The sequence below is a fragment of the Pantherophis guttatus genome, chromosome 2 (genome assembly GCF_059756535.1).
Source record: "Pantherophis guttatus breed Tessera chromosome 2, ASM5975653v1, whole genome shotgun sequence".
Classification (NCBI taxonomy): Eukaryota; Metazoa; Chordata; class Lepidosauria; order Squamata; family Colubridae; genus Pantherophis; species Pantherophis guttatus.
This window is the reverse complement of record NC_142064.1, coordinates 46,766,579-46,896,779: the sequence shown is the minus strand read 5'-3', so window position 1 is coordinate 46,896,779 and position 130,201 is coordinate 46,766,579. Positions and strand designations below refer to the sequence as shown.

The 130,201-nt window shown below is 38.2% G+C and overlaps 2 protein-coding genes across 18 annotated transcripts; both read right to left on the bottom strand.

Moving 5' to 3' along the window:
* Positions 1 to 35,686: 35,686 nt before the first annotated feature.
* On the bottom strand, positions 35,687 to 57,035 carry MACIR (macrophage immunometabolism regulator). 3 transcript variants are annotated; one of them, XM_034432712.3, is made up of 2 exons: positions 56,862 to 57,035; positions 35,687 to 38,871 (listed from the first exon to the last, which is right to left on the bottom strand). In XM_034432712.3, the coding sequence occupies exon 2, from the start codon at positions 38,848 to 38,850 to the stop codon at positions 38,224 to 38,226; it is 627 nt and encodes a 208-aa protein (XP_034288603.1). In that variant the 5' UTR covers positions 38,851 to 38,871; positions 56,862 to 57,035; the 3' UTR covers positions 35,687 to 38,223. The 3 variants fall into 3 exon arrangements, with proteins under 3 accessions (XP_034288603.1, XP_034288604.1, XP_034288601.1); XM_034432713.3 differs by lacking the exon at positions 56,862 to 57,035 and adding an exon at positions 56,189 to 56,274; XM_034432710.3 differs by lacking the exon at positions 56,862 to 57,035 and adding an exon at positions 56,108 to 56,192.
* An 8,245-nt stretch (positions 57,036 to 65,280) lies between these two features.
* On the bottom strand, positions 65,281 to 128,644 carry PPIP5K2 (diphosphoinositol pentakisphosphate kinase 2). 15 transcript variants are annotated; one of them, XM_034432692.2, is made up of 31 exons: positions 128,492 to 128,644; positions 119,456 to 119,856; positions 118,492 to 118,687; positions 117,559 to 117,649; positions 116,210 to 116,295; positions 111,451 to 111,605; positions 109,451 to 109,552; positions 102,218 to 102,379; positions 101,321 to 101,442; positions 100,562 to 100,663; positions 98,251 to 98,337; positions 95,685 to 95,760; positions 95,473 to 95,582; positions 92,823 to 92,908; positions 92,125 to 92,250; positions 91,896 to 92,017; positions 90,036 to 90,218; positions 87,983 to 88,124; positions 87,309 to 87,532; positions 85,363 to 85,490; positions 84,454 to 84,568; positions 83,551 to 83,658; positions 83,352 to 83,468; positions 82,416 to 82,589; positions 78,588 to 78,749; positions 77,275 to 77,344; positions 75,174 to 75,293; positions 74,362 to 74,463; positions 69,675 to 69,824; positions 67,456 to 67,584; positions 65,281 to 65,529 (listed from the first exon to the last, which is right to left on the bottom strand). In XM_034432692.2, the coding sequence occupies exons 2-31, from the start codon at positions 119,594 to 119,596 to the stop codon at positions 65,498 to 65,500; spliced, it is 3,720 nt and encodes a 1,239-aa protein (XP_034288583.1). In that variant the 5' UTR covers positions 119,597 to 119,856; positions 128,492 to 128,644; the 3' UTR covers positions 65,281 to 65,497. The 15 variants fall into 15 exon arrangements, 14 of the variants coding, with proteins under 14 accessions (XP_034288583.1, XP_034288584.1, XP_034288586.1 ...); XM_034432693.2 differs by having other exon boundaries at positions 74,362 to 74,424; XR_015732164.1 differs by lacking the exons at positions 74,362 to 74,463; positions 75,174 to 75,293 and adding an exon at positions 79,748 to 79,809.
* Positions 128,645 to 130,201: the final 1,557 nt, after the last annotated feature.

The window sequence follows — 130,201 nt, the reverse complement described above, 5'->3', positions numbered from 1 at the left end:
TGCTGACTTAATTATAGGTATCTCTTGTTACTTGTAACATCTGATGTTTCTCACAGTGGTGGGATGGTATGCTCTCTTCACAGTTTCCTCCAAATTCTGATAAAATCATAAGGGATAGTTTTAATGTCTGGGGATGTATCCAAAAGGTTGCTTGAGTAGAAGATAGCTCAGCTGTCGGTTCTTTCTTTTAGATCCTGCCTTCACCAGGCGGTATGTAACATGAGAAGAAAGAGGGATCTTCTGCTATTTTCCACCCCTTCTGGTTTTTTTTTAAATAATTTTATTAAAATTTTAATTACATTAGTAAAAAAAATAATACAAACTAAAAGAGAAAACTAGAAAGGTTCAAGAAAGCAAATATAAAAGAAGAAAATAAATAGATGGGGGGGGGAAATAAGAAAGCAAATTTCCACCTCATCACAAGCATAAACAATTTTACCTCCTCTTACTTAACAGATATAAAGCTCTTCACCCATAAGTCATCTCTTGACTGAAGGCAAATCCAATGAATAACATCTGCGCCAATTCAGTATGAGCAAAAAACCCCACAAGAGTGCTAAAATAACATTAGTTAACATATATAAAATTAAACATTGCACATCTTAATTTTAGCTATAAGTACATTTAAAAGGCATAAAGTGGTCCGGAGATCCTAATGTAAACAAAAGACTAAAGTTTAACATGACATCTCTCCTTTAAAGAGAAGGAGCTCACAAAGATGTCTTATTTTAAGTGGAAAGACAATTAAATACAAAATCAGTTTAAATCCTGTCAGATTAAAATATATAAAGTAACTGTAAGAAAAAGTTTAAAATGTAATACATAACATTTTTCCATTCCAGATATCAACAGGTCCAAAGAGAACAACACCAAATAACAATATGACCCATTGTAATATTTATTGTAATAAACATTCCATATTTCAATTCATAACTATAAGCAAATCCACATTTAGAAGGCATAAGTAGTTCCGATATTCTAGTATGAACAATAAAATGTAACATGACAAAGAAGGATAATTTCTCCTTTAAAGAGAACAAGCTCACAAACATTATTCAGCTTAAAGGGCAGATATAAAGCCAATTTAAATGTTATCAGATTAGGATTCATAAAGTAACTGTAGAGGAAAAACTTTGTTAACTGAAAACAAATCTATACAGAACATTATTCCAGTCCAGATGTCAGAAAATCCAAAAAGAACCTGTCAAAATAACATGTCCCCATTTTAACCCTGATTATATTAACCAACTTTGTGGTCCTTTGACATAAACCAATTTTGCTCTTTAATCCATTCAGATGATTGATGATTCTTGTTTTGAATTTCTCCAATACTTTAAAAACTTTTGTGGGTCCAGCAAAGGAAATTATTCTGATTGATCTCTGGGATTATCATTATATTTCCTTAATTCTTAATTCCTCACCCATTTTTTTAATGTCTAATGGCAAATTCTTGTTCAAATTCTTATTCACATTGTTTTTAGATGGACTTTGTTGCACATCTTTTTCTGTAACATCTTCTAGGAACAGACTGTTTTCAACAAGACATAACACAGCTGATATTATTGATTCAAAGTCGCAATGCAGTTCCTCAAAAAAATTTTCTACATGCCATTATAGTTGTTTGTCTTATCAAAAACATTTTTTCTTTCCCACAAGAAAGCATTGATTATTTAAAATTAATTTCAAAGTCTTAATATCCAGAGTTCAATATTCCAATGTTTCCTCAGCTCTTAATTCATTTAAACTTTCTATACCCCAAATCTCGTCTTCCTTTCTGCTGTTTATTTTAAATTATTAAAGCTTATAAAGATGCAACTTCACTTTCTTACACTGAAGATTAAAGGTACTCGGTGTTTCCAGCCTTATTTTAAACATGTCTTTAAAGCAATTAATAGGCAATTTCCTATTGCTGTCTATCAAAAGTTACCTTGTAAAACATGTGGAATGGGCATTTTTCAATTGATTTGGTGCAGGGCATGGGCAAACTACCCATCAGACTTTATTAAATTTATTGAATTTGGGGACCTCCCAATAAAAAAGAAAGGATATTCAGGCTGGCAGAAGTGGGAGAGAATGACAAGAGAAATGTGAGTAGAGAATTGACTGATTAAACACCATATTTTCAAATTTCACTGAGCTGTTCGGTGCAGACAGAGACCTGGCATACAATGGGAAAAGAGCCCTATCTGAGCCTTTCACCTCTTCCTGCAAATGAAAGTCCTGGAAAGGAGTGTCTAAGGTTGGAAGAAGAGGGACATGTGCATAGGAGCCCAAAACTGGCCATCCACCCAGCTCTTGACCACTTCAGCCATCACTTCCTCACAGATTGTGTCTACAGAAGAATTGTGGCAGAAAATGGAAAATACTACTTTAAAACTGGAAATACGTAATAAACTTGCCTCAGCTATGGATTATGCACGATACAAAGGTGACATCATAAAGACATGCTATTTAAAAATGATTAGAAGGACATTCTCTGATTACCAAAACATGAGGGACTCCTTAAGCTCCACTCTTAAACATAGTTGCTAGGGAGAAAAAACTACTGATGATATAATAGCTACCCCTTACGTTTCCCTAGACAGAGCTCTCTGCCAGGAGGATTCAAACCACAACCTTCTTCCCATCAGTAGCTTTGCCAGAAGGGAAGACTTGTGCTAAAGTGTGCTCTCTTTTCTGAAATAAGCATTACTGATTCAACAATAATTCAGAATCTTTATTATATAAATCCCAGAAGTAGGAGAATATTGGAAGCAAACAAAAACAAAAAGGAAAGAGTGGCAAAAGAGAAGAGCAATGACTTCTGCGGAGATTGATCTCAGCCAGCTCTTTCCTCAGCCTAGGATTTCCTATAACATAGACAGGGAGGGGGGGAGGGGGGAGGGAGGGAGGGAGGGAGGGAGGGAGGGAGGGAGGGAGGGAGGGAGAGAGAGAGAGAGAGAGAGAGAGAGAGAGAGAGAGAGAGAGAGAGAGAGAGACCCCATTGTGAAACATTGCTCCATAAAATACAGTAAAATTGAATCTATTCTGCATATATCCAGTACTGTTCTTAATCTCTTGTACATAATTCTGTTATCTCTAATCCAGATTTCTATAGGTTAGGTCATCTTTTCTGATGTGGTTTTCAGCCAACCTTGGGCTTGACATCTCATAGGAATAAAGACAAAAGACAGGGCTGAGCCCTCTCCTAAATGTTCACCCAAAAGGGGAAAATCCCACTCTTGACTGGCTTCTCAGCACCTGATTTTGCATGCTTTGGGTGTCCATATACCAAAGCATTCTTTTAACTCTTCTGGTATCTGAATATCTTGGAATGGAGTTCACTATATTATATATGTAATTGTTCATCCTTCCTCTCTAGTTAACAAAAGGCATGATAAGAAAAAAAAAAGTGTATTCCTTTTCCCATTCCCTTAGCTCCCCTGTACATTTATTTTATTGAACAAGGTAAAACTGTTTTAAACAGACAGCTGTACAGGCTAAGCTATTCCAAGACCTAAATTATCATTTCTGGTGGCTTTTTGAATACTTATCCAGTTGTTTTAAATGAGACTTCAACATTACATCTATATGACCAATTGCTCTATTGATATAATGCCCATTCAGAAAATTGCATGAAATGTTTCACTGAATAAAGAAAATGTATTGGTTTCTAGAAAGTAAAATGTAGACAAATTATGTTTAGTACACACATAGAGTGACAATATTAAATAAGCTGCACTTTATGTAGATGTTATTTAAGGCATAACATTTAGAAATTAAATATTTAAAAATTAATATTTTACTTATTTTTAATTTTTCTGGTCACATGCAGTGTTAATGCAAGCTTTAGATCAGTTGTTGCTTCTTGTAAATTCTTACACCTAATTTGGCTAATTGCTTGAAGTTTCATACTGTTGCATCAGCTGGTTGAAGTGACTGCCAAGCTCATGCTAATGTTACTACAGAAATTTAAAAATGCATTAAGAGAGCTCACATGAATGTGAAGATACATTGTTCAGAAAATAAACGCTGAAAATCTGAGTTTCATGCTTTAAAAATGAAATTAATTGCATGAGTTGTGGGATGATTGCATTAGGAGATCTATTTGACTTAGAAATTCCTGAAGACACATTGTCCTAGCAAAAATTGAACCGTTTAGACTGGTTGAAAGTATCTAAATGGGTAAAGGTTTTACCCCATCCTTTACTCTTGTCAACTTAATATTTTAATATTAAACAAATAGCTTATGATATCAAACAAAATATTTATCTTTATTTTTAGATGTCATTAGCTTTACTTTTCTAACAAGGAAGGAAGGAAGGAAGGAAGGAAGGAAGGAAGGAAGGAAGGAAGGAAGGAAGGAAGGAAGGAAGGAAGGAAGGAAGGAAGGAAGGAAGGAAGATACAGCATGGAGATTGCTACTGTTAGAAGATACTCTTTAGTGTTGCCAGTAAATTGGCTGGAACAGCAGGTTATAATTTAAAGTGAACAATTTGCCATCTGCTACTAAGTCAAAAATATATACAAAGGTCTGATCCAGTGTAGCATAGCTGAAAAACAAAACAAAGACATATAACTTTATCATTGCATGTTCATTGACTTCCTTGTAATGTACTTTAATTTCTAGATTTCATAATTTCAAGATTCATATAACATTACATCTATTAATATAGGACTGGGAGTTAAGCTGGGAGACTTTATATTTTCACCAAAAATTGTGCTCCGAGTATGAATAACATGCAAATACATAATATAAAAGTACATTTTGAAAACATAAAAACCATGAATATATAAATCTATTAAAAACAAGGAGTACTCATCAGGTTAACATCTACTGCAGCAAACAAGTCAGTTTAAACGTCAATGGAGATTCTCAATTATCCAGGCCCTTGGTTGTCATAAAAATGTTTTTCAAAAGGCAACTGGACTTTCTTGGAGGTTTTTTTCCCTTGAAAATGTTTTACTTCTCATCCAAGAAGCTTCTTCGGTTCTGGCTGAACGTTGGTGAATAGAAGGATTTATATTCCTTAGCAGTCACCTGGTCATTACCACTCTGAAGTTTGGTCATTAGGTTCTCTAAGAGTTGTTGAGGATACTTGGGGGCATATCTGTACCCTGAGAGTCACTTGAATCAGAGTGCAAATGAGTGTGGTACCCTATTGGGACTGCTGAAAGAACTGTGTTGTAGATAGAGGATAGGTGGTGTCATATTCCTCCCTCTCTGTTGAAAGAAAGCTGTTCAATTTTAATATAGATGGCCTCTTTGACCCCTCTTTCAAACCAGTGGTCCTCTCTGTCCAGAATGTCCTGATAGGTTTGTTCTCCTGTGTTGTGCCATGTGTTTGTGAAATGCCCAGTGTTCTTTTTTTTATCAAATCCAGGGAAAGATTCAGCAGGAGCTCCTCCATCAGACAAAGAAGAGAACAATAAACAAAGCAACATTGTCATTCCATACATTGCAGGAATATCTGAAAAGCTCCGGAAGATTTTCAACTAACACAACATATGTGTACACTTTAAACCCAAGAATACATTAAGGCAGAAGCTGTCCACCCCAAGGATAAAACACCCAGACACAAACTAAGCAATGTGGTATATGCTGTGCAATGCAGTCAGATGTGTGAAGACCTGTACTTTGGTGAAACTAAACAACCACTTCGTAACGCATGGCACTGATTACTGGTAAGTTAATATAAGCACTCAGCCAAAGATGATGAACTTGCAATTACTGATCTTCCTTTGCCTAAGTCACCTTCTAGAAAATGAGGAAGTGGGATGATCTTCCAGTCTCCTACATTGATTTTATATACTACATATACAAATTATTATTATTATTATTATTATTATTATTATTATTATTATTATTATTATTATTATTATTTTATTTCTATACTGCCCTTCTCCCGGAGGACTCAGGGCAGTGTACAGCCTATTAAAAGCACAAAGACAAACATCAATTAAAAATAATTAAAATTATTAAATAGTTTCGGCTCAAATTTAAAACCCCCAAAATTTAAAACACCTAATTTAAAATCATTACATTGATATCCCAGCCTGGCGGAAAAGTAGGGTCTTGAGGGCACAGCGAAATACACGGAGGTCGGAGATATTACGCATTTCCGGGGGCAGTTCATTCCACAGGGCAGGGGCTCCCACAGAGAAGACCCTCCATATACATATACATATACATATACATATACATATACATATACATATACATATACATATACATATGCATATACATATGCATATGCATATGCATATACATATACATATACATATACATATGCATATGCATACAATAATGTATATGTATAAAATGGAAAATCAGGATAGATTTATGCCATCTCCATTAAATGATTTACTACTTTTAAAAAAAACAGATAAGCATCCAGCTCAGAAATCTATTTTGCCGAAATAAATGCAACAAGGAGATCCTAGATGGAAGGGGAGAAGAATGCAAGCATTCTCCTAGGTGTCACTCTGATTTTGTCTGATTGTTCAGTATTAAAGACTGGAAAGGCTTTGGAGCAGGGGTATCAAACTCAAGGCCCTCAGGCCAGATCTGGCCCATGATATGGTAGGATCTGGCCCGTGGGGCCATCCTGGAAAATGTAAGGAGCTGGCCCGTCTTGCTTCAGCCCGGTCTACCCAATGCGAAGAGCAAACATGCCAGCAGTTTGGGGAGTGACATCAAACTGGCCAAGCCCAGCAGTTGGCCACACCCACCCAGTCGCCCCCCCACCCTGCCCCCTGAGGTCAGCCACAGTCCTGATGCGGCCCTCAATGAAATTGAGTTTGACAGCAATAGCTATGCAATTCACAATGTACTTCTGTTTGCCCTTGTCATTTTTAAAATAGTACTCTAATGGGAGAAAAAAAGGCTTCCCACATAGACTAGAAAAGCAAGTCAGAAAAGTGGGAGTTTAATCTGGATTTGTTTAGGCTGGGATAAAGACAGACAGGGCATTCAGATGAACTGCCAGACACTTCCAGTGAGCAGTGCAGAGTCAAACAATCTAGACAGTGGCTATAACCATAACAGTGAAAAGCACCTTTCCCTCTTTTATATTTGCCATGTAGTGTTTTTAATCCTGGGTCTATGCATTTGATTTATCCTACCCAGAAGCAGGACCTTACAGGGAGGACTGAACATGGATGAATCTTTCCCATTCAGCAGGCCAATGGCCTCTTAATGTTTCCTGTTTTTTGATATATATCTCAAACCGATTTTGCATTCCTCACCAGCCTTCTCTCATTCTGAACTTTAAAAACTACCGGTTCAGTTATTATCTCCTCTTTCTATTTCTTACACTGTATATCACCTTTTTACTTCTCAACTTATCTGTGACTCCTGTAATGGGAAGAAGGAATAACCTTGAGGAACAGGAGGTAGAGCTGCAAATGAGACAACAATCTGATAGAAGACATCTGAATCAAGGGCAGAAATGTAATTTGAGAAAGTGCTTCAGGTGTGACCCTCTCTAGTTTTCATGAAGATAAAAGGAGAGACACATTCAGACTTTCAACATTCTGTTACTATACCCTTATAATAAAGTGGCATTAGCTTGTGTGTCTTTCGCTTTCAAATTTGGTCTTAGAGGCTGGGAGTTCTCTATCTGTCCTTATCAGTCTCTTAACATTTCTTCCCATATTTCTTTTTTCATGAGAATAATTTGTATTCATTTTTCAGGATCTCTCAATTATATTCAACTTGAATACCTTCATGATTTTGAGCACATCCTTTGCTTAAAAATATCATATGCTGCCCCCCATTTCCAATCTCTGCTCTACCTCATTAAAATCTGTATTCCTGAAGTCCAAAGGCCATGACAAACTTCTCAGCATTTCCTCCCCTAGTTATCTTGAACTTTGGTGAGATAAGCTTGCTTTCCTTCATGGTGTCTGACAACTTTAGTCCATCAATCAATTCCTCTCAGATGGTCAGGATTAGGTCAAGGCTGCCTGACCTCTTGTTCTACCTTCTGAAAAATTAAACTGTCACCAAGAGAGATCAGATGTCTGTTAGATCTAATCCTTTTAGTGAGTTATTTTTCCAGCAGATCTCAGGGTAGTTGAAGTCTTCCATTGCCATTATAGCCTCCATCCTTAAAATCATGGAGAGTAGAAAGGCACACTTCATATCCTTTGCTTAAAAATATTGCTTTCAGTAAATTCTCCCAATGGTACTATTTTGTTCATACTCCTTTTCTTCTTCCCCAAATGCTTTGAACTTCTACATTCTGAAATATGAATTACTTAACGGGCAAATGCATATTAAGATTAGAAAGCCAAATGACTTTCTTTTTACGGAGTCTATTTCTTTTGAATGAATAATATCTGAGTTCTACATTCCAGCTATGATTCTCATCCCACCATATTTCAATGAAACCTAAATTACATTTCCTAGTGAGATTTTCATTTTCTCCTGTTATTGCCTGGAGATTGGGGATAACACTGCTTGCTGGCTTCTTTACTGTTGTGTTGAGGATTTGAGTGCCCTCCCATGCTCTTGCCTTGTCCACATACTTAACATCCAGCACTTTTCTATCCATGTCTATGGGCCTCTGCCCCTCTTCCTTCTGTTTAATTTGCAATAATTCCGATTAAGATTACAAAGGACTTCCCCCCCATCCCAAATATGCATTTCACTTATATTGTAGAGTGAAGCCATCCTTGCCTAGAAAACCCTTTTATCAGTATTGTATATCATCATCCAATTTAATGTTACAAAAACTTGACTAACAATAAGAGCAACAATATGACCAGTTTGATACTGATACAAATTATTCAGAGAGGTCATGGAATCCCCTTTACTGGATGTATTCTAGAACCTAAATGCCTTTCATTCAGCCGCACAATTTTATATTCTAGGTATGAAGAATCTATGGCCTTCAGTTGTTAGATTATAATTCCACCTTCTATATGTGATGGCAATAAATCTGGTTATTCATCTGTTTCCTTTTCCACTTCCACACATTGTTTTGGACTCAATAGCAAATCGCAATGAAATTCTTTAGATGTAATGATAGTTGCCAGTATAACAAAATTGATCATGGAGTGCAAATGAACCTTTTAAGTAATGGGATATTTATTGGAAGGTTTTCCTAGTGTTCCATTAATTATTTACTTTTGAAACTGAATTCTTTTAGTATCTGCTCTCTGGCTGCCAAATTTTAATTGTCTTTGTCTGCCAGATTGCAAAGACAATTAGCTAGTATCAGAAAACTCTTACTCATTCTGGTATTAATAGAATGGAACATCATCAAAGAGCAGAAGAGAAATAACATATCTCTGTGAAGGAAATCATGAAAAAGCATTGTAGGAAAATTTGATTATACTAGCAGGCCACATAGAATAAATAGTTTACGGCTACGTTCTCCTATTCTTTTGTCACACTACATCAAAATTGACTCCAATTGATGCATACCCATAAAACAATCCATGGTTTATTTTCCAATCTCTGCCTATCACACAAAATCTCTCAAAAAATAAATAATAGTTTAGGAAGATGCATTACCCCTGCCATAATACTGAAAGCTTGGAAATAGGGAAGATTATGGCTTGAGTCCAGAGTAATATTCTCCAACTGAATGTGTCTCCAAATCAGATTTATTCAGAATGTCCTTTGGTGCTGAAAGTTTTGTCCTTCTTCTTCCTGGAGCTCTTAATATCTGCTCCTTAACTATTGGAAAAAAGTCTCCCAATTTGCTGAAGCAGGTTTTCAGTGATGTAGGACACACCACCAATTGTGGATTTTTTAATATAACATTGTTTATTTTTAATTTTGAAAAGCTTCCCAAAGTTGTTTGGAGTTGGTATAACATTTCAATAAATAAATATTTATTTTTATATTTATCCTCCATAGTGCTCCTGCAAATGATGAGAACCCCTTTCTATCCTCAGTAAGTCTACGGTTTTGAAACACAAAAAGCTAGAAATGTCTGCAGACTTTAATTATTCTCTCTTTATTGAAATAATTTTTAACAAAATAAAAATCATAAAAGAAAATAGAGATAATAAAGAAAAATAGTACATAGTGAAAAAATAAAATAAGAAAGGAAAAAAAAGATTAAAAAGAGGTGGCTTCTGATCTTCCTGATAGCAATTATAGGTAAAGGTAAAGGTTCCCCTTGCACATATGTGCTAGTCGTTCCCGACTCTAGAGGGCAGTGCTCATCTGTTTCAAAGCCGAAGAGCCAGCGCTGTCCGAAGACGTCTCCATGGTCATGTGGCCAGCATGACTAAACGCCAAAGGCGCACAGAATGCTGTTACCTTCCCACCAAAGGTGGTCCCTATTTTTCTACTTGCATTTTTTATTTGCTTTCGAACTGCTAGGTTGGCAGAAGCTGGGACAAGTAACAGGAGCTCACCCCATTATGCGGCACTAGGGATTCGAACCACTGAACTGCCGACCTTTCGATTGACAAGCTCAGCGTCTTAGTCTCTGAGCCACTGTGTCCCTTACTTTATAGATACATTTATATTTTGCATTCTCTTTCCCCTCTCCCCCTCGCTAAGGTTACATCAACATCTTCTTCTTTCCATAGGCTACCCCTTCTAATCTTTTTTTCCCCTTCTAATCTTCAAGCTTATACATCACAACTTCATTTTTTTCTTTCTTCAGCAAAAGGTTAGAGGTTTCCTATCACTGGATCAAGGGAGGTATTGATCTTTCTCTAATCAAACAAGTTAATTTTGCCATCTCCTAATTCTGTTGTCTTTACCAACCGTTTGTCGATTATAGGTACTTCAGAGTCTTTCCTTTTTGCACATGTAATAGTGGAACAGCTGTAATCATATGTAAAAATAATCTTCCATGGCTCTTTTCTAAATGGCTGTCCATTAAACACAGCAAGAAAAGTTCTGCTTTGAGTTGAATGTTGATCTTTGTATCATTATATGTAATTAAATGCAGAAATTTCTAGCTTTTTTACAAGTTCAACTACCCAAATTAATCTAAACTTCAAGTTATTTAAAGCCTTCTATTTGAGGTCTGATACAAAATATTAAATTTAGCTTATGATTGTAACAGATAAAGGAACTCTTTAACTAGTAGGTAAACAATAACCTCTTTTTTCAAAACATTGTCCATGTTTATTCTTCTTTGGACATACACTTAGCCCCTTCTCTCTTATCCTGCATCTCAATGTCTCTACCACAAATTGCTCTTCATAAGTATGGTTGTACTCAATCCATAAGGGACACAGTGGCTCAGTGGCTAAGATGCTGAGCTTGTCGATCCAAAGGTCGGCAGTTCAGCGGTTCGAATCCCTAGAACCGTGTAATGGGGTGAGCTCCCGTTACTTGTCCCAATTTCTGCCAACCTAGCAGTTTGAAAGCATGTAAAAATGCAAGTAGAAAAATAGGGACTACCTTTGGTGGGAAGGTAACAGCGTTTCGTGCGCCTTTGGCAGTTAGTCATGCTGGCCACATGACTATGGAGACATCTTCGGATAGCGCTGGCTCTTTGACTTTGAAACTGAGATGAGCACCGCCCCCTAGAGTCGGGAACAACTAGCACATATGTGCGAGGGGAACCTTTACCTTTACCTTTTTACTTAATCCATACCACATCTTCTTAGGCAGGGGTGGGCAATTTTTCCAAGAGGCCACATGAGAAACTGGGATTGGGGAAAGCCGAATCAATAGGACTGTGATTTACAAGCATATGTAAAAAAAAAAAAAAAAAAAGTAGCAGCCATCTTCAGAATAAAAGCAATCCCAATGCGTTTGGGAGGGAGGTTCTAAAATGTCCAAGTCGGCCCTTAAAGTCTTAATTCTGTGGTGATTAGTCAGGTGTTCAAGCCATCTGATTTTAGGAGATCCCAGTACACCATTTGTAGAAGACATCCTGACCACCCTCCATTAAACAGATGTAATCCTCAGGACCAACAGCTGTCTGAACCTGTTTTGCTACAAACTTTATTTTTAAACCTTTTCATGCCCTCTCTCTCTCTCTCTCTCTCTCTGTGTGTGTGTGTGTAGCAATCATTTCATCATATTATCTGATTTTTGTTCCATGTGACAGAACCTGCACCTGCATTTTCTACAGGTTGAAAGCCTTGAGACTGAACCTGTTATAAACAACCACAAAAAATATTTATTTGGACTATAAGACAATACCATGGAAAGATAATACTGGCTGAATAGTGAGAGTTCAGACGTCAGATTTATATTCTCATGAGGTCAAAATAGATCCTGCAAGTTTAAAACAATAAATCTGCCCCCTCCCCATAAGGAGAATGTACAGAATAACTCAATGAAAAATCATCTATACAACTGGGACCTGCATATTTTATTTAGAGAAGCATAGCTGGTGAAACCTGACAGATTAAGTGTTGTCTCCATGTTTCTGCCTTGAGATGACCTTGGGCTAATGTTGACACTGCGTAATATGAACACATCAATTACCCACAGCAGAAGGAAAAGTCTGCTGAAATCAGCCACTTGTAAAAGGCACTGGCAAAGGCAAAAGGGGTGAGGAGGGGAGAGAGAGAGAGAGAGAGAGAGAGAAAGAGAGAGAATGTGTTCACCAGAATAGAAATATCCACTGTCATTCTCATCACTAAATAATGTCCTTTTCTATGCACACCATTTAGTTGATTTGCCAGCAGTGACTCATTGGAAGGACTATGTGGTGAGAGGTCAAAAATTCACTCATTATTTGTTGCATTATATCATTCCCTTGAAGTCCTGTTCCAAACAAAACCTTGGTATTCATGGCATTGATTCAGAATCCAACCTTTCAATCACAAACTATAAGATCCCCTGCTGTGAATAGAGGAACTGACAGAGGACATTTCATCATTAGCTGATGTAATATTATGCACTTCACTTGACTTCCAGTTCCAGATACTCTATTCTGTAATTGTTCATTTTGAGTAAGAAGTAATTGGGGGGAAGGGGACAAAAACAATTTAAATTAAATTAAATTAAATTAATTTACCTAGCCGGTTTGGTCTAATGGTTAAGGCACCCAGGTTAGAAAACTTGAGACCGTGAGTTTTAGTCTTATCTTAGCCATGAAAGCCAGCTGGGTGACTGGACCAGTCACTCTCTCTCAGCTTAACCCACCTCATAAGGTTGTTGTTATGGGAAAAATAGGAGCAGGAAGGTGTGTGGGATATGTTTGCCACCTTGATTTGTAAAACATAATAAAAAGGTGGGACATCAATAAAATAAATAAATATAAAATAGATTAAAATGGAAATGGAAGGGTATTCTAAGATGTTGTTTTTAAAAAAATGGTGGATACTCTATTTATTTATTTATTTATTTATTAAATTTATATGCCGCCCCTCTCCGGAGACTCAGGGCGGCTCACAATACATTTAAATCTACCCTCCAAAATGTAAAAGCCTGTACAAGATATAGAATGGCCCCACCAGCTGTCTTGTAAATGATTAATTGGTTACTAGCCATGCCCGTGATGGAAACCATTTTGTACAGACAAGCTATCTACTTGTGAGTGATCATTTTATGAGAAATACTAAAAATTCAAAACATGCCACAAGCCCTGTTGCTTTAAATCTCTATTACAACATGTGTGCTTAAAGACCATCTCCTTTATTTATTTATTGATTTGATTTGATTTGATTTGATTTGATTTGATTTGATTTGATTTGATTTGATTTCTGTACCGCCCTACTCCCGAAGGACTCAGGGCGGTGCACAGCCAAACAATAAAATACATACATACAAAATTTAAAAGTGGAATTAAAATCAAATTAAATAGTTTTGGCCCAAACAAATTAAAACCCCAATCAATTTAAAACCAATTTTAAAATTTGAATATATAAAATACTAAAAAATATTAAAAATTTAAAAATCTTTTATAAAAGAGGGAGAAAATTAGGCCAGGCCCACCTGGTGAAATAAATATCAGTGCACCAAAGGGCTAAGGCTGAGAATCCACGTGATTCTGGAAATGGACGCATCAGCTTTAATGAGCCACAGACAATGCTGCCTTCATGCTTTTACACATTTCAAAACACATCTTCCAAATTGAATCTGAAGCATTGCATAGCCGAGGGCCAATGTACACATGATTTAAATGATATGGGGTTTTTTGAAGTAGGGTTTTTTTCTTTCTTTCATAAATGGCCAGCAAGGGCATACTGTTTAAAATTGGGGTCGGGTAAACACCGGGGGCCATAAACCTTTCTTCCCCACATATACATATTCTGATATCTAAAAATTGGCTTGCATCCTTTGCACTTGTTATTTTAATCATGGAAAATTCCTTATTGAACTGAAGCTACCAGAAGCTTTTTCTTCCTGCAAATGACAGATAACTTCTTCAGAGGGAACCTTTTGAAGCTATATAGCCTCTCTGCATGATTTAAAACTTTAGAAGATCAAGGTTTTAAATTATACAAGGAAGCCTTCAGGGCTAGAGAAAACTCCTCACTGCAGAAAGTATCCTCAGCAAAAAACCACATTGAAATTCCTATTGCATCTTTATGCCAGTTAATATCCAAACAGAAGATAACAACAACAACAACAGGATTAAACAAAGTCAGAATATCCTTAGACAAGAAAGATGCATAGAATATACAAAAACCAGGTCAGTACTTGTAATAATGTAAAAATATTTATTGACTATAAAGTATTCAACCATCTTGAGATATTCTCATGTAGCACATTTCATTCAAAATGAATGGAGAGAAATGCGACTGCATATCTTGCCTCTGAAGTGTCCCTTTATCCCAAAGAATTAGAATCTGAAGCACAAAGAAATCACTGGAGAAATACCTCCACAGTTCTAAAAACATAATTATTCTGACCAGAGGTGAAATGCTACCGGTTCACTCCGGTTCGGGTGAACCGGTAGTGATAAAAACTACCGGTTCGGGTGAACTGGTATTTTAAAAAAAGCTACCAGTTTCTCCAAACCGGTATTTCCGATGATCAACTGTGCAGCGGGGTTTAGCTTTGCTAGAAAGCAGGAAATTCTGCTTTCTAGCAAAGCTAAACCGCGCTGCACAGCTGATCCCCCCTCCATTGTTCTACTTACCTTCCAAAGCCTCCTTTTGCCATGTACTGCACATACATGCGCACAGCACACATCAAAAGGATGCTTAGGAAGGTAAGTAGAACAGCAGGGGGGGAATCAGCTGTGCAGCGGGGTTTAGTTTTGCTAGAAAGCAGGAAATCCCTTGCTTCTACTTACCTTCCCAAGCCAGCAACCGGTAGCAAACCGGTTCAGATTTCACCATTGATTCAGACACAGGTTTCAGCAGTGGCACATTATATCATCAGAAACATACACATTTCTTTCATATATGACAAAAAGCTTCATTTGGGAAGGTTTTTGTTCTTATGGAAATAGAATACCAGCATTTGGAAGGAAGAATTTTTCAGCAGGAAAGGTTATGGTTTGTATACAAATGGATCTTGTACCCGTTTCTGTCACATATGACAAAATGTGGAAAGGTTTTTATTCTTACGGATAATGAATATCAGCTTTTGGACAATTGTTCTGTGGGAAGTTAGCACCCACCCCCTCCCTAGAAGAATGAAATATTTTAGGAAATATTAAAAAGGCAGAATATTATATTTCCCTGGTTGAGAAATAGAGAAATATGTTTTAAAGACAAAGCAGCTCCCACCTTCCTGCCCCCCCACCCTTTGTCAATGGACCATCATCTGCAACACAATAGGACCCATCTAGCAACAGAAACTAACACAATAGGACCCATCTAGCAACAGAAACTCATCACATGGCACCTGGGAAGATTACATCAGCCAGCAAGGCTAGCTAAGACCCCCACCCCCTGGGAGTCTGACAACCAGTCAGGATACTCTTCCTGGGCCCCAGGAAGTTCAAAGCCAGAGAGAGAGTATAAAACCAAGGCACGCTCAGCATCTCTGCCTTTTCTGTTCAGGAACTCAAACCATATGATCCTGTCCACCATTAAACCATCTTTCCAAGCAGTCTCCATGTTTCCAGTGTCTTTTTCCCCACTTGGAGCTGAACTCAGAAAGATAATTCTTCTAACAGTTCAATGAGAAAAATCACAGTTTATATACAAATTGGCCCCAGATTTAAAAGCCACTACTCCAATCCCAGCTCAGCTCTTTTCTGAAACACTTGAAAGCACCAGGTGAGATAGTTATTTTATTTATTTATTTATTTATTTGCATCCCACCTTTATTATTTTTTACAAATAACCCAAGGTGGTGAATGCAGTACATCTAACACACCCACCCCACAACAATAACCCTGTGAAGTGGGTTGGATTGAGAGAAAGTGACTGCTTCCTCTGCTTTGTTTTTTTTTTTAATTGTTTAAAATACAATACACCATCCCTCTTCCCCCGTCTTAGGAAGGATTTATTTTTAGAGAGTACTATAAATCATCACATTTATTAATTTAATGTGTTTAAATTCCTTCTACAATATTAATCAATTTTTTTAAAAAAAAAATTAAAAATTGATTATTTCCCCCACAGATTTTTATTTTTAGATTTACATTTTAGATTTACATTTTTATTTCTTATGTACCACAGCAGTACTTCATAATGAACACCACTAGTGATATAGACCAGAGTTCACTGGTGGTCTGCGAGAAAATTTTGGTATCCCACAGAAAAATTATTTGCATTTTTTATATTGCACTAAATACTATTTACCTTTGTTTTAAAAAATCATATTAGTTGTCCGTGGGATTTAAAATTAAGAATTTAGTGATCCCTGAGGTCTGAAAGGTTGGTGACCCCTGATTCAGGGGTGAAATCCAAAATTTTTCCTTACCGGTTCTGTGGGCGTGGCTTGGTGGGCATCGCAGGGAAAGGATATTGCAAAATCTCCATTCCCACCCCACTCCAGGGGAAGGATACTGCAAAATCTCTATTCCCACCGCGCTCTGGGGCCAGCCAGAGGTGGTATTTGCCGGTTCTCTGAATTACTCAAAATTTCCGCTATCAGTTCTCCAGAACCTATTAGAACCTGCTGGATTTCACCCCTGCCCCTGATGTAGACAGCATATAAATTTAATAAATAAAATAGACAAATAACATTATGTTACCTCATTAAAAGAAAATAACAGTGCTGGACAGCAATAAACTCTGGGGGGGGGGAATTACCAGTAGGTAACATGTTAAAGCTTCTTTCTAGTTTTGATGCATTTCCCCAAGGCCAAGCAGTAACAAAAGAGAAGAAACGTTATCATTTATTGATAGGAAATGAATTATATTTATTTTATTTATTTTATTTTATATTGGATTTCTATACCGCCCTTCTCCCTGAGGACTCAGGGCGGTGTACAGCCAGATTAAAAAACATGCAGAACAAATATTAAAAACAATTAAAAGATATATAAATTTGGCCCAATTAAAACTCATTTACCAATTAAAAACGTTTAAAACATTTAAAAACAGTTAAAAATTTCATCTTAAGCCAGCCCGGCTTGTTTAAATAAATGGGTTTTAAGGGCGCGACGGAAGGCACTGAGGTCTTGGATTCTCCTTATCTCTGGGGGGAGCTGATTCCAGAGGGTAGGTGCCCCCACAGAGAAGGCTCTCCCCCTGGGGGTCACCAGCCTACATTGTCTGAATTGTATACATTGCACAGGGAGTCTTGTTTAGTGACTGCCTCAGACAGCAACCGTTTGCAGTTACGATGCTGATGAAAAATAACTTTGCAATCAGTGTCCACATTTATGCCATTCAGTGTATATCTCAGTGACATGTTTGCAATTGCAGTCATCACAGGTTGTCCTGTGCCTGACCCATTTTTTCTCCCCCATCCCCAGCGGAGAGATTGCTTAAATAAGTTACAGTATCTATTCCTGAGCTGCTTTTCCCAGCAGCAGCACTGCCTATAAAAAGAGCTAACCGCAAGTTAACAAGTTCAGCTCTGTGACCTTAATTAGTTGATTGGAATACTCTGCTGACTGACAAGCTGCTGCTTGCAATTGACCAGACCCTAATCAGTTTCACGTTAAAGGCTTTTGTTTGCCTCCTAAGCAGCTGAGGGCTCAGAGCTGCCAGCTGCTAAGTAAACAGCCAGCATTAGCACATTGCTTTTGGTGTATATTCCCCACTATGTACCTGCTTATTCTCTTGTAATCTCATCTGCTCTGAGGAATATAAATACAAATGCTAATTCCCTTCTTGCTAATTGTCCCAGCACAGAAGTGAGCATTCCAAAGGGTGAGAAGTGGAGGAAAGGGGCTACAGGATTTGTCCTCTTACCCTGCTTCCTTGTGAATCAAGTTCTGGAAAATGTCCCTGCCATTTGGACTCACCTGCTGTTTGGGGTCATGGCCTTTTGATGCTGCAAAGTAAAGGAAAGCTGAAGAGGCTCTTTGGCTTACTGGTTAAGGTCCTGATCTATAAACTAGGAGATTGTGAGTTCTAGTTCCAGTTTAGTCATGAAAACTGGCTGGGTGATCTCAGTCACTCTCTCTTAGCCCAGCCCATCTCATAGGGTTGTTGCTTTGGGGCCGGAGTGTCAAACTTGCATCATTATGGCAGTGTCACGTGACGTATTGGGATTTTTTCCCCTTTGCTAAACTGGATGTGGTCATGGCCAGTGCGTGACACATCCGGCCTGCAGGCCACGAGTTTGACAGCCCTGATTTGGGGAAAATAGGTTGAGAAAGGAGTACTATGTATATTCATTGATCTGAGTTACATATAAAATAATGGTGGGGTAAACTATTAGATCAGGCCTGTCAAACTGGCAGCCGGCGGGCCAGATACGTCACGTGCAGACCACACCCACCCTGGCTCCACAAAGGCAAAAAACATCACAATACATCACAATATGGCCTGTGGCGTGATCAAGTGTGACACCTGTATATTAGATCATAAGTAAATTATAATCAAAGTTATGGTTACATGAGTTTTCATTCAGTGATCACTTCCTGGTCCTAGTGTCAATTATGGTTACTAAATAAGAACTACCTGCACTGCTAAATAAGGATCATTTCTTATATTATAAGACAGGTGGAAACCAGTGGTGGGTTTCAAATTTTTTTACTACCGGTTCTGTGGGTGTGGCTTGGTGGGCAGGGCATGGCTTGGTGGGCGTGGCATGGTGGGTGTGACAGAGGAAGGATACTGTAAAATCGCCATTCCCACCCCATTCCAAGGGAAGGTTACTGCAAAATCCCCATTTCCTCCTGATCAGCTGGGACTTGGGAGGCAGAGAATAGATGGGGCGGGGACAGTCAGAATTTTTATTACTGGTTCTCCGAACCACTCAAAATTTCCGCTACCGGTTCTCCAGAACTGGTCAGAACCTGTTGAAACCCACCATGTTATTCTCACAAGAGTGCAGAAATAGCAAGATAGTGGTAAGGACAGCATAATTGAAGCCATGTCTCCTTTCCTTAGGAATGCAAAGGAAGTAGAACTTCGATCATCCTGCTGTGACTGCCATCTTGCCTTTTTCTGAACCCCTTCCCCACGGTCACTGCTGGGTACAGTCTAACTTGTACTGAGTTATTGCTATTAGTTTACCCTTGTGGTAGTCCTAAACAGCATGACTTAAGTAAAGACTTCTTAATTCAAGCTATTTGGGGGGAGAAAAAACATGCCAGGAGTTGTAAACATCTGGGAATTCTGATCTTTGGCAATTCCAAAACGACACCTACATTTGAGAGTTGATAACAATGCCCCATATTAAGATGGCTTTCTTCCTTTGGCATCAATCTGAGGCATTTAAAGTTAAAATGAATGGCACAGTCAGGATTTAGCAGATTGTTTTGCCTCTTGCAAAACAAAAATGTGGAGAGCAAATCTCTGATGCAGTCATTTGTTGTTAAGCAGCTGAAATAGGTCATAGTGCCTAGAGCAGTCAGTAAACTTTTAAAGCTGCATTAGCTTTTACATCAGCCACATTACATGCTGGGGTAGACAAAAAGCTTTTACGCACATTTCCACTACATACATCCAAGATAGTGGAACTATATTGTAGATTCAAAGTACAATACAAAAATATATTAAATTATAAACATTAAAAGGAAATGTTAATATATACCATTTAAAAATATGTAACATTCAAAGTTATGAAAATTGAGGGATGGAATGCCTTCATTGGTATTTATTTTGTTTAGGCAGTTGGGCAAGTTGTGTCAATATACAGTAGGTTAATGCAGTCTTTCCCAAACTTGAACTAAAACTCTCAGAGCTCACTGGTAAACAGAGAAGTAAAAAGATGATATATAAGAAACGAAAAGAGGAGCTTATAACTACATGCTTGTAGCCACTGTCTAGTGTTTAGCTGACTGGAGAATTCTGGGAGTTGGTCTACTCATTTTAAAGTTGCCATGGTTGAGAACCAATATATTAGTGTTTTTAGTATTTATGGTTTTGCAATATAACAAGCCAAAACCTTTATTTGGTACAATAATAATTCTGATTGAATGCCGATAGGAAAATAAGTCCACCATTTCCAGATGACATTATCCGATTTGTTGTTTAAATGAAAGGAAAGAGGAGCAATGCAGGAAAAGATCTTGAGTTATTCTGATTCAAAATAATTCCTCCATGTTTGTTTTCTTTAAACATCCAACTTGGCCTAAAAACGGTTATCTTCCTGAACATTGGATTGCTAATATAAAAGTAAATCAGCAATAATTACTGAATACTATAATAATGTTATACCCTAGACCAGGGGTGTCAAACTGGCGGCCCACAGGCCAGATACATCACAGGCAGGCCATGCCAATCCCAGCTCCCCAAAGGGAAAAAAACATCATGATACTTCACGTGACAGCAACATGATGCAGCGAGTTTGACACCCATGCCCTAGACCCGTGTTGGCGAACCTATGGCACACCTGACAGAAGTGGCACGCAGAGCTATTTTTCTGGGCATGTGAGCCATCGCCAAGCTCACCTGAAACTGCACATGCGCACGTGCCCCAGCTGGTGTTCAGGCCTCTGGTGCGCATACGTGCAATTCAGGGGACCCAACTGGTCTTCAGAACTCTCCTGCACATGCGCACATTTGTATTACATTGTTTTAACAACTATCTACTCCTCTTAGTTTGTTTAAATCAATTTCCAAATTGTTTTCCAAAATTTTCTTTCTTCTGTGATTCAGAAAGAAAGCAAAACATGACATGTTCTGCTGTCATATATATTCTAGGACTGAGAATTTTGAATTCAGTAGAAATATATGTGAAAATACTGAATTTCTTTTTTATAAATGAGAACATCTATATTGTAGGGATGTTGTGTGCAAAAGTGCTGCTTAGCAACCACTTGTAGCTGGGAATATCTGTCCTGCTCTATTAACAAAACAAGGCTTTTTAAAACAGCAGCAACTGTAATTATACAGAGCATCGTGAAATGAACTAACCTTCATATGACTGATATTTTTTTATGCCACCATTCTAATTAAGAGTGAGCAGAATTTCTCTTCTATTTGGATTACAATCAATAGTTAATCTCATTTCTCTCCATGTATTTTATATAGGAGTTTCTAGTGTACTGAGGCAGGATGAGACTTAATCTCCTTCAGAGGCGATTCAATATATCTGATTAGACTGATTGCACTAAACTGTTAGGAAAAGCTGATGTGGAGGGATGACCTATATTTTAAGGAGTGTTTGTATCTGTGAGTGCTTTCTACTTGAAATTTCTCATTAAGCACCAACAGTATCATAAATCTCTTTACATCCAAGAAGAAACCAATGCAATATTTGTTTTTTAATATTCTTTTGCTGTTGACAAATTATTTTTTGGCTATGTAAGAGCTTTCTTTGAAATACAGGAAAATTTTACTGAATTCTTTGTATTCATCAAGTAAGCAATAACCACATTCCAATGGTTTCTAATATTTCTATATGGTGCTGTCTGTTTAGCATATCTTGAGTGTCAAATAGATTAAATATATGTGAATTAAGAGCTGGCCCCTTTAACTGTTCTCAAGCTACATATTGTTATAAAATTTCAGGGGTGTCAACACAGTACTACTTTGATAGCAAATATATGGATTATTTACAAATAATGTAGTGATTAAGACACCAGAATAGAAACCAGGAGACTTGAGTTCTAGTCCCACCTGGCTGGGTGACTTTGGACCAGTCACTCTTTCTCAGTCCAATATTAACTTACAGAGTTTTTTGTTGTTTTTGTGGAGAAAATAGGAGGAAGAAAGAGTATTGTGTAGGTTTACCACCTGGAGTTTTATTAAAAAAATAATAAAGATAGGTAATAAATAAAAAAAATGCATAACATTAATATTTCCATAGCTCTTCAGCAACTTTTCATATCCTAATTTTGACACAAATTTATTAATAATATTTATTATTATTTATTCCCACCTTTGGCCACTGAGGGTGAAGGGGCAAAATTAGTGGTGGGATTCAGCCAGTTCGCACCACTTCGGGAGAACCGGTTGTTAACTTTCTGAGCAGTTTGGCAAATTGATTGTGATTAACATCTTTATTTGTGTAAGTTGTTGTGAATTACAGATCAACATTGTTGTGAAAGAGTAAAGAGCAAGGGAAATTATGAAAAGCAGAAAGATGGCATGGCTTTTAAAATGACCAGAGATAATAAAACTTGAAATATATTATATGAATCCTATTCTCTGCTTACATTTAAAAAAAGATCGTGTAGATCAGGGTTCTACTTACCTTTACTACTGGTTCGCAATGGGGCCACGCATGCACGCTCTTCTGCGCATGCGCAGAAGCATTTTGATGATGTCAGGGTCAGTGGGTGGAACCTCCCGCCGGTTTTACTACCGGTTCTATAGAATCAGTGCGAAGGGGGGGGGAACCCATTACTGATGTAGATTCAGAATAGTTAGCAATGAACCCAATCCATTTCTCTGCAGCAAAGGAAGAAAAAGCAAATTAGGTGATTCCAGTGACTTGCTGGACAGCAGCTACCTTTGGTTCTCTCTCTTGTCTTTCATGTCACTTAGCAGCATCAGAAAGCAATGAAACAGGCAGAGCCCAGTTCAAGCTGAGACTATGCCGAAACATTTGCTATCTTTAGCTCTTTATTTACCTCAGCACCAACTCACATTTAAGATGTAGAGTTAAGTGGCATGGCAGCTAAACCTAATTAGTAAGTTAGTTAATTCTGATATAAACACAGAAAGAGAGAATGTGACTTTCATGAGACCTGACACACACAGTCTATCAATGAGAATCCAGGAAATTGACCACATATTCTGATCAGGAAAACAATGACTAACTAGATTTCATGAAACACTGCAACAATTACCTTCCCCAGTCACAGCTTTACTGGAAAGGCTTTCGTTCGAACTGATGCAAATGGATATTTAACCCTCTTCTTGCAAGTATCACTTTAAAAATTCAGAATAGAAGATAACCTAGAATTGCTTTGATCACTGCACGTTTTCTGATCCACCCCCAAATGATTAAAACTGAACTCAGATGTCAGAGTTTTGACTACTCCTGTATATAAATAGTCAGCTACTATTAAATGACAATGAGCTTAATTGTGTCTGGGCATAGCTAGGAGTTTCCTGCTGCTCTGTAGTTTACAGAAGACTATAGAACTCAAGCTTAGTTTCCCAACTGGTATCATCCATGGCATATTCTTAAATAAGAAAGTATTATGCCAGTGGGAAGATGCATTCAGACAACTGGAACTGTTATAAAAACCAAAGAAAGTTGAATTATCTCTTTAGTTCCATTTTTGTAGCCATTCTGTTGTGTCCAATTCCTCTTCCAGAGCATTTCTAAAACTTAAATCTCAGCTGCTTCCTCTTGATGGGTCTTTAGAAATAGCACTTAGCACAGATGTACATGTTCTTTTACTTTAATGAGCTTAAGAACTGTTTCATGTTTTTTGACAAAGGAAAAGAATCGTAATAGGTTTTAATCAATATTATTTCAAACAATATTACATTTATGATGTTTTTAGGGAATTCAATTTTCTACCATTGAGGCAGAGTAGACAGATGTAAGGAAAACAAGCAAAAGAAATCCCATTGATGATATTTAAATGCCTTCTCAAATCGTGCTCTCATCCATTTCATTATCAGCATCTTTAAGAAGGCTTGCTCTCCTATCCCAATTAACATTCAAGCCACTCTTTAAGATCTTAAATTTTTCTGTGACTAAGAATACATAGAGATGTTGATTTAGTCATCAGCTGCTTGATATGAATAAGTTCATTACATTTAAACAAAATACGAATGAAAGCTGTTAAGATGTTAAGTAACACTGAGTTTATCATTCAAAATAATATATGTGTGCTGTTATTTTTATACCATTTCCTTGTTCTGAACTATGAAATTGTGTCAAAGTTCTTTTCTTAAACCTGTAATTCAGGGAGGCAAGCAATTTACTCTGCCTTTTAAAGAGTCATAACACATGCAAACTGCTTTAGGAGATCTTTAAAATATCCTGCAGAATACAGCTAGAAGTATACAAATTGCAAATAAAGGGTAGATAACCTACATCTGCAGAACTAAATTTTAAGTAAATAAAGTGCTGGAGTCTTGTTGTAATCCCCGGGTGTCAAACTCGCGGTGTCATGCCATCACGTGACGTTTTGCAACAATTTTCCCAGAGCTGGGTGGGCGTGGCCTGCACATGATGCATCTGGCTGCCAGTTTGACACCCCTGTTGTAATCTCATGTGGATATATAAGATCAACGTATTTTTTAAGCTTGGCAAGTTTAAGGTATGTGGACATGCTGGCTGGGGAATTTTGGGAATTGAAGTCTACACATCTTAAAGTTGCCAAGTCTAGGAAATTGGTTAACCCATGAACTGTAGCTGACTTCTCAGTAACAGTTTATCAGTTTGACTGTTAGATACATAGGTAGTCATCCAAACCCCATTCCTTTTATACACGCTTCCATTAGGATAGACCCCTGGAGCAGTCTTATGTATTGCAGAAATAATCACCTGGTTTGGATATACCAGTATTTCTCAACCTTGGCGACTTGGTGAACCTGAAACCCCAATGGACCAGCTCCCTTTCTGGAGAAGAAGAAAGTCATTTGCCCCACCCCGTCAGTTAAGACTGCTACTAAAAAAAGTTTCTTTTTTGTATCAGACCATACTTGGTATTGTTCAGCCTGGAATATATCTAATTAGAACTGATTTAATAGGATTTGAAGGCTCGTATTACATAAGAGACATAGAATCTAATATTCTATGATTCATCAAATCCCATTAGATCAGCTGTAATTGGATATATTCCAGGTAAAGCAATATTAAATGTGGTCTGCTACTAAAGCTGAAAGTTGTGCCTTCTAATGGGATAAATGGGGGGGAAAACATTAAACATGATAAATAATTAAAATTTTGATTTGAAAAACCATTTAGTTTTAGTCCTGGCTCTTCTCATTTGTTGGAAGGCAGCTGCTGATTCGAAGTTTAAAGTTGGTCCCTTGGCTCAAAAAAGGCTGTGCATCCTTATGCTAAATACAGTTGTTCTGATCCTGAAAATGATACAGACCTTGGGCAAGCACAGCATCTCTCTTGCTATTCATTAAAAAAAAAGTCTTCATTTTTTTAGATGTCTGCAAAACCCTGGGCAGAAAAGGTGTAGCTGCTTTAAGGAGTCAATTTATTAACATTACTGGGAATTTCAAAGCAGCCACATTTTTTTTTCCAGGGTAACAGAAGTTCTCCAGGGCTCTGTGCTATGGTAATTGGAGCCCCTTGTGAGTTCTGTTGTTTATTTATTTTTTAAATCTCATCTTTAAGTAATTAAAGATGGCAAACATACTCCTTCCTCCTCCTATTTTCCTATTTGGACAAAGAAAGAATGACTGGCCCAAAGTCACCCAAACACATTTATGCCTAAGGTGAGACTAGAACTCACAATATCCTTGTATCTGCCTGGTTCCTTATCTATAAACTAAACTGGTTAAAGGTCATTTTGTTATTTTGCCTTATCTATTTTTATTGGACTTTTTAATAGCATACTTTGTATTTCCATTGTGAGCAACCCAAAGTCGTTTTGAGTTGGGAAGCAGCCAAAGCAAATAAATTACATTAAAATTAAATTGAAATGTGTTGGTCTATCTGCTTTATTGAGAAGCAGGCATGTTAGACAGATTCATGCAAGGGTGATGCAAGGATTCTATGCCTGGGTGATATTCTTTGATCTTCTTATACTATCTCTCCATTCATTTTAGTGTATGTGTGTACACATATAAGTGCATCTTTTACATTTAATGTGTTGCATGATGGTATAAGTTTTGCAGACACCTATTTTATCTAATTATAAGAAAAAGCTACCTGATAAAATCAATAAAACAGTGGAGCAGTGTCCCTACAAAGGTCATGAGAGTTCTATCTCTGGAGTTTATGAAGAGGCTGGATACCACCCAGTGGTGAAATCCAATTTTTTTTTTACTACCGGTTCTGTGGGCATGGCTTGGTGGGCATAGTGTGGCTTGGTGGATGTGGCTTGGTGGGCGTGGCAGGGGAAGGATACTGCAAAATCTCCATTCCCACCCCACTCCAGAGGAAGGATCCTGCAAAGTCTCCATTCTCACCCCACTCCAGGGAAGGATATTGCAAAATCTCCATTCCCACATACTCTGGGGCCAGCCGATTCTTGGTGGTATTTGCCTATTTTCCGACCTACTCAAAATTTCCGCTACCGGTTCTCCAGAACCTGTCAGAACCTGCTGGATTTTACCCCTGATACCACCTCATAGATGGTTTAAATAGTTTTCTTATACAATACAGACATTATATTAGATTATCCTTGTGACCCCTTCCAACTCTACAGTTCAATGATTCTATGCAATAATGCACACAACTGAATTTAAATCTAACTAATTTTCTTTTGTTTCCTTTTTTGATTCTAAGTGTTAAGAATTTTATTAATAACTTTAAGTACAATAGTTCCTAGCTAAACTTGAAGGCATTAATAAAATGTAGAATACAACTAATGTATCGGAAATAAATTTGTGGCACAGTTTTCTTTTTCCTGGGTTTTTAACACTCTTGCTTTATTAAGAATTCTTGGAAACTCAAAACCTGGCATGTTAGGCCTTCAGTTGGCCTAACAGATGAATTGCCATCATGTTGAAGTTGTTTACAATTATGATTATTACTACTATCACTATGACTATTATTACAGTTCAGAATAGAATTTTATGAGTTCTTTATTTTTATTACTGTTCAAGATAGTAAAATATAGCTATTCAGTTCCAAATGAGTTGTAATCTGTACACTGTATTCTACATTATCGAGACTGTATATCAATCATTAACTGAATTTAAAGTTGGGTTTTTTTTTCCTGCCTATGTTCTTTCAACCAAAACATTTACAAATCTAGAACATATTTTCTCTCTGTTAGACACGAACCAATTAAGCAGGCTTTCAAAGTCAGTCTAAATTGTTTCCAAATTTGCCCTCTAGAAATGGCTCACTAAATTGATTCACATTTTTTCCTACTAACTCAAGCTTGGCTCATTTAATCAAAGAAGTCTCTCCACTGGACTGGGCAAGGAAACCTACAGCTGTTGGGAAGATAGTTCAGTGCTTAGAAAAATGGGAGATGAAGAAATTCAGATATGTCTTTCTCCCTCCCTCCCTCCCTCCCTCCCTCCCCCTCCAATACCCTCCATCTTCCTTCTTATGGGATCAACACAAATTACTGGTAGTGTAGCAGCTTCCTTTTGCTGCAGGTCCTCTGGTTTTAAATAGGCTTCTATTGAATAAATTGATGCTTGTTTAAAATTTTGATGCCATCCCATGGCTGTGTTGTTCAAGATATTTCAGTGTTATACCTTCGATAAGACAGACAAGATTCAGAAATTGAACATGTAAGAAAGGAATAGGAAATTATGAATTCAATATAACAAAAGGAGGTAGACTAATATGATAAAACTAGAGTAATATTGACATAGTAAAAAAAAAAAACACCCTGCAGTTCAAACATAGAACTATATACTCTATTTAAACAAACAGCCACACCAAGTTTTTTTGTAAGAAACAAGGAATATCATTTAATTCAGTAGTAGCAGTTCAGAACGTGTTGAAAAGAATCATTCTAATTAATGTTTAGAAGATCACCGAAGCAGCAAAAGTGAAGCATTGCTGTAGTTTTTCTTAATAGTGCTTATTAAATTGTTTGTCCAAAATATTCCTTTTCCCAATTTTGACTGTCATTACCCTCTAACCCAGCTGATTCTTCTTTCACACAAGGGTCTCAGCAGCAGCAGTTCCAAACTGGAAACTCACAAACAAGCAATCCCAAATTGTTCCATTCCCCACAGTATATTCCCAAATTATGCTACCCCTTAGGATAATTACCCCTAGTTTAAGAATCACTGTCCAAAAGCTATGTAAAAGTACTGCACAACTTGACTTTGTAAAACTGCTTCAGCAGGATTAGTCAACTGAATCACCATCTCATTTAACCAACCTATTGAAAGTCTTTACTTTCCTTACTATACTCTTTCCTAGATAGTATAGGGACATAGAACAATTTCTGCCCTTGGTACAGACTAGCACATAGCACAGCATAGATAAGAAATTGCTTAGTTTGTATTTTTCTAATACATGTGTTTATCTTATGACTTTTATCTATATCCAAGTACAGAGTTTCCTGACACCTTCCCTGTCACCAATAATGGCTTTGTAATTTAAGTCTCTCTGTTCTTATAAAGTAGATGTAGACTGTTTTTGGTGGTGGGATAGGGTTTTTTCACTTTTGAATCTTGCTAATGTGTCCTTTGTCTGACTTCCAGACTTTGCAGACCCTTCCAGAACCTTGCTATAAAACTGCATACTTTAATGTGACAGGAAAATATTGTCTTTTATTTACATATACATTAAACCCATTTTAGTTTGTGTCCTAGCTCAGCCCACTTTTTGGGCATATCACGAGATCTCTAGGTTTCTACTTAAAACCTAAATGCAACCTTTTCCTGAAGAAAAAAATGTACTCCAGCTGTGGGGTCATGTTGAATAGTTTTAAAAACAATTAAACAACTTTAAAAGAATCATATATGTCTACCCAAAGCACCCAATGAGTTCTGTAAGGTTCAAGGCATGCTTTGAGTATGAATTTAGTAATAAGAGTTTCAAGACAGTGTAGAAGCAAAACACAAAGCAGAACAAATGGATACTCATGGCATAAGTATTCGCTATATTACAGTATATGGCTTAATATTGAGACTGCCCTTCACAAATAGATTATGCCTAATTCAGACAATCAAGAAGCACTTACTTAGGGTCCCCGTCTGCAAACTGGTGCTGTGGAAGAAGACTCAACTGTGAATAATCACTATGGGAAGTTCTTTCCTATAGGACAGCTTTTTTCCAAAGAGAATATGCCCTCCCATACTTGGGCTCTTCTGAAGATGGTAAGAACTTAGTGTTTCTGGAAGATCTTTGGTACTTAGCTGTGAAGCCATCAGCACCAGTGGTGGGTTGCCTCCGGTTCAGACCGGTTCGCAAGAGCCGGTAGTAAAACCGGCAGGAGGCTCCGCCCACTGACCCGGATGTCATCAGAAGTGATCTGTGCATGCGGATCTGCCCGCATGGGCACGATGTGAACCGGTAGTAAAGGTAAGTAGAACCCACCCCTGATCAGCATCTACAGTCTAATGCAGTGTTTCTTTATCTCGGCAATAACTTCAACTCCCACAATTTTCCAACTGGCTCAGAAAGTTTGGAGTTTAAGTCTAAACATCTGTAAAGTTGCTGAGTTTTGAAAACTCTGGTCTAATATATATTTTGGAAACATTCTGTTATTCTTACTGTTTTGTTATTTTATTATTTTTTAAATATTTGTTAAATATTAACGAATCGCCTAAAATCCTGCAGGCTGAGGCAAGGATAAATCAGAAAAATTCATTACTGAGTTTTCCTTTTAACTTGGAACTAAAGGAAATCCAAGTGTTCATTTCTTTGGCTAATTCACTAGAATGTCTTCACATTGTATATATTTGTCATATTTAATTTTTATTAATAGTCCTTCCCTGGATTTCTATATTTTACCAGATTTTTCATCACTGTTCACTCATATCAGCAAATCTTGTATTATTGCTAGAGTTGCATTTCTTGTTTATAATTGCAGCAAACATTGTAATAAATATGCTTATCATTTCAGACGTTGCAGAAAGTATAAAAAAGCTGAGATTTAGCCAATTATTTTAATCTGCAAGCAGAAATTTTGCTATTCCTTCAAAAAAAATACCAGGAAAATGATTTAAAGAAACTTCAAGAGGAATAACCATGGAGCAGCATTTTTTTTAAAATCTTTGACTGTGGTAATAAAAGAGAGCATTTGAAAGACTGGTGTAAGCACACAAGTACTTTTTCTTATAGTCTATGTTTAAGAAGTAATTATATAAAGTATGTTATGTATAACTGCTTGATCAGTTGACATGCATGCTGTATTTCTAATATGACTAACAGTTATTGTAATAAGTAATTTTTGAATTATGAAAGCACTTAGTCCATCAGTATACTGTTTAAGAGGGTATTTAGTCCTTTGTAAGTTCTTTATAATCTTGCCTACAAGTTTAAAAGTAAAAGAGGTTATATTGAGGTTTAATAGAAATTTATAGAAATTTGATTAATAATAATAATAATAATAATAATAATAATAATAATAATAATAATAATAATAATAATAATAATAATAATAGTCTGAGGAAGCTGCAAGTTTCCTTTGTGAACAGATTTCCACCCTTAATATAACAAGGACAGGTTACCTTTTTGTGGTTAAAGGCTGCTGCTGCTGGTGGTGTTCCAGCTGCTAAGAGGCATAGAGATATAGGCAGGGATGGGCTTCAAAACGTTTAGCAAGGGGTTCTCTGCCTGGTTGCTGGGTGGACTTGGCCATGGTAGGCATGGCCAAGTCAGCCTCCTGCACCATGGGGGGGGAGGGGGCATTTTGCTCTCCCCAGACTCCAGAGTCTTTTTTCGAACCTCCAGGAGGGCGAAAATGGTCTCTCCAGGCTCCGGAGGCTGTCTGGAGGCAGGAAATGGGCCCTTTTCTGGCCTTCCCAAACTTCCAAAAGGCCCGTTTTCACCCTCCCCGAGCCTCCGAGTATGCCCTGCACTTACCTGCATCCAAAACGGGCCATGTGTGGACTCCTGGGAGGAGCGGGGTGGGGTGGGCGGGGCCAGCCAGGAGTGGGATTTGGGGATACTCTGAACTGCACAGAAACTTAGGTAGAGGTTCTCCTGAACCCCTGCAAACTCCCAGCAGCCCACTTTTGGGTATAGGCTAGAGAGATCATCAGAGAGTGCAGGTATTTTTACTCCTTTGTAAGCTTTTGGGATTCCCCCATCTCACCCCCCTGCAAATAAATAGATGACTTAAATCTCTACTGGAGATTGAATTTATTTTTATCTAATGTCCCAAATTGTGGTTCAGTGGCATAATCTTAATTCTAGGGCTACTCTAATTAACACAGTAGTACTCCAGTACAAACTGCAGTATACTCCTGTGTGTATGATCAGGTCAGGATTCTAGCATTTATTGCTAGTTTAATGTGTATATAATTGTACAACAGTAAACTTCACATGAATATATTAGAACAAACCTTTTCTACCCTGCTAAATCAATCAACCTAAGTACTAAATTAATGGTGGGTTTTGCAAGAGTTCAATTGGTTGGTTGGTTGATGATCTCTGGAGGGCTCGGGACAGGGGTTGCTCCTCTATCCTGGTCCTATTAGATCTCTCAGCGGCTTTTGATACCATTGACCATGGTATCATGCTGCACCGGCTGGAAGAGTTAGGGGTGGGAGGCACTGTTCTATGGTGGTTCTCCTCCTTTCTCTCTGACCGGTTGCAGTCTGTGTTGGCAGGGGGGCAGAGGTCGACCCCGAGACCCCTCATATGTGGGGTGCACAAGGGTCGGTCCTCTTGCCCCTTCTGTTCAACATTTATGTAAAGCCGCTGGGCGAGATCATCCGTGGTTTCGGGTGAAGTTCCATCAGTACGCTGATGATACTCAGTTGTACATCTCCACCCCGGACCACCCTAACGATGCCCTTGAAGTGATGTCCCGGTGTCTGGAGGCCATGCGGATCTGGATGGGGAGGAACAGGCTCAGGCTCAACCCATCCAAGACCGAGTGGCTGTGGTTTCCGACGTCCCGATATAGTCAGTTGACGCCATCGCTGACTATTGGGGGCGAATCGCTGGCGGAGAAGGCTCGCAACTTGGGTGTCCTCCTGGATTCACGGCTGTCTTTAGAAGAGCACTTGATGGCTGTGACCGGGAGGATTTTTCATCAGGTTCGCCTGATTCGCCAGTTGCGTCCCTTTCTGGATCGGGACTCCCTACACACAGTCACTCATGCCCTCGTCACCTCCCGCCTGGACTATTGTAATGCTCTCTACATGGGGCTCCCCTTGAGGAGCACGCGGAGGCTCCAACTGGCGCAGAGTGCGGCCGCGCGGGTGGTTATGGGAGCAACATGGCGCTCCCGTGTAACACCTCTCCTGCGCGAGCTGCACTGGCTCCCGGTGGTCTTCCCTGTGCGCTTCAAGGTTTTGGTTACCACCTTTAAAGCGCTCCATGGCTTAGGACCTGGTTATTTACGGGACCGCCTACTACCACAAATAGGCTCCCACCGGCCGGTACGCTCTCATAGAGAGGGGCTCCTCCGGGTGCCGTCAGCCAAGCAATGTCGACTGGCGGCCCCCAGGGGGAGGGCCTTCTCTGTGAGGGCATCCACTATCTGGAACGAGCTCCCCCCGGAGATATGGAGGATCCCGGATCTGCGCACCTTCTGCCGCGCTCTTAAGACCCTCTTATTCCAGCAAGCCGGCCTGGCCTAATTTTTCTCCCCTTTCTTTTAAATTTTAAATTGGAATTTTAATTTGTTTTAAATTTATTGGGATTTTAAATTGTCGTGGGCCAAATTATTTAATTTGGTTCTAAATTGTTTTTAACTTTTGTATTTCTGTATTTTATCCTGTGCCTGTTCATCGCCCTGAGTCCTTCGGGAGTAGGGCGGTATACAAATTCAATAAAACCTAAAACCTAAACCTATTATTAAAACTATTTTTAAAAGTGCTATAATAGTATGCTATGCAGAATAATTCTTAGCATAATGCCCAGTAACATTTCCTAATCTGACTGCCGTAAAGAATTGCAGTAACTCAGATTGTAAAACTCTGTTAAGCCTTGATAGCATTACTACCCTTATCCATTGCAAATATATTTTATACTACATATTCACCCTGGGAGTTACTAAAAGAATGCATAGTCCTTGGTGATTCTGTAGTTTTGGCTCCAAAGTTAGTCCATCAGGAATGGTTTTATTGCAGGTGTTTACTTTGTATGTTACCAAGACCATTGGGACTACATAGGAAAGAGAAAATGCTAGTGAACATGAGGAGAAAAAGAATATGAATAATAGAGGATTTCAGAAAAGGTTTGGTGGAGAAAGACATAATGGAGTCTGCTGGTTGGTGAATGAAGATGGACAGGTGAACATTTGAAATGGAACTATCAGTATTGCTTTGGGACTTGATTATGAATCTGCCTTGGATTCTTCTGCCCTCAGCAAGTTTATCAGAGGTGAGCAAAGTGGCTGACGCTGCTGACAGGAAGAGTGAGTGGGTGAGGAACACAAACTATGACCACTATTATCTACAGTGGCAGCCAGGAGGGCATCTGGAGTAGGAATGATAAACAAAAAACGGAATCAGAGATTCCTTAGAAAAATCCTGGCCCAATAGAATCCTTGTCAGGTCCAGAAAGATTTCACTGATGGGATGAAAAATTTTGTGTCTGCAGGTGCCAGAATTGAAGAGAAGTGCTGCCGGGGTAACTGCAGCTGCAATTAAACTGAGTCTGGGAAGCTTCTGAAAGTTTATTTTAGCATCTATCAGCTGTCTTGGATTTAAATATGAGTATGTTCTCCCAGTAAGTTAGGGAAAACTGAAGTCAGCTTCCCATCCCTTCCCAGGCAAGAGAACAGGAGTGAAATGAAGGTATTTTATGAATGTTTTAAACTTCTCCCCAAAGTTAAAGGCCCCAAGATGTGGATTGAGCTGGGGGGGGTGGGGCGGTTCTGGAGACTAAACAGCAGGGGCTGAATAAGAAAATGGAAATATGGCAGGGAGTACTGAGTGTATTGTTGGGGAAGGGGATTCATACATTAATTCAGGTTCCTTCGAAGACAATGGTTCCACTTCTAGAGCCAGATTAGCAAATTGAAAGGTGCTTTAAGTCTTCAACTGTTGGTAAATGTCAGGTTTCTCTACAACAGTGTTTCTCAACCTTGGTAGCTTGAAGATGGGTGGACTTCAACTCCCAGAAGTCCACCCATCTTCAAGCTTCCAAGGTTGAAAAACTCTGCTCTACAACAAAACTGCATCCGACATGGTGATGGACAAATGACTCAATCTCATACATTCATAGATCCTAGGGGGAGGGGGAAAGCTTCAAAAACTTCAAGATGGTGAGTACAGCATTGTAATTGGAAACCTGTCCTTTTTGTATGTGTGCGCTGTGATCATTCATGTGACTCTTGAGAGACAGGGAGAACTGTCTCAAACAGAACCAGATGCAAGTGCCTATATATGGAGTTGAGTCATACTGATGAACTAGGGCTGGTGTCATAAGCTTCTGGATCTCATCACAGTGCAGGTGATGGAGTTCCTAAGACTGTTCCTTGAGTAATTTCATTCTCCATGTCCTGAAAGAGGAATCTGGTGTAGCTTGTAAGTCCATGTTCACCATGGGCTTGTCACAAGAAACTGCAGATCCAAAATACAGGATGATATATTTGGTCTTCACATTGGAACAGGTGATATTGACAGAGAACGTTAACATTTGACCTTTGCCTTGATCAAATCAGGTGTCAAATTAGATCACAGATAAGACTCTTGCAAGAATAATGGACCTATTACAATGTTGTAGAGTAAATTAAGAGAAGGGAATGTTGTATATGTATGCCATGAGTGCTGGAGGAAAGTTGGGATACAAATATAAGAAATATTGATACCCCAGACTGAGCTAGATACGCTATGGAAATTTTGAATTAGTTCATTTGCCTATATATGAGAACTATCATCATAAGTGAGCATTGACATATGATTTTTTTTAAAAAAAAACCCAGATTTATTTTTATGTATTTTTTCCTGTTATTCACTGCCAGGTCTGTCTGGACTGGGGCAGGATAAAGATTTTGTTAATAAAATAGAAACAAAATAGCAAGGGACCGTTTAAAAAACAGTTTTAAAATTTATTTAAAATTTTGGAATTTTAAAAATAATTTAGAAGTTAGCAACATTTCAAAAATCTCTAGCATTTGCTTCCCCCTCTCAATGCAAGAGAATAGTGCTCATATGTTGAGAATAATGGGGGTTTCTTTGCCTTTGCCATAAAGGTAACTTATATTTGATCAAGGTCACCACTCCACTCTCTAATTTGGCAAAGTATAAAGCAGACCAAGTTACACAAAAGCTCCTATCTCTGATGAAGAGCACTTTCAAACTTTGCCAGATACTGGGATGGGATGAATTTCCTCATCATTCCACCTCCGTTTTATGAATATCTTTTACTTAGGTAAAAAAAAATTTTTTTATAAAGAAATCCTGCTGTAGAAGAGAAAAATCCATATTCCTAGTATACTTCAATAGTTTGTTAATGTTTTGTGGGAATCAAGAAGAGAAGAAGCCCACATGGAAGGGGTAACAAAGCATGCTCTCTATGTATCTAGTATATGCCTGTGATTAGTCTGTAAAAATCCACATATAAAAGTACCGAACTCAATGAATGACTACTTGGTAAAAAAACTTCAGGTCATAATTTTCCATTCAGGTTTTACTTTCTTGGTAAGTCATCATTCAATATGCAATTCAAGGTAAGTTTATCTAATAAAATGAATGCATTAATTTAGCATTAAAAGCATATGTTGCCCCTCTCAAAAATTCTTTAAAACAATTAATAATAAAAGAGCAAACTCCAAGCAATGAATTCAATCACTGAAATTACATTTTTGTACAAGACAAGAAATTGATGCGCTATAGCTTAAATAACTTTTAGAACAATTCTTAAAAATAGTAGGGAAAACATGTCAAATTTGTATTTTCCCACTTTTATCCCATAGAGTGTCAGCAATGGGCTGATTAAATTGCCAGAGAACTGACTTAAGAGTTGCAGAGACTTTTAGAAATTAAAATAAAAAAAATAATAATTTTTTTTTCAAGAAAATAGGTCAAAAGTCACATAAAGGGAGGCCAATCGTTTACTTTATAAGCAAACTTTATAATAACAAATGTGAGGCTTCTCTTATATGTATTATCTATCTCCCAAAATGCAGTTATTCATTGCACACCATAACAAGAACAGATTCATGCATATACCATGGCTATTTGTTTCCAATGGGCAATTTTTTCTCAGATAAAAAGAAAATCACAGAGAAACCTCCATTATAAAGTGAGCTGTAGGCAAATGCACCTGTTTCTGCTATTACAATGGCAAGGAAAATGACTAGATTTTAGCAGTTCTCTGAATATTAAATGTGTAGTAGATTCCATGTCATAGTTTCTGAAATATGTAAACTAAATTCCTTTCGTGTGTCAGGGTCTACAATATATATGAAAATATATAAAATCAATGTAACATTTATACATGTACATTTTTAGGAAAGAATGTAAAATGATATATAATCAGGCAGATTTCCTTTCCAGGTTTTTAAAAGAGCAACACATACCAAGGGCCATAGAAAAGTATGGATATAACCCTTTTATTTTCTAGTCAATGTTGCTTCATAGATAAAATCAATTAATATTTATTATTTATGTTTAATCAATAAATGTAAAAATCCTTTCTTTGGCATTGGACAGTACTCTTCTGTTTACACTAGAAGGCCATGCAAAGTAGTTACTTAGGGAATCATTTTTCACTATAATACAGCAGTGCAACTTGTAAAAATTTCAAGCATCTTCTCAAGTGAAACAAACCTGATCCATAGTTTATGCACTGCCAGTTGAGCACAATTTTTGTACAAGATGTCAAAGAAGAGACAACCCTTATGCTTTCAAAGCATATGCTCTCTGTATTCTTTCTTAAGAGACGAGTCTTTTCCAAGTAAATCAAATCTGTGCAAGGAATGGTTTTAAAAAGGCTCGGTTTCATAAACAATTTAAGCATTCCTTACTGTATCCACAAGAGTTAAGCTTTCACTTCTAAATAACTTACAGTTCAAGAACATAACATGATTGCACACTCTTTCAATAATAAGCAGCATATCTTAAAAGAGAGTAACAATAATAATAAATATTAAAATGTAAAATATGATTTGTTTGGAGATGATTTACACCAGTACATTTGGAGAAATTAATAATTTAGTTGTAGCCTGAAAGGCTTTTCAAGAAAAACAAAACAAGACAAAGTTATAATTATCAGTGCTGTAAATAAATTGGAATGTTCCAATGCAGTGCTAAAATGTCATAACAACCTCCCATCATACCTACATAGTACTGTTACTGTCAACTCTAAATGCTGAATATCACAAATGCAAATGCAGTTTTCCACATTTGTGCATGTGTGCATGTGTGTATATGTGTATATATATTTATACATATATATTCATACATACACTACACACTATAAAGGTTTTCTGTGTTAAGATAATTATTTAAAAAAACATACAAAATTAAAGTCAGTGTTCTTTCAATATTTTTTTCTTCAAAACACATTTTAAGATTTTTTTAAAAAAATTACACTGAAATTAGTTTGAAATGCAAGTAGTAATTCAATTATACATTTAAAAACAGTCAGCTCTAGTAATGTAAAGTACTGAGGCTTAATTTCATTAGCAATTTTTTTCTTTTGTTGCCAGTGCAAATCCAGCTACAGTGAGTACAAACTGGATTATTTTAAAGAACACATGGTTTTAGTGAAACATTTTGTCCTATAATGCAAAACTCATTGCATATGCACATATGATTAATATTAAATAATATATTTCAGTGCTTCTCCATGAGTAAATTCTTACAGCAAGCTCAGTCAGAAACATAATTCACATTACATCAATTTTTGAGTGTTAAATTGCCATAAATTTCAGGTATCCATGTGCAAAACGTTTTGTTTCGTTACACTATTCCAAATAAATTTCTTGTCAGAACTTTTCAGTACTCTTTCCTCTTTCCATGTAGTTTCCACACACGCATCTGCACACGCACACACATGCACAAACATACACACAAACATACACCTCATCTTCCTATGCTATGATCTAAGAAAACACTTTTCTGATCCAACCAGGTACCAAGTGCATGATTGCCTACATTGTATAGACAATCTTGATGCAGTGAAGAACGAATGATGGTTTATGTTCATGTGTTGTTCCTAGCAAACATACGGTCCCCTCTCAGGGTGAGGTGCTGGAGCTGATACTGAAGCACTTCTGTATCAGCCGGTTCCTTGATGTTCATTCTGTCTAAATTGAGGTAGTCTAGGGATTTTGAGTGAGCTCTTTTACCTTTGAAAAGGCAGAGAGGCAAAGGACCATGAAATGCCTTGTATGGTTCATAAGGTAGTGGCTTGCTGCATTTATCCCCTGAGCTGGGCATCCGTCGTCTTCTACGGCCATTGATCGCTGGGATCTCATAAGGCTGGTAATATCTGCTTCTGGCTTTGCACACTCGGGAAGAACGAGAAAGTCCTGAATCAAGCTGTTTGGAGCGCAAAGTAGGCCCTATCATTTCAACTTTATTCTGTTCTTCTACAGTGCACTTCTGAGCTAATTTCAGGAGCTCCTCTCCAGTAGTGAAGCCAACCAAGTAATTAGAATCCATGTGGAGGATTTGGTAACCTGAAACAGTTTGGCGCATTGGTGAGCATGGGGTGCTGGAGCAGCGAGGTTTCTCGTTGTCTGTTTTGCTTGTAGCACTCACTTCAGCGATAGGCAAGGGGAGGGGGGCTAGCATAGATCTGGCCTCTCCATTAATGTCAACTTCCATTTTAAGTAAGAATCCAACAACCTAAAAATACAAAAGAGTTGTATTAGCAAGACACAAGCACAGGTGGTATCAGTTGAGAAGTGGCAGTCACTTCTGTATTTAGATCTTACTTTGCAGAGTCTTCACTGTAAAAAATAACAAACAGATGACTGGAGCTGGACTTGCATTCCATTTTTGGCAAAACACTAGTATGTGTCTTTGCCTATCTACCCTTCTTCTTTTCTACCAGGTTCAGCTCCCAACCTTTATCCATAAACTGAAAATACCCTCTCATTTTAGTACTACCTGTGGACAGTAAACATAATGATAGTTCTGAGTATAACCATATTTCAAAATCACCAGATCTTACCCTAATAGTAGAGCCACAAGACAACAAATTAAAGGGAATCGTACAGCTGAAAGAAGTAAAAGCAAGAATTATCTTCAAGATAACATTTAAAACGTCTTTTTATTTTCACATGCTACCACCAATTAGGGTCCAGTTCAGTGTTCAATTTTCTTCATTACATGCAGGAACATGTAATGGAACAGGAAGATGTAATAGGAACAGCCATGTTTTCAGAAGATGGCTTCAACACTGTACAGAATTCACTGAAAATAGTTTTCCCTGAAGCAACTCTGCTCTTGCTTATCTCCTTCCATGTTATACTGAAATGAATATAATAATTCAAGTGCACAGCTAAGCAACAGCTAAAAAGCCTAGTATGTTTCTAATTACTTTCAGTGGGAGCTGTTGTTTATGGGGAATCCCCAACTCAATTTCTACTTCCTACTCAACCACAGCACATGACCCTTATAGCACTGAATTTAGCTCAGATAGAAAACAAAGTGATTATGTCTCATATAAACCCCTTAATAAAAATTGCAGTGATCCAGAGATTAGGTTGATGCCCTTTTGTCAGTAGGTTAAGCTGTTCTTATTTACAAAGGGATATTCTTAGTTTGCCACATTTTATAATATAACTTTTCATAGTATAACTTATCTGCCACCTTTTATAATATAATTCTTCTTTGCAATTATTTGCTTTTGTGGTATGGTGTTGTCATGTACTGACAATAGAAGATGTTGTGAAGTTTCGCTGCTCTAAGTGATGCTTGAGAGTTTTGGAAGGCAGAACTGTATTTTCAAAACAAACATGTTCACTCATGCAACTCTTGGCCCATAAGAAAATCAGCCATCTGCAGCTAGGCTGTTGGTAGCGCAATATTGGAAGGAGGACTCTTTGCCTACTATTGAAGAGTGGACACTGAAAGTAACGAATTTAGCAGAAATGGCGAAAATTTCAGCGTATTTGAAGGACTATACACAAGAAAGGTACATATCGGAATGGAGAAGATGGATTGATTATATTCAAAATAAGTATCAACAAGAAAATATCAAATAGTTTATGAATGAATGTTAAGTTTTAGAAGTACGTTATTTATAGTGGAGTTAAGGTTTCAGGGGGGGACTGTGTAGTCTAAGGATAGATAGGTTAATTTAGCTTATGATTGTTAATTGAAATACCCTATATTTTGCTCTGGGAAGTCTGAGGGGGAGGGTGGGATGCGGGGAAGGGGGGTGGGGGGGTGGGGGGGTGGGGGGGTGGGCGGGAGGGAAAAAGGGTGGGGGGAATATTGGGGAAAAAATCTTTTTTTTTGTAAAACTTTTTAATTAAAAAAAAAGAAAAAGAAAATCAGCTGTCTTTAGTGTTCAACTATTTTCTAATATGCCAAAAGGTAAATGAATGGATAATGGAGACTCTTGTCCATTCAAAACATTCAGAAGATGAATAAGCCACTATTATATAACCCCATGTACAATTAACAGAATAACAGAGTTGGAAGGGACCTTGGAGGTCTTCTAGTCCAACCCCCTGCTCAAGAGGAAACCCTATACCATTTCAGACAAATGGTTGTCCAATCTCTTCTTAAAAACTTCCAGTGCTGGAACACCAGAACTTCAGAGGATAAGTCATTCCACTGAATGTTATAACTGTCAGGAAATTTCTCCTTAGTTCTAGGTTGCTTCTCTCCTTGATTAGTTTCCATCTATTGCTTCGTGTTCTGCCTTTAGGTGCTTTGGAGAATAAGTTGACCCCCTCTTCTTTGTGGCATCCCCTGAGATATTGGAAAACTGCTATCATATCACCCCTAGTCCTTCTTTTCATTAAACTAGACATATCCAAGTCCTGCAACCGTTCTTCATATGTTTTAGCCTCCAGTCCCCTAATCATCTTTGTTGTGCTTCTCTGCACTCTTTCTAGAGTCTCAACATCTTTTTTATATCCTGTTGACCAAAACTAGATGCAATATTCTTAAAATAGTGCTAACACTTCACATTGCCAGGGTTGGGAGATTTTCCGTGTCTGTCAAAACTTTGATTTTAAACTCCACTTCTGATTACTAGAAATGGTAGTAATTTTGATTTCTGACAATCTCGAGCAACCTTAAGATTTTGACCATGTTTAAAGGACCAGGTAGGGAGAAAAGAGCAGTGTGCACCTTCTCACTATCTAGCCTATGTCTTATCATGATACATGTATTATGTTTGACAGTTACACTAAATATACTACCAGGGCCACAAAAAAAAATAAAAAATAAAGACATTAGTGCACCTACTAGGATTTGCCAACCTCAAACGAAACAAAAAAGACCAGCAAGTAATAGTAGCAACTTACACCTCTCTCTCTCTAAGTGGTTTACAGAGTCAGCATATTGCCCCCAACAATCTGGGTCCTCATTTTACCCACCTCAGAAAGATGGAAGGCTGAATCAACTTGAGCCAGTCAGAATCGAACTCCTGGCAGTGAATAGTGAGTTAGCCTGCATTCTAACCACTGCGGCACCACAGCTACTAGAATCACTTAATAACGTCTATTTGAACTGATTTTGAATGAACAAGATCAGGAATAGGAAGGTTTTCCTTTTCATCACAATCATAGGGAAATCATGCACTGATTTTCACAGAAGTTACTTTCAATCTGCAGCCTGTTTTACAAAATACATACCTAATAAACAATGAAGGGAACGAACGTTGTCTTACCTGAACGTTCCTTTTCAGCTCTCTGCGACTGCAATCCACCTTTGGGTTTCCTTCCTCCTCGCTTCTTTTTGACTGGGTGATATTTTTCTTAACTGTCTCTCCGTGCTGTGGCCACGCCCCACTTTCCCATGATGCACCAGTCTTTGAACGAAGGCGTGACCATCTAGTAAACAATTCAAACTTCAGAACAAGTCATATAAAACTGTGAACACTGGAACCAGAAAAAAACAAAAAAACACCGAAATTGGAATCAGGAACCAACCGGGCGGGTGTGGATTGCAGTCGCAGAGAGCTGAAAAGGAACGTTCAGGTAAGACAACGTTCGTTTTCCAGCCCTCTGCTCCTGCAATCCACCTTTGGGATATACCAAAGTTCAAATCCCAGGGCGGGAAAAAAACCTAGTTGGACTCAGACTCCTGGACCTCAAGGACACTTTGGAGGACACGTCGCCCGAAGGAAGCCTCAGCCGAAGCATACTTATCAATCCGGTAATGTGTGATGAAGGGTGTCACAGAAGACCAAGTAGCGGCCCGACATATATCTGAAACTGAAGCCTGCGTAGCCCAGGTGGCAGATGCCGCCGCACTATGAGTAGAGTGAGGCAAGATGCGACTCGGTACAGGACGAGAACGTTGCTTGTAAGCTGTCGCTATGCATGTCTTAATCCACCTGCCCACTGTGGATGGAGAAATCTTTTGGCCCAAAGAAGGGGGATGAAACGACACCAGAAGAGCCTCAGTTTTACGGATGGATTCAGTCCGACGAATATAACGACGAAGAGCCCTACGTACATCGAGGGTATGCCAGTCCTTTTCGCGTCGATGTTTCGGCGACGGGCAGAAATCCGGAAGGATAAGCTCCTGAGCCCGATGAAAATACGAATTCACTTTGGGTAAGAATGCAGGGTCCAGACGTAGTATCACTGTATTAGGTTGAAATATACAGAGATCTTTTCTAATCGATAGGGCGGAGAGCTCAGACACACGTCTGGCCGAAGTGATCGCCAAAAGAAAGGTTACCTTGAACGACAAATACCTTAAAGGAATAGACCCCAAAGGTTCAAAGGGAGGGTACATCAAGGCCTGAAGAACAAGGGAAAGGTCCCAGGTCGGGTATCTATGAACAACCGGGGGGCATAGGTTTACAGCTCCGTGAAGAAATCCTTTAAGTAGCGGGTGCATAGACAAAGACGAGTATGGGGGACACCGAATGACCGTAGATAACGCCGCCGTCTGACGACGAAGGGTAGACGGTGACAACCCCTTGTCTAAGCCGGATTGTAGAAAGCACAGGACGTCCTCTATCCGGGCTGAAGTAGGGTCCACCAGGTTGGCCGCACACCAGAGACAGAAGGCCCTCCAGGAAGACTCATATATCCGCGAAGTCGACGGCCTACGGGAAGCTTGGATCGTACCTATGACGGAGTCGGGAAGTCGGTCCTTTCGCAAGATAAGCCGCTCAAACGCCAAACGGCCAATTGGAGCCATCCTGGCTCTGGGTGGTCGATGGCCCCTTGGCATAAGGCGATGCGGTCCGGTGGAATCAGCCATGGTGGACGAGACGATAGGGCCACAAGATCTGCGTACCACTGCCGACGAGGCCAGTCGGGAGCCACCAGGATCATTTCGGCCCTTTCCTCCAAGAGCCTCCGAATCACCTGAGGAATCAAGGGGATCGGGGGAAAAGCGTACAAGAGCCCTGGGGGCCAACGGCATCGGAGCGCGTCGTGATCCATCGCTGAATGGCACGGGTAACGAGTCACATAGAGTGGAAGCTGGGCATTCGACGGGCTGGCGAACAAGTCCACTACAGGCGTGCCGAAAAGAAGAATGGCTTCGTGGAAGAGCCTCGGATGTAGTTGCCATTCCGAGTGATCGAGACTTTGTCTGCTGAGCCAATCCGCCCGCACATTGTCCACGCCGGAAATGTGATCCGCTCTCAATGAAAGAAGGTGGCATTCCGCCCACCGGAAGAGACTCTCCGCTTCTAACATTAGTGGCCTCGAATGTGTCCCGCCTTCTTTGTTTACATGAGCCTTGGCCGTGATGTTGTCCGTGAGCACAAGGACGTGGTGGCCCTCCAACTGAGATTGAAAATGTTTGAGGGCTAGGCGGATTGCCCTGAGTTCCAACAGATTGATGTTGCGGCCTCTTTCTGGAACAGACCAACGACCCTGCACCACCTGATTTTGAAGGTGGGCTCCCCAGCCTCGAAGGCTGGCGTCCGAGGTCAGAGTCATTCTGTCTTGAATCAGAAAGTGCGAGCCCTTGCGAATGGCTGATCCCATCCACCACTGAAACGACAGACGAAGTTGAGGTGGAAGGTATACTTTGTGAAGGGAATCGCTGCGTCCCGAGCGCTGGTAAGGGAGCAGAAACCATTGCAATGGTCTCGCGTGACGTCGTGCCCATGGCACAATTGAGAAGCACGACACCATCTTCCCCAGCAGCTGCGACAGCTGGAGAAGAGGAATGGAGCGATGAGACAGAACTTGACGTATCAGGTCTTGAAGACTTGAAATCCTGTCTGGAGATAGAAAGACTTGACCCCGAATAGAATCTATCACCGCCCCCAAGTGCAGCAGTGATGTGGACGGGGAAAGGTGACTCTTGGGAAAATTTATTGAGAATCCGTGATTCTGGAAGGCCATGATGACAAGATGAAGGTCTCGAGCTGCCTGGCTCCTGGACGATGACAACACCAGGATGTCGTCGAGGTAACAGAGTACCCGCACCGGAATCCTTCGGAGTGACGCCGCCACTACAGCTACTAATTTTGTGAAAGTCCTTGGGGCAGAGGATAAACCAAAGGGCATTGCGCAATATTGATAATGATCGTCCCCAATTTGAAAGCGCAGAAACTTCCTGTGCGAAGGTGACACTGGGACATGCAGATATGCCTCCCTGAGGTCGACCGATTGAAGGAGGTCGCCACGACGAACCCCCCCCAAGATGGACCCCAAGGAGTGCATTTTGAATCTGCGATAGCAAATGAAGAGGTTTAGTTGTTTCAAGTTCAAAATGGCCCGACAACCTCCGGAATGTTTCGGGACGAGAAAAAGTGTCGAATAGAATCCTAGGCCTTGTTGTTCCGGCGGGACCCTTTCTATCGCCCTGATGCTGAGTAGATGGAGGACTTGCTCCTGTAGTAAGCGTCCCTGTTCGGGAGAACGTGGCGCAGGGCAGCAAATGTGGCGAGAAGGAGGGCATCCCAGGAACTCGATCGACAGTCCGGAGGACACCGTGTGAAGGATCCAAGAGTCCGAGGTTGACTGCTCCCATTGATGGTGGAAAAGTTGCAGGCGACCTCCAATGGGATCCTGCGACCTGTAGTCATTTCCCCCTGCGGAATTGACGGTATCCAGATCCCCGAAAGGGACGCTTGGAGACAGTGGGGTTCCTGGCTCTGTCACGAAACCGCTGACGATCGGAGGAACGGTCAGAGCCAAAAAATTGTGGACGTTGCGAGTAGGCACCCCCTGACCCCGACGTCGCCCGAAAGGACTGTCTTTGATAGTAAGGCGTATAGCGCCGTTCAGGCCTGCGATAAGAGGAAGTCGGCATAACCTTCCTCTTGTCCTTATCTTCGATAAGGACAGGGTCGAGAGCGGAGCCGAACAGATTTGGAGCCTTGTAGGGTGCTGCCGCCAAGCGCCATTTAGCTTTGGCATCAGCCCTCCAGTTCCTAAGCCAAAATAAACGACGGGACGTAATAGACGAGGCCAAAGCCCTGGATGTGAACTTAACAGAATTTAATGAGGCATCGGCCGAATATTCCGTAGCCGCCACAATTTTGTTTATGTCCTGGTGGAGACGTGTGTCTTCTGGCGGTAGCCTATCCTGAAGCTGTCTCAACCAAAGCAGAGTTGCCCGGTTAAAAAAGGATGTGGCGGTCGCGGTTTTGATCGCCCACGCCAGGGGTTGATGTTCTTTGCTAAAGCAAAGCTCAGACTTCCTGTCCTCCGATTTCAGCCCGTCCAGCGCATCTGTTGACAGCAAGGACGAGGAAGAGAGGTTGGCAACAGGCGTGTCCACCACAGGGAGGGACAGCATGGCGTCCAATTCTGGTGCCGCACAATACAATTTCTTATCGATGCTATTGGGGCCCGTGGACGAAGCAGGTTGAGACCAAGGAGATTGTAGAACGTCAGAAAAAAGTTGAGGGCAGGGGATGAAATCCCTGCCCGGCTTGGAAGACGAAAACAAGGCCTCGTGGGGGGTCGCCATGGATGCGGCCTCGGAGGATGCAGGCGCAGCAACAGACATGTTTGTGATCTGACGAGCCTTGTGTAGGAGAGATTTGAACAATGAGGGCCTGAACAGCCCGGTAAAAGCAGGAACATCAGGAGTGAGGCCCTCGTCTTCTGAAAATTCCAAGTCCTCGACCATATGTTCCCCATGATCGGAATCATCCGAAGAATCGGGCGCCAAGTGATGAGAGGGCCTCTGAGTCGGTGCCATAGGTGGTTGAGGCACCTGACGGGAGGTCGTCTGTACTAGAGGCATGGGCGGTTGTTGGAGTCCCGCAGCCCACAGAGGACAAGGCATTAGATAGCAACAACTGTAAGTCCATCTGGGAAGACGATAATTGACCATCAGCCCCGCGAAGACCAGCGGCGGTTGGAGTGAACGTCGCCTCGGGACGCGGGGCGGGAGGGGGGGCGGAGTTGAGCAAGCCCACCGATGAAACGTCCGGCAATGAGATTGAAGCTCTCTTGGACAGGCGTCCAGAAGTGCTTGGCTGCGGTGGATCAGGCGCCTGTGACCCGCTGGGCGACGAAGGCAAAGGTGCTGTATTCAGGCCAGTTGGAAAAACCGAGGCCAAGGTGGCCTGTCTGGCCTTGTCAAAATTGGCGCTCCAAAGCCCTGTGGCGTCGTTGCGCGTCCTTATCTGCCGCTGTCGATGACCTAGGCTGGCGGGAGTCCTCAGAAGCAGATAAGACCCTGCTGCGAGATTTTGACTTGTGCTTGGCTGGAGCCCTAGGGGGGCTGGGCTCCTGCTCCGCATCGGATGAAAAATAAGCATCCGCCATTATGACAAGACCGAATATAGTTCAATTTTTCCTTTGTTTTTTTTTTTTTTTTTTGAGTTATAAACCAACAAAATTGGAACTATATACACGTAGGCACCCCAACCGCTGAGGGTAGCCGAAACAGTCCAGCCAAGCAATCTCTGACAGGAATGACAAGAGGCTGGTTAAGGTGTCAAGAGGAAAAAAATTTAAGTACTGCCCAGACTGCAATTATGGGACAACAGGCAACCAGTCCACTTAAACGGCAGACAGCCACAGAGGCACACCCCCAAAAAACTGCTTCAAAGGTGTAGAGAGAGTGGGGTAACCCAGTAACACAACGGCCCTTAAGAAGCAATTGCGATCCCAAAATGGCGCCCGTTAAAATTGCCGCCAAGAAAGAGCAACAAAATGGCGGCCGTGGACTGTCCGGAACCCGGCGGCAGCTCAGGCGGCTAAACAACGTCCAAAAAAACGGGGCCAAGGGCACTCCTCACCGGACGCCGCCCGAGGGACGGACGTCAGCGAATCTCACCACCGTAGCAGCAGGCACCTTCCGGAGCGCTGCGGGCTGGAGCGAAGCTTCCGACTCCGTCTAGGCAGCTGGAGCCCCGGGCGGCAACTTTGAAAAGGCTGACGATTAGAGCGCAGCACAGACGAACCGCAGCGGTGGGAATCTCAGCAATACATCAGAGGCCGCAGGGCAAACCATGCGGAGCACTCCGGAGCCGCCCTAAGAGAGCCAAAACTAATTTGCAGAGGAGAGGTGTGGGGGGGGAAAACGGCAATCGCAAACCCCGCGCTCCACACCGGCGGCTTAAAGGAAGGCAGGGAACCGCCCCGAAGGGCCGGTAACCCACGCTGCTGTCAAAGGGGAGCAATCCCCTGGGCGGAGGATGGGCTGGGTCCCCAGGCACCACTCACACGCCCTGCAGCACACCGATAGAGGCTCTCACCGAATAGGAGAAAAATACTACTAAAAATAAAGAAAAAACCTAACGCAATACTAAGAAATCCTTCTAAAAAAAGGCACGAAGAGAAAAGCACACCAGTCAGTCAGCGACTGAGTGAAAAGACTGGTGCATCATGGGAAAGTGGGGCGTGGCCACAGCACGGAGAGACAGTTAAGAAAAATATCACCCAGTCAAAAAGAAGCGAGGAGGAAGGAAACCCAAAGGTGGATTGCAGGAGCAGAGGGCTGGAAAACAATATACAATCCATGTGTATAAATTACTATATGTGCCAAACAAAAAGTTTCTTATCCAGAAATGCTATTAAAAAAACCTGTGAAATAATATCCACAATACATAGAATTGATTTTTTTTAAAAAAACCCAAATTCTTTACCTGCAACTTCAGAGGAAAAGTGCATTAGAAAAAGATATTTATATTTGTCAAATTCAACAACATCCTACAGGAAGAAAGAGCCAAACTGTAATTCCATTAGTGCATGAACCTGCTGTGGTTGTCTTCATTACATACATGTGCTTCTTATGCATACCATATAAAGTAAAATAGTGGTAATCTTCACAGAAAACACTTTTGTTAATTTAGCCTTCACAACACTACACTCCAAGTCTGAGGATGTCATGGTGTCTGGGAATTATGAGGCTGCAGTAGAAATATATTTTGAAAGCACTAGATATGAAAGGTTGTAAGATTCTCTTATCCAGCTTTCTTTTAATAAAAATAATAGCTCACCACTATCTTAAAGAAGATGGGATACTTGAAGTGCTTTGTGTAAAACAATCCAAAATGAAACTAACTGAACATGTAATCTCCAAGTGCAGATAATAATGAAGAGTAAAAATGGGTACTTTCATGGTTAATTACAGATATGCCCATTTATACATACTGGGCAGTCTCAAAGCATATCCTTTTATACGTGTAAGGTTTATTAGGAGTACAATTCATAGAGAGTGTATTCCATCTTTCTATCCAGAAGTTTATGATTTATATAGCAAGTATAATTGAAGATCAGTGAATTTTAAATCACAACTGAACATTTTACTGAGTAGATAGCCAAAGTAGTCTCGGATGTGTTTGTAGCTGATTCTGGTTTTTATTTTTGGTAAAAATCATGTGGTAGGCCTTTTCCTCATTTTTCTCTACCCCAACTCTTCTGGATAACTGGGGAGAATACTCTGGAATATTTTTTTTAGGGTATTCCCAACAGGTCAATCATTCTCATCTAGTTTTATTAATAGAAATTTATCAATGGAATTTTCCCTTTCTTTTAACGTTGTTATTGTAAGCCTCTTTTGTCAACACTTGGAACTAAAAAATAAAATTAGCACAAATAAAATGCAGTATTCTTCACAAAATCCTCGGTCCTCCTCTCTTGTATCATTGCCCTTCATAATAGTTGTTCTTTAGAGATTTTTTTTTTAATTCTAGTATTGATTTGTATGTAGCAGGGTGGATTTGATTTAAATCGAGTTGATTTAAATCACAATTTAAATCATGATTTAAATCACTAGTAAAAAGGCTTGATTTAAATCAACTCGATTTAAATCATAATTTTTAAAGAACAACTGTCATCTCTTCTACTCCTTTGACCCACTGTTGACTCACCGATAGTCCCAGTGTTGCAGAATATACAGCCTCATGCTACATAACTAAGCTCCATTTCATGCTGAATAAACTAAATTATTTATGTATCTTAAATAGAAAACTATCTTACGATAGATTTTTACCCCAAAAGTTTTTTATTAAAATAAATTCGATAAAAATAAAAAAAATCCGATTTAAATTAAAAAAATCTGATTTTTTTGATTTTTTTAAAAAAATCATTGATTTTTATCCACCCTGGTATGTAGCATAAGACCAGAAAATATCTACTTATATAAGCATGGCACATTGACCTGCAGTTATGATGGATGTATATTAGCAGGTCTGCATAACCTGCGGCCTACCAATCCTCTGATGGCAGGAAGGATCCACCACTGCCTAGGTTTTTGCATTACCCTTCATCCCAATAGGCACTCTGCTGAGTACCTGCAGTACCAACACAGTCAGTTCCATTACTGCTGCACTGCTGAAGAGTTGATCTGCCTGCCAGCTATTCCTTTGTGACCTGTAATTATTTTTAAAGTGGTAAACTTTCCTTTCTACAAGTTATGTAGGCCTGACATTAGCATGGTAATTATACATCTGTTTGTGCAATAAATCATGGTGATGCAATATTGCTGTTAATATGGGCCAATGAACTTGGAAAGTACATTTGTCACATTGAACCTGAGTAACACTTGCATTTTCCTTGTAGACTGTGGAATATTACAAAGGACAGCTGGCTGATTTTTTCTTTGCTGATTTGTACAAATAATTTTGAAGGTCAACAAACTTTCATTTTCAATGTAAAGAATAACATTTTAATATAAAGTTCTCTAACATTTAGCATGATGGCTGACAAATGTAGAAGAAAGCTAAATTTCTCTAAATTTATATTTCTCTAAAATGTAACGTTTATATCACTTGCTGTTCCAGAAAGGCAGCAAATCTCACACAAATTTCATAGACCAAAAGCTTTAAGAATTAAAAAGGCAATGTCTGCATGTCCTTACAACTTCCTTATCCAACCTAATGGTCTCCAGTTATGCTGGGGCTACAGTTCCCAGAATTGCCAACCAACCCAGATAAATTAGCTAGAAATTGTGGATACTGGAGTTACAACATATCTGGGAGAAATCATCCAAGTGAAGGATGTCTTACAGTATTAATCAAATAGCATATAAAGGTTATGAACATATGGATTAATTATTTATTGACTAAAATCTATATGCCATTCAACAAAACAAACTCTTTGTGGCTGTCAAACTTATATTTACCCATTCTTCAAAAAACTCATTGTCAGTGAGCTTTAATTCAGTTTTATTAATTTTATTGTTCAAGATGTGCATGTGTGAGAAAAAAGGTAATAAAAAAATATTCCGGGAAGTATTTTCTTTTTGATCTCTTCTAGACTGCACAACTGAAAATTACCTCCCCAATTAAAGGACCATTTCTAAGGAAATGCTAACCAGAAACAAAAATGTTTAGAATTTCACAAATTATGAACTGTTTCAGGAGACCCCAACAAAAGAGAAGCAGGATGTATGATTTTTCTAAGTCTTGAGTAGTCAGTCAGCTGTATGTAGGGTCATACTTGATAGGAATAAAGTACTAGCCATTTAAGGATTCAAGAAATTGCAGCTTGGGTAATGGAGCTATTAATCATAATGCTTTAGGCAGAAATTTCTTCTAATGTACAATTTCATAGAACATAACATATACAATATGCAGTAGTTTTTTTTTACCAACTTGTCTCTCTCCAATTGTAACTGCCAACATTTTCAGAGAGCAAAGATCTGCTAGAGATCATTTTATCCAAGAATGCTATGTGTTTCATTCCATATGCATCCAGCCAGTGCCCTATTAGGAAAAGCACGTAGTAAAAAGAGTAGGATTGTCATCTTCACTGGGGTATTGTTCTATAGAGAAACTGTAATCAGAGCATGACTCAAGCAATCATAAAATCACAGCAGTGGTTTTGCCATTTACGTAATCATTTCTGTACTTGGTATAAAAATCCAAAGTTAAGAAATTCATAGAACGTTGTTGTCTCTACTTCTTTATGTAAGTACTTTTAAACTCTGTTAATGTTAAGACATACTTTCTAATATTCAGCCAGTTCTTCCTGCAGCTTAAATTATTTCTACCCTGCATTCTTAAATGACAAAGCTTTGACCTTCTGTGTGACATTCTTTCTGGGACTCAAAATATTCCCTTCCCCCAGAAGTCTAAAGTCTTATATTTCCAGTTCCTTCTTTATTTTCTTGCAGAATTTTCTTTTTACCCTCCTGTCATCCTTGTGATCTTCTCTTGACCTGTCCAATTGATCTGAATCCTTCTTAAAATGTGTTTTTTAAAATTGACATATTGCTGAAAATGGGATTTGACCAACACAGAATAAAATGGCATTTGTCTTATTCTGCAGGCATATCTCATTGCTGACCCATATTGTTTGCCTTTAACTGCTATTCTAAGAACATCTTCACATGTAATGTCATTCAGGCAGGTAACCTGAACTCGTGTATGTGATTTCTATTTCCTAAGTGAAAAAGTGCACCTGTCTATATTTAATTTCATTCTGTAACTTTCAATTTATTTCTTTTAGGATTGGATTGTTTTAAATTTTCTTTCTGCTTTCTAGAGTATTAGCTAGGCCTCTCATTTTTGCATGAAATCTGATAAACATTCCCTCCCCCTCTTTATCCAAGTCATTAACATGTTGAAGAATATCAATAATAAAAATGTTCGATATTTCAATTTAATGAGAACTCACTAAACAACACAGATTTCCTGCAGTTTCAAGCCAGCTTTATCCATCAAGCAAAGAGGATATAGCTGAAACATTCTAGAATTTTTCTCCACTCAGCCATAACAGAAAAATACCCATTGATAGAAGTGTGTAATTTTCCTAAGAGAGTAATAGTATGAGAAAAGGATAAGAGGGGTTTCTTTTTTGCCGTATCACCCATGTAAAATATCACACTCAAATCATTTTTGTTACGGGTGATAATTAAGCCTGGTTCATTGTGAAAATGAGATCACATCAACCAGTCTTAGTCCCTAGTGATTATTCTCTCCCTAGCAACAGATGTTTCCTAGAAATGTTTTCAGTGTACAGATGTCTGAAAATATTTATGTAGTTCATACATATTATATTTTGTAAGATTTATTCTCCAGAATCTCCATCCTATGTGTAATTCAACATTTCCTTGCATATTCATATATGAAGTTTTCTAAAATTTTCAGCCAGTGGATATTTTCAGAATACATATAGAGTTTACGACAGAAGAATTGCATGATGGATTTGCTCGTTTGTGAAATGGCTAAAACTATAATTATAACCAGTTAAAAAACAATTCCAAATTATGCTAACAGAGATATATTCTTACTCAAGAAACAGCTGAAGTGAGGGCTTCAAAATAATGATCTTTTGAATCTAGTTTTTCACTTTTAATTTTTTGTAAGAAAAAATAAATCTAAAATCAAACTGATGAAGTTCAAAGACAAGCAAAACCTTACCCAAGGAGAAAATAACACATAGGCAAATATATTTCATTATGAATAAGAGCAGGCAGACAAAAAATAGACTACACCAAAACAAAACCAACAAAACCAGCCAAAAACTAAAACACAAGACTGGCAAAATGAGAGCCAGTTTGTTCTAGTGGTTAACGCACCAGGCTAGAAAACAGGAGACCCTGAGCTCAAGTCCCATCTTAGCCATAAAAGCTAGCTGGGTGACTTTGGACCAGTCACTTGCTCTCAGCCCAACCCATCTCACAGAATTATTCTTGTGAGGAAAATAGGAAGAGGAAGGAGTCCTATGTATGTTTGCTGCCTTAAGTTACTTATAAAAATAAGTGGGGAAGGAATGAATGAGACATGAATAAAACAATGTCTTCTTCCCACATCCTCACCCTTTATTTTTCAAGATTTATCTGGGGTCCATGGAAATCCCAGAGGTGTTCCTGAAAATATGGCACAGGACACTGGCAGATCCACCATACATTTCCCTGTCCTAGATTACAAATAAACCTATAAATAATATATATTCATAAATGACTGGGAATCTGATGGGTACCAATGAAGATATCTTTGCATATAAATACTTCTAGCATAAAATTCTGTAGCATAAAATCATGCATTAGTGCTTAATAAGGATTTTTTTCCCAAACTGGAGTCTGGTGTGTCTCTCCGATAATTTACATTTGCATGGGATTATATTAAATCTTACTCTACTGGGCCCGGAATCAGATTTATTTTTAATTTTATTTATCTATTGATGCCTTATGTTTCTCTCTTTTTACATATTTGGGTGTTTATATGTATACGTATGTATATGTACACACACACAGACATACATAATTGTCACAAAAGTAACAATAATTACACACTAGATTTAGAGAAACAATATACATACAGCACATATGCGCAGACACGCGTGCGCGCACACAAACACACACACACACACACACACACAGAGGGGTGTCTTCAGTCCTAGTCTTGATACCTTCTCAGATGTTCTTCATGGATTCATGATTAAATATCAAGAGAGACAAGCTACAAAACTATGATGCTTTGGATATTAACATCCCTTCACCCTCTGGCTGTTCTGACTCAGCAAAACGAAGAAACAGACTTTTTGTTCCGAAAAATCCCTTTATTTAGCTCTTGTGAATTACTGGCATGAAAAGTCCAGGCAATAATTCTTCAAAGGGTTAATTGAAGTAACAGACCGTATCAGTTCCTTGGGATACTTGTCAGGCCCAGAGCTTCCAGTTGCAAAGCTGTAAATTAAGTTCTAGCAAGCAGTCTCTGAGGCATGAACCACGATTAGCAAATCTTCCAAAAGAAATACGAACGGTTGCCTCCTGCAACCACCCCTCCCCTTTCCTCATATTTATTCCCCAGCCAGGGAGGGGCCATTCAGCATTTCTTCCTGAGTCGGCTCCTTGTCCTCAGTTGTTCTTGTCTCCTACCAGCTTTGCACATGCATGCATCTGGAACAGGCCCCAGCTGTTCATCCTCCCCACTTATCTCCGACTCCAAAGGCAGCTGGGAAATGTCAGATGGCCCTGGCTCTATCTCTGCTTCTGACGCAGAGCATCCATCAGAACCTTCCTTCCCCAGACTCTAGGAGTGGCCCATGTTCCTTCCAACCTCTCATCGTCCGAGTCTGCCACCAACTCTGCTGGCACTGGCATTCAAACACTGGCATTCAAAGGGGCATAACATGTATAGTATACTCAGATTTTCTGAACTTGTGATGTATAATGTTAGAAGCAGATCTCAGGTTTTGCATGTTAGAAAATTACTTATGGAAATGGAAACAGCAAATAAAAACACAGTTTAGCAATTTTATATCAACATAGAAAATAATGTATAATTTTACTAGATTTCTGGGTATGATTTTGGGCTACAATGTTCTTAAATTCGGTATTATTGTTGGGCTTAATGTTTTAATGTTACTGTTGCCATTTTTATGTTATGGTTAACAATTGTTTTAAAATATATTATTGTAACTATATACCATACTAAAATAACTTCCCCCCTTTATTTTTTTTACTGTAAAAGTCATCCTCAAAAAAATCCAAAATTTAAAAGTGAAGCTGCAGAACTAAAAATCCTGGGATTATTTTAAAAAAAAATCAGGTGAGAAATAAAATTACTGCAGGAAAGTATTTATTTATAGCATACTGTCTTTGCTGAAAATATTCAGCAGTCATTTTATCTACAAAAAATAAAATAAAAACAAAAATAAAAACATCCCTCTAGCATTGGCATGATTTTTTAACAACTTTGCTGTTGGTTGAAAACATTACATTTTTCCAAGCCTAAATGCCAAATCCATTTTATTTGCAGTCATTCTGCTGAGATTCATCACATAGATCTGTTTTAGGGAAGCAGTTCTACAAAGATACATTTGAAGGCAAGCCAGATGAAAGAGATCTCTCTGTTATGCAGAGAATCTGTAGCTGCCAAGAGCTCTCCATAGTGCTACTTCCTTTTATGGACAATGAGGCAAGGCAGCAGTACCATGGAGAGTCCTTGAAGCACGTGGGCATACATACGCACAGGCTTAAAAAGTATGCTTCAGAATCAGCTCTATTCCTCAATGGGAATAGACGGTGGTGCCATGAAGTATATGCTGCAAATAGCGGATGGCAAAACATCCGAGTTCTATTACCTACTATGAAACTGCAAACAAAAGAAAAACACAAGTACATCAAACATCAAAAGCTGTACATAGTCTGAAGCTCGCTCAGATTTGCGGTTTTGCTCCGAGGCTTCTTAAAGTCTTATAAAATCAAAGCTTTAATACAGTCAAAATGAATTTGACTCTTAAATTTAAGAGCGGGATTCTATATAAAAGAATCACACTGCTTTCACATTTGTTTTTCAGTGTAAAAATATTGACACATCCTACAAGGTATATCTCCTCCCTATGGAAGAAGAAAAGTATATGTAGGACACAGCAAGGATCAAATGCCACTGAAACCAGCAGCATGTTTAAATAGAGATGGGGACTGCTTCTCAGAATGCGAATGTTATTTAATTGAATAATTTTAATCTTGAACCCGTTCATAAAATATATAATACGCAAAGGGTTTGCGGTCCAAGAACGAACGCCATACAATGTTAAGAAGCTACACCAAGCTTAGATAAGTATACCTGACAGTCAAAGCGCACGTATTCATTCACACGCCCACAACCTACACCGGGCATAAAAGTAGGCCAAAAGACGGCTCGCACTTATTTTATAAATACCGCACGCGCGAATTCGACCTCCACGCATTATTCCGAACGAAGCCCCCCCCACACAACGCTTCGCCTCGCTTCGCCACAGCCACGCAGACACAATGAAGCCACTGCTGCGTCACGGATGCTCGAGAAGGCGCGCGCGCGCGCGCACACAGGGATTTTCTACGCTCGCCAGGGCTTCGACGGGCACCCGCAGCAAAACCCGGCCAGTGTTTACCTTACAACCGCGCATAGGTGACCTCTAGAAAACCGGCGACCTCAATGTCAGCCGTCGGGAAGCTCAAGAGGCAGCGTCCCAGGCAGCCACCAAGCCGGCGCGCCCGCTGTGTTTTTACAAGCACTGGAGGGTTGGCGCCCACCCACCTATCGCTCCCTCCGCCAAGCACACGCGGGGCTGTGCCACAGGGACGCCCGCACCGCAGTCAGCGGGTGGGAGCGCGCCTGCTCTCCCTTCGCGCCGCCGTTCCTCCCTCGCCCGCCCTGCCGCTGCCGCCTCGCCCTCCGGCTCTGCAGCTCTTACGGCTGCCGGGGCCCATCCCGCCCGCAGCCTTGCAAGGGCGGGCCGCAAACCCTCCGCCGGCTCAAGCGCCGCTGTTGGTCTCGCTAGCGCCACCAACCTTCCCCTCTCCTCCCCAGGCCTACCGGCACCATCCCGCTCTCCTACCTGCGGTCCAGGATGCCGGTCGGGGCCTGCGGGCCTCGCTCCCGCCGCCCGCGACGCTGAGCAGGCGAAAGAGCAAGCGAGAGGCAAGCGGCAACCCCTCCCCGCTCTCTTATTTTGCCGGCTTGGGGCGGGGATTGTAGTTGGCGTGGCGAGGCGGAGAGCCGCTCCTCCTGCCGCGGTCCCGCCCACCGGTGCCCCTGTTAAGGCCCTGCCTTATTTCCCAGCCTGGCTCTAAGCGTGGGAAATGCGGAGCGCGTAAACTTGTTTTTGCCTTCTCCTAACAGCGCTTTCTCAACCCCCCCCGCACCCGTCCCTGCTCCCTTGGTGGCCGCCGCCGCCGCCGCCTTTCGCGCGTTTTTGTTCGGTCAGAGCTGATAGAATTCGTGAAGTCATAAAAGGAGGAAAAGAAGGTTCCGGGCACGTGACTTTTTCTCCTTATCTCAACGCAGGACATTCTTAGTTAGAAATAAAGTCCATACGTTCTCGGGCACCTATAGGCCTCCGTGAGGGTGTAAACTTTCTTTCATGAAATCTGGGACTACGATAAAGATGACAAGATGTTATGACATCCGTTTGCTGCTCAGCAGGTGGCTGACTAGCCCTGTTAGTACTTGGATGGGAAACTTCTAGGGCAATTGGTGGTTGGGGAATTCTGGGAGTTGAAGTCTAGGCATTTTAAAAGTTTCCAAGTTTGAGAAATATTTAAAGAATATCAGGGCTGGTGGATTTAGCTGTAAAATTGAAAACACCCTGGAGGAACACACGATTTGTTGTTTTTCCTGTTAAGAAAGATGGCTGGACAGGTCAATAAAGTCACCAGGATTCAAAGTCAACTCTTCCCCTTTAGAACAATGCTTCCCAAACCTGAGTAAATTGCCCATAATTGGGTAAAAGTGGTTTTTTCCTCCTTTGGGTAACAACCCATTACCCACATGAGGGATATTTTAATTGACTTAAAAGATTGCCAGATTTACTATATTCAAAACTCTTCCAAATTATTCCTATTCAGACAAAAAATGACCAATGGGTATTTTGTTGAAATGACATGATCAGTCAGGTTTTTTAATAATGCAGGTAGTTCTTGAGTTATGATTATTTAGCTATGTTAATGCTGAACAAAGGGAGATATGACCTTGAAATTTGGTAACTTTCTGATAAGCTGTTTTGGGTAATGAGGGGAAATGTTTTGGAAGCACTACTTCAGAAGTTTCCCTCTTTTTTGAACTGAAAGTTGACAGTTTTGAAAATCTTGATATTGAAGGAATTATTTCAATATTTTTAACCTTTATTTTATTGTACTTCCAATCATCATGGATTTTCTGGATTTAACTAAATGTTCCTATGCCTTGTCCCAAAGGTGCTTTTTCAGGAGACAACTGGACTTTCTTGTGTTTTCTTTTTAAGACGTTTCACTTCTCATCCAAGCTTCTTCAGCTCTGACAGAATAGTGGGGAATGTACAGCACTGATAGAATAGTACAGATTTAGCTATACAATTTGGGATGAACACCCTTGGAATGGTATGGGAGTAGGAATGGATTTCAAGAGAAATTGCAGACTACAGGAACCAGGAGGACTACTCGGGACCCTGAGGACACAGATAACCTCCAAGTACTTCAACAACCCTCAAAAAGGATGCAAATGACCAGCTGTCTGCAAGGAATATAAATCCTTCCATTCCCCACTAGCCTGTCAGAGCTGAAGCAGCTTCTTGGATGAGAAGCGAAACATCTTCAAAAGAAAAAAAAGTCCAGCTGCCTTCTGGAAAAGCACCTTTGGGACAACCATGACATCAATTACAGGCCTCTCTCATCTTTTTAAGTGGGAGAACTTGCACAATTGGTGGCTGACTAAATACTTTTTTGCCCCACTGTATATTACTTTTACTTCTAATAAGACTTAAAGATTAAGTCTTAATCTTTAATTCAATCAAATATCTTCTTTAGCTCATTGAACAGATTTCTTCAAGGTTTAACAAGCTACTTTTATAGATTCAGTATGAAAACATTTTACAGGTCATTCTCTAGGTGTATTATTTGTATTTCCCTTTTAATTTTTAAAACTGAAGCCAGTTTCTTTTGTATATCTAGCAAAGCATCCTTTTCAAAATCATTCTCTTGGCCAGACATTGGTAGTACCACATTCTGTACTTTGTCTTGTCAGATAAAATTTGTTCTATATCTGTTATTTCATTTACATCTTTTAAAAATAACCCATTCATAGAAACGGATACTGTTGCTGAGTGTTGATACTGTGGTTCTAGCTACATTCTTCAAAGATCTCCTTTAATATTTCTGATACTACAGTGTTTTGTATCATTCTGTAAATCCCAGTGTTAACTGATATCAGGCTTGTATTTATTTTTCTTCTGCTTTAAATCTTTAGTTCCCATTAGCACTGTTTCTAAAATCATCACTTATCTTTTCTAAACAATTTATGTGATCTTGATATTATCTTTCTGTTGATGCAGCCTAGGACTGCACTGAATTTTATGGGCAGCCCAGGACATTGCTGGCTCATATTTAAGTGGTTGTCTACTAGCTAGAACACCTAGTTCCCTCAGAGTTACTGCTATTGAGCCTGATACCATACCTGTGCATTTAGTTTTTCTTGCCTAACTTTTTCTCACCACTAAATTGCATTTTGTTGGGTAGTGCCCGGTTTTGTCAAGATCCTTCTGCATCTTGAGTTTATATTCTAAAGTTTTGCTATTTTCCCCAGCTTGGTATTGTCTGCAAATTTGATATATAACCTCATCTAAATTATTTATGAAAATGTTGAAGAATACTGGCCTAAGACAGAACCTTAGGATATTCCACTACATGCTACATTAGATGTAGCTCCATTGAGGACTGTTGAGCATGTTGATCATCTAGTTGCAAATCTGGTGGTGATGCTGTCTGTCCCATATTTTTCTATCTTACATAGAAATGGGCTATGGTCTACTTGGTCAAATACTTACTGAAGTCTAGTAAACTATGTCCACAGTATTTCCTTGAGTCACTAATTTAGTCACTTTGTCAAATAATGCAATAAGGTTTGCCTGGCATGATCTATTTTTAACAGATGTTGACTTCTAGTAAATAATAAACCCCCAAACAACTGAAAAACTACTTGAACACCATCAACATTGACAATATCATCAGTCAATTGCAAAAGGCAGCTTTGCTTGGAATAGCTTACATCCTGTGACTATATCTTTAATAGTATTAAATAACAAATCTGCCTATCCCAGGTTCTTGGGAAGCACAAAATAGGTGAATAAAAATATCAAATCCTATGTAAACATTTGGCAATATTTACTATGTTTATTATGCAAACCACCATAATAATGAACCATGATTTAAATAATTGTGACAGATGTCTCAGACAAGTTCTAAAGTGCATTCTTTGCCCGATGACTTTATGACACAAGGTAATGTATCATTCTGACATAATGATTTGTTGCGGACACTATTATCTTCTTGCTTGATAATTTATTATATTGCAATATATAATTATATGTGAAATAGCAAATAAATGCAGCAAAATGAGTAATGTTACATTTGTCCTATTTTGAACTTTTTGAAAAGAATTTCATATTTAAACAAAAATCTGATGCAATACACAATTATGGCATGTAATTTATGAATGCTGAATAGCAATGCTATATATTGCACATATGTTATTCTTCTACCAGTTGCTATTTTTAAAAGAGATCATTCACTGCTTTTTTACAATTATACTTTTTTGCTTTATCTAATTCATTTCTTAACTTGGGCTGATTTCTAGAAAAATAGGTCAAGCCAAACTCAGATGGATTATTGTTTGAGCAGACTATGTTTCCATTCAATTTTTTAAGATGCTTATTACAATCTTTGGCAAATAAAAATGCCAGCTTTCATAGTTACTTTGGGGTCGTGAAAATTGAGAATATCTCCTCAATATTATTAAACTTCATAAAAAAATAATGAAAAATAGAGATTTAGAAACATTTTATAAATTGTGATTGGCATTTAGAAATTTATTTTTATTTGCAATTCTATAGTTAATTTGCAAAACCAGGGCTCTTGTATTGGCAGATGATTTTCCCTCTGCCCTTTTCACTATCTTGGGTGAAGCCATTGCTTGCAACTAGCCAGATTCTTTCTAGTCTTCTGAGGTTTGGGGCCTTGGGTGGAGTTTGTCTCTATGGGTTTTCACACTCCAAATAAGAACTGACACTTGTCATGCACACTTACTTCTCTTCTCTCTTTTCGCTCCAGCTTCTCCTTCCACTGCAGCAATAAACCTTTATTCTCCACTCATTTTCTCTTTTTCCAATTTTGGGTTACTCCGGCAGCTTGTCCTGCAACTACTGAGGAGGTACATATCTTCCCAGGCAATAGTTTTTAACACTTATATACCAATGGGATTGCTCACTCAAAATCTCCCCTTCCTGTCCCTGGCTAACAGCCAGGTCAGCTCATCCATAACAGCCCAGCTATCCTTCAAGAACACATTTAAGCTGGGTGGCGGGGTGTGCGGGCGCAGCTCTACTTTTTCCTTCACCCCATGTCTGGCTCATACCAGCAAAACCCCAGTCACAACAGGCCTTAACATCCATACACCTAAACAGACCTAATCTCTTCTATGATTCCTATGCTTTTACAATTGTATAATGGATACCACTAATAATCTGTGGGATACTACGTTTACTAATCGTATCTTCCTGTCACACAAATCTAATGTATCGTAATTATATTCTTTGAACTAAATTTAAAAAATGAGATTCTTTACTGGTCAGAAATACAGTCCTATGAACAATTTAGCATCCCATCTTTGAAGATTATACAGTATATCTTATAGTGTCTGAGTTGAGGATGTGGAAACTCACAATCTACTGGTATTCCAGGCAGCAATAATTCTCATAACAGTATAAACAAAAAATATATACCTGTTCCATTATGATGTCATGGTATTACTTATGCCTCTGTAAATTAAAAGGTATGTTTCATTAATAGTTTCAATCATTAATGTAGCTATTGAGCATTTTCTTTAAAGCTGTTTCAAAATGTCACCAAAATATAGAATAAGGTAGTATAAAATTTGGTACAAACCTATTAATGGCTTTAATTCTATTGCAGTGAGCTAAAGTAATAAAGTAACAGTGATGAGCAAAGGTGGCTGTAATCTAAAATGAGATTGACTTAAAATTGGAATTTCTTTTTCTGAGAAAATTTAAATTTAGTCTATTTTGTGTTGCTAGCAATGGAACTACAGAGCACAGAAAGAAACTTAAAAATATTTGATGTTGATTAATGAATGGGTTAGACATTCCAATGTTGAAATACTTTATCTATGATATAGTCCTTTTTTACCATTCAAAATTTTATTAATTTTTTACAAAGCATAAAATACAAAAATATAAAGAGAGATGAAAGTAAAATAGGGGAGGAAAAGGGAAAGAGAAAAGTGTAGGATAGAGTCTTTACATTCTTGTGGGAAGATCCACATTAGGGATAGAGCAAGAACCATCTGTTTACAATTACAGATTTAAAGGAGACCATTCAACATTGTTAATCTAACTCCCTTGTCATTAACAACATCAATGCGAACAATCCCAATAGGTCACTGCCTAAGCTTTGCTTGAACAGATCCAGGGAACAGAACCCACAACTACTTGATTAATTGGATCTATTGTTAAACTGCTCTAACTGTTAGGAAATGGTGTTCTAATAATCAATCTGCCTTCCTATAATTTCCATCCATTACTCTGTGTTTGGCACTCTTATGTAATAGTAAACAAGTTTTGATCTACAGTATCGCATTCTTTCAGATAGTTGAAGAACAGGATATCCTGAAAAACATTCAGAATATTACATGTATCTGTCAATTAAAACAGATTATCCCTCTTACATTTTGCATTATGGCTCAGAATGACGTGTGCCCTTTATTTATTTATACTCACGCATAAATGTATACCAAAGTGTCATATTATTTTGATAACAATACAGAGCAGCTGTTTTCAACACACTATTATTGAAGGAAAAGGAATGGCAGAATCAAAAGAATCAGCCTAGCGACTCTACATAGCCACAAACGGAGTAAGTTCTGAACCTCTTGAATTCTGTTTATCCAGCACTGTGAAGATCATATTGCATGGATTGATCATAAAGTTACTATTTTATCACTGTTGTGACTGAATAGTTGCTAAATGAGATAGTTGCTAAATAAGAACTACCTGTAATGATAGCTCTTATACTTTATATTTACTTAAGACTGTAGTTCTGTATTCAGTCTCTTAGGAATATTTGTCAAATAGGACAAAAAATCATGTTAAAGATCAAGTAGAATGGATGCTGCTTTTTTGCGGACTTTTTTATTTAAGAGCACATTGAATTTTTATGCCAAAGCTTTGGTTGACTGGAATGTTACACATAATTAAACAACATTTTGTATAGAAAAACAGAATATAACATATACATTCATAGATGAGCAAGACAAACATTGTCCATATTAAAACCTGTATTTTAGAAGATGAAATGCAATGAGAATTGTGAACTCATCATATATTTGGTATCTTAATTAATAATTGCTTATATAATCCCATATAATATGCACAGCAATGCCATGGCAAGCTTTATAAGCAATTACACTTTTATGGTAAATTACTGAATGAGAAGTATTTTTATTCTTATAAAGGCACTGAAACCAGGCCTCTTGCAGTATAAATATTGCCATTCCTAAATTACAGAGTTACTGCAAAGACTGAAAATATTCAATAATTGAACATGACATAAGGGAAGTCAAAAGACAACTAATATATAGATGTTGACATGCCTGAATATTTTTTTAAAAGCAGAGTTCCAGTTTTGGGATGTCTGATAACGCTGATTATCTTTAAACATTGTCCACCAGTATGCATTAATAAAAAATCAATGATATGCCTATTTTCTATATGGGGTTATGCCCATACATTCAATGATGAAACAGTAATTTCATAAAATTGGTTTTGTTGCAACTTCTTTTCATTTGAAAACACGACAAATGACAGCATGTACAGATATATAAAATTACAATCATGAATGTAAACAGACCAGCTGTTTCTGCTTTTATAAAGCCCTGTTATCCTTCTATAGGACTATACTTTTAAACAGTATTCTGCAGAAACCTATGTGGCAAATATTTTTTTTTTTTTTAAAAAAAGAATCTTTGGATAGTATGTAAACAGGAAATAAATTCATAAATAATGCAATCAAAATTAATTCATGCCTATACTAAAGCATAGGTTAGAATAATCTTGCCCAAATTCCAGATATTGATGTAAACAAAGAATGTGGTAAATCATGTATATACTGTCCATAACTGATTCCCAAAATGTCTCATATCCAAGTAGGAAAAAGTAAGAGGTACTTCTACACCAAGACTGACTGACTGAGGTGTCATCTTAGGGCAAGATACTAATTTATATGACTTTTTGGACAATACCCTATTTAATTACTACTGTGAAATCTCATTAGAGGTACCTCGATATAATAGGAAAGACATGATGCTTCCAGAAGCCATATTTAAATTGAAACATGGAGAAAGATTACAGTCTAAACCTTTCACTTGACAGATGAATGACTATACAGAATAGAGAAAAGACCAAGATTTTGTTCCTTATACAACTGCTGCTGACAGAGAAAATAATTGGCATAGAGTGAGAATGAGTTTTTAACTTAGTAGTGAGCATGCATGAAATAGAAATAAAATATTTTGCTATGAAACCATTAGCTCTGCTATATTAGCATTAAAAATGTTCTCTTTTTAATTTGGTTTTTGGTGGCCCTGACTAGTCAAGTTAGAATAAATCTTCAGTGAGGCTGATCTGTGAACTGAAACCAAATTTAACTTTTAACGATACAATTGTACAATATTATATAGATGCTATTAGTGCTTATATGACTCAAAATATATGACACATTAGCTTTAGAGTATTAATTTCTACAGCAGGTTGTTCAATTTTCTTTGCATTTTCCAAGTCCCAGAATCTAAACAGTTTTCATCTATAAGTCAAACAACATGCAGGAGTACTAGAAATAAAGTATAAATTACTAAATTCTAGTTTAGGGATCAGTATTCAGAAAAGTAGCCATTAATCAGAGCCATGTTAATATTTCTTGGTAATGAAAAAAGGCCTACTGTAAACTTTTAAAAGGCCTATTGTAAATCTATCCCCAAATAACAGCCTTTCATAAATCTTTGTCTCTTCTCCCTTTCTGCAATACAATACAATACTATACAATGGTAGGCAGTTTTGGTTTTGCATTGTGCGCATATTTTAGACAACAATGATGGAAATACTTTGTGCAGTTTTTACATTTAAGATATCAGTACCTTAAAATTATAAGTGTAAACTTTGTTGCTTTTTATATTTTAGAAAGGAAGTCACCTTCAACCTGAAAATATACAACTTATGCATTCCAGAAGTTATTTTATATACAATGAAACACTCTGTGTGGCAAATGTGATTTCAATAACTGCCTTTTTCTGTAAGGATTTGTTTGTTATAGAAGAGGCAATGAAGTGTTCCTTCAAGTTTTGACTGAAGTGCTTAATTCCTTTTCAGAAAGCATTTCACTACTAACATCACACTACTATTATTTAAATCCTTTTTGTCTTCTAATGGTACAATCAAATATCAGGAACTGAAGAGCAAGTGGCATCTGTACAGAAACAAAATACTATTTCAGTCAAATTTTAAGCTAAATTCATAACGCCTCATTTTGAGTTCAAAATAATTTCTACAAATGAGTTCAAAAATTTCTATAATACCCAGTCCATTGAAATTTGCACTGTACTGTAAATAACTGGGTTTAAATTCAGTATGGTGCTTTGTACACCATTAAAATACACGCTTATGTTTTGTGAACAAAACTAAATCAGAACAGCTGAAAGTCCTCTTAAGGCTTAAAACTAAGCTCCTTGCCAAACATGACTAGATCAAGAGTTTACTCACATTTTTCAATTATTTATATGTGTACTTATCCACTTCTTCGAATCACTCTTAAAACTAAAACCTCTGGATATGTGTTTTATACCACATATCAATTTAAAAATTGATAATCCTCCGCTGTTTACAAAATTGGCTTCACATATGGCTTTTAATCTGAACTTGCAATATTTAATGGAATTCCAAGAAAGGAAAGGGGATAGAAGCAAACTGAACAGTTTTGGCAAACGATAGGTAGTAAGAAAGTCAAGATACTATGAGCCACAATGTCACAAAATAGTTGAAAGTCACAAAATACTTTCAACTATAGTCACTTAAATCAAGATCTGAAAGATATGGGGGAACACTACATCTGGAACATTCAAAACAAGTAAAAGACCCTGAAAATGTGCTGAGCTTCATATTAAACATGATTATTATATAGTGCTGTAAAGGGCATCTCTTTTTTCAGTTTTTTCAAGTCACTGGTGCAAGCAAAAAAATGGTACAGTATTTCACTTCCATAGGTCAAACTATTTTTTCCATGTGTGTATTAACTGACTAAGCACAATTATAAACACAGATAGTCCTTGCTAAGTCCTTGCTTAACAAACATTTGTTCAATGATCATTCAAAATTATGATGCTCCTGAACAGAGACTTGCAACCCATGCAATTATAGCTGTTGCAGTGTGTGGTCACATGAATGCAATCTAGGTGCTGGCAAGCTTATAACAGATTGTCAAGTGCCGCACAATCATGTGATCGCCATTTGAAATCTTTCCTGCTGTCTTCCCTAGAAAGTCAATGGGAAGCCAGCAGGGAGGTCCCAAGGACTCCCTCTGGTTTCTGGGGGGCTGGAAATGGTCTATCCCAAAATCCATTGCAGCATGGGGTGTTTGCTGCCAGCCCCCAGAAACAAAAGGTAATGGGGGCTGGCTGCAAAGGCCCCATACTGCAAACATTCCATGCCAAAATCCTACTTGGATTTAAGGATGGACCATTTTCAGTCAATCCTTGCAGACTCTGCAAATACTCTGCAAACACTTATGCCAAAATTTTGCTGGGATTTTTGGATGGACCTTTTTCAGCCAGCCTCTCGAGAGCAAGGCAGAATTTCCCCAGTAGGCAGTTCTTTTGAGAGAAAAAGACTTGCCTATTGGACGGATGCAAGCCCATGTAGAGCATTATTTTTGCTCTGTCCACTTAATGATCTAGGAGATTACTTAATGACCACAACCAGGACTGCCAGATGACCAATTGTTGAATAAACGAGTTGTGCTGCTTTGCTTAATGACTGTTTCACTTAATGATTGAAGATTGTGATCTCAATTGGGTCTATAAGTCGAGAACTACCTGCACTTATATGTCAGTTAAAGTCAAAAAGTGTTGCCTACTAATGAAACATTTCTCATCTTTTTAATTCAATATTGATCAACAAGTTTAATTAGATAAAACAGAAAATCAGGTTTGTAAAGATTTCAATTAGATTAAAATTATATAAATTTGATTGTTAAAAGAAAAGTATGACCAATTAGAATCTTATTGATAGACAAGTCGCACCATGTCTAATGTTTTTAAATTGTATATTTAATAAAATTTATTTTTTTAAAAAAGCTTATTGATATGAGAACATGTAAACTTTTTCAAGCATTACTTACCTGAGGGCCTTCTCTCAACAGATCTCCGCCTTGCAGAGTCTTCAAACGTTGTTGGTTGGATTTTAGCAGGGGTATATGTATTTAAAGAACACTTTCTTTCTGTCATGGATTCAATAAATGATGGAGAACCTAAAAGATTAATGGGGGCAGGATAAGAAGTTCTGTAACAAAACCACATTATTTTTTTGAGCATTGCTACTAAGGAGAAATTTCCTAACAGTGAGAACAATCAACTAGGGGAATGGTTTGCCTTCAGAACTTGTGGGTGCCCCATCACTAGAGGCTTTCAAGAAGGGACTGGACAGCCATTTGTCTGAAACACTCTCCTGCTTGAGTAGGGGGCTGGACTAGATGACCTCCAAAGTCCCTTCCAACTCTAGTGATTCTATGTATGTAAATCTTTAGGAAATAAAATTACTCAACCGGACTTTGAGATGCCTCTTCTCTTTCAGTCCCTTAGATCATGAACCACACCACTGAAATGTTGGATAGATCATCTTTGGAATGGTAGTGGAAGTACACTTTCTGAAATTTTCAGTCATCAGTATGAGCAGCTGGATATTGTTCACTGTTGTATATTTAGGTGTAGGTTTACTCTTTTTAAAAAATTCATTAGATTTAAATCTTGTTCTTTCAGCATACATTATATATATTATCTTCTAGTGAGTTTCCAGGGAATGGAATCTGGGTCTTCTATTCTTGGTCTACACCTTACACCCTGTATATAGGTAGTCCTTGACTTATGACCATTCATACAGCGACTGTTCAAAATTACGACCAAATGGACTTACAACCCATGCCTGAAATTATGGCTGCTACAGGGCCTCTACAGTTGTGAACAAAATTTAAGCGCTTGGCAATCCACAGACCACAGGGAAGCTTGCAGCACCCCCCCCCACCTATCTCCCCTCCACCGTCCCACCTGATAAAGCAGGCCTTGGGCCTGCTTCCCACCCAGCTAGGTCCCACACTTTCCACCCTACCTCCCATTATGGATTGGTCACTCACTTTTTTTAAATAGCTCTCTGGCAAGCAGCCACTCTTCCATGGGACCTTTCTATACAGTGGAGATCATGTGACACCATCCTGAAAGTGGGTGCCATTTTGGAACAGCTACAATTCATTGTAGCCACTGCCAAAATGGCACTCACTTCCAGGCTGATGCCACATGGCCTCCACTGTTTAAGGAGGCCGGGTGGCAGAACAGCTGTTTACTGAAGATCTATCAAAAGATAAATGACTAATCTGTGATACGGGTGAGGAAGAGAGTGTGAGACTCAGCAGGTCAAAAAGCAGATCCAAGGCCTGAAGTGACTCAGGTGAGAAAGCAAGTCCAAGGCCTGTAAGAACTCAGTGTAGTGGGAAGCAGAGCATAGGGTGCTGCAGGAAGTGGTGAAGGCTTAGGACAGATCACATAAGAGCTGTGAAGATGCTGCAACTGGAACAGGGAGAACAGGGATTGGGTCATTAAGCAAGATGATCACATAGGTGTCTCACTTGACAACCATCACAACTTGCAACCGTAATAGGTAGACTCCATTACAGTTGTAAGTCAAGGACTACCTGTATTACAATATCACATAATTAGTACATGGAAAAGTTTGTAAATTCTGCTGGGTCTTCAGAGGTAGGTGAAGCTGATTTAAAAAATAATCTTGAACAAGAGAATGTTCAGAGGTGGAATAATGAAAGCAATTTAACTTTGGGGATCTTCAGTATTTGTAGAGGTGGAAATAACCTTTGTTATTATATATTATATTCTAAACATATAAATCTGACACTTGTATAGTATCGTTGCTAAGCAAGATTCAGCTGAGTTAATCTATCAAAATGCTAAAGCAAAGGAGAAATAAGAAATGCATATTTGTTTGGAAACTGTCTGTCATCCACTAAAGGACTGGCCATCAAAACCTGAGTTTTTCAACAAGCCTTAGGATGGAATATGTACTCCACATTGTTTGGAATCAAGTATTTTTAAATCTGTACAAACAAACAAGCAAATTAATACAATTGTAAGCTAGCCCCTTCTGTAATTGGAATTTCAGGACCTTAGACACTGTTTTGTACTGTATCTGTGTCTTAGATTCTGTTCTTCTAAACCTTAGATATATAAAGAGATATGTAAGCAACTCAAAGTGCTAATTCTGATATTTTAATGAATTGTTTACACTTAGCAATGTTTTGCAGTTTGAAAAATAGAACATATAGTAAATAATTACGAAATGAAGCTGTAGATGTATGTGGAAAATTTTCACACGAGGTTGAGGCTGTAATTGAGGCAAGAAATTCATCCACTTGCTTTAAAGACAAGGAGTTATGGAGAGTTTCTAGAGGACAAATTGAAGGCACCATGGAATATAATTCAAAGCCTAAAAAAGAAAAAAACCCACAGATTTTCACCATAAAAGTCCAGAAGCACTGAATTCTTTTTTGGATAGTAAAGTGATCTACAGAATTTTAAAGCTACAATAGGGAAAAAAACAACAACCCTAGGCCATGTGTAATGAAATACTTTTCAACACAGCAAACTTCTGATTTGACAAATCTTTGTTCTCATCAAAATTTTGCCTGATTCTACAATGTAAATTTTCAGAAATATTGCATGTCAAACATGAGAATAAAGAATGGCCAAAAATCACTCTGACTCTCACTCAAATATATAAATACATATAAATACACTGAATATACCAGTAAATACACTGACCACTTCACAAACTAAAGTAATACTTAGACCAGGTTATTTCACATGAAGCTCATAATTTTATATAAACTTAATAAAACATGCATTTTTAAATTAGGCAGCTATTTAACCATCACTAATACAGCTATAGTTACAGTCACATATATATATATGCATTTTAGCAGAAGCTCTATTTAAGAATTAATTAAGTTAATGATGCAATATATCCTAAGACTATTTCTATAACCAATAAAACTGCATTTCACACCCAAATAGGAAAATAATTTGAAAGTTTTTAAATTATACAATTCTGAGTTAAATTTTAAGAACGATCCTTTCATAAAACATCAACATGCAAGATTTAACATGTATTAAATATTACCTGCTTCATTAATTATACAAAAACTATTTTAGACAAAACTACAGGTATTCTAGTATTTAATGAGTAAGAAAACTTAACTAACAAATAAATATTTGATTGTGTGGGTATGTATACATACAGACATATATGAGAGATTTGAAGGAGTTTCATGAACTGATTGTGACAGTGCCCCACAAAATGATGTCCATATATTATATTGTTTAAAGAATGAAACTGAATTTCATTCAATTTAGATTGCCGAATTATTTTCAAGGCATTTGTTTCAAAAACAGGACTGTAACTGAAGTAGTTGTTCAAGGACACATTTAAAATGTAATATTAATGTTAACTCACAATCTCTCAATGATTTCAATACCACTTTTGCCTCCTTAATTTTTTAAACCTATAATATTTCATATGTAAAGTAATATTTATTAAAGATATTTGGGAATTTGGTTTAATCTTAGCAATTAAGTTTCTATGTATAATTCAAATTAATTGTATTCAATGCTTGGTAAAATAAACTACAACAGTATACATGCAACAAGCGCAAACCCTTTCTTTGCATTACAGTAAATTCCACAAGAACTGCAGCTTTTCTTTACCAGAGAAAAATCTATAAGCACAAGTAACTCCAGGATTACAAGAAGGAATTTTATAACAAACTATTTTTTTGTCTTAAAGAGACCATGCCTATCCAAATGCTTAAGATATCAGTACCTTGGAAAAAATGTATAGGAAAAATGTATTATAATTAGTGTGTCTCTGTGGCTATACAGTGGGAACTAAGTAGTCACACATATACTCAACCTTTAGCAATTCTACTATCTAATTATCAAATGCTTTTTAGATATTTCCTAAGAGGCTGTTTCTGTGAAAAAGAAAAAAAGAAAACTTTCTTCTTAAGTTTATGTCTTTAAAACAAGCCCAGCTTTAATTAAACAATAGTTCTAGAGTAATTTTTATTGCAATACATATCTGTATCTCAACATGGAAGACAATGAAAGGGTTAGCGCAGCAACAAAAAGCCACCCTACCATCTTACGTTTGAAAGCTATAAAGACATACCACTGGAGCCTAGAAATTCCTCAGAGGAAACCGACCAGCACCTATAGAGGTCTGGATGCTCTGCATAAGAGGCCCAGAAAATAAGGTAAAGCACTGTCAGTATGTACTGATTTCACCATATTTCTTGTACTCAAGATGAGAAAAGGGGAAAGACTGAAAAAAGGTTAGGGTTACCAAAGTTGAGAGCGGGGTGGGGGGTGGGGGGGGGAAGGCTCCAATGAAAAGATGAAGAAAAGACAATAAATCACACTTCTGTCCCTAAGAGTCACTATGAATGAATCGGAGAGTATCTTTAAGGTTCAAATAAATACCTAAAGCATGCAATAAATTATTAAAGATACTAAGAAACATATAAAATAGATCAGAGAAAGCTCTGTAATGTAGTTGTGCATAATATACAAAGTATATTAAGAACACAATTTAGGTGAAATGCATTTAGCTATTAAACAGAATTTTCTTAATTATGCAAATACCGGCATGTAATAGTTAACATTAAAAATCCAACTTTGTTGCTTTGCATGACTGCACTAAGCTTCTCTCTCTTTTTAGATAGTTTAATTTTAAGAGTTCAAACATGTTTTTAAATTTCCAAATTCATACAGTATTTATAATATATAGAAACTGTCTTTATAAATATTTTTCATAACTAAAGTAGATCTGTTATAGGTAGTCCTTGCTTTCTGACTGCTGTTTAACAACCATTTGAAGTTATGATGGACTCAAAAAGTTACAACTGTCTTCAAGTTACTATTGCTGCAACACTCTATGGTCACATGATCACAGTTCTGGTCAGTGGTGAAATCTAAAATTTGTTACTACCGGTTTTGTGGGCATGGGTTGGTAGGGTGGTGGGAATGTGACTAGGTGGGCGTGGCCTTTTTTTTTTTTTTTTACTTTTAAAACCATTTTTTCTACAACCTCTTCGGGGAAGAGGTTGTAAAAAAATGCTTTCAAAAGGCTCTGACGATCCCAGCTGAGTTGCCTGATCAGCAGAGGCTTTTTTCTTTTAAAAGCCTCTGCTGATCAGGCAACTCAGCTGGGATCGTCAGAGGCTTTTAAAAGGAAAAAAGCCTCTGCCGATCAGGCAACTCAGCTTGGATCGTCAGAGGCTTTTAAAAGGAGAAAGGAGGTTGTAGAAAAAATGCTTTAAAAAGCCTTTGACGATCCCAGCTGAGCCGCGCGATCATCAGAGGCTTTTTTTTAAATTTTAAAAGCATTTTTTTTGAGCAAAGAGGTTGTAGAAAAAATGCTTTTAAAAATTAAAAAAAAAGAAAGCCTCTGATGATTGCATGGCTCAGCTGGGCATGGGGGGGGGGCAGGGATTTTTGCTACCAGTTCTCTGAACCATCCGCCTCCGTCGCTACTGGATCGGGCGATCCGGTCTGAACCGGGAGTATTTCAGGTGCTTGACAATTTACAACCTGGTACACTATTCTGTGGTCACATGATCACGTTTTACAACCTTTTTTTGCCATTTTCTGGCAAAAAACACCCATTGGATAAGCTTGGAGTTACAAACGTGATTTGCTTAACCACCATTTAATTTGTTTAACAACCACAGTGACTCACTTAACAATCATTGTAAAAACAGTCATAAAATCAAGTCCAGTCACATGGTGATTCGACTTCTGACCACAACGACTTCTGACAAAAATTCCAGGCTCAACTATTATCATAAGGCAAGTACTTCTTGCATTTTAGATTGTTTCTAATAATCAAATGTATCAAAGAGTTAACTGTAGTTCTGTAACTTCAGTATGAACCCACATTTCTTTTTACATATTGACGTTTCTTACTTAATACTACTGGAAAGTTTTGAATTATGGTTTGAGGGCAGCATTATTATTGTGGGGCAGTCAGTTCAGTTTCTGTAATAAAAGGATTGACTATGGCAAAGTTTGTGCAAATTGTTTCATATGGGAACAGAAAAAGGATGTTTTTCCACAACATCTAATTTTAACAACAAAACCAGTTTTGAATTTGTTCACAATCTTCACGGGAATGCAACTATATATTGATTAATATATATTGATTAAAAAAACCCTGGATTCACCATAATGAGAAAAAGATTCAAATAAGGGAAACAACTTGTGTTATTGTTAGTACAGTGTACCGTTTTAACTTTTATTTTAATGCAATGCAGTTTCACGAAAGATGATTGATAGATTTCATTTTAAATGACAATTTAAATTAACAGAGTGCTCTTATTGATAGCTGTTAATGAAATTAAATAAACAGTACCCCAAGTTTAAAGGCAGTGTAGCTTGGGGTGCTAGAGACAAAAAGAAGTAGAAATGCCTTTTCTTTTTTGCCTTCTGCAATTCCCAACACCATTTGATGGTTGCTATTGGAAACAAAATGCTTAAGAAAATGCACTTTGACCTGATTTAGCAAGACATTTTTTTTATGCTGTGGTACAAAGGTTCAGATGAAAATATCTAATGCAGCAAGAAGGCAAAGAATATTATGAAGAGAGTCCAAGGAGCTTTAAGATCCGAATGTTTTTTAAAAAACATGTATTAAGATGTATTCATTGTGTCAGTCATTTGGATGAATGTGTATAATTAGATCTGAATTATTCTTTCATATTACTTCCCCAAAAGATTTGATATGTGAATTAAAAAAATGAAATTAATATATGAAAAGGGATTAATCAATTGCCATACCTAATAATTGGACAAATGTCTTATGTGCTTAAGATGGAATGTAGAAAGATAGTGGGATAATAATATCCATCCCATTTTGTGGAGGATGAAGCAAGGGAATATTTTTTTTTTTAAATAAAAGCAAAACATACCATTGGTTGGGTGTCGAGCAAATGTGATAGAAAACCTTTTAACAGCAGAACCACGTGTGGTGTCTGAGAAAGAGAAAAACAGGTACCTGAAATTCAAACCAGCTACCAGAAGAGGGACATTTCAAGAAAAGACAGGAAGGTGGGAAGAAGGGAAATAAAAAAAGGTTAGAATTAAGTGGCATGCAAAAGGTATTGAAAAAAGTGCACAGGCCAAATAGATTTAAAAATAACCTTTGCTTGATATTAACTAGGATTTTAATGGAGTGCATGGACTTAAAGGAGTAACTGCAAATTTGATGCACAAAATGATGCGTGATTGGCATTTGATGTTCAGGTAGTGACAGCAGAAAAAAAGGTGTATGTGTTTTTTATTCTCAAACATGTTAGGAAAATGTTGCAATACCATTCAAAATTTGGTGCTGTCATTTCCATTAACTGTCCAAAGCCTAAACTATAATTTAAAAATATTTATATTTTTTATTGTTTCATTCCTGATCAATTTCAAGAATTTCCAAAATATATTTTTCAAAACACTTTTGAAGTGATACTTCGAAATGTTAATATTTTGTACAGATTGTATCTCTTAAAGCTTTTATTCAGAAGATGATATATTACAGAAGAACTGAAGAAACATTAACTTCAACCTAATGCTGAAAAGATAGGCAGTAAGATTCACTGTATTTAATAGTGACAAATAATAACCTACCCTTCTTCTCAGTCAAAAGATTTAGGCCTTTTTAAAAAGTGTTCCTCAGTGTGCAAGATAGTGGGCATGTGTAAATGTAAATGCATGTGCGAATGTGTGCACATACCATCTATGCAGCCAGAAGTAGTCAGCTTTTTACGATGAGTACGAGCATAATCCTGTAGATTGGGTGCACTTGAAGACCCCCCGAGCACTGAGGCGCTAAACAGGCTTGCACAGTGAGACCCTGATGGGAGTTAGAGAAAATACATACAAAAACCAGGTGTTCTTCTATTCACATTGGGATGCATGCAGCATGCAAGCATTTTGCTCTTACCACACAAAAGGCACCTTGTGGCATTGCCTTGGATAGATCTGCATTATGCTTGTAGCATCTTAGTGATATTTACAGTAATTTCCTATAATTTGTGTTTAAAGTTCTTTTTACCAAAGATAAGGCTGTCCTTAAATGAAGGATAAAACAAACTTGGCAAAGGAAAAAGGTGGCAGTGTAAAATAAAAAAGATTGGAATTATTAAAGTTAGATTTCAGAAACTGTACTTAAACTGGGAAAAAAAAATGAAGACAGAATTGTAGATGCAGCAGAACTGAACACATGTTCATATGCAAATTTTCCTGGAATTCTTAAGTATTTCTCAAACAATCTGCTTGTGGCTTACGTCCATTTGGGTCTTTGGTAGATGGATCCCATGAAATATGCCCAGTAGCTAAATTCAGTCTACTTGTATTGAAATATATCAATTTCAAATTAATATTGAAATTGTATAAACAACTGTGTTTTTGCTAATAATTAAAAAATCTTACTTATAAAAAGTAATATTGATATACAATTACAAGGTTATTTTTCTGTGGCATATCTATCACTAATTCACATTTAAAAGTTACAAAAGAGGCTACTGTAGATGCAATTTATTTTTTTCAACTATTGATAAAATGTGTTTCTCAATGGAACTTGTAACAGGATAAATTTCCTATTTAAAAACTGGTCTATATCATTTTAACCATATGCCCCTAACTGCAAGGAGTTGCAGTAGCTATTAATGACCTAACCAACATTACTAGCACCTGTGATGATGAAACTCATCCAGTGTTGAGTGCCACAGCTGTAGCAAAAAATTTTGAAGCAAAGTTATACCTTTACTTATACATATAAATAGATCAGGCGGTTTTTCTTTTACCCTGATAATGTGATATAGCATAGAGATGAAGATTGAAAATTAGAAAAAGTAAATTCCAAAAACCAAGAGCACCTGTTGCATATGCATTTTTCTAAGGAAATTTCTGATATGATTAATACCAAATAAAGGCTGCATTGAAGGAGTACAGAATTTAGCAGAGAAATTACAGAATTTTTAACCGGTTACGTGTCAAGTTATTTGACAATATTTATAATTTTGTATGTTCTGAAAGTGTTATACAAACTGGATAATCTATATCTAACAACACAAATCACTAACAATGCACTACTGACAAATATTAGGTTGTAGAAAGTGAATGCTGAGCCCGAAAACCCTCTACATTTGCTGTGTTAGACCAGTTTCACTGAGCTAGTTCTCATTCCCATTCAAAAGAGTGTATAAAAAGAGTTTTTAGCCTTGAAAACTGGTAACTTGTGATGACTTTTTCCTCTCTTCCTTCATCAACCCTTTTTGGTTTTGTGAAATCTTTTACTATAAATCTATAAAGCACAAATGGTTTTGTTGGCTTCTGATTTTATTGCAACCCATCTTGGAAATCATTTTAGATGAAGGAGGAGGCAATAATGCTTTCAATAATATTACCGATAATACAGTAAAGTATGATTTAATAAAGTATCCTTTTGCAGTACTATTTAGAAAACAGTATCTGGACTAAAATAAAATGTGCTATAAGACAGCAGTTACAATAGCTATCTATGTTTATACATTGAAAGCTGTAGTTGATGGAATTTGGGGTAGTGCAAAGAACTTTTACTATTGTTTTAAAAGAAAAGGGAAGATAGCAAATAAAAAAAATTAAAAGGAATGGCTTGATTTTCAAGAGCATCTTACTTGATACAAAGGAATATCAACCCAGTAATCTTCGTTTGTTTTTGTTATTGATCCAATAATCAGTTGGTATTAAAATTACTGTGATGCCAAATTGCAAACCTACAAGGTTATCCGAACAATATTAAAAACCAGGATACTTCCATTTCAAAGAATCAGGATTTTATTAGATGTACATACCTATAGTACTGGTCTTTTGTTCCACGATTGTTCTTGGAGGTCGAAAGAGACTATTATTTTCTGATGGTGCCTGGACATAAGAAAGAGATAAATAAGGAAAGCAGTCTAATGGGCTGGTTGAATCCATTAAACTTGAAACAGCCGCCTGCTAAGACAGACAAGTATTAAAAAGCCATACAATGGGTTAGTAGAAATACCAACATAATATGAAAGATCATGCAATTATTGCTGAAGGAGTTCCATTTCACTCATGAGATCCTTGCAATGAAGTGGTGCAAGCAGGCATTCATGATAAAACAGGACAGACACCAAGAAAATTATGAAAACATAGATAACTGTATCGTTTTAGTTTAGTTTACCAAATGAATACTCCTAAACTGCGCCTGTATTGGAAGGGGGGAAAAAAAGAGGAAATACAGACAGGCTGATGAAGTCACCATACAATCACTGAACCATATGCAGCCCTACCAGAATGAATTTCTGATGTTCAAAATTAACACTTATTCTCTACATCAAAATATTTTAAACAGCCAAGAACAAACAGAAACAATGTAGTTTCTAAAGAAAAGTTTTCACAACAGAACACCATCCATTGTTTAGTATAAACCATACAACTGCTTTAAGGTATTAGCCTTTTGACTAACATATTTAACTAAATATACAATGTTGTATTCATTTTCCCATTTCAGCATATTTTATGTGACAATGGGTGAAGTGCTGAAGGAAGAATGAGGAGGAGAAGGAGAAGGAGAAGAAGGGAACGGAAGGAAAAAAAAGTATATTCAGTTAAGGTGTGGAGAAAATAATGATTAGTACTAATGATTTTTTTTCCTGCACAGTTAATGGCAACTGAAAATATTATCTATTTCTAACCCCAAATTATCATAATCCAATTATTTCCAATGTCAGCAAAAAAAAAAAAAAAAAACCATTTAGATTTGCCTGCCACCAAATTAGATGCTGCTGCTTTTATTTCTTTAGGAAAAAAAGCTTTGAAGGACAGCTAAGCCAGAGCTTAGGTCTGTTTCATTAGGCTACAACCCATAATAATCCATATAGTGCTGGAAGCAACCAATTCCATAACCAATTCTGTGAAAATTGTGTAGGAAAAAACAAACAAAAATAAGACATGCACTTGCTTTTTTCCCCCCAGGCATTTTTGGAAGTAATTATTATTTTTAAAATCATATTTTAATGACAGGTGAAGTAATTTACTTTGAACAAAATCCAGAACAAGGGATTAGATGTCCTTAAAGACAATTGGTTCCTGCTTGGAATGCACAGTAACGTTTAATGAAGTAAAGTTTAAAAACCTGTTGCCATGAGCCAAAAATACTGGATGTGAAAGCCAATGATTTAGGGGAGACAGGGGAAGAAGTGATTTGTTCCCCTGATCTGCGTCTTCGACGCCCAGTACCCACACCACTGGTATAATGCAGCCACTCTGGGCTAGACACACTCAGGGGGCTCTCTTCCTGGAAATGAGAAAGGGGGCAAAAAAACAGCAAAGCATGCAACGTTAGAGTCAGAGCTAAATGGTAAGAAAATAAAATATAGTTGCACTCTTTTCTAGATAGCTCGATTCTAACCAAACAAAACCCACCAGCAACTGCAACTATTCAGCTACTGGTTTTGCTACAGTTACAGTACGTCAGCAATATTAATCGTGATTTTTAAATTCTATGCGGAAATGAGTAAAGTTGTGTGTGTATGTGTGTGTGCATTTCAGGCATAAACGTAATACTTGTAAACATACATACAAACACATACATACATACACTTTTGCTGCATCCTATATCATTAATGCAATATTCTTATGAAATAAAATTAAAAACTCTTTGGAAATTAAATAGCGAACTTTGATAGCAGTAGCAGGTAATTTCTTAATGCTAAAGATATATTTCAGTAACTTTTTCTAATGTCAGTGAAATTTAGCCACATCGATTATTAGGTCAAGCCTCGTTCTTCCTTTAGTTTTAAGTGTAGATAAGTGAATCAAACCAGCCACCAGTAAAAAAAACCTTCCACATCAACAATGCTCAATACACACAGATCTCAATACAGTATTCCATTTGAAAGATATCAAGTATCTTAACACGAAGATAAAGTTCACAAGGAATATTTTTTTTAAAAAAATGAACAATTTTTGTTTATAAATGACAAAATTACAGATAATTTATGTTGAAACACAGACAGTAACTTAATAGCATCTAGAGAGAGAGTAAAAGTCTTTTTATCAAATTATTTTTTGTAACCAAAATCTTTTATTTTAAATGTTTTCAATATTTCTCTTTGAGATAGAAAGAATTTGACAATGTTAACAATGTTGACAGTGTTTAAATATATGTAAATAATGCCTTCAAAAGAAATGTAATATAGTGTAACAATATTTTCAAGCTTCCCATATTTAAGTTTCAAATAACTATGTTCAGTAAATTAAGATTTTAATTGGTATAGAACTAATAGAACTCACATGTATAAATCAAAAGCTAGAGAGGATAGGTATAATACTGTTATAGCAGATCTTTTTGCATCCTGAAAGAAAGCATGTTTCAAAAATATTCATATGTCATTAAAAATTATAAGCAGTTGAAATTTAATAAAAGTATTTATGCTATTACAGTAATACATTTTTCCATTATTGTAAGTGACAAATGTTACGGAAATATAGTAAAGCAAAGACAGATTACAGAATTTGCTTTCAACAGACCAGCTAATTCAGAAGCGTTCTTGTGTCAAAAGAATTCAGTGCAAATGCTAGATGAAAGATGGGAGGGTTCAAAATAACAAGACATACATTATATACGGCAATTGTTGAAAAATAGAAGTTTATGTAACAAGATTTCACAGTAAGTGACTTGTGAATCCTGATTCCCTGGAGCTAACACTGAATTGTCAATTGACAGAAGGAAGAGCCCCTACAGTAAGGATTTGGAGACATCTGCAGCAACAGTTACTGGCTTTAAAATGAATGTGTGCAATGCGTGTAAAGCACATTAAAAGGAGGCAGGGCTTTCATTTTGAAGCCAGTCACTGTCATCGTGGATGCCACTAAAGGTAGCTTACCTGATTACCAAAGACAGGATAGTTATGACAACAAATGCAAAGAGGAACATCAATTCTTCATATTTTTGCTACGTTTAAGCATCGTTTAAGCAATTATATCTCTGCCAAACTTGAGCTACTGCTCTTCTAATGGTTACCAATAGACTTAAAAGGAAGACAGAACTTGCACAAAGCAGAATATTTTTTTTAAAGACTGAGAGCAATCTTAAGACCTACAGCAGATAAAGGATTCAAGTCATGCCAGAAGAAATACCTGTAGACAATTTGGAATACTAAACACTTCTGCTGTGGAGTACAAAGCAGAAGCAAAGGAGATTTGCTGTCAAACCACTACTTTCAGATTATCTAATGTCTTATTTTTTTCCTAGATATACAATGCTAATTACTCTTAGCTGTTTGGGTTTTTTTTCCTCTTGAAGTCAGTTTTTGACCACTTGCAACTGCCTGGTCTACTCCCTGCAGTTTTCTTGGCAATATTTTTCAGAAGTGGTTTGCTACTGCTGTTTCCATGGGCTGAGAGAGAAGGACTGGCTTAGGTCAGCCAGCTGGCTTTGGGCCTAAAGTGGGACTAGAACTCATAAACTCTGGCTTTCTAGCCTGATGCCTTAACCATTGCACCAAACTGGTTGCAGCATTCCTACTTAAACCAGTTAAAAATACTAAAATTCAGTTATATAAAGTTGCCAAATGTTTTGGAATTATTGTTATATTAGTATTACTCTTTCCTCAGAATAAAAATGTAAAATATTAGCATACGGGATATGTTGTTCTTTAGATCTTTTTCTTCTGCCACTGAAATATTAATGATAGCAAATCTTTCTTCCCGAGTCATACACTTCATGTTACAATTTTTGCTAATCCACATTCCAAATGTCTAGGAGCATCTCCATTTTTTTATTGCATATAGAATCAGGATTAGGTTCTCTATAGGGTCACATTGCAGTTCTATAATTTAAAATTATTGCTGAAATTTATTTTCATTTATGGATTGCTTGTCTCTCCAATTTTTCTGGATACATTTCTGTCATCTTGAAGAAACTTATCATTCTGAATTTAAAATATTGTGAACTCTCAGCCCAATACTTGGCTTTCCTTAGTTTTGAGTTAAAATGGAACTGAGATAAGTATATATTTGGCAATGATTACCAGAAAAAAATTAGAACATCATCCAAAAAGGATGACAGTAATCTGTTGGGAAGAACTTTCAGTCTATTAATACTGCATTCCTGCCTTACTAGAGAGTGCTTAATTTGGCCGGATAAGATGCTGTGCCATCCCTATTTGATATTTTACACATTGTAATTCAAAGATTCTCAGCAGGTTATAATCATGTCATTAAAACATACACGGTACAAAAATAAATTAAGTAAGCAATTGTAAATAATCTTAAAAAGTTTAAACCAAAAAATAAATAAATAAATAAAAAATAGTAGAAATAATCAACCAAGCAATCAAGAAAAGTGACATCATCTCGACATAAAAAAGACTTCTGAATTTATTTTTCAAAACCTAATTAGGGACAAAGAATGGAGGGGAGTGTAACCTTCTGGTCCAAGAGTACTCATGCCATACCTGGTGAAGGAAATTGAACAAGTTATGCATTTATTGCAGTGTTGCCTGTTTTATGCAGCCAGAAACACTGATTTAATATTCCTACTTTATCTATTTGTGCTAATAGGGCTCATGGCTGATTAGTTTCCAGAAATCTACAAAACGTTTACTAATTCTGTTTTATAACTATTGTTCAGAGATATGTAGACTTTCTCTACACATATTTGATTTTCCCGTTGTTCCTGATTAAGTATATTATAATTAAGTAAACTGTATACAAGATTAATGTGGGAATGTGTGCACCATTGGAACACCTCAAAGACCAGGTTATGGATACACTGTTATGTAGTAAATCTATCTTTATGGTTGCTAGGAGTTGACAGCGATTTGATGGTAGGTGATCAATCAACTAATCACTGTAATACTAGTATGTTTTATAATTTTTCAGTACCAAAATCAATTATATTGATTAGTTGGGGAACAACTCTAATTTTAAAAAAAAATACTGGGATATCTAAACTTACTTCTGCTGATCCCATTTTTCTGGGTCTTGACAGGGGTGACTTCCTGTGTATATGAATTGGATCTGACACCATTGGCTTGAACATCATTATTGAACGATCCGTCTCATCTCTTTTATAAGCATGGGGGTCATCATCATTCTCATTTCTATGGGATGTTTGCTTTGAATCATCATTCTACAAGAAAACAGATATTTCATGTGATATAACATTTCGTCAAGCAAACTAAAAGCATCATTCCCTTGAATATTATATCATGGCCTTAGCTAAAAATGTTCAGTGTTGCGACTATGACACACTTACAATGTCATTCCCATTCAGTTATCAATCAAGTGATGTTAAGAGACATCACATGACTACCACTTGTGATTTTATTGCTACCTTCTCCATTGACTCTCCTTGTTGGAAGCCAGTTGCAAAACACACAAATGGAAATCACATGACCTCAGGATACTGTGACAGTAAATGCCCACCAGTTACAAAGTGCCCAAATCTCAATCACTTTACTGTGGGGACTTTGTAAATGCGAAAACAGTCAGGAAATTACTTTTTCAGTGCCATTATAACTTCTAATGCTCAGTAACCATGACAGTTGTTAAGCAAGTTCTATTATGCCTTCTCCATATTGAAAAGTACACTAAATCAAACATACCTAATAACAAAAGTATCAATTCTGTTATAATAGCACTCTAATTCAATTTGTAATGCAAATCCTTGCTAATTATCACTTAATAGACTGGCTTTTATTTTATATAATTACATGGAAAAAGTGTAATACTGTCTGACTTAAAAGTAGTTAAATACATCTCCAAATTATTTGGGAAGTTTCTAAATTTAAACCAAAAACTAGAAATTTTTAGTTAATCAACCAAATGCTGTTAAATAACATGAAAAGTGCCCTTTAAGTTTCATATGCAAAACATTTCTAGGAGCATTTACCTCCCGTGAAGCAGGTCTGTATCCAAAACCTGATGGTAAGTTTTTATCTTCTTCACAGCCTTTAGCTCCTGGACTAAAATGTAACTCTACATGGAAGCGTTCTTCTGATGAGACCTCCTAAATAAATGGATAAGTCAGGTCATATTCTGACTATATGTAATTGGATTTTCTCTTAAATTATTGTTTATTGTTTCCTTACCTTATTTGGATCTTCATACAGCATGATAACTATTTGGGTCATGTAATTGAGTTCACTAACAACATTAAGATAATCCATAGCTCTCTTCCACTGTTCATCTTTTGATGCCTTAGATGAAAAATGTAAATACCACTTGTTTAGTATTGTCTGTGTGCTGATCCCCCTTTATACCCTAATATTTAAACTAATTGTAAGTTGCAATCTTAAATGTATTTACAATATAGGTGCTCTGAATGTATCTTCAGTTGATATATTTTATAATTCAGTGTTATACATTAACTTATCAAGTGATGACAAGTAAAACATCAGAAAAATAAAGACACATTACTAGCCAGAAATTAATCCTAAAGCATTTATTTTTTGCATATAACTTTTAACTTATTAGCAAATCCATTAACATGCACACCAGACTATGAAACTTGTTCAACAAAACATGCCTTTAAGCCTTAGTTTAGTTTTATATATTAACTAGTATTTTCATATGTTTTAGAGCACAATGAAATCAGAAAAAGGTAACACGATTTTTGCAAAGTAATCAGTCAATGTTTCCATTACTGAAACAATTAGAAGTCAACTATGATGACTCTTTAGAGAATCTTTCAGGTTATTTGTGAAAGAAAAATTATTACTGAATAAATAGTGTATTGAGTTGGTTATTAAATGTATCTTTTTAATTTGTTTTAAACTATTTTTAAATTTTGTATTCTATGTATTTTTATCTTTGGCTGTTCACCACCTTGAGTCCTTCGGGAGAAGGGCGGTATATAAATTTAAACAATAAATAAATAAATAAATAAATAAATAAATAAATAAATAAATAAATAAATAAATAAATAAATAAATAAATAAATAAATCCTCTTATCTTTGGTGATTCTGAAAAGGAATGCCATTGAAACCCTTACATCGCATAAAGAACCATAGCGAAGAGTTGAAAGCAATGAATGGACATGACTCTCACTGGTGAAATACAGCCTAGTTCGCACGTGACGTTCAGGAGACATAACCCCACTAGAATACCTAAAAATAAAATTGCATATGTGAGTAAAGGGAATCATACATTGCATATACTATTCAACAAACCTAAAAATTTAAAATTTCTAGATCTAAAATCTAAACATTAACTAACATTTTCACAGTTTTCTACTAATAATAATGAATTAGGCACACCGTTTAAGCTTCTGTATTAATTTTCTCCTATTCATGATTAATTAATTTAGGCATAAAACAATATATTTTTGTTTTTGTGCTTAAATTTTATACAGCCTTTATGAATCCATACTTATTTTAGACCTAAATCTCAAATTGAAGGAACTCTGGAATCTTAATCAGTGCTACATTTATGTTTAATAAAAAATAAACTTCAAGCTCTGAATTGTCTCAAATTGAAAGAACTCTGGAATCTTAATCAGTGCTACATTTATGTTTAATAAAAAATAAACTTCACGCTCTGAATTATCTGAAGTTGAACCCTTGTTTTAAACTGCAGAATATGTTGTTGTTTGTATTTGATAATCTGTGCCTCCTTGATCAAAAATAAGAATCTTACCAGAACCTTTGCCTAGAAGCTAAACTGTGTGACATGTGAGATACTAAAATATAATTACCTTTGAAAATAACAGAAATTAAGTACAAGTGCCTCAATTTACCATGTTTGTGATCATATATAGATAAAGACCATAGGTTTTTTTAATGCTAAAATTATATAGACTTCACAGAAGGACTGGAGGCTATCATTTTAACTAAATATTTAGCTAAATTTATTGTTATATAAGGGCTTTAATAATGTTGAAAAAATGGTTTAAAAAACTTACAAAGGATGGAGTTTGTTAACAGTATCATCATCCTGAGTTCTCTGAAGATCAGACCGGATTTTCCTCAGTAGTGGATTACAGTAACCTTTAGCAATCTCTAATTTTTCAGCCTCAGTAATACCATATTCCTTAAGTGAAGAAAAATGTGAAAATAAACTTGGATACTCTTGAAAATTCCCTCTCAATCTGTAACTCAATTTGTTAGATAAGTACCTATTTCTACCTAAGCTCTTAATGAGGTAATTTAACTGTCACAGTAGTAATGGTCATAGGTATGAGCCTCTGATCCTTGTCCTGCTGCTGGATCTGCCTCTGGACTAAAAAAAAAAACAACCCAAAACAAAAACACTGCAATTCTTTGTTAAGTTATAAAATGCTATTTTTCCTGAAGACAGGAAGGCATGTCAACTCAGAGAGCAATGATATAGACACGAACTCCTAAGATTAACCTACCCATAACACAGAATGGGGCCTAAGCAATGACAGCAGCAGTAAAAAACTTGTTTCAACCTGAGTCCACATAGCTTTGAGCAGGGCCATATGTTACTTAGTAGGACCATATATCAAAACAGGTGAGGCCACTTGATATGAACAAGCAGCCCCAAGCACATTTTTAAATACAGATTCCTCCAGAAAATGCATCCACTGGATTCACTAGATATATTTTTAAAGCCTTATTTTATTGCAGGAACAAAAGGTAAAGGATAAAATATTCGCTGGAGGGAGAATCAGTTATTTCCTCTTTACCTCTATACTACAATAAGGCTTTAAATCACCATTGGATGCAGCTGAGATATGTAATAATCTCTGTAATAAAGATGTTGTGGAGACAAGCTCATTTTTTGCAGACATTATGGCTAAAAACATGCCATTTTTTTGCTTAGAATATTACAGGGGATCGTTTATGTTCCATCATCATCATACCAGTATCATGAGGTGATAAAAGTGTTCCACTTCAATTCTTAAACAATTAAAACAAAATAATTGATTAAAATAGGGAGGGGCAAACCCATGAGAGGTGGGGAAGAGCTTTAGACAAAATGAGAGGATACCTGTCCCGATATGAGTCTCAATTTTGGTCACATTGGCTTCCTGATGCAAAAACACCATGGGGGGGGGGGATTATAATATTGCCTATCTGCTAAGGTACAAATATATTGCAGTTATATTGTTCCACAAATATTATTTTATTTTGTATTGTTATTTTGTTTATAACAACAAATTTATATTCCTCTTCTTCCTCTTCCTCTTCTTTTACTATTATAAACTTTTATTCATTAAACATGAAACTCAGTCAACTGAACATTTAAAAATGTATCACGAATATCGCTGACTGGCTCTGATGGTTGATACGGGTTGCTGCCAGCATTCTAGGTATCAACCAAGTATCTTCTTAAAATGTATATTGTTCCGAGTATTGCAGTCTTTTGCAGCTCTGCTGGCGCTACAGCAGGAAGCTGAAACTTCTTGATGTATTTTGCAAAATCCTTGGCCATGGTACCAAGTGCCCCGATGACAGTGGGTATCATTGTTACATGTTTCATCCATAATCATATTGTTTCGATCGCCAGGTCGTAATATTTTGTGATTTTTTTCCAGTTCTTTTTCTTCGACTCTGGCGTCTCCTGGTACAGCGATATCAATAGATAGTACATTGTCGACAACTGTGATATCTGGCGTGTTGTATTCCAAATGATGATCCATCTGTATTCAAAAGACCCACAAGATCTTCACCTTATTTTCGACATGTGTCGTGTATATAAATATCAGACTCCTCAATTGAATAAGGTAAAGAGGTACTGCTCTTCAGTTTGCGATAGTTCATAAAAACTGCTTTATGAACTACAAATGCAGATCTGAGACAGTAAATTTAGTCATTTCTAATGACTGGATAACATAGCCATTTTATTATAATGAGAGTACTATGTAAGCGGCAATGTACATACCTGAGGGATCACAATATCAGCCAACGCCTTTGACAGTCTGTATAATTCCATTGTATTTTCTAGCTTTAAAGAGACATTATGCTGAACATCGTATTTTATGCAGTCATAGATGTCTGGGATTTTACTTATATCATATTTTCCATTCTTTGTTTTAAAGTCTTTTTCAAGCTTGGCCCACCTACGCAGCATTAGTTCCAATGTTTCACTGTGATAAAGTTGAATATCTAGTTGCACAATTATTAAAAAGTAACAATGAGAATTAATTAAAGTAAAATGAAGGGACGTTACTATAGACATTAAAGAAATATATTCACCCATTCCTTAAGCTTCAGAGCAGCCAGCTTTGCTTACAGCTTGGTTTTGTTTTATTTTTGTTTTCTTTTACACACGCACACACTGAAATGGTCTCCAATTTTGGTACTTAACTAAGCCTATTGCTATCTTCTTTCCTGTGCAAGGGTGATTGCTATTTTACTTACATAGCAATCTACATCAGTGAAATTAATTTGCTATTAATATATTAGAGTAGCTAACAGTTATTGGGCAAACTATTACAATTTTTTATTCTGAAAGTTGTTCCTTAATTAATAAAAAGATTGTCCTAACAGTTAATTATAAAATAAATATGCGCAATTTAATATTATCAATCCAGCCTGATCAAGCAAACTATTTACCTGCAAACTTGGGATCTTCCATTCGTTGTTTGATTTGAGATGTCAAACTCTGGATTAAGGAATATACCTTATCACATGTCTTAATAGGATTTTTTATCACTTGCATTGATTTTATCAGAGATATGCTGCCAGATGGTGTCAGCTGTAGTACCAGACCAAAAAGAAATATGTAAGCTATAATACTTATAGTCTACATGTATAGCATCTGATATCTAATCCCTGAAAAATATGTATTTTTAAGTGTGCTATCCTAAATGAGAAAAATTTATAATTTTTGTTTTGACTTATTATCTTTTAAACACAGGTAGTCCTTGACTTACAACAGCTCATATAGTGACCGTTCAAAGTTACAATGGCACTGAAAAAGTGGCTTATGACCATTTTTCACACTTATGACCTTTGCAGCAGCCCCATGGTCTTGTGATCAAAATTCAAACACTTGGCAACTGCCTCATATTTAGGACGATTGCAGTGTTCTGGGCTGATGTAATCCTCTTTTGCAACCTTCTGATAAGCAAAGGCAATGTGGAAGCTATATTCACTTCACAACCATGATGGTAACTTAACAGCTTCAGTGATTTACTTAACAACTGTAGCATGAAAAGACGTAAACTGGAGTAACACTCACTTAACAAATGTCTCGCTTAGCAACAGAAATTTTGGGCTCAACTATGGTCATAAGTCGAGGACTACCTATATACTACTCTAAAAATTCTTGGCTAAAAGAAATACTAATTTGAAATAATTACTATATCCAACAATTGTTTATTACTGTGTTTCCCCAAAAATAAGACCCTGTCTTATATTTTTTTGAACCCTGAAATAAGCACTTGGGCTTATTGCCATGCGCTCAAAAGCCCAGTTGGGCTTATTATCAGGGGATGTCTTATTTTGGGGGAAACAGGGTAGTTCTAGTTGACAATATCTGATTTAACTGATGTCCATCTTTGCCTTATTATCCATTAACACTCCTATTTAATATTTCAAATCATGTAACTACAGCTACGTATTAAAATATATTATTTAAGAACTCCAGAAGGCCATTTTGACCAGACAAATAAGCTTTAGACTAAGGCACATCATGAAATTTGTATTCCTCGTATTAGTAAATGATCTTTGGACGTACAACCTTTTTAGTTTCCTGATGTCTCAACAGCTTTCCATATGATCAACCACAGTACCCTTCTGGACTGTCTCCAGGGGATGGGTGGTGGTGGTGGTGTTTCTCCTTCTTCCTGAGGGGAGTTTGTATTTCTTTTTTCCCTCCCTCCCTTCTTCCATTTACACAGCCACACATCTCAAGTACATGACTCTGGATGTCTTACAACTTACAAACAGCCACAAACGTTAACAAAATGCAATATAAAAAAGACATGAAACTATATAAAGCATCCATGTAAACAAAATGTTAAACCTAATCAGCAATCAGATTTCAGAAATATGGATTCAAAAGCATACCATAGTTGATGGTATCAAAGGCTACCAAGAGGTCCAAGAATGAATGCAGAAGTCATCCAAACGTGACAACAGTGCTGTTTTAATTCCATACCCAAGTCTAAAACTTAACTGGAAGAGATCTGGATAATACTCTTCTTCCAAGGTTCTCTGAAGCTGTTGTTCAATGATCTTCTCTAAACATGTAAGGCTGGAGACTGAACAAAAATTGTCTAGTATGATTGGGTCTAATGGATGGCTTGTTAGGTGGGTGAAGCAGCATTTCTTTAAGAAGAATTCACCACAGCCAAGACTTGGTTAAATGTCACCTCTTAGGATGCAGGCAACCTGGGGACATGAATCTAATATACAGGCAGCAATACTCACACTGAAAAATCTGTCCATTTCATAAGGCCCAACAGGTTCACACTCCCATCAGATAACACAGGAAGACTGCACCTAGACACTCCACACGGCCCGTATAAAGGCTGGTGTCCAATTGGGAGTGGATTCAAGGAACTTTGTCCAACAGATGCCTGACATATTCCTCTAAATAGCCTTGTGCAACCTTTCCTGTAGTCTTTCACAATTTCAATTTATCTATAGAGTATTTTCTAACCTTTTCATAGTCCTCAGAAGTAAAGTCTCTATCTCTTTGGAGAATTTCATTAAGGCGTGCCTTCACACGATGTTGGCAGCTGCTAAGAGAGTCACTGTCACTGTCCAATAGACCATTCATATTAGCACTTTTGACCATCTGCACAAGTATAGGTGTGAGTTCCCCTTCCAATGCCAATAGACCCTGGGGAAAATAAAGTTACTGAATAGAAATCTTAAACTAAACAGAATATATAAATTCTATAAATAAGTCTTACCCACTATGAATTTGACAGAAGAACTGCATTACAACTTACACACAAATAAAATAAATAATTCTAAAACTGCCCAAATTCAAGTCCATTACAACACGATACCAAATATCATATTTATATTTGCATTGAGGAAATACTGTTTTAATCCATTATGGATTTATCATCTCTTCTTTTTATGTGATGATTCTAAGCTTGTATTATAATAGAGAGAGAGAGAAAGGGAGGGAGGGAGGGAGAGAGAATCCTGTTCAGTTTTTCTACACTATGTTTTGTTTCAGGTTCCCCTACAACTTCTTTTTTTATCTTTTTAATAAGTTAAAACGCTATAAAAATTATGTTTTGTCATAGAACCATTTTCTTCAGCTCCGTATCAATTTTGTTTCTGGGCACCATTTTCAACTGTTTAATTTGGCTTTGGGATCTGATTACCAAAATGAGGGGCAATATTCCAAGCATTTCAAACTGCTGAAGACTATTCAAACTTACAAACTGTTACACAATAAAAGCAGCATTAAGCAAAACAGAAACAAAAACAATCAATCGCAATTCTGTTCAACAATCTGCCACACTCATTATATACACGTTGTGCTAAACAATAAGATTGTCAAGTTTGGAGGTAACATATAGCATGAATTTAGCCATTGTGGTTTGTAAAATAAGGTTTGTAGCTTGCCATGAAGTATGAATTCAGCCAATTGTAACACAAATTAATAGACATAATATGTTGAATGAACAGCCACTGAGATTTTCACTATCATTTCTAAATCACTTCATTTTGATCGAAAGGCATTTTTTGAATTTGGTGATTGGATGTTCAAGTATTAATTTGCATATATGAATAGGACAAAACAGACTGAAAATTTTTAAAATGAATTAGTTCAGGAGAGCCAGTTTAATTAGTGGCTAAGATGCTGGAATAAAAACTGGGACAGAATGACTTTTAGTACTCCCTTAAGCATGGAAATTGGCTGGGTGACTGAGTCAATTACACTCTCTCAACTCAATTCACCTTACAAGGTGGTTCTTGTGGACAAAGTAGGAAAAGGAAAATCACACACACACACACACACTATATTAACTAGAAATGGATATGCCATGTTACGTGATCCATTGTGAAGTTTGTGCAAAGGATTTTGTGTGAATTAAAATTTCAGTCTGGTGGGTTCCAAGTTTCGGAAAGACTGGTTGAGAATATCTACAACTCATTATCTAATTTCAATTCAAAATATATTTCTAATAAAGACGTTCTATAAATCAAATTAAAAAATCTTGATAGAATTGCTATCTAATTGCTATGTTAACTAGGCTCAGAGAAATACATGCATGCAATTTTTATTTTTCAGATCTATTTTTGTATTATATTGCATGCAATTCCTTATGCATACTAAGATATATTTTTCTACTCAATAAAGTAGCAATTTATACATTTCATGCAAATTGGCTGAAAAATGTTGATGCTGATTAAGGACTGATGAAGTAGTCCATTTTGCATTGAAAGAATGGAAGAAGTTATCTTTTCTATGTATAAATATAAAAATGCAAAGGAACTGAACTCTTCCTGCAAGTAACCTATACACATTTCATATTTTTTGTTGACGTTATACTACCTTTGCAAAAGCTGCCGCTGTCATTTGAACTCTTCCTTCATCAGATGCATAGATTTTGAGATCATGCCGATAGGTACTATGCAATCTAAGTAGACCACATCCTGGAAATCCTGCATAGTCACCTATCAAAGCAAAAGAGTGAAGTTTCTCGTTTGCTTCCTTAGATCTTCTCTTTTCATAGATATGGCTTCCAGCCATTAAAAAAACACACACAAAAAAAACAAGATACCTTGTCCACCTGGATACATACATCGGAAAGCTCTTCCTAGTTCCTCTGCCTGAACTCTACCTGCAGGTGTCAATTCTCCTCCCCATTTGAGAACTAAGAGTAGAGATGGCTCTTGTTTGCGGTTATCTAAATACATACAAGGCAAGTAAAAGATTTTTTTTTTTACTTATGTTCAAAAGGTAAGGTGAAACCAATGTTACTTTTCTACAGGGATAATCCAAAGAATATTGATATTAATTCTGTATGCTGTAATGAACTGAATTTGATTTTGACACAGCAGTACTTTATGCTATATGGAAAATTATTCTGAATTAAAGGAATGAAGGGATGTTATCTGATGCATGCAGAAATAAGTAAAAAGCAATACTGAAAATCCTATACAGAGCTACTCAGAAATATGTTTATAGATCTTCAATGATCTTATTTCCTATATATTTATTTAGAATTGCAGTTTGATTATATTAGATTTTGATTATAAAGTTGCTTTTTGGCTTCTAACCAAGATGAAGAAAATATTATAAACTGAATTAATGTTTTGATATTAATCAATTCAATATACCTATTGATCAATTCAAGAATAATCAGATTGGCCCTAACCCTGTTGACCTTTCACAAGACTCTAAAGGCATAACTGCATTCCTAGGATTAAATAAATAAACTAATTAATGCAAATTAGTTCCTAAAAATAACCAAAATACCTTCTTCTTCACTAGATGTTTTAGGACAACCATGAGGAAGATACGTCAGCTGGACTTTTCGATTTATGCCAGAAAAATGTCCATACCTACAAGCAGCAGTGAAAATATTATAGATCACACAATACTGGTAAAGGAAATACAACAGATCAGATGAACTGATAATTTAGGATATTGCAATACAGCTATAACGAAGAACCGATGGATTTTAACTATATTTTACTATATGGAGAGAAAGCAACCATGTTTACTGTTCAAATTTTTAACCAAAACACCAACAAAAATGTGCCACCCACAGATAAGACAACTGTATTTTTTTAACCATGTTTTATTTCGTCTGTACTTTATCATATATACTCATGGAAAAATCTATCTGTGATAAACTAAACCTGATTTTTTTAGATGCATTTTGGCAACTAAAATTCTTCCTTATCTGTGGGCTAATTGTCTTATATAATTAGCAGAGATCAAGAAGAGCAATAAAACGTATTATCTTATCTAGTTTTCTGTCCATCCTTTACTAATGTAATAATAATTAACATAATTGAAATAAACTGGCCTCATAGAAAAAGATTTCATGCATGCAGAAAAAGTTTAATTAATGAGTGTAAAGTATATGTATACAGGTAGTCCTCGTGTTATGACCGTAATTGAGCCCCAAATTTCTGTTGCTACATGAGACAAATTTTGCCCCATTTTACAACCTTTCTTTCCACAACTGTTAAGTGAATCACTGCAGTTGTCAAATTAGTAACACGGCTGTTAAGTAAATCTGTCTTCCCCATTGACTTTGCTTATCAGAAGGTCGCAAAAGGGGAACATATGACCCTGGACACTGCAACCATATGAACAAGTTACCAAGCATCTGAATGTTGATCACATGGCCATGGGGATGCTGCAATAGTCCTAAATGTGAAAAACGGCCATAAGTCATTTTTTTCAGTGTAACTTCAAACAGTCACTAAACAGATGGCTGTAAGTCGAGGAGTACCTGTATAATATGGCTTAGAAAGTATTGCTGTTGTCTGATTCAGCAGAAATCTCAAATTAAAATGGGGAAGGAAGAGTGCAGGACTTCTTTAAAGTAACCATATATTTCTGCAGGCTTCCAGACAAGCTTGAAACAGATGCAATTGCTTTAAAGAATCATACTAAAGATGGCTACTTTAATAAATGACCTCCTGTTTTTCTGCTCACAGAAAAGGCGTGAGTGTCTGCAAAAAAGGCGTGATTGTTCTAAAGAGGTCCTGACCTCTTGCACATTCTGAAACACATATTCCATCACCTATCTCACTTTCTTGTTAAATATATCCCACTCTGAAAATCCAAACAAGTTTTTAACTTTGCTTTTATATTTTGCTCAAAACAGAAATGGGAGCCCCAATTTTGACTGTCAAGCCCTAATTGATTGGGGTGTGGGATTGTTTGTATCCTTGGACATCCTAGTGTGAATTCAGCTTGACACAGCTTGGAACTGGAGGGGGATGGAACGTTCAGGCAAAACATCATTCCTAACTGATGAGTCAGCCACATTCCACCGTCTGGCTGGCCGGAGGAGAAGGAGGAAAGATGTCACTGAGCAATCAGCTCCCATCTTGGTTGGACAATGTGACCAATGTTTTGGAAACTTGAGAAACTGAAAACATATACTGAAATGAAAAGCCCGGGAATGTTAGTACTGGCTTTTCACCAGTTAGTGCCAATATGATGTACTGTATCTAAATAAATTTGTACTTTGAGAAAAAGGAATGCCTCAGAGTTCAATTTATGAAGGAAGCATTACTTGGAACCTGACATTGAAAATATCATGATTACTCCAAAAGGAAGGCTACCATGAAATGAAATTAAGAGGTTGACCCTGATCCTTTAAAGCAGTGGTCCCCAATTGCAGCCTGGCGGCCCGGATGAGCAAAGGAAAGAGCAACTGGGCCGCACAAGCGGAGGGCCAGCACACACACATGTGCTCACACTGTTGTGCTTGCGCAAGTGGAACTAAACTGCGCACATGCACCATCCTGCCACTTGTGTGAGTGCACACATGTATGCCGGTTTGCCTCTCACCTGGCCCAGTTCTGAATAGGCCACAGCCTGGAGGTGGGGAGCCCTGCTTTAAAGGAACACTAGAATGAAAAAAAAAATCTGCTTTCTTTATCATCGTCTCAGTGAATCTAATACAACCAACTTCCTTTCAGAAAAATAAAGCAACAGTCAGAATTAGGTTTAAATTAGCAACTGATCTAACAAGGTAACTTGAACTACCGTATTTTTCAGACTATAAGACGCACTGGTGTATAAGACACACCAAGATTTCAAAGAGATAAGTAAGAAAAAAAAAGTTTTTTGCTCTCCCCGGCCCCCAGGAGCATTCTCTAGGCCTCCCAAACCCTCTGCGCACCCTGTTTTTTGCAAAAATGGGCCTGTTTTTCAAAAAAATGGGGCTGTTTTTCGTAAAAATGGGACAAGGGGAGTGGAGCTTCTGTAGGCCAAAAATAGCTGTTTTCAGTGTATAAGACACACCAACATTTCTACCCTCTTTTGGGGGGGAGGGGAAGTGTGTCTTATACTCCAAAAAATTACGGATGAAGGTGATCTTTACATAGTCGTCTTAAAATGTGTTTTTATTACATCAAAAAACTTGAAATAAAATACTTACATCTCCAATACAGTCTTTAACTGTTCAAGTTTAGATTTGTTTTCTTCAATTTCAGAGTCATTATTCTGTCCTAGCTCTATTAAGAGCTGTCTTGCAATATCAAGTACTTCCTAAAAAACAGCGGTAATACAAGCAGTTCATGAAAATGGATAATTATACAAGTGTCTAGAAAATATTTTTTTAAAAAGAAAAAAAAAGAAAAGAAACCTTACCTGTAGCTGCCTAGGCTTCTTCAGCTTTAACTTCCCAGACTTATATCCATTGCATTTTTCAAAAAGATCAAAAAACCTTTAAAAGAAACAGAATGATTAAATTATTTCACCATATAATCAGATACACATTCTAGCATTAGCTAGTGATAATGGCACAACTATCAACTTCCCATGAATTGACTCATAGAACTGGTATCTGTTTCATTTTTTTAAAAAGATATTTGCTGAATACTGTCTCATACCAGAATTAGGATTACCTGAAAATTCAGTGAGCTTTATATTTATAAATTTTTAAAGAAAAGTTCAATTTTTTTTAAAAAAAACCCTTCCTTCCTTCCTTCCATATGGCAGTCCATCTCATCATGATGACTTTTAGCAATAATTAAAAACAGCGTTGCAACATAATAAGCACATAATCCATGGGTAAAACCATCCCACAGGCTGTACCACATTCTGACCCCCAATCCCAATGACATAGCCAACTGTTCAAGACTTATAAAAAGTAAACAGGCTTAGAGCTAATCTATGCAAATCTGGGGGATGATATGCCAAAGTGTGTGAGCCACCACAGAAAAGAGTGTCTCTCTGGGTCCCACCAGATGTAACACTTTAAAATGGAGTCACAGCATGCCTCTTCCACCAGATTTGATAGGAAAGGTAAACACAGTTGGTGAGAGGTGGTCCCCCAAATAACCTATCCCATGCTATGATCTAAGTACCACCACCCTTATCTGAACCCAGAAGCACAATGGCAACCAATGCAACTCATAGAACAGAAATGTACCAGTCAAGGAGCACACATAAATGAAGATGAATATATATGTCCCAGGATAATGTGGCAGGATTCAATCTGGATCAGTCAACGGGACCAGAGGTTTTGTCTTCCGAGCTTTTGGACTCTTGCTGGAGTCCATGGTGAGTCATCCAGATTGGATCCGACACATAATTGCCCACACTGCATTATGAACCCACAGTTTCCAGGTGCTCTTCAAGAGCAGCTCAATGTAAAGTGCTTTGCAATAGTCTATTTGGGAGACAACTATGGTATGCATGACTGTGAGCAAAACATTTCAGTCCAATAATGGTTACAGGTTGTGCATAACAGAAAGCTGGGCAAAAGCTCTCCTGTCCGCAGTTGCCACCTATTCCTCAAACAGGAAACACTGACCAGAAAGACATCCAAACTGCATTGCATCTGTTTGAGGGTACTGCAATACCCTCCAGAACTAAAGATGGAAAACCTTATATCTTGGAGGTTTTAAAACCAGAACCACTCAGTGCGCTGGGTTGAGTTGAAGCTTGTCCTTCCTCATCCAGACCACATAGTTTCCAAACATGGAGTCAGAATCTCCAGGGTATTGTTGGGTCATCCATAGGTAGAGATAAATGATATGATATGATACATATACTGTATAACTGATGATATCCTCAGCCCATACCATCAGATGACCTTAACCAGTAGTTTCATGTAGATGTTAAAAGGAGCAATCTGACCATGACAGAAGAGCAATAAAAGTCTCCCCCAACTCCAGTTCATGTTGCTACTGCTTTAGCAAGAAAATCACAGATGTGTGACCATTGCCATGAATTGGGTCCTTGATGACTTGTATCATCCCTAAAGCTATCACAGTGAACATGAACTACCATGCTACCTCACACTCCATCCCGAGTTTTTTTTTTTAAATTTAAATCAAGCAGGTAAGGTAGGAAGATTAATATTAACAATCCCTAATGATCCCTAGAACCCAATAAGCAGGGCCTTGCATTCAATAATTTATGAATGCCACCAATCTTGGATAACCATAGCCCCTCCTCCACCTTCTGTCCTTGGTTCTTGACTGGTGGCACAAAGTAAAATCTGTGTGGGTGCATCTTCAAGAAAGGAACATCTCCCTCAGATCCCATACAGGTTCTAATATTAAACACCACGTCACCCCTCTTATTTGTGATAGATCACTGGTGAAGGAGGCCTTACTGCAGACTGAAGTCTGATTCAGAAGCAGCAACCAAGTCACGACCCCTGAAGGCCTGTTGATCAGAAAATGGGGTCAAACAGTGTGTGATAATGTAACACCTGTAAGAAGCATCAGGGCTATGTTTCCCAAGTAAGCCCCCTCCCACTATGCCTTCCTCATCCATTACCATAAACATCTTCTAGCCTACCCTTAACACACACACCCCAGATCCCTCCTTCTCCCCCAATTCACTGGCCCATCTCTGGATTAAAGAGTCTCAATCATGTCACAAATCAGGAAGTCCATCCCCCCAGGACACTTCTATTCATGCCATCAGCTTCTCTAGCAGCCTTAGACCACACATTTCACATAAGAATTTCATCAAATTTAGAAATAAATACCTAGGGGGATTTTCCCAATGTGAGGTCCCTCAGTTATGATTAAAGTATAATCCCTAGGATTCCAAGTCAGCAAGCAGAAGTAACAGTCCCAACATATGTGGAAGAAGACACTTGTTGTATATTGCCTCTTAGTTCAAACCTTAATACTAAATTACAAAAAAGTATTCAACTTAAATATTTCACTATTTCTTTTTATCACCAGATACTTACTTTTGGTGTTTAACTTCCATTTTCATTTTTTGCTTCGGTGTCCGATCTCCATGCCGTATTACAGCAATGACACACCTAAGCTCCATCCTGCAAGTGATTAGGAATGTGATTAGCTGTATTTTATTACTGAAATTAAACAATCTGATTTAGTGATAAGCAAAATATATACAGAACTATGGAAGACACCAATACACAAAGTCTAAAAAGACTTAGTAAGCATCTTCTTAAATTGGAATAAATAGTCAATGGCAACTTGTTCCATAAAACAACAACCATTTTGGAATAATGATCCAGAAAAATGATGGGCTTGCTTTTACTATATGCTATATAGTACTATACTATATACAATAAGCAGAAGCTACAAGTATCATACTGTAGATGCTTTATTTTGGATTCCCAAACTGAGCAGGGGATAGGACGAAAAACTTAAATGTCGTCTTCCAACTCTATGAATTTATGAAATGAACAACGCTCAGGTTTAAGTTAAGGTTACCTTCAACAAGTTAAGCTTGGGAATTGGGGAAGAACTCAATACGGCACTGGGCAGTGGGTAGAGGCCCAAATTTAAATGCATTTGTTTGGAGATCTAAACTCCATTCGAAATATTTTCACTGAACTCAAGAAAGTTAGAAACTCTTAATTGTTGCAAGTGTACCAACATTTGATTTTGAACATAAAATATTACTTTTGTGAATAGAAGTCTGTGTTCATAATACTGCAGGGGGTGACCCCTCTGTTAGATAGTAAACATTCAATCTGAGTGAAGCATTGCTTTTGGTCATGTATGAAGATGGATTATCTCTTACCCAGAGATAGTAAAATTTAGAGCCTTTTTAACAAAGAGAGCAAAAGCTGAAAGACCACAAATAATAGGGGAAATATTTGGATGTTGTCTTTTTCTTCAGCAGCCTTGAGCTTTGGGGAATATGAGTAACTATTATTTTTGAAATGATATGTAAAATGATTAAGAACATTGTTAAATGTAATCTTTGTTTTGCTGTGTTTTACTAAAGTTTCCTCTCATACTGTGTATTGTGTGTAGGTAGTCTTCAACTTATGGCCATAATTGACTCTGGAATTATGGTCATGTCATGCAGGTTGTCATATGTCCAATTTTATCTTTTTTTGTGGTAGTTGTTACACAAACAAGATTGTTAAACAAACCCATTGCCCACAATGGGTTTTTTTTTGCTGGAAACTGGAAGTCCCTGGCATGTATGCATGCATGCATAAATAAAATCAATACAATCAATCATAAAATACAATCATGTGACCATGGAATACTGCAGATGGGTGTGAATGTGGGCTAATTACTAAGCGCCCAAAATGTGATCCCATGACCACAAGGGGTGAAACTTCAAATCAGGATTTTAAGTACCTTTTGTAGGATCCATTGCAACTTCCAAAGGTCAATAAGCAACCAATTGTAAGCCAAGGATTAACTGTATTTCAGACTGCATTCATGACTTTATCATTAGAAAGTATTATTTTTGCTTAGAATTTTACGCTCTAGATTCTGAACACAACAGTTTTTCTTTTTCCAGTAAAATTTCATTTTATCTCCTGTAAGAATAGTTTATTTTCTACAGAGGGAACAAAATGAAAGATTGCACCATCTAGCCTCATGACTGTACGTCACACAGGGGCAGTTTACATTATCAACATCATTTATTTTTTTGCCATTTTTAAGATATAGTTGCCAAAAACACAATATAGGTCAGAGATGTCAAACTCGCGTCGTCACGTGACATATCGTGACTTTTTTCCCCTTCGCTAAACCGGGTGTGGGCAGGGCCAGCATGTAACGCATCCGGCCCATGGGCCGCAAGTTTGACACCCCTGGGTATAGGTTGTGAGACAATTACAAATCCATAACCTAAAGCAAAAGGTTTAACCATAATGTGAAGTCCACAGGCCTACTTGGGGAGGAGGACTGGAGATACCTAGCTTTCCACTTGATAGGCTCAGCTGTTCTGCTATAGCTATGTGGTGGAATGTGGTGTATGAGGAAGGGATCTTTCCCAAGGAACAAAGAGGCAAGTCAGCCTGGAATCTCTGGCACGCAGGAAGAGGATCCTCCTTAACCTTTCACAAGGTTTATCTAATAGTTATGCAGATTGCGCTTCAGTCTTTCCAAATTCCTGGTTATTGGTGAGCAATAATAAAGAAACTACTCTGAGCAGATCCCTGTGTTGTTCTTGGTTTCTTGAGCCTGACAAGTTATTATCTATGGAATATGTATATTTACAGAACCTAACATGGATAAGAAAAAAAATCTTGGTGCAATTTTATGCAAATATTTTCTTCTTACATTGTTCCTGAGGTGGTTGGCACAATAGGAATATCTTCTGCTTCCAAAGGTATAGACCAAGGGATCTGAAATTGTGGAGCAAGTTCTCTCATAACCATATTTCTGAAAGAGGAAAAGAAAATGATTTCTTGAATTAAAATGTTTTAATTTATCTAAATAATATTTACATGCCATGAAATAAATAATTTGTAGCAATAATATCTAACTACAATTTTAATAATTAAATATATTAGCTTTTTTACACCTCAGTAACGAAACTCCTCTGAACAATTTTGAGAATTTCCAATCATTATCATTCGACAAATTAAGACTTCTGGTTAAAAATGATTATGTGAGGACATATTTATTAAGGCTGTCAGGAAGTCAAAAGCTATAAGCTATGGAAGTTGCTTATTCTACAAAAATCACTTTCAAAGTTAGACTTCTAAAATGTCCAATTGTCACATTTTTATTTATATATATATATATATATATATATATATATATATATATATATATATATATATATATATATTATATACTTGTTTGCACAAAGTAAGCACATCTTAATAACTCTTTTAAAAGTTGACCTCCTGAGATTTTATCCAATATTGTTCCCGCAAAGCATCACTAGAAAATTATTTTTTTTATTAATTGAGATTTTATAGCACAAAAATGACAAACATGGGAAATGGAGAAATCTGGAACTCAAGTCAAACCAAGGATCCTTATGGGTCAATAATAGTGTCTCAAACCCACTCAAGTTCTTTAAACACTTACCCAAGGATTTTAGCGCAATCATCATAATACTTCATAGAATTCTTCACAAAACTGAAGCCATTGACATCACAGACGTAGGATTGCCCATTTGCACGCAACAAGTCAAATCCACAAACTGTTTGCTATCAGAGAAAGCAACGACGTGCTCAAAACTTGCAAAATATTATCTACAGACATGTAAAATGCAATAACTATGTAGCAGAAACATATTATTAATCTAAAATATCACAGGATAGTGTTCTGTTGTCTTGTATCTCTTTAAATGCTTATCCTGTCTTAATCTATGTTTAAATCAGACATTTGGAAGGGCATCTTTTTGAATTTAACATTCATCTAAATTCTTCTCCTATTCTTGTCTGAAATTTCAAAAAACCTTTATAAAACAAGTTAACAGTAGAAACAGCTCTAAGAAATGCAAAACATCTATTTATAGGGGCTTATTCCCATGTTGATGTAAAGAGTTTTCGTTTATAGATTTTATTAATAGATTTTTTTCAGCTGATCAAAGCAGGAGGAAGAAACACAGAAAAAAACAGTAATAATTGGAAAGCAGGATATCTTCTATATTAAAAAGAACAAAAACAATTTTCTGCACATTTTTCATACCAGGGGTCAGCAATATGATCTTACCAATGCTGAACTGCTTGCCATATCATAATTGTGCTATTTTGCAAAATTGAACAATTTTTTTTTAAAATGCCTGTATTTTATGAGATTACCATTCTCATTTTAAATTTCACGATATTTGACCATCTGGGGGGAAAGGGTTATCTGGCCCATCATGTGAAATCATTCAATTGTATCCAAGACCTGAAAAGGGTTCTGACCCCTGGAATAGGCAATAATTTCAGAAAATGATAATTTGCTTTGAGATGTATGTTATTGTAATCTTGTTACCTTAAAAGCCAGGCATACTTTCCAAGCTATTAGCTTTTCCCGTGCATTAAGTATCACTGGGTACCTCACTTCTTTGCCTTCACTATCACGTTCCACCTTGCCATCCAGAGCAGGGGATTTACGTGCTTCCGCATGTGCATAATCTGGACCTACAGTATACACCTATATTGGAGGGTAAAGGGAAAGGTCTTGGTTAAATACATGGCATTAGGTATAGTTTCACGTCATAGCCAGTTCCATTTCCAAGTCTCCTGATTTATGCTTTTACATTTCCATGGTGAAAAAAAGAAACGAATTTTAATGCACTAGAATGTAAATAGAATGGACGTTGTCTTACCTGAACATCCCTTTTCTGGACGCTGCGTACACTATCCATGAATGGGTTAAATCCTTCAGCCTTTGGCAATAACTGAGTGAGAGCTAAACTTCCTTTTCCTGCTGCCACGCCACACCCCCAATCCCATGATTCCCAGTCTGAACAAAGGCGCAGCAGACCAGAATTTGTCAGGTAAAATAACATAACTTTATTAATAACCAAACAGCAATAACAAGAACAATCACCAGGCAGGAAGCCAAAATCAAGGGGAGGCTATGGATAGTGTACACAGCGCCCAGAAAAGGGACGTTCAGGTAAGACAACGTCCATTTTCCTGTGCGCTGCTCCCACTATCCATGAATGGGATATACCCAAGCTCAAACTCTACAGGCGGGAAGCTGACTGCCTCCAGTGTCCTCCTCTACCAAAACCCTGCGGCCGAAGGACGCCTCTGCCAAGTTATAAGCGTCAATTTTGTAATGGCGAATGAACGGTGACAACGAAGACCAAGTCGCCACTCTGCAAATATCTGCTACTGACGCCTGTGTTGCCCAGGCCGCCGTCGTAGCCGCACTGCGGGTGGAGTGCAGTAGAATCCTTCCGGGCAGCAGTTTGGAGTTCAAGTCGTATGCCAAAGTGATGCAGGCCTTAATCCACCTGCTCACCGTGGAGGCTGAGATCTTCAGGCCCATGGAGGCTGGGTTGAAAGATACCAAGAGTGCTTCCATACGGTGAAATGCCGCAGTCCTGCAAATACATAGGCGAAGGGCGCGACGAACATCGAGGGTATGCCATTGTTTCTCCCTGTGGTTGCGAGGAGACAGGCAGAAATCCGGCAAGATGAGCTCCTGAGCCCAGTGAAACCAGGAATTCACCTTGGGGATGAAGGAAGGGTCTAGGCGCAGGATCACCGTGGTGTCTCTGAAGATGCGAAGATCCCTTCTGACGGAAAGCGCCGCAAGCTCTGAGACTCTCCTGGCTGAGGTAATGGCCAGAAGGAAAGTCACCTTAAAGGATAAGTACTTGAGAGCGACTGAGCCCAACGGTTCAAACGGGGGGGGGAACATCAGGGCCCGCAACACCAGTGGAAGATCCCGTGACGGATAATGGTGTACTGTGGGGGGGGGGGGCGTAGATTTGTGGCGCCATGCAAAACCCCCCTGATGAGTGGGTGATGTGACAGTGACTGGTACGGTGGACATGAGATGACCATAGATAAGTCCATTGTCTGACGTCTTAGGGTAGCTGGGGCCAGCCCATTGTCCAGACCAGTCTGTAGGAATTCGAGGATGTCTTGAACCGCTGCAGCTGTCGGGTCCACATGGTGTTGGGAGCACCAGCGACAGAATGCCCGCCATGAAGCCTCATATATGATAGTACTGACGACCCTATCCGACAACTTGTCCCTCTTTAGAATGACCGTCTCACATGCCAAACGGCCAATTGAAGCCACTGAGGTTCTGGATGACTGACAGCCCCCTGGCAGAGCTCTACCTGATGTGGCGGAATCAGCCACGGTTGGCTTATGGATAGTGCTATGTGGTCGGCATACTACGTTCTTCGAGGCCAGTTGGGAGCCACTAGTAGTAGATTGGCTTTCTCAGCCAGTAGCTTCCGAATGAGACGTGGCAGGAGAGGGATTGGCGGGAAGGCGTATAACAGGCCGCTGGGCCACTTGCATCGTAGTCCTCCGCCAGTGGCGTTGGGTAACGAGATATGAAGCGCGGCAACTGTGCATTGGCCAGAGTTGCGAACGGATCTATCTCCGGAGTCCCGAACCGGGAGCAGAGGTCCCGAAATAGGCGGGGATGGAGTAGCCACTCTGCTGGATCTATCAGTTCCCGACTGAGCCAGTCCGCTCTGACATTGGTCAATCCCGAGATATGATCTGCCCTGATCGAGAGCAGATGTGTTTCCGCCCAGGTGAACAGAGCCTCGGACTTGAACATCAGCGCGCGGGACCTCGTGCCCCCCTCTGTTCATGTGAGCCTTCGCCGAGATGTTGTCCGTCAGGATCAGGACGTGATGGCCTTGTACTGCAGCTTGAAATTGTTGTAGAGCCAGTTTGATCACCCAGAGCTCCAGGAGATTGATGCTGCTGTGACTTTCACGTCGGGACCATGGCCTTGCGCCACTAGATTGCGAAGGTGAGCGCCACACCCCTGAAAACTTGCGGCTGTGGTGAGTATCAATCTGTCTGGGTCTAGGAATTCGCAGCCCTTGAGGAGCAAGGGAGACATCTACCACCTGAGGGAGAGACGAACTTGAGAAGGTATGATCACCTCGTGTTTCGAGTTGGCTTTGCCCACCCTTTGGAAGGGGAGTAGGAACCATTGTAGAGACCGTAAGTGTCTGCGTGCCCACGGAACGATGCCGAAGCAGGAGACCATCTTCCCGAGTAGGGATGATAGTTGCAGTAAGGGAACTCTCCCCCGTGTCAAGACCTGCTGGATTAGGTCTCGAATGTTCTGGACTCTCTCCGTGGACAGGAATACCTGGCCTTTGGCTGAGACTATCTCCGCCCCAAGGTGAAGAAGTCAGGTGGAAGGCTGCAGCTGGCTTTTCTCAAAGTTGATCGTGAAGCCATGGTCTTGGAAGGCTTTCAGAACCAGATTCATGTCTCTGCCCACCTGGTCGTGTGACGACGAGAGGATCAGAATGTTGTTGAGGTAACAGAGAACTCGCACTGGAATTGCTCGGAGTGTGGCCACCACTACCGCCATCAACTTGGTGAAGGTGTGAAGTGCTGATGAGAGTCCAAAAGGCATTGCGCGGTACTGGAAGTGCTGATCTGCGAACTCGAACCTCAAGTATTGACGGTGGTTGGGGTGAATGGGCACATGCAAATAGGCTTCTCGTAGGTCGACCGACTGGAGCAGGTTCCCCTTTCTCACTCCCGCTAGAATTGACCTGAGGCAGTGCATTTTGAACCTGCGGTACTGGACCGCCCAATTCAGCTGTTTTAGGTTTAAGAGGCCCCTCCAATCCCCAGAGTTCTTGGGTACCAGGAAGAGGATTGAATAAAACCCGGAGCCGTGTTGATCTGGTGGCACTGGTTCTATGGCCCTTATTTCGAGCAGGTGTGTGATCTCTTGTCTCATCAGGAGTCTGAGCTCCTTGGAGTGTGGAACCGGGCAATGTACAAAGCGATGGGGAGGAGGTCCGGAGAATTATATGGAGAGCCCCGATGAAATCGTGTGCTGCACCCACAAGTCCGCTGTTGACCAGGCCCATTTCTGGTGGAAGAAGTGGAGTCTCCCGCTGATGGGACCCATAGCTCGGGCGTCTCTTCCCCCTCCTAGCGGTTTTGGACCCGGACCCCCGAAAGGGTCTTTTGGATTGTTGGGACCGGCCGCGGTCTCGAAATTGGTGTCTGTCTTGCTGTCTATCGCCGCTCTGAAATTGAGTGCGCTGTGATGGGGGCCCCCTGGGCCCTGAGTTGAGACAAAAGGGCTGCTGGTGAGTATATGGTGTGTATCTGCACTCCTGCCGGCGGTAAGCTGATGGGAGTACTTTCTTCTTATCGTTGTCCTTGAGTAGGACGGGTTCTAAAGCTGCCCCGAATAGTTTGGGAGCTTTATACAGGGCTGCGGCCAACTTCCATTTCGCCTTAAGGTCGGCTTTCCAGAGGCGTAACCAAAACAGTCTTTTTGCCGTGACGGTCGAGGCAAGTGCCCTTGAGGCAAACTTCGCGGAATTTAAGGATGCATCCATGGCGTATTCAGTGGCAACTACGATCTTGTTTATGTCTTGATGTAGCCTGGTGTCCTCGGGAGGAAGTCTTTCCTGTAGTTGGCGTATCCAAATGAGGGATACCCTGTTGAAAAAGGAAGTTGCCGTTGCTGATCTAATCGCCCAAGCCACCGCCTGATGTGACTTGCGAAAAGCCACTCTGTCCTTTTGTCCTCAGCTTTGAGGCCGTCCCAGGCATCCGTGGAAACCATTGAGGAAGATGACAAGGTTGCTACTGGCTGGTCCACCGACGGCAGTGCCAATAAGTCCTCCAGTTCCTGGACCGAGCAGTAGAGCTTCTTGTCCAAGCTGCTTGGAGTTGTTAGGGAAGCCAGCTGCCCCCAGGGGTTCTGGATTACGTCCGAGAACAGTTGTGGGCAGGGGATACAGTCCTTTTCCGGCTTGGAAGATTTGAAGACCGCATCGTGGGGACCCGCGGTCGAAGGCGAGGGTGTTGTGACCTCCCCTGGCACTCCCAAATTAAGTCGTGAGACGTGCCTTATGGAGGAGAGACTTGAACAAGGCAGGGCAGAACGGACCCATGAAAGCTGGCGTATCGGGCATCAAGCCCTCATCCTCTGAGAACTCGATGTCCTCGGGCCCCTCCTCTGCTTGATCTGAGTCTTCTGAAGAAGATGCTCGAGTTTGCGACGGTTGAGGTTGAGCCTGCTGTCGCTGTGGTGCCCCCTGGGCCGCCAACAGCTGTGGGAAAACCGCTGCGGTCTGCTGCAATCCTGCAGCCAGGAAAGATGATAATGCAGTTGAAAACATGGACTGAAAATCCAGATAAGTTGCTGGCAGGGGCCCCTCTGGTGTTCGTAGGCCAGCTGCCGTTGGTGTAAAGGTTGCCCCCGCAACGAAGTGAAACTCCTTTGGTACGGAGTAATGCTTGGCCCGACTTGGATGGGTCTGGGGTTGCCGGTGTTAAGGCCAAATCAGCCAGACTTGTAATTCTGGGCTCTGTCCCCCCAGGTGCCGGAGGTGTAGCTTTAGGCAAACCAGGCTCCTGAATTGGTGTTGCCACCGCTGCTTTCTGAGCCTTTGCGCACAGGTGTTCTACTGCCTTATGGCGTCTTAGGTCATCCTTGTCCTGCGTGGGAGGTGCCTTTTCTGCACTGGCTTTGCAGCTGGAAGACTCTGCCCGCTTCCCCGAGTGCTTTCTGGTAGATTTTGCCCCCTTGCGAGGTGGCCTTGTTTCCAAGCTCCAGGTCAGAGGAGAGAGGGGAATCTGAAATGATTGTTTAGTATAAAATGAGAGCTGTCCCCCTTGGTAATTGTTGCCTTGGGCCTGTGGATCGAGTAGATCGCTCCTGTGCTTCCAGGTAGATGAGGCCCGAAGGTCGGCAAACTGCCCTTAATAGTAATAACTCCGCAGTTGATGAGATTCACCCCTCAAAGTCCGGGAGCAAGCAGGCTGTAAACTGCTGATTTAATAGGAGCTGGCCGCAATGAGGTGACCAAAATGGCGGCCCGAGGGTCCACCAAGATGGCGGCCGCATGTGGTGCGGAAATCCAAGGGGCTGGGGAACCTGCGGTCTCACAGTGGCGGCCCAAGGGTCCTACCACATGCCGCGCATAGCCCAAAACAGCCTGAAGAGGCTCCTCGCAACAAGGGAAGGGGGGGTTGATTTCCTCACCGCTGCTCCACTGACAAATTTCCGCTCTCCGCTTGTCTTTTTAAAACCTCTGCTGCTCCCTTGTGCGCCGGGTGAGAAGCCGCGATAACGGATGGCCGCTGAGTCCAGCCACCCACTGCTGTTGAAATGTGAGCCGGGCTCGCTCCGAGCGAGCTGCAGACCAGCAAGGAAGCGAAGCAGCTGCCGAGCGCTGAGGCATGGGCAGTCGGAGCTCCGATGCCGCCGCTCAACTGACGAGGCGATCCTCCTTTCTGTGCCTCGAAGGCAGCAATCCCCGGTAAAAATCAAATAATCAAAAATAAAGTAAAACCCAACTCTCTCAGGAAAAGGAAAACTTTAGAAAATAATCTAAGAGCTCTGAAAAACACTTCAGCATTTGCCAACAACTGAGTGAAGACTGGGGATCATGGAATTGGGGGCGTGGCGTGACAGCAGGAAAGGGAAGTTTAGCTCTCACTCAGTTATTGCCAAAGGCTGAAGGATTTAACCCATTCATGGATAGTGGGAGCAGTGCACAGGAAAACTGCCAGATCAGGCATGGTGAGAGAGCCTTTAGCGACAGAAGGCTATAAGGTAAAGGTTCCCCTCGCACATATGTGCTAGTCATTCCGACTCTAGGGGGCAGTGTTCATCTCCGTTTCAAAGCCGAAGAGCCAGTGCTGTCCAAAGACATCTCCGTAGTTATGTGGCCGGCATGACTAAACGCCAAAGGCGCATGGAACGCTGTTACCTTCCCACCAAAGATGGTCCCTATTTTTCTACTTGCATTTTTTATGTGCTTTCGAACTGCTAGGTTGGCAGAAGCTGGGATAAGTAATGGGAGCTCACCCCGTTACACGGCACTAGGGATTTAAACTGCTGAACTGCCGACCTTTCGATCGACAAGCTCAGCATCTTAGCCACTGAGCCACCGCATCCCTTAGAAGGCTATAGTGTGTCCTATATTCTTTGACCAGAAGAAGGAACTAAAGAATAGAAGATCAAGCAATATCAAAGGCCAGACAGAGATTGCAAAAATTATTCTGGAGTATTTAGACATAATAATTCACTTTATAAAAAACTATGTTCCAAATTTGTCCAAAGAGGAGCAAAGAGAACAAATCATTCAGGTAATTCAAAGAAAGATAAGTAATTCAGAGAGGCAACTAAGCGTAGAAAGTTATCAAATCACTGAGACTACTGTACAACTATTTGATAATAGAAAGGTCATATTTTCTCTCCTTTTTATCTTTATTTTCATTGTATTTTATGCTATAATATACCTTAATATTATTAACCTTAGCTGCAGGTTATATGCAGCTGTGCAACACAGGGAAAAATGTAACTATTTCAACAATTCAAAAGACATACTTTATTTGCACTCTCATGCTCTTCAAAATATATTTTTAATTTTCTTTAGGAACAATTAATTTTCATGGAAGAAAAAGCATGTAACTGTTTCACATTTAACTATAGCAATACTTTAGCAGTAATAATTGTTTCACAGAGTTGCTAAGTTCCTTAATCATTTGACTGTCCCAAAATTAAACCTAAATATGCAAATTATACCTTCACATCAGTACCATCTGTAGGCATGAATTCCTCATAGATGTATGAACCAGTTTTTCTCACGTTTGTTTCAGGAGAGTAAACACTGCTTCTGCTACCAATCTGAAATACATTATTTCCATCAATGTTAATTTATGCTAAAAATACTCGCACACATTTTTTCTTCTTAAAAACTCCTTTGAAGGGAGTGCAACTATATTTATAAATGTTTATAAAAACAAAATACAACATTCTTACCATACTATACCGTGACAGGATAGGAAGAAAAAAGGAAAATACACTGGTTGTGCAAACTGAAAAAAAAAAAAATTGCTTTTAGGAAGGTTTCCTGAGATATCTAAATTTATAAATCAGAGTATTTTTTAATCTCTCCTTCTGAAAAAGATCACAGCTCACTCTTCAATCTTAACTGCATTTAATTAATAAATGGAAAGAGGCAATTAGAAAAAACTTTGGCTTTATTTTTGATTGAAGGCATTTTAGGTGTCTTAGCAATTGATATGAGAGCAGAGGAGTTATTTGGAACAAAGCCAGGGTCTCAAATACTATTTAATTTTTTTTAGAAATTCCTATTATTGGATTGAGGGGTTGACCTTGGCTGATTCTCCCCACCAACAATCAACTCCCAGATGAGCAGAGATTAACACCAAGATTGATATCAGACCACCAATCAAGCATTAAACAATACCACAAATAAACTAACAGTAAACAGTCCAATAAAGAATCACCAAGACCTCTCCCAACACTGAGAGGAAAGGCCATGGAGTATAAAATGTGACCAAACCCCACTCCCTATTACCTTGTTTCCCCCAAAATAAGACATTCCCTGATAATAAACCCAATCAGGCTTTTGAGCGCATGGCAATAAGGCCAAGCACTTATTTCAGGATTCAGAAAAATATAAGACAGGGTCTTATTTTCAGGGAAACACGGTAACATTGATAATGTTACTTGGTTTGGGTAATAAAACATCTATAAGAAAACAATCAAGCTCAGAGCACCAAGGACCCCTCATTTCAACCCTTATAATTGTTCTTCTCTCAGTATTATTGGATTGACTGATAGTACATGACTGATACTTTTAATATTACATACAGTATACCTATTTTTTACCCTATTGTTAACATTATCCTTTATTTTTATTTCATTTTTCTGAATAAAACAAAATCACTATTCTTAAAAAGAAACTCACTCTTTCCCCCTCCCTCTTCAGCTCTGACTCAAGGAAACCCTGCTCCTTGGAGTTGTGAAACTTTAAAAATCATTTGGAAATGTTCAGATGAAGAAAAGAAGTTGAGAATAGCATATTCTATCCTGTTATGAAGAGAGAATTTACTTTAAAATAATTTTTTCATCTTGAACCTGTTATGGGAGAAAGGTAGAAAACACTCATCAGGCTGATAGGAATACTGTAATTCAGTGGTTCTCAACATTTTCTTCACAGACTCCCTTTAAATACCTTGTGTGGCCACGGATCATGGCCATGGACCATCAAAACTTAACTCAAGATTTAAATCATAATATTTCTTCAAGCCTTCACAGACCCCTTGTGATGACATCATGCCCCTCCAGGGATCAGTGGACCACAGGTTGAGAATCACGCTATAATTGATGTATTCCTAATATTTTCTTTATTTGTATGGTGGGGAGGGGAATACATTCAATAAAATTTCTTTTTGCAGAAAGAAGGACTATAAAACGAAATCTCAACTAAACTATTATCTAATCACTTGTTTACAGTTCAACTCTACCATGATGTATTTAGCAGCCATTTTTTATATCCACTATTTCCACTTCATTCTATCCTATCTAGCCCCCTATCTGGGCTTCTAATTATGAAGCCCAGAAATACAAATTACCTGTAATTCTTCAGATAATGCAATTTGCAAGATAACTCTCAGAATGGAATGCTACTCTTTTCAATCCAATCATCACCACATAATCACAGAATATTTACAAGAAGGGGCAAACTAGATTTGTGTAATTTATATTAGTCTTACTTTCCGAAAGAGCCTCTGACTTCCCCCACCAGCAGATGTTGGATAATAAATATACACATTGTGGTCCTCTGCACTAACTGGTTTTTCCACAAATGGCTTTTGGAAAACTTCCCCATTTACTTCCACATGATCTTCTCCTTCAATCAAATTGCATTCTGGAAAAAGAACATAAATAAATGCAGACTTCAGGCTTCAGTCACAGATAAAAAATCCATTATAAATTAAGACAAGAAAATCTCTAAATGTATTTGAACCCATGAACTTTAGCAACTTTGAACTTAACTAAGCCAGGGAGAAGTAATTTTTCCCCCTATTGAGGCCTACGTAGGGATTTACAGAATATGTATATAGTTGTAAATGTCTGTACAGATTATCTTTTTACTCTGTTTCCCTAGTTATTATCATAAATCAATTTCGAAGTGCAAATAAATATTTCTTCCCAGGTTTAAAGTGTACTATTATTATCACTCCCATAAAAATCAAGCAAACAAACAGAAAAAGTAAGTGGGAAGTCACAAGGCAGAACAAATGGGACAGAAATAGGACCATGATAATGCCTGGGAAGGAGAGGCAAATCAGAATGAGTTGAAGAAGAATTGCAGGAAGAGCTTTAAAAAGCAAAGCAGGGAGGTTGTGGAAAAAAATGGTAATGGGACCTGTTAAGCATTTATTGAAGCTTAGCTGATTCTTCATATGCTATGATACAGTAACTGATTAAACCAGCCATATCTCTTTCTCCCCCAGAATTACAGACATGTCTGAAAAAAGATGTGGTTATTTTACAGAGATGTTACAATACTTTTGTTGTGCAAATGAAAGCATCTTTTCCAAATAATTCTGAAAGCATGAATAGCTCTAGAAACGATACCTAGTAGTAAATGGTATGGAAGAGCAAGATTAGAAAGATATTAGAAAGAGCAGACAGAATAGTCTAAATCGCCTGCACTGCCAAATTTTACTTCACATAGAACACATTTGGACAACAATCAGTGTGCCAAAAGATTTCTCTTTCCAGCAACAACATGGATACAACTATCTACTGACTACTTTTAGATTGCTATGTTGTTTGAATACAGTGATAGCCTTTTTGGCCACAAGCCAGAAAAGGAAAATCAGAAGAAGACATAGGTTCCCTCTCGTTACATTTAAAAGGGACACCAAGAATGAATGATACGACAACCTAAAAACAAAACATACATTTATGATTTGCAGTTTCATTGTTCATAAGGAACAGGCTATTGATAAAATGCAGTTTGCTTGTAACCATAATGCAGTTGAGTGTTGTGGGGCTACATTGCCTTAAAGTGTTATTTGGGAAACTAACATTTTAACTGAGTCCCTCTTCCCCAGAACAGAAATGACGGCTATCTGCAAATATAAACAAACAAACAAACAAAACATTAAGAGTGTTGGGCGCCGAAATAAATAGGTGCCTAAAAACAAAATAAATCAGCAAATACCATCACAACGTGTGACATTTTCTATATTTGACCTAGATATTATAGGAAACTGAACATTGAAGGATATAAAAGGAGCAATGGAATGGACGTTGCTTACCTGAACGTCCCTTCTCGACGCGCAGCTGGAGAATCCAAAGCTTCAGGTAGTTCAGTAGTTGGGTAGCCTACATTGAGTGTGTTCCTTTAAGAGATTTCTCTTCAGACACGCCCACTTGCTCAACAGAGTCCCAGTTTTGTTCACGAAGGAAGGAGCAGTAGAGCGTAAGGAAGAAATGTTCAGCAGCCAAGCTGGGTGGGTTGGATTCTCCAGCTGCGCGTCGAGAAGGGACATTCAGGTAAGCAAAATCCAAAGTTTCGGGATTTACCCAAGCAAGTTCAGACAGGGAGGGAAACTGGCTGCTGCACGTCGTCTGAAGAGTTGCATACAGCTTGGAGCACCCGGCGGCCAAAGGATGCCTCCGCCGAGGCAAAGGAGTCCACCTTGTAGTGCCTGATGAAGGGATTCAAGGATGACCAGGTAGCCGCTCTGCAGATGTCAGAGACGGAGGCATTAGTGGCCCAGGCGGCCGTTGTGGCGGCGCTCCTGGTAGAGTGTGGAAGGATCCTCTGCGGAACCGGTCTGTTCCGAGCTGAATAAGCCCTGGAGATGCAGGATTTAATCCATCTCCCAATTGTTGTGGAAGAAACCTTCCGGCCCATGGAAGCGGGCAGAAAGGAAATGAAGAGCGATTCTGATTTCCGGAAATGCTCCGTTCGTTTAATATATCTGCACAGGGCCTGTCGGACATCTAAGAGGTGCCAGTCTGCCTCCCGAGGATGTCGAGGTTCGGGGCAGAAGTCCGGTAGGATTAATTCCTGGGTTCGATGGAATGAGGAATTTACTTTAGGCAGAAACGAGGGGTCTAGTCTCAGTACCACACGATTTGTGTGAAAGACACAGAGGTCGTTTCTCACCGATAGGGCCGCAAGTTCCGATATACGGCGAGCCGAAGTAACTGCGACCAGGAACGCTACCTTAAGTGTCAGAAAACGGAGGCTGATGGAAGCGAGAGACTCGAATGGAGGATGCATTAGGGCCTGAAGGACCAGAGTCAAATCCCAGGTCGGGTAGTGATGTATAACAGGTGGGCGCAGGTTGGTTGCCCCTCGAAGAAAGGCGCGAATCATAGGGTCTTGAGAGAGAGGAAGCGTTGCAGAAGCAGAAAGGACAGTACTCAGTGCAGCAACCTGGCGACGAAGGGTGTTAGGCGCAAGGTGCTTATCCATGCCTTCCTGAAGGAATCCCAACACTTCAGGAACGGAAGCAGACGTTGGATCCAGGTGGGATTTAGCACACCAGGAACAGAAGGAGGTCCAAGTTGCATTGTAAATGCGGCACGTTGACGGCCGCCTTGACGCCTGAATCGTGGGGATCGCATTGCTAGGTACGTTGACTCTCCTTAGCAAGATCCTTTCAAGCGCCAGGCAGTCAACTGCAACCACTGCGGATCTGGGTGCAGAATGACCCCAGGATAGGACGACCCTATCCCCTGGAATCCGCCACGGCCGTGCCACTGACAGGTCCATCAAATCCGCAAACCAGGACCTCCGAGGACAGTGGGGTGCGACCAGAACGACGTCTGCCCTGTCTGCTATTATCCTGCGGATCAGACGAGGAAGGAGTGGTAGAGGGGGAAAGGCATAGAGGAGACCCCTGGGCCAGAGAGAGGCGAGGGCATCGACTCCCTCCGCCTGAGGGCACTGGTACTGGGTGAAGAATCTGGGGAGGTGTGTGTTGTCGCGGCTGGCAAATAGATCGACTAGAAGCATGCCGAATCTGCGAACGATCTCGGCGAACAGATCCGGGTGAAGGCGCCACTCGGCGTGGTCCAGGTGTTGCCTGCTGAGCCAGTCCGCTGTGATGTTCATGGTCCCGACGATGTGCTCCGCTACAAGGGACAGGACATGCGCCTCCGCCCAGATCAGAAGAAGGGTCGTTTCCTCCATCAGTGGTCCCGAGCGGGTCCCTCCCTGGCGGTTCACGTGCGCCTTTGCTGTTACATTGTCCGTGCGTATCAGGACATGGTGCCCCGCCACAATCTGCTGAAATCGTTGGAGAGAGAGGCGGATCGCACGGAGCTCCAACCAGTTGATCCCTTTGAGACGATCCTCTGTTGACCACGTACCCTGGGCAACGTGAGAGAGGAGATGACCTCCCCATCCCGACAGGCTGGCGTCCGTTGTCACTACCAGGCGCTGCAGGTTTTGGAAGTAGCAGCCCTGCTGTAGACTCTGGGAGGACCACCAGAGGAGAGACCTTGAGACCTCTGGCGGGAGGGATACCTGTGCGGAAGAGTTGCTTCTCCTGGCCCTCTGAAAGGGGAGGAGGAACCATTGGAGCTGGCGGGAGTGAAACCTCGCCCAAGGGACGACGGACAGGCAGGATATCATTTTGCCGAGCAGGCGGGACAGGAGCAGCAAGGTCACCCTCCGAGAGGAAAGGACCTGGGATGTTAATGACTGGAGACTGGAGCACCGGTCCGTTGACAGGAACACCTGGCCCTTTACTGAATCTATTACTGTCCCGAGGTGAAGAATACGAGTAGTGGGCTGCAATTGGCTCTTCGGAATGTTGAGGGAGAAGCCCTGATGAAATAATGTGGAAAAAACTCTTGAAGAGTCCAAAGCTTCTGGAATAAGTTTAGTAGGATATCAGAGAAATTTTCAGACAGTGTCACAGGCTCAACTGAGTGAACTAAACTGGGACTCTGTTGAGCAAGTGGGCGTGTCTGAAGAGAAATATCTTAAAGGAACACACTCAGTGTAGGCTACCCAACTACTGAACTACCCGAAGCTTTGGATTCTCCAAGCTGCGCATTGGAGAACCAATTTTTCCTAACTAAAGGACAGTTTAGTCTATGGAAAAGAAGGATCAAAGAATATACCCATAAAACACGAATCATTTTGACACAAGTATCTACTTCTAAAGTTTTCTGAAATAAAGAAACCATTGTACTGAAATAACAGCTTGTTTAGCAAGTCTAGCAAAAGAAAATGAAATTAAATATTTTTATGAAGTAAATTCCTATAGAATTTTATTTTGAAGTTCCATTGGATTCAGTGGATGGTTTAAAAAAAACAACTATCACATACTATCAGTTACATAGTTCTTTTTCTTTTTAACCTTGTAACAAAGACACCCATGTGACCTTCCACTCCCAATTCCTATGCTGATTATAGTCACAAAAATAACATTTTATTAAACAGACAAGAACAACTGTTTGTAGATGAGTACTTTGAAATGCCAATATAATAATTACCTTGGGGATTATTTGGATCCCGGTTTAGGACTGCATAACGAGGAAGTAAAATGCCTTCATCCTTAAGGATGCCATAAACTTCTCTCCTGAAAAGAAATAATATATCCCACAAAACATTGCAATTACTGGAAAAACAGGAAAATAATTCCTAATTAAAATCACAGGATAGTCAGACAATTTTATGTAAAGTTGCAACAAATGTCTAATTAGAAAGTTACACTATTAAAAATGGGAGCTGGAACAAAATGTTGCAAAGTGTAGAACCTCTAGTCCAGTGATGGCTAACCTTTTTGCCATCGCATGCCAGAAGCGGGTGGAGTGCGGGTGTGTGTCACACGTGTGTGTGCCCATACCCATAATTCTATGCGCCCTGCCTCCATGCATGCACGCGCAACCCCCACTTTTGGCACGTGACGGTATGGTGGGTCTGATAGGCCTGTTTTTTTGCTCTCCCCAGGCTCCAGAGCCTTTCTAAAAGCCCGGGGAGGGCAAAAATGGCCTTCCCCAGCCCCACAGGCCCTACGGAAGCAGGAAAGTTTCTCTACTTTTGGTGGGTCCGGAAGGCCGGAAAATCAGCTGGCTGGTGTGCGCATGTGTGCCGGAGCTGAGCTTACGTGCCCACCGATATGGCTCCGCGTGCCACCTGTGGCACACGTGCCATAGGTTCGCCATCATGTCTCTAGTCCTAGACACAGTATATTTATAATTCCGTTTTAATGCATTATACATGCCTATTTGCACAAGAGAAAGAAAATGTGATGGTGGGAATTATAAAAAAGCCTCCTCTTCCAAGTTACTGTGCATTTTGATGCAGGACAATCAGATTACAGGATAATTGTGCAACTGAATTTGAGCACTTATTTCTTCAGGTTAGCATTACCGAGATCAAATTCTCACTGAAGATAATTGCTGCATTCTAGAAAATCTGCACTTCCTCTGCAACAGCTTGATGCTGATAGTAGGAATAACACAGTGATATGGCCTTGTCAAGGGCATTCATATGAATGTGTACAATCAAAAGAAAAAAAGAAGAGGAGGAATCATTTAGAAACACTAAAGATCCTTGAGAAAAAAGGATCTTATGTTTACTAAATAAACATAATAATATGTTAATAAAACATAATAAAGACGAACAATGTACCTTGTACAATGTACCTTGAAAAATGTAAACTTGAAAATTAAACATTTTCAGATGTACTTTAAATAGGAGGATATTCTTTACAAATACAGTAACTTCCACCTTGATCAGCCTGGTACACTAGAAGTACACTTCAGGTCTGCAGTTAACAAAATGTAAGAAAAGTACCAAAACAGGTGTTTACATCTAGGAGGCTAAGCTATTTATTTACCTGTCTTGTATATGATACTGCATATTCAAATCATTAATAACAAATGGATTCCTGAGTTTAGAATAGGCAACTGCTTTGTCCAATGGAAATCCTAAACAAAATGTAGCAAGGAAAATATATATTTATTTTTTACATAGTTCTTAAATGCATAAGAATTACAACTTATAATTGGAATTTCACAATTGATACATTCTAGATAAATTTTACAAATTATTTTAAATTCCTTTATCTGTATAATCACCCGGGTTAGTTTCATAGCTATTTTAAAAGCTTTCCCCTTTATTTTGTTTACACCATTTTGTTCAACTGAAACATCAGGAATCCTATATGAGTTAACTATCAATTCAAATACAACAGAAAATCAGCAATCTAGTATTTAATTAACATATTTTTTTAAAGTCAAGGGGAAAATAACATTACAATAATTTAAAGTAAATTTCACTGAATTGGACTCATTTTTGACAAAATATTAGGGTGATTAAGCATTCACTAGAATTCCAATACAATAGCAAAACAACAAAATAATGGGGAAATTAATAATAGCAGAAAAAATAATTTAAATCAATTTTAAAGGAAGGCTCAAAAGGTTTTGCTATACATGTTTCCATGCACTATGCACTTCCTTCCAAAATTAGCATTAGCATAATTTGATATAAATTGTTTCCAAGATTAAGTGTTTTTAACTGTTGTGTAAAGTGGACCGATGACATTTTTCATCATTGTAATGTTAATCAGTCCATGCTGCATTTATATTGAAACATTGGACTCTTACATATCACTAGATAATTCCGATACATTATCCTTTAAATATAGTTCAGTGTAAGAAAGATTTCAATAACACTATTCAATATTATTAAAAAATAGTCATAAAATTGTAACCAAATGTTTCAGAGTATGAAAAATTTTATATTGTTCTGAATAAACAGCAATCACCTTTAGAATGAAAAGAAATGAGACAATCACATAAAGGCCAGTTTTCCACCAGTTCATTCAAAATTACATCTTCTTCAAATATCACTACTGTGATATATTTAAACATGGAAAGCCGTTCAAGGATTTCATTCATTGGTTTTGATTTTGATTTTTTTGCCATAGAACATATTCCAACCATGATCTGTCTTTCTGGTGGCTAAGAAAAATGATAATTGTTAAGATCAATTATGCTATCAATTAAGGGAATGTTTCTATCCTTGTTTGATAAACAAATTTCATGATTCTATTATCAGGTTCATGTGTTTATTAAGAATAAAATATGAATTGGAAATCAGTGCTTAATTTTGCATAACATATACAGTAAAATTAAGAAAGAAGAAAAATGTTTTAATATTCTTGCATAAAGAAAAAAAACAATTATGCCCATTTCACAAGATTTAAAAATATTATATAAATTTGAAGTTACCACTTGAAAGTGAAAACATCTTTCAGTGCATTAGGTTATTAAATTATAGAAAGCACAATCTGTAGAACCACCCTTTAATGGGACTTGTAATGAGTTATAGTAAAGTTATGGTAAGAAGCATTGTTGAATTGTAGCTACATAGTTTGTATTTAATGCCAGTTACACTACTTAACTCCACAAATGGAGGCGAAATCTGAACTACTTGCAACAAAAAAGAAACTTTTTTATGCAAAGTATGAGTAACATGTTTTGATACTATAGGAATCAGATTAATTTTAGATACTAGATTTTACTTTTCTGTGGCACAATCAAAAGTCCATTTAAAAAAACAAAAAACAAACTTAATTTTAAACAGTCTTCCAAACTCTGATACGTAAGTTACTTGTAGCATATTACTAAAATCCCTAGATAACTCCAGATAATGAAGTCTAAGGACAAAACTATGGGCAGATATATAAATGTTTTAAATAATAAAAATAAAATAAACACAGTACGTACAGAATCATACTCTTCATCATCATCATCCTGATCATAGAAGGAGACAAAATCAGAAGATCTGGCACGATCCAAAAATTCTTCCCCATCTTCACCGCCCACAAAAAATCTAGGAATGTCACTCTCTGTGGCATGAACAGACATTATTATAAATCCTAAAGTGATTTACATAGAAACTGTAGTTACTCCGAGTACTCAGGCACTGCACATAATTTCCAGTGCCTGGAATAGTAAAAATCCTTGCAGTCTGGATTGCAAATTGCTTACGTAGTTGCTTGCTGTCTGATAGTCAGCTGCCAAAAGCAGTTTAACTGATATCATCTGCCCATTGTTTTCATTTGTTACATTGGTGGAAAAAAAATCCAGCAGATTATTTCCCTGAGATAAAGTAGCAACTTTCTATCCTAGAAAAGAAAGAAAGAAAGAAAGAAAGAAAGAAAGAAAGAAAGAAAGAAAGAAAGAAAGAAAGGGAAGAAAGAAAGAAAAATATTCAGCATATTTCATTACCAAGAAATAGTTGAAATAACATTTTGAAAATATTTACATTATTATAATTCCAAAAGCTATTCTGTATGTTATATAAAAAAATATTACATGAGGAAAATAAACATGTAAGGGAAGACTGGGTTTATGTATCATATTAAACCACACTGTGATTTGTTTAGTTTCACTAATTATGATGTGGTAACTCAGCCACAGTGCTTTACAAACCATGATCTGGCACTTATCCTTATGTGAACCAGGCTGATCTGGGTTTTGTTTTTCAAACCATATTTAAAACAAATCCTGGCAGAGTGTGGAGTGGACAACCTATGGCTCTTGACTGAATAACAGGACAAATAACTGCTACACAGAGTATTAGTTTTTTTGGTATTTTTTTTCTGCCTCTCAGTATCAGTCCAGATTTTTGCAATACAGTTCTAATGGCCTTACTAAATAAAATGAGGAACTAATAAGTTTTAATAATGAAGCAATAGCTTAAATAGTTTAGATACATAATGCAAAGACAACAATAATTGGAGAAGATCTTACTACTTGGAAAAATTGAAATCAAGTAAAAAATGAGGCTGAAAGAGGGAAAAGGTCACTAGATGATTGATGTCATTGTTGACACAATGAAGAGGTTACAAGAATTCAAAGAAGTTACTGACAGAAACTCATGGTGAAATGATGATGTACAGCAGAGTCAGGATGAATGATAAGTAAAAAGAAATGTAGGAATGGAAAAATGAAAGCAATGCACTTTCCCACAGTAACGGTCAGACTTTTTCTCAAATTCTCAAACCAGAATAAGTATATAAACTTTTTTCTTATACTTTTAAATTTCATATATTATACCTTCCAGGTTTTAACTCACAACTCTTCATCAACAATTATTACAATGGATAGGAGAGTATCAGAATATATTAGCAAGCATGGCAAACAATATTAAGATAATATGAGCCACTGTGGCGCAGTGGTTAGAGTGCAGTACTGCAGGCTACTTTTGCGGATTGCTGGCTGCCTGCAATTTGGCAGTTCAAATCTCACCAGGCTCAAGGTTGATTCAGCCTTCCACCCTTCCAAGGTGGGTAAAATGAGGACCATGCAATAGTTTATTATCATTTTTTGTGTAATCTCTACTATTTACTATGTATTATAATAAAGCTTGAGCACAGTTAGACTTGTTAAAAACATTTCATATTATTTCACTTTTCATTTTATATCTTGATTATAGAAGTCCATATTCTTTCTCTTTATGCATAAACTAAAGGATCAACGGATAATTATCTATTTGAAAAAATAGATACAAAGTGCCATTATCCATAATCCACAGGATTAACTTTTATTAAAGTTCAGAAACATTTTGTTAATTTAGCAGAACAAGCACTGGAACAAGGAGAAGCAATTAGAAACATCAAGTTACACAGACAAATGACATGAGTAGAATTGAACCTAAAGTTAGATGTTAGCCAATGGTTTTTATCCTCTTTGCCTCAAAGTAAGCTACCACATCATCCAATCTACCAATGTATTTAAATAATCACTGCTCCTAGGATTAATATTATAGTTTCAATGTCACTATTATTATTTAGCACTATGTTGATGCTTCTTTAGCATCAACAAAACAATATTAAATGTGTCCACAGAACAAACTGAAGACTGGCAACAATTAAAAAAAACATGTATTACAGATGCTTCCAATGTTAAGTATAAAAGTACGGAACCTAGTGAGCTATATTTTTATAAAGCATTAATATTTTCTTTTTTCATCTCTAATACTTCTTCCTATCACCTTTGAAAGTCCATAGTTGGAAAACTGAGCCCATAGTCAGTATCAGGCATTTAGCCTAACCCTAGGAAGGATGACATCAACAAGCTCAAAGGGCAGTTATCTATTACCTCACTGTTAATATCTAACCAACAAGCAGCAGCTTTGCAAGAAAATGGTTATAATAATCAGATGACATATAAGGTAATATTTTGCATCTGCGTCAATTGAATATCTATGACCACTATATATTGCCCATATCAACAGCAGAAAGCAATATTCAATTTACTTTATTTCTCTCTCCATTTCCAATATAAATCATTCCAAGTTTACCACAACATTCATCTATTCATCTGCTAGTTTGCATGTAGAAAAAAAAATAAAATAGAATACCATGCCTTCATTTTTAAGAAATTTGGAGATTTGATGAAATTCCACATTTAGATACTGTTTTTCATACAGCTCTACATTTACATTCTGGTTCCTTAAAAAATGAGGTGTTAAGATATCCAATCTCCCCTGCCCTCTCTTTCCCACAAGGCACAGCAGATAGGGTGGGTGGAGGGTTCTCATAGTACGTTCCCTGGCGGCCAATGGCAGCGGGTTCAGGATCCATTTACTATTCAAGACAGACAGGAAGGAGAAGTCAATATTTTTCTTGCTACCTCTAGGCAGCTGTTGTATATCAGCAAGGAATACAACAGTTTGTATGTTAAGGTTCACAAGACAGCGATAGTAGGCTCAGAATCCATGATGGTCATCCTTTCCAGTCATAGTATATAAAGTTGTATGATTTTGTCATTCTGAATTAAGTTTTTCACTATGGAATTTGGGGTATATTAAATAACCTGCAGTGTTTCTAGGAAAAAATGGCTTAGATTTCTGAACAAAATTCCTAGAATACACTTACCTGTTTACCGTAATTTAATAAGCAACATGCTTTTTTCTCTTCACACAAAGCTGTAATTTCTCTTCTCCCTCTTTTTCTCGCATTCTCTCATTCATTCACTTCCACACACACATAACCTTCTTAGTTGTTTCCTTACCATCCACCCTCAGAAGTCACACACACCCCAATTACTAAATGGGACTACAAATCTCTTTGTTGCCAATCTAATGGTTATCTATAAAGTCCTGCAGATACACAGTCCTTGCTCTTCAGGAGCCACCATTACATCGGCTGCTAGCATAACCTGTCTTGTTTCTCTTTCACTGCTTAACTCGCAATTTCCCCATCCTAGCAACTTTTAAGATGTGTGGACTTCAATTCCCAGAATTACCCTGAAAGAATACTGTGATCTTTTGTTATTATACATAGTAACACTGCAGAAAATATTTTAAGTGTAGCTAGAAAGATATAATATCTCTCACAATGAAAAAAATGGATGGGAAAAAATGGAGATGGCTATGTAAACTTTTTTTAAAAAAGAAAAGAGAAGATTTTACTCAGTCCTGTTTCCATTGGGAAATCACTTCTGTTCTGGTTTTTATTCTCAAAATAGCAGAAAGGAACTTAGACTTTAGTTTGAAGATTGAATAATTGTGCAGTTATAGAAATGGTTTGTAATAACTAAAATATTATTGCAATTATGGAAAATGTTGATGCTGTAAATGTACCGGTAGTTAGTATTCACTGTACTGGAAATAGTGGGAAGTCAATGCTTTTTCCCCCCTTTCCCCCCACCCTGTCCACCCTATTTTTAAATCTTAATTTTCATTGTATTTTGCATTATAATAAACCTTAATAAAACATTTGGAAGAGAGCAATACTGCTCTAGCTTGATGTATTTAGGAAAGAATGCTGTGGTATGCAGTTTGAAACTCAGCCAGGAATGTAGCAGGTACAAGACAAAAGACTGGCAGAGCTGTATGCCAAAGAAAGGGAGTGTGATATGGGTAGAATATTTGTTCAAGCAACTATTCCATTTTCCTGGGGCTGTGTGCAGCTGTATGTACTGTGAACCATGCAGAATATGCTGGAGTTCACGTGGAAACCCGGGTGAATTAAAATATGATTGGTGACTAAATGAATATAAAAGATGTAACTGGCTACTTTCACACTAATGAACAAATGAAGTATACCACATGATAATGCAAGCAATATAAAATACAACTTAGTTGTCCCTAGGAATACAAACACTGCATAAATTTAGATTCTTTAAAAAAGAGAAAGAGAACAATAGATATTGGGATATTGTTGCCAAGTACATGACATAAGCCTGCTACATTGTGAAATGATTAACAAAATATTTCTTGTATCATATGGATTAATTAATTACAGATAACATTGATCACATTGAACTTCAAGCCAAAGGGAGAGGATAAAAGAAAAAGTGAAATGTATGCACATGTATATTGAAAGAACGTGGAACAGGTTAAGAAGTGGCTAGACAAGTTGGAAAAATATGTGTCAGTTTTAATTATTGATACTTACCTAGATTCACAATCAAAGAGACCTGCTCATTAAAAAAAAACTAGCCACCTACATGTTTTAAAATGGTATTTTTTAAAAAAATTGATTTTTTAATCAGAAATAACTTTCATAATGTTGATGTACAACCAATGATATTTTCAGGTGCAATCTGTAAGACATTTGTTAATAATGAAGCTAAACTTAATGCAGTATTTTAAAAAGATGTTTATATGATTTTTAATTACAAACTGAAACTTTTTTAATGGTAGGAAAATTGAAACATTTTTCTTTTCTTCTTCTCTTACATGACTCCCAAGTCATGTAATAGTGAATCACACTTTTTACATTTTTTGCAGTTAAGCAAACCTTTAAAAATATTGGTAAGTTATCATTCACAAAATAAAAAAAAATATCTACAATGCTGTTCTCAATAACTTGCTTTATTTCTCCAGCAACATATCTTAGTTATTCCATAATACTCAAGTTCTGAACGAACATATACAACTTTATTACCGTAGAAAGGGATTGTACAGATACTAGGAATGGGAAACATTTTTGTATTTTTGGTTTTATAACTGATTCATGCTATCCTGAGAGGAAAGATACATGATGCTGACTGTTTGGTCCTTTTATTTTTAATGATCATGTAATTGTCTTGTCACTCATATATTATTTCTATAGTAATATGAGATTTTAAAAATGGCCTGTTCCACTTCTAGCAGCCAATATACAGATAGTCCTTAACTTACAACAATTCATTCTGATCTTCAAAATTACAAAGGCACTGGTAAAAAAAAAAGACTTATGACCAATTTTCACCATTGCAGCATCCCTGTGTGCGATCAAAATTTGGACCCTTGACAACTGGCATGGATTTATGATAGCTACAATGGCCCAGGGTCATTTGGTCACTTTTTGCAACCTTCTGACAAGTAAAGTCAATGGGGAAGTCAGATTCACTTAACCACCATGTTGCTAAGTTAACAACTGCAGTGATTCACTTAACAACTGTGACAAAAAAGATCATAAAATGGAACAAAACTCACTTAACTGTCTTGCTTAGCAACAGAAATTTTGGGCTCAATTGTGGTTGTTAAGTTGAAGACTATCTGGAGGTCAAAATACTGGGAAGAGAAATGTATATAGAAGAGAGATGTAGATATAGAAACATCTGGAATTACAAAAATGGAAAAAGCAACAAGCTCAAAGTTATAAAGAACCAGACGTACAGTTGAAGTTGTAGTTGAAGTAAAGAGACAAAACAGTGAGAAACTTTTAGCTGCATTCAGCTAAGTAACCTAATGAATGACTTAAGGAAACTTTATACTGGACATGATCCTGATGTTGTCAGTGGTAGAGCACTGTCTTTAAAAAGGTAAAATTTAGAGAGTACCTAAAATCAAACTACCTTATAACTCCTTTCCCCAGCCTCAAAACCCCTCAAAATTTTCAATAATGGACATGGTGACTGGAGTATTAATTAGTATTTGCACCTAGAGATAAATTTAAGAAAGTATACTGAAAAATCTGTGATTTCACAAATATGAAAAATACAATTGCACATATTTTCTTACCAAGAATTTAAAAGGAAAGCTGAAAAAATAGAAAGAACCCATGAGATAGCATACTGGCTCAGCTCCTTAGGTGCAAAACAGTACAGGTAATCCTCAACTTACAACAGTACACCGTTCAGAGTTACAAAGGCACTGAAAAAAGTGACTTATGACCATTTTTCACACTTATGACCATTGCAGAACCCTCATGGTCACATGATCAAAACTTGGACACTTGGCAATTGGTTCATACTTATGACTGTTGCCGGATCCCAGGGTAATGTGATCCCCCTTTCCAACCTTCTGACAAGCAAAGTCAATGGGGAAACCAGATTCATTTAATAACCGTGTTACTAATTTAAGAACTGCAGTGATTCACTTAGCAAATTTCTCACTTAGCAACATAAATTTTGGGCTCATTTGTGGTCGTAAATTGAGGACTACCTGTATATTCATCTTTCAGTTATATAGTTGGCACTGCTTTTCATAGAGATAATTTCCTAAGACAGAGGAAATAATCAAATATAAATAAATTCCAATGTATTGCTGGGGGAGTTAAATCATTTTTAACTTCTCTCATTCATTTGGCTTTTCTCTCTTTCCCTATTTATTAGCTGTGAGATTATTTTAAACTACTAAAAACATATCCTGAAATAAGCACTTGATGTTTATTTATCTTCATTGTTATATACTGTACTTCTGAAGTAATAGAAGTATTCCCATTGCTCCAAGTCCTTATGAAAGACTAGTAAAGCCTGAAAGTCCACTGCTTCAATTCATTTAGTTATGCTTGAAATAGTTGACATATAAGTGAGCAGACAAGAGCATACACAATGCATATCCTGAACATATGTAGTTTAGTTATTCATCTTGGTTAACCTCCAATTATTTAAAACAAATTGTTTATTTAAAAGGTTATGCTTAGGTACCACTAAGCAGGTGAAATAAACTAGGATTTTTTTTTTTTGTATATTTTTGGTAGTTGGGATTTTTTATATTTTCCTGCAATTTTTTTAAAAAAAACATGCAATATATAAGCCACTATAGAGCCATAAAGAATTATTTCATTATAGGATATCAGGAACTATTAATTGCTACCATACCAAGATTGGAACAATTATAATTGTTTTTATTTTAACATTATAGAAAAAATACCTCAGTAAAACAAGACAGGTAACAGTACTGTAACTTATCTATTTGAAATTCCATAGTAAAGAAGTAATAACCAAATGTTATCTTAAACCAACTAGTGAACAATGTCTCATCACAACAACTAAGGAAAAAACTGAATAAAACATAACCAAAGCAATTTACACTTTTTCTATTAACACAGTCAAAAGAATTATATAGGGGATTCTAATATAGTTTTGGAGAGTTTACAACAAAATGTTATAAAGGTTTTCTTTAACATTCCCAAACTATCAATGGTGCATCTTCAAGTCTACTTCAACGGCAGTTATACAGTTCATTTATACAGCACTATGTTACCTAAAACTCATTATCATACCATTGTATTATATTGTGCTAAGACAAATTCAGTGCCCATAGAATTTCAACTTTAGTACTCTAATTGGCTTATTTCTTACTACTTTTTTTTAAATTAACTACTAATTAATGTGCAGCAAAAGTGTAAATTTAAGTATCAATGTTTTCTGTTTATTCATTAGATTTTACAGAAAAGAACAACAACAAAAAAAAAAATCCCGAAAGTGCAAAAAGGAAAAAGAAAGGAAACCAAAAATGAAATGCTTGGGTATTTCCTGCAGATGGCAAATGTGCACTTTTAGCCTGAGCTATGCAGGAAAGCAAGAAGGTCAAGAGTAGTGCCTTTAAATGTGCCGAGGTTAACAAACACTGCAAAGGGAGGAAAATTATGAAGCATCGCTCAGTGTTCACCCGACATACTAAATCATACACCAAGATTCAGAAAGCAGCATCTGAAAATCAAGCCTTTTTGGCTTTGTATTTTAGCACGATGCATGCAGCAAGCCATCATAAGATGTCTTTTTTTTTTAAAAAAAAAGAAGTGTTGCTTTCTTCAACTCCCTACGTTACACTACAATCTGCTTCATATACAATTCAGGCTCCTATGTTAGGGCAATGCAGCCAGTAGGATTTGTTAACTGCAGAGCGCTCGGTTGCAAAAACGACCCGGAATCTCAAAATAATCGATGCTACCCCGTGACATTGCCCGACCGCAATAAAACTGGCAGCCGTTCTTCCTGCTGCTTTTTTTCTGCTTCGAAAGAAGAAGCGATTCAACCTCCAGGACCCCGGCAACGCCTTTCACGCCTCCGGGCGGCTTATATTATAACAACAGAAGTCGCAGACACAACTACTATACTATCCCCTCCCACCCCACCCCTGAGTCAGGGAGCCAAAAATGCATGAACGGCGGAAGTTTATTCTGTGCTCCGGGAGAGAGGGAGGGAAAACACCTGAGCTCAAGAAGCACCTTCGGGTTTTCTCCTCGGCTGCGCCCGGCGACACCGCAAGAGACGAGCAAAAAAAAAAACCTCGCAGAAGCAGCAGCAGCAGCAGCATCGGCGCTCAGGAGCCACGCGCGCCTTTGCCCGGGGAGGGGGCAACGAGGGTAGAACGCGCGCGCGCCATTCACCTTTTTAACCTAACGTTCCAACCCCGATCCACACACCTGACACGCGCTCGCGCCCTGAACCCCGCCCCTCGCTTCATTGGCGCCTTCCAAGGGAGCAAAGAGCTCAGGGAGGGAGCGGTCCGCGTTCACCCGCCGGGGGAAGAGAGGGGAAAAAAAAAAAAAGAACATCCGCCCCACTCTCGACCAGCAAGACAGGCCCTCTCACCTGCTCCCCCGGCGGCTGCCATAGCGTGCCCGCATCGTGCTTTACTTCCTTTCCCAATAGAGAAAAAAAAAAAAGCCGAGGCTACCGTGGTTACCGCCACCACGCCCCTTCTTACCCTTGACCCGCTGCTCTTTCTCCGCCCCTCTCCCCTGCGTCATAATGTCGGTCCTGAGGATTGTTCGGAAGAGTGATGCCTCTATCGGCCGCATCAAGGACTTCCAGGTTCCTTTCGAAACTTTTTTTTTCTCTTGCTGCGTGTTCATTCGCGGGTTGCGGGGTGTAATAATTCTAAAACTCTTAACTGGGCTATCCAAGTGGCCGCGCTTAGCTGGCCTTGCCTAAGGTCAAAAAGGTAACTGGGATCACAGCTTGGAGGCCGGACGACCCGAAAATGTCAATGCTGGACTTCGAGGGCGATAAAAACTTTACAAAGAAAGAAGTTTTCTTTCCCTCTCTTATCAAGAAAAACGTCATGATGTCCCCAGTTTGAGTGTGTGTGTCAGCCAAAGGAATCGCTCTCTTAAAAGCCAGGACAAAGAATTGGCATGCTTCCTCATCTCTATTAGAAGGAAGAATAAAAAAATCTGTACATTTTTAATCTGGTTTTTATTCTATGTTGCAGGCTAAGAAGCAGGGGCTGAGAAAGGGCACCTTGCAACTGTTCACCAAACCAATTTAAGGAACGTTGATAGTAGGCCTGCCTGAAGATTATTTATAAATGAGCTCATATCTTTTCTAGGATTATCAGGCTGGGATTGTAAAAGTCCAAATGGTCCCTAGAGTTTTCTTTGCTGACATCTAGTAACTTGTTAGTCTTTTTCAGTCTAAATCTGGTAGTCCTAATTTACACTTAACCTATAGGTTATTATCATTATTAACAGATATTGTTATACCTTTCAGGCTAAAAAACTTCTGAAGATATCTTACTGGTTTCACATTTAAAATTATTATGATGTATACATTCTTTTATTGTATTTACTTCTCAGTCCCACAATAACTTTGCAATGCAATGTTGCATGTACACTTGGACCATTTCATATGTCATCATTCCTTTGCTTAAATTGTTTCAAGAGTGGCCTAGCCAGTTTTAATTTCAAAACAATAACAAACAAATATGTGATGCATCAAGGCTGGAACTACGGCTATCATATCTGAATTGCAAAAATCAAGACAACCTCTAGATGCATCAGAGTGATACAGAAAATATACTTTTTAAAATATCTAAATGGTTCTATGGAATTTTGCAGCTAATACCTTGGAGTCCTACTGGAAGAGATGTATTGAGGTAGTAAGATACACCTGTTCTAGGGGAAACTTGTTTCTATGCAGGATTTTTCTCTAATGGCATTGATCATCTCTAATTATGGGTGATTGGTGAATTACATTGGCTTTGTTTAATTAAGAGATGGCTTTTCTTCTTCCCTGTGTGAGCATTAAGGGATTGACAAAAACAAACTAATTTAGTTACTTCTGCCTATTCCAGCAAATTTAGATGGCTTACACTGTAGAGCCTTGGTACTACAGTGGTTTAAAGCACCCTGTTATTAACACAGCTGCCTGCAATTTACTGCTGGTTCGAATCTCTCCAAGGCTCAAGGTTGACTCAGCCTTCCATCCTTTCTAAGGTAGGTTAAATGAGGACCCAGTTTGTGGGGGCAATAAACTGACTTTGTATAAATATACAAAAGTATGAAGGCTATTGCTGAACGC

Excerpts from the sequence above, each read along its gene's own strand:
- MACIR (XM_034432710.3), bottom strand. The coding sequence starts at position 56,161 with ATGCCCGGTGTAGGTTGTGGGCGTGTGAATGAATACGTGCGCTTTGAC. Across the intron at positions 38,872-56,107 it reads ACGTGCGCTTTGACTGTCAG|GTTGTTGGATTCTTACTTAA; the intron begins GTATACTTATCT and ends TTGTATTTTTAG.
- PPIP5K2 (XM_034432692.2), bottom strand. The coding sequence starts at position 119,596 with ATGTCTGTTCATGCCACAGAGAGTGACATTCCTAGATTTTTTGTGGGC. Across the intron at positions 90,219-91,895 it reads CAGCGGCAGCTTTTGCAAAG|GGTCTATTGGCATTGGAAGG; the intron begins GTAGTATAACGT and ends TATTTTCCCCAG. Across the intron at positions 65,530-67,455 it reads TGTTGAGAGAAGGCCCTCAG|ATGCCACTTGCTCTTCAGTT; the intron begins GTAAGTAATGCT and ends GTTTCTGTACAG.